At 38.5% G+C, this 132,451-nt stretch overlaps 3 protein-coding genes across 6 annotated transcripts; all 3 read left to right on the top strand.

Moving 5' to 3' along the window:
• The first annotated feature begins 11,144 nt into the window (after window positions 1-11,144).
• tmem131l (transmembrane 131 like) lies at window positions 11,145-73,637 on the top strand. Of its 3 annotated transcripts, XM_002933479.5 has the most exons (35): window positions 11,160-11,829; window positions 12,977-13,047; window positions 22,987-23,030; window positions 39,585-39,647; window positions 41,034-41,157; window positions 42,632-42,748; window positions 43,675-43,785; window positions 47,025-47,102; window positions 47,193-47,343; window positions 47,429-47,487; window positions 47,664-47,769; window positions 47,877-47,982; window positions 48,673-48,826; window positions 49,525-49,695; window positions 50,515-50,584; window positions 51,041-51,161; window positions 51,720-51,858; window positions 53,236-53,345; window positions 55,588-55,660; window positions 56,331-56,458; window positions 56,717-56,859; window positions 57,593-57,779; window positions 58,281-58,466; window positions 58,898-59,047; window positions 59,671-60,287; window positions 61,848-62,002; window positions 63,065-63,192; window positions 64,948-65,105; window positions 67,123-67,305; window positions 69,520-69,598; window positions 70,925-71,007; window positions 71,437-71,557; window positions 71,992-72,080; window positions 72,488-72,645; window positions 73,221-73,637. In XM_002933479.5, the coding sequence occupies exons 1-35, from the start codon at window positions 11,712-11,714 to the stop codon at window positions 73,500-73,502; spliced, it is 4,833 nt and encodes a 1,610-aa protein (XP_002933525.2). In that variant the 5' UTR covers window positions 11,160-11,711; the 3' UTR covers window positions 73,503-73,637. The 3 variants fall into 3 exon arrangements, 2 of the variants coding, with proteins under 2 accessions (XP_012811072.2, XP_002933525.2); XR_004220960.1 differs by lacking the exon at window positions 71,992-72,080 and having other exon boundaries at window positions 11,145-11,829; XM_012955618.3 differs by lacking the exon at window positions 49,525-49,695 and having other exon boundaries at window positions 11,156-11,829.
• Window positions 73,638-89,138: 15,501 nt separating this feature from the next.
• Window positions 89,139-92,649, top strand: LOC100485927 (toll-like receptor 2 type-2). Its single transcript, XM_018091005.2, has one exon. It carries the CDS (start codon window positions 89,159-89,161, stop codon window positions 91,505-91,507), a length of 2,349 nt encoding a protein of 782 aa, XP_017946494.1. The 5' UTR covers window positions 89,139-89,158; the 3' UTR covers window positions 91,508-92,649.
• Window positions 92,650-96,310: 3,661 nt separating this feature from the next.
• tlr2 (toll like receptor 2) lies at window positions 96,311-104,794 on the top strand. 2 transcript variants are annotated; one of them, XM_002933491.5, is made up of 3 exons: window positions 96,311-96,563; window positions 96,993-97,068; window positions 102,141-104,794. In XM_002933491.5, the coding sequence occupies exon 3, from the start codon at window positions 102,157-102,159 to the stop codon at window positions 104,497-104,499; it is 2,343 nt and encodes a 780-aa protein (XP_002933537.2). In that variant the 5' UTR covers window positions 96,311-96,563; window positions 96,993-97,068; window positions 102,141-102,156; the 3' UTR covers window positions 104,500-104,794. The 2 variants fall into 2 exon arrangements, with proteins under 2 accessions (XP_002933537.2, XP_004911207.2); XM_004911150.4 differs by having other exon boundaries at window positions 96,311-96,682.
• Window positions 104,795-132,451: the final 27,657 nt, after the last annotated feature.

The following is a 132,451-nucleotide window of genomic DNA, read 5'->3' as shown; positions in this document are numbered from 1 at the left end:
TTAAACTCCAGCCCTGAGAGATGTAGAACAAAAAGATAAATAATTGATAAACTACACATTGCAAATTATCTTAAAATACTTATATCTACACACTACTAAGGGTTGAGTTTTAGGCAGGCTATTAGGCTTGCAACGTTGCAGAGTGTCCTTGAAAGCTAAAGGTACACAATGAATAAACAGAAATTTCGGTGGAATAAAAACAACAACATTTATTGGCTCAAATTAACAGAACAAAAACTAACATATAAATCATACTATACCAAAATGGATAGGTGCATTCCAGTGCCTCATGATACCCACTCTCCTAAAAGGTACACAATGTAGTATTAATATTAGTGCTTTTCAGTTCTGTTGGGTTGATGTTATCATTGACACATGGGTGTAACCTGAATGATTTATTAACGGCAATGTAAATTGCAGACCCCATCTCAAAGTGATTAGGTATTTAATGAGTATCCAGCAGTATAAGCTGTAGTTTGTCACTTTCAGCTCAAAGCAATGGTACCATCTGGGCTTATACATCTGGTCCTTGTGTTTTAGTTAATTAAAATCTTGCAGCTCTCTAAAGCCGCCATGTGCAACATTTAAGCCCAGTGGATCATTTTGAAAGAACTCTGATCTACATATATGGTTTGATACTAATTATGAATAGATTGCTATTTTACTTGTATAGTACTAGTTGTAGGATGTCTTATTTATAGAGAATTTCAGTGGAAGAACCATGGGGCAGTATATCAAATTTTCTGAACTCTTCACCCATTTTGTACGTAATCATATGTATACCCCCAAGCCATAAATATAATGTTCTGCCTTCAGCTTCTTTTTCAACACAAAAAGAATTAAATCCAAGTGCAAAATTTCCTGTTTAATGGCCTTTTGAATAATAATCCATTTGTATTATTTCCCTCCCACCTGCTTTTTTAATCTATCCACTTCTGATGTGAAAGGTGCACACTAGCATTTATTTCTTCACTAAAACTAATTATAGCCCATTGCTTTAATGTGAAAAGGACTTCTTATCAGCCTCTATTATAGGTATAATTAACCAGTCCACCTGGGGAACACTCATTACAGTGCAAACCCACAATGTTACATGTTATTTTTACAAGCTGCTTCTACTTTACATAGAGTGATACACAGGGTTATTCAGTAATACCCTACCTGTACAGGCTAGAGAATCAGTCATTTATATGGCAGTTTTCATCTCTCTTGTTATTCTGTTATAGTGGTTGTGGTCCTATCAATAAAGGGATAAATTACACTGCTACAACTATTGTGTGTGTGTATGTATATACATATATATATATAGCGAACCCAGGGTGGCACTCTGCTTCAGCTCTTAGCTCGGGTGCAAGGTAAATGATTTAAATATCCAAAAAAGACCAGCAACACCGAGTTATATTCCAAAAACAGTTCATGCATTTTTAATACACAATTGATTGTTTTTGGAATATAACTCGGTGTTGCTGGTCTTTTTTGAATATATATATATATAGCAAGAACAAACGGAGCACACCCTATTGAAATTCAAATGCCCAGGGTGCTGGCTAAAAAATATAAAGCAAGAAAAAAGAGCTGCACTCACCAGGACTTGGCAAAAATATAGTAAGTTTATTTAAGCAAAGAGATCCAACGTTTCGAGCACTAACTGTGCTCTTCCTCAGGGAAAAAGAGGAAGAGCACAGTTAGTGCTCGAAACGTTGGATCTCCTGAGGAAGAGCACAGTTAGTGCTCGAAACGTTGGATCTCTTTGCTTAAATAAACTTACTATATTTTTGCCAAGTCCTGGTGAGTGCAGCTCTTTTTTCTTGCTATATATATATATATATATATATCCCTCACTTAATGTCCCTCAACTACCAGATATTTCAGTTTGTGAGCTCAGAAACATTGATGTGCTGATGTATATGTGTTTCCCATTGTGCATAAAAAGATGCAAAGGTCCAGCAAATATGAAGCATGCTATAACTATGCAGCTCACTTGGGCCCTTTCTTGCTATGGGCCTGCCTTTCTGCACTCCTGGAGGCAGATAATGGATAACAGAGAAGTGGCAGACACCCTTCTTCCCCACATAAGGCACACTTTTAGTTACCCTGCAGACTCCTTACATTACACATTTTCACTCTTTTATAGATTGCAGGTCTGTTTCTTCAGCTGGCTGGAGAGAAAAAGCAAGATTGCAATTAAACACTGTAAACAATGCTATGCTTGTAAATGTGTAAGGCATTCTTCTAAGCTCAGGTAACCACTTGAATAAATGAAATAATAAGATGCTTTATTCATACAATTACCTGTCAATTGTAGCTTGTGTAGGCTTTGCTCATAATAGACAAATGTGTCTGTTCTTTCCTCCTGTTTACATGAATCAGCTTGTTTGCCTGAGCATGTCTTCAAGCAGTGGCTTGATCACCTCCCATGAAAAGTGCTTGGAAAATAAATGAAGGCTTGAAAATTCCAGAGCACGGTGACTCTAAACCTGTCCTCAGGGCTACCTGGAGCAGGGTGTTATGGGATATCTGCGCAGTAACAAAGGTGGGTCTCCTACAATGACTCATCTTGTGGGAGCAACAACTAAAGGCAGCCATGAAGTATATTTATTTTAAAAGCAGATACATAATAAGAACTTGGCTATACAAAATAATTCAAAATAAATTATAACCAGGAAGCTTCTTCCTCTTTTTGTCTCTAGGCCTATATCAAAAGTGAGATCAGGACTCCACAGACCACAGCTATTGTCTGATGCGAGTATAGTGAATATACCATTATTGAAATATAAAGGGCTTGCTTGTGCATGAAAATGCTATGTAATGTTGTCTTTGACACACATTGCCAGCACTGCTAGATTTAAATAGCATTATAAAAATAATACAGATGAAATGTGTTTTCCCTAGAAAATCAGGTCCAGGGGATGTATCAGCATCTTTTTAAATTCTGATAAAAACTCCAAAGGTAAACATGTGAAACATAGAGCCAGACTGATCATCTTCCTCCTGATACTTAACACAGTAAGAGGGATATTATATATATCATGAATATAAACTGTAAGAGTAGGCAATATACTGTATTGTATGCTAGTTTTCATTAAAGGATTTCCACTGTAATATTTCACACATGGCATCACAGCCTAAAGTCAGCCTTGGAAAATTATTCCAAAAGATTCAAAGATGATATAGGTGGCTGAGGACTTATTTTGGGCAATTACTGCGTGATTCTAACAGAACAAAGAACACTTGTGGGGTAAGTTGTAAAATATTTGGCTAAATTCTGTCAAGCAAATGGAATACTGGTGCTTTATCATGCTAATGGAAAACCTTTATATTTGTAACTGCATATGCCGTACCTCTAATTTTATAATCGAAAACTAAGACACAGTTTTAATTTGTAACTGGACAGTACCCTATAGCAGCCAACCAGTAAGGAGCATTTTTACCAGTTTCAGATAAAAAAATTAAAGTAAATATCTGTTTGTCATGGGTTAGTACCCAGAACCAAATTGGCCAGATGGCAATGCAGTTGGTGCACTTTCATAGTAAGGGAATGGGATTGATGGTTAAGGGCTGAAGGGAAACTGCTGGCAAGTAACTGGGTCAGACAATTTATTGCATCCTCTCATCACCAGTAGAAAAATTAAAAACCCAAGGCTAGACTGGTTTGGAGTACCCCTGTCCTACTGGGTCCCAACCAAAGGTCTTTATTACATCTATTGCATTTAGTACAATCTACACCAAATTGTTTTTCACAGTGGGCCCTTGATAAGTTTTCTGGTGGACCCTAGAAGCCCCAGTCTGACTCTGAAAAAAACTGAATAAGCTTTGTAAATATATATTTTTCTAAATATATTTTTTCTGAATCATGTATTAGTTCCATCTTCTCCAGGTAATTTGGCCTACTCCTGGTTAGTTCAGCATCAAAGATGCCTTGGGGGTTTCCAATCCCAATTACCATTTATTTAAAGTCTCATTTACAAGCCTTGGATTGGTTACATTTTTGTTATGAGAGTAAAAGAGATAAGACCACTGGCTGAGGAAGAACTAAGTCCAGTGCATCAATACATAAAACTCTCTTTTGGATAAAGAGTAATGAGATTATAATAAAATAGCAGTTATGTGACGAGTATTTCTTGGAATAGATAGTACAAGATGTTATTAGATGACTCTCTGCACTATTATTTTTTTAGCTTATTGCTGCAGCCTGTTAGAGAGCCCTTAAAAATATCACACATGGGTTTGTGTGCATTGTACTAACATCTCCAAAGAAATGTTCACTTTAATATTAAGTAATGCTTGGAGCTATTCAGATGAACAATAAAGCTTATCTTCAATGTACACTCCTTTGACTACATTATATAACAGCCAGACTACCATGGCATCCCTAATGTGCTTTATGAAATAAATGTACTGTGTATGAGTGTATAGCATTATTCTAGGGACCCTTGTTCAAGGTTTTCTGGGTTTGAATAATATATCCCATCATAAAAGTGATAGATTTTAAAATGATATGCTTTTATATTCCCTGGACTTTGTCTCTGTAATAGTTCCCCTTCCCTTCATGGCAGCCATGGCAATTAGGGATGCTCTCTGACTGAGCTGAACAGAGGGTGTGTGTAAGGGGCCACATATGGTATGGCAGACAAACTATTGTTCTTATAGTTCTTGCAAAGAACATGAATGACTGGGACAGTAAGATGTGAAGAGCACGTCATGCACTGGCCAACATGGTACATTGGCGGCAGGTAGCATTTTCAAACCTGTCCAGTTCCTGAACCAAGCAATATCGGGCTGGGACTGGCAAACCACCATGCACGTAACAAATTACTGATACATGTATGCCCAGCTTTACACTGTAGAGAAAATTGCAAAGGGCTCATTTGGATGCACATTTGAGTGTGGATTCTTGCTATTTAATAAAGGTTCCTATATGCTCCATCCAACTTGCAGCTTTTTTTGGGGGAGTGCCAGTGATCCTGTCCAGCCTTCTTCAATAGCATATGCATAACTTAATGTTACTGGAATTACCTCTAACCTAAAGGTGGAGATAATTCTAGGATTCGCTACGCCTTCAAATTACTTGTGCCAAGTACTGTAAATAAGACACAAATACTGGGGATGTGCTGTGGGATAGTTCCACAGCACATCCCCAAGAGTAGACTCCCAGATGTGATGACTTTGGTATTAACCAGTTATTAGATAATTGCATTTCTGTTTGTACTTCCATTTGTCCAGCTTTTTACACATTATATGAACCATTCTCTAAGAGCTAAGCAAGTATTGGCTCACCATATTTACTCAACAGTAGATGTGTTCTAGGATACTGCTCAACCAAGAATAGGATTGGATATTATTGTCTTGAATAATTCCAATTTAATATCATACCTGTTGGCACGGGAGGATCCAGACGTGATGTGTTCACATGGTAACTGTAAATGATTGACTTTACTTATGCTTACACTTAGCAATATTTGAGTTACAGTGTTTGCTGATTCTGATTTATATTGCACACTCTGTTGACCTACAGAGACCTCTCTGACTGGAACAGCAGGCCAATAAAAAGAAATCTAAACAAAGATTTTATAACAACCAGTTCTGCATGCTATATATCATTGTAAATTGCCAGAATAATGCTTCCCAGCATTCAGATAGAGAATGTGACAACACTACGTCTGTGCTATAGCAAAAAAAAAAAGGGAAAGTTATGCTCACTACTAGGCGTTGGTGCAATAAGGCCGTGACCACAAAATTAATTCAAAGAAAACAGGTCCTCTGCACTCAACCATAGGAAATTAAGACATTCTGTGCATTTAGCCACCAATAAATGCCCTTCCCTTCAAACAAAACAGGGATTGTTAGTCCATATATTGCAATATATACAAACTGGCCAACTATGTCAAACTCATCCCCGGTCTGGCCAGTCCTACACTCACTTTCACCTGATTCATTAATAATACTACTACTTTATCAGGCCTGGACTGGCAATCAATGAATTCTGGCAAATGCCAGACGGATGGCGATAAGATGCCATAGACAGTCAGTGGTGGGCTGTTTGGCCCTCTGTGTACTTGGAATGCCAGGGCTATTTTGAATACTAGCCCAGACCTGTACTTCATTATACCCTATACCCATACCCTAAAACCTGTCCTGTGCATGTTAACAGTGCGCAATGTGCTCTTAAGATGACTCTACTTGTACATGTTGCAGCACAAACTGACATAATTTACTAAAAATTTACCCAAAACCACTCAGTGCACTTGCACGTTTTGAAGCTAGGGGCCAACACGTCATGCAAAATGTTTTCAGATAAATAGCATGCAGTTATCTGCAAGGTGACCCCCTACTCTCATTATTGCACTTGTTGGAAGCATACATTGCTAGTTCTGTTACTGACATTACCCCTTTCTCTTCTGCTCTTAATTTCTCCGTCAATCTTTCCACTTTCTTCTTCTTCCCTACCCATACCCCATGCTCTTCTGCCACCCCCTTCTTTTTTGCTCATCTTATCCCCCTTTCTCCCTTTATTTGTCTGAACTTGTCAGGGCTGGCTGTAAAACTGGGTATGAGAACAAATGAGGAAGTTGGTAATGGGAAGCAGACAGGGCAGACAAGATTAATATTGACTGGGAGGGATGCCCAGCGCAGAGACCTATCACCTATGGCTCAACAAGTACAGCAATGCCAGCATTTGGCAACTGCATTTATAAGTGGCAGGAGGGAGAAGGCATGTTGACATCCCCTTTTGCATGTCATTTAAACATGCAAGTTATGAAACAGCTCAAGAAGCAGGCTACAATAGGGCCTTGTCCTTACTGCCTGCCCTGGTCTGCATCCACTCTGGCACCATGTTGTGCAATTTGTGCCATATTTTTATGTGATGCAAGGTGCACAGGGCATCCATTGCTCTGTAGATGAACACTAAAGGGCACACTCATGCAACCTTTAGTGATCTTGCACTTTCTGCTTGTAGGAAAAGTAAATGACCTTTAGTGTTGTATGGGACAATGGGGTTACTTTCTGGCCTGTATTTTACTGGTCTGGCCAACGAAATGCTGCCTGATACCAATGTTGTTATAAGGGAAAAAAAGACAAAAAATATAGGAAGGCCAGTATTTGGGATATGGATGTCAGTTGTGTGGCGTAGGAAGGATTCTAGAAGTTGTTGTTATATCCTTATATATCTTAGTCTTTCAAATCAGATAGTTAGAAATAAAAAGATATATTTCACTATATACTTGAAACATTTATGTATCAGAACAGCATACATTTCACAGATATAAAGGTGTATGAACTTGTGTCTCAACCCTTTCTCCTTATAGATTGTAAGCTCTTTTGGGCAGGGCCCTCTTCACCCCTTGTATCGGTTATTGGTTGCTTTATATGTTACTCTGTATGTCCAATGTATGTAACCCACTTATTGTACAGCTCTGCGGAATATGTTGGCGCTTTATAAATAAATGTTAATGTAATGTAATGTAATGAACTCTTAGATAAAACTCTCTCTTTGTACAGATAAGTTACAAATTCCCACACAATTCATGGTTTTGGCCTCATGAATAAATAAATCAGTTCTATCTCCACTTTACTTATAAACAGTATAATAGATGAGTAAGGGAAGATTGCAAGAATGGATGTTATTCAATATAACAAGGTCCCACAGGGATCTTTATTAATTTGTAAGAAAAAAGAAATTGGGGTATGACAAGTCCATAGTAATTTTAATTATCATTAAATATATTAGGACATTTATTTAATTTCCCTGGAGTTATATCACGTTCTTGCACCCACACATAGCCATGTAACAGAAAGGAAACATGGAGAAAATAAACCTTAAAATTTTCAGAAGGATTATCATATTTAAGTACAGAAATTGTCATATTATAGTCCCAATGGAGGCTGTCCCCATGCGTTCCAAAAGTTTGTGCTGTAAAAAGCCCCAGACGAGTTTGCAAAGTAGGATTCTTGAGTGCCTTAAATTTTTTATTAAACAGATATTTCAATGGTTTACCATTAAGAAAAAAGCAAAGAGTAAAGAAAAGAGAAAAATAATATGGCAGTCATATTACATGTAGATTTCAATGCAGACTTTCAACTTACATACTTGTAGAAAGTTTTGGGTCTTATTGTGAAGTCGGCCAATGCTTGATTCGAATAGCTTCTTACTTTTCCACCCTGCGTTTCATTTAGGCTAAGGTGGGTGGAATGGAGGATTATCACTTCATCGCTATGGAGAGGTGGGTAGCTGTGAGAATATGGTTAATCAAAGTTTGGGTGGACTTATGGGTCTTTGGAATTGCTTTGCCTAAAAGAAAGGTACTTAGGTTAACTGGTACTGAAGTATGGAATGTCTTTCAGACAAAAATGTGAGACAGAGTACCAATTACTCAGCAGTATCTCTAGCAGACAGCAGAGTGGTTTGGAAATAGTCACATGACCAAATATCTAAAACATGGGACCATGTTGCCTAGTGTATTCAACATTTGAACTGGCTTATGATCAGTCAGTATTGAAATGGAAACACAAGGTGACAGTAAAGAGAATATTAGATGGGATGGCAAATGGATACCATTGAATTAATTAGTGTGTCTGAAAATTCTGCATTTTTATTGACTTGCTTAGAAAATGCTTTCACTTTTTATATACATTGCAACCAATTATTCATAGTCTGGCACATGTATTATAATCCCAAAATTAATGCTGATTTTTAGCAGTACCCGAGAACGTATAAGGGAGGTTCTTACAATGTTTATGTTTTCTCTAAAAAAAGAAGCTGCTTCTACTCCCTCCACAGACAAACTCATTTTAATACATGCCCATGTGGGAAGTCACATGGCAATAATGTTTCTTTCACACTGAACAGACAAAAGGGCTCCCACTAGATATAACACATTTTAAAGAATGTGTTTTGCAATGTCAATACCAATGCATTTACAACTTAAAGATTTTTAATGTGATATCTTCGTGAATGCTCTGCAACGGACAATTTATTTGGTTTTCTTGTGACCAGATATTTTTCATGTTTACAGAATAAAATATATTTTTATTGGCTATGTGTTCCACTGTGGCCCACATTACTATAGCTATCATCATGTACGTTGGAAGAGACTTGCAACAACTTGGTAATAAAATGGGAAGAGCTATTTTAAATAGAATTTAAAAGGTTTGGAAGTGTGTTGCAAGTAAAAAAGGTATTTTGTAATGCAAGCACAATAATGTAAAAGTGGCTACCGAGCATTAGTCATAATATATATAAGATACAATAACTGTAACCATAACATATTGTATCTTAGATAGCTGGATGCAGTAAACAGACATACTAATTCCCATCCAAGTATAAACATTGTTCCCCTGATCTTTTCTTCTGGGCCAATACAGAGGAGAAAAAGACTTTTGTTTGGATCTGTCTCTGCCTATTTGTGTTCATAAGTGAAAACAAGGGAGTGGCAGCTGGGAGTGTCACATTCTGAAAAAAAGAATTTGCTCTAGTTATGAGTCTGACATATAACATTATAACATAAGGACTCGACTGTCTCTGATTTACATCGTTTTAATGGAATGTGCATGTATAAAGACCAATTATAAAAAAGAGACTTTAACCTTAACAGGGACTATAACCCTTAGCTACCTAGCAGGAATTTACATCTAATATTTGAATGTTATAAACAGATCAAAGCAACATGATTACTGGTTGCATTAGGTTACTGTTACTACTTGCACCTGTGCTATTAAACAATGGCCTGAAGCAGGTCTCCTAGTAGAACAGGTCCAGTGACACCCATAGGATCTGCTAGTGATACAATTTGTTTGTACTCAGGCATCATCATCATTTATTTAGAATGCACTAGCAAGTTATGTAGTGCTTTACATTCAAGGGTTCTAAAAATAATTTAATAAACAAGGGTTACAGAGAAAATAATAAAATTAGAGGGCCCAGCTCACAATCATTGTATACAACATAGCCAAAGTGAGAAAACTATGGAATCCCTAGCTCTGAAGGAAGGCTGGGGATTTTGATAGGAAAAACTGTAATGAAGTTCAGGGATGTCCCAAGTGTAATTGTTGTTTAACTACAACATGCCACAACCCTGGAAAGCCTTGGACCAGAGGTCCACAAACTTTCTTACTTGTGAGCCACAGTCAAGTGTAAAAACACTTGGGAGAGCAACACAAACATCTTAAAAGTTCATGGAATTACCAAATAAGGGCTGTTATTGGCTATTTGGTAGCCTCTTTGCAGACTATAAGCCTACAGGAGGCTTTGTTTGGTAGCAAATCTTGTTTTTAGTCAACCAAAACTTGCCATCAAGTCAGGATTTCAAAAATAAGCAGCTTTAAGGGCGCAAGATCTAAGGCAGTGATCCCCAACCAATGGCTCGGGGGAAACATGTTGCTCGCCAACCCCTTGGATGTTGCTCTTAGTGCCCCCAAACCAGGTAGTTATTTTTGAATTCCTGACTTGGGGGCAAGTTTTGGTTGAATAAAAACAAGATTTACTACCAAATAAAGCCTCCTGTAAGCCGATAGTGTGCACCTCCATTAACCTTTATGACGCTTTTGTTGCTCTCCAAGGCTTTCTACATTTGCCTGTGGCTCACAAGCTGGTTGGGGACCCCTGATCTAAGGGTTGGTGAGCAACATATTGCTCCTGATCACACCTCAGACAATAGGTGGGATGCTGACAACTGCATTAGCAACAGTATCAAGGCTGCAGGTTAAAAATCTGTGTATGATAAAACAGATATGTTCTTCTATAGGCCCCAATTTACTGGTGAACTGGACAATGCCTTTTTGCCCTCCTATGCTAGCACACAGAGAGGCAACCATGAAATATAGAGAATTGTGGGGGTACTCTGTGGCACAGCGGCAGGACTACTAAAACAGACCCTGTGACAATGAGCACTGACTCAATAGCAGTTTTACTATAGGCTTAAAAATGTGTCACATTCTAGAGCAGAGGGGCCCTAGAATGCTTGGGCAAAGGGACCCTTCTCTAGTTGGGCCATTGGAGCCTCCGTAGCACAATGCACGCTGCAGCCACTTTGCACATAGGGCCAAGCTGAGTCAGGCCTTCTCTGTATGGCTGTGCCGTGTAACACCAAGTTCCCTGAGCTCAACGATTAATGTGGCGCTTCCATGACGATTTCTTCATGCTCGGTGAAAGCGCTAATGACCTGTAGCTAATTAGAACTAATGACACCCTGCTGTTGGGTGACGCCGTATAATGCGTTTCTACAATTCACATATCCTTCCATGCAAACGCCAGGCACCTTTGCTAAGTATAAGCTATACGAGCGCCACGTATGGCACTAATGGCGTACGTACATAGTTACAGTGTGGCTAAGGGTTCCTTGCACTAAGAGCCCCTGTCGTGTGCAGCTTTCGTGAGCTTCTAACCAGGCACCGCTGCGGCGCAGGTTCAAGTTCCTAGCTGCTGGAAGGCTGTTACTGACGCCCTTACCAACCTGAGCTTTTGCTTTCACAAATAACTTAGCGCCGCCCAGCGGCACAGCGACAGAACTGCGCATGCTCCGGCGGCGGCCTGAGTGCAAGGGGGGCGCTGTTACACTGACACACACACACTCACACACACACTCACATACACACTCACATACACACTCACAGAGAGAAGGCTACAGACCCACGTGTGACGGCGGGCCCGCCCGCACTGCTGCTGCTGACACCCGAGCGAGCACAGAGGCAGCAGCCCGAGCAAGAGGGGCAGCATGGCGGGGCTGCTCTACCCGCTCAGGGCCAGCGAGTGCTCTACCGCCACTACGGTCAACATCTTGCTTGGGGTCTTCCACGTCCTGTTGCCCTGCTTTCGGCAAGGAGGGGGACAAGGTGAGGAAACAAGGCGAGGGACCGAGGAGGAGGAGGAAGAAGAAGAAGCAGCAACAGCAGCAGCACACAATAGAGCTCTAGGATAGGTGCACGCCTCCCTGCTGTCTGATACAGGGAACCCTCATCCAGCGGTTCTCCAGCTGCTATTAGACTACTACTCCCAACATCACCAGCTACCGCCTTGGTATGCTGGGAGATGTAGTCCAGCAACAGCTGGACAGTCCTTGCCCAGTGAACCTTGGTCTAACCTTTGGTGGCCTGCTTCTGGAAGGGAGTTGCAGCTGGAAGAGAAGCAAACAAAGGCTGTTAATTGTATATGTATATCTGACACTTTGTCTGTTTTTGGTGAGGCCAAGTCGCCCCATTCCTTTATTACTGTCCTGCTGCATCTCATGTAGGCTGTGCTCCTGAAGCAGGGAAGCCTGTGAACATATGGGCCCTTGGATTCTGACAGCTCTTATCTGATTAGGGAGAGGTATCCTGTGCTAGGACTGGTGCTGCATGCCAGCAGGGCATGGGGTTCCACAATGCTTCCTGGCATCTGGCCTTTGGATATATTACATTGATAGGGATAGTGCCCTGTTAGGCTACAGCACCGGTCACTTACTGCTGACCACTGTTTCCTCTATGTTTTCTGAAATTGGGTGGCTGAAGATTTTAAAAGCCCAAGCATCATTGCATGGAGGGTTTTTATATCTAACATGAATGTTCCATTTGGCTTTTAAAGAGCAAGCCTTATTGTAGCAGTGTCCGACTGCTGTGAAAATCAGCTCCCAAAATCTTTAGCAACATTTTTCTTTTAGTGGATCTTAAAAGGTCTAGTTAAACATCTGTAGGAATGAAGGCTGCCTTAAAGGAACCATATACCAGTGGAGTTTAGGGTTGCTACCTGGCTGTATCAATGATCAATAAACTTAAGTGTTGTTTAATAGGGGATAAAGCTAAACAGATAGACAGCTTTAATGGTGGCCCAGCATCTGATCCTGGACTACAGCATGCTTATCTGGACTCTGAGTTGTACAACAACAGCTGCCATTCACTGTCAAGTTTTTGCACATAAAATTAGTCCTGTGGGTTTAGGCCCCTGCTGCTTTCTTCATGCCAGGCAATACAACTGAAATGCTTTCTTTTGTTTGTGAATCCCTAGTGATTGAACCAATCCCCAGCATGGTGGAGCTTTGGCAAGCTGAAGAGGCAGAGCTGATTCTTCACTCTCAGGTAAGAGTTAAGGTGATTGATCAGTAGCAGCGCTTGGTGTGGCTTTTGATCAATATCTTTTTGAATGAAAATGCTATCTGTAAATGTCCTTGGTGCTACTAAGTATATTATGCACCATAGTACTGTCAGGCTTCAGGCAGAGAGTATAGGTAGTTATAAAGTAATATTTGTTTTTTAGTGGCATTTTTTTAATTTCTTAATAATAATTGGCATAGCACAACCTGAAATGTTGCAATTAGTTGATGACAGTGTGTAATTCTGATATTAATTTATAGGTAGAATAGTAAGTAATATTTGCTTTGTGTGCTCGTGAACGTCAAGTGTGAGATATGTCTGTGTGACACAGGATGCTGTTACCTATAAACAAACTGGGCATCCTCTCTGCAAACAATAGGCACACTGGCATGTGCAGCACGGACGAGTGAGAGAAGGGACCGGTTTATTTAATGTCTGCAAGAAACATGAATAATTGGTTATATCAGCTGTAAGTGATGTAATAAAAAGTGGAAATTTGAATGGAGTTGGGCATTTCACTATTGTTTTTTCACTACTAGTGCACAGCTGCCCACTATTGTTGCAAAATGAGTGTGATTTGACAAGTAAGACCCACTTCATGTGAACTCACTGAGCCAGAACACATTCGCTATATATTTGGGCAACCTTTTGTGACAGATCTCCACACTTGTATCATAGAGCACCACATGCCCTAGGGAAGATAATTACATCATGAATTCCTTTTATACCTGGGGTGTCAGGCTTCTTGCTTTAGCTGTTGGGGAATTTAGGGAGTTGTAGTTCACAACAGCTTAAGGGCTGCAAGATTAATAGCCATGGTTTGTGTTCTTCTTTTATGTGCAACTGCATGCATGAGTTACACACTTCCTCTGATGTAACACATAAAGCACCATGTTGTCCAGAGCAGACAATGCAAGGAAAAGAACAAATGTACTGTGACAAGTGCACCAGACAGCCCTTCCCCCATATATTAGCACTGACTTTAGCATTGTGCCAGACTGCATGTGTGACAAACCGTGCTCCTGCCTATGCTCTGCACCTAGCAGCCAAGAAGGGAGGAGGGCCTCATGACAGCTGCCCAGCCCAGGCCGCCTGCAGCACCCACACGCTGCCAGATAAGATTATGTCAGGGTGGAGGGAGACCTGTTCCAGGCAGACACTATCACCATGACTTAAATGTTTATTAGGTTTTTTCATGATTTAAGTGACAGCAAAACATGACTTTACTGAATGAGAACCATTAACTCTATACCCCATTCCTTTAAACACAAGAGTGATTAAGTTTAATCTTTGCTGTCCAGTTGTGCTCTGTCATATTTCTTTGGGTGCCTTGTTTTGAGGTAAAGGTGCTCGCCCTTTTGGCCTGTTCCATACTCATCTTTTTTTTTAGAAGTGTTGTCAGGATTGGTTTCCTATGAATAGGGCCAGAGTGTGGAGCCTGTAATGCCTGCTACCACTTCTTGTTGTTCTGCAACTTTCAGTATTACCTGACAGCTTTCTAGAGGTCATTGTTTAACATCAGCTGTAGGTCTACAAGCTAGATATTCTTCCTGTTATGAGAAGCAAATCCATATCATATCCGTCGGTTACGAGTATATATACACATTCACATATACACTGTCTTCTTAGGGAAATGGCACATGGGGAGTTTTCTCACCCACAGGAAATCATGCTCATTGCAGGCGATAAAACACCCAAAAATCCTTAACAATTAAAGACGTGAAATTGTTGTCATCCACTTGGATCGCTTCATTTTGTGCTTTAACTAGCTTGCAACAGGCAACTTCAAACCATTTTCAAATTCAAAGTTATTTTCCAGGGGTGCAAGTTCCCAAGGGCAACAGAACACATCATTTGCCATTGCTCTTCACTGCTTTATGCTTTCACAGGCAAATATATAAATGTATTTTTAGTGCCCATGTAGGCATTCTCTTTCACTTGCCTCTTTGTATTTCGATTTTAGTATGAGCTTCCTCTTTCAATTTTTTAGTCTCCTGGCCAGGTGGTGACCCTGGTGACATATTACAGGGAAGCCACGCATCTGTAGCACCGAGTGAGAGCCTTTCTGTGCATGTGTAATGGTGATCACCTTTGTTTGATCAGATTGCCTGGGAGATGCCATTGTGTGCATGCTAGTACAGCGAGAAAGCTTCCCCCTCCCCCAGACAATTTTGTATAGTGAGAGAGCTGTCACACAAAGGGAGCAGCACGCTTACTCTTCCCTCGCTGCAAGAGGCCCCCAAATCCTTTATTTAGCTCTTTCACATTAATGTTTTGTTATTTTCACATAGAACTGTTACTAGATCTTGCATTTTATAGGATCATAAATTTATAAGGTTAACTATGTAGTATGTAATATATCTGCCCATGTTTTTTGAGCCAGTTTAACAGACACCTTTGTTACTAACATATTATTTCTCCATAATTGTACAAAGAACGACAATGCTCCAGCAATTTCAGTGTTATTTTGGCTTCTGCCTGCCACAACCACGTTTATTATCCAGCAATGTTGTTTAATAGTTACCTGTTACCAAAGATCTCCTGCCATGGACAGACATACCTGGGATTCGATTAAATATTACTCAGTAGCTAGTATGTATGTTGTATTTTTGCAAATGTCAAGTGCTTAGTTGAGAGCTTCCTGTAAATGAGCGTGCAGAAGTTGCACATGCCTGCTTTTGGTTTTTCTTCTCAGACACAGCAAGGGTTTCTCATCACAAGTTGGTGAGAACTGCACTATTTAGGCCAAGGCTGCTAAAAATAGACACTCTTATATGGTATATTCACTAGCTCTTTCTGTATGTAATTACATTTGTGTGTGTGTATGTAATATATATATATATATATATATATATATATATATATATATATATATATATATATATAAAATACACCATTGAAACCGGCACTCTCGTGTAAAATCAATTTATATGCCTGGGTGCAGTCCAAAAAAGGTATACGAATTCCTAAAAAAAGGTACCGCTCACTCAGGACTTAAGAATCCATTTGAGAAATTTTATTATAAAGGCACGACAACTATTAGTTAAGTCCTGAGTGAGCGGTACCTTTTTTTAGGAATATATATATATATATATATATATATATATATTGTTTCAAGAAATGGCAGCACTTACAAGACTGAAGAACAGGTGTGTGCCAGTTTGGCTACTAAGAATGTGAGATAAATGGTAATTGGTAGTTCATTTAGTGCAGGGGTCCCCAGCCTTGAGCCACATCAGATGGGGAGCAACACAAGCATCTAAAAAATTCTGGGGGTGCCAAATAAGAACTGTGATTGCCAATTTGGTAACACCTGTGCAAACTGGCAGCCTATGGGGGACTGATTGGCATTACACCTGGTCTTTATACAACCAAAACTTGCCTCCAAGCCACAAATTCAAAAAAAATAAGCACCTACTTTTCTACCTCCTTCTGCCGATTCAGCCCTGACGGCAGATTTTGGTCAGGCGCCTTCTATGGCGCCCGATCAAAATTTTCTAACCTGGCCGATCGGCGAGTCGTCCGATATCAGCAGCTTCCTGCGATATCGGTCGACTCGCCGACATGCCATACACGCACCGAATATCGTACGAAACGAGGTTTCGTACGATAGTATCGGTGCGTGTATGGCCAGCTTTAAATGATACCCTCAGTTGAAACACTCCCCTCTGCTCTGTTCCAATTTTTTTCTGGAAGCAACATCAGGACAAGATTGTTGCTCAGAAGCATGAGGATTTTGTGTAATCCACTGCACAAACCTAACCAAGAACAGTGCCAAACATCAGCTGGAAATGTATAAAGGTCACGGCCACTAAACGCTGGACAGTAATCTCTTTGTTTCATCTGCCAATTTGAGGGATGAGTTTAGAATTGACAGATTCCAGGAGTATACTATTTTTCTAAATGTTTAATGCCAACTGTCAAGTTAAGTGAAGCAGAGGAAATGGTCTGAGGGTGGCCTAGGGAGCATGGCTTTGGTGAAAGCGAACCTTACAGTTTCATACAGAATACGGTTTCCGAGATGGGGCTAAAAGTACCTGCTGTGCTACCTGTGGGATCATTTGGAACTTGGGCTTTGTGCAAGTTACCAAACATCAGTGCCCAACTTCAATAATGCTCTTAAAGGGTGGTATTCACCTTTTAAGTAAACTTTTAGTGTCATGTAGAGTAGGCTATTTAAGTAGTAGTGTTTCAAAGAAAACCATCTTCATATGAATTAGATTGGAAGGCAGGTGTCTAGACACTTTTGTCCATATAGTGTACTGTAGTAGAGTAAATAGTTGGTTGATGCAGTACATTTGTGTACACACATATTATGCTGATTTTGTTATGCTGAATTTTACCAAGACTGATATGGAAGCCTTTAAGAATGCTTTAGTCGGGCTGCCCTGTGTAGCCAATAGTACTTGCTTTACGCATTTAAAAACACTAAACATTTCTGCTTGTGATTGGACTCACATCTTGTTATGCAGAACAAGGTCACATGCCTTCTCTTCTTTTTTGGACACCTGGTAAGCCAGGCAAGTTAGAATTGCTGTACGTGTCATGATTGGCTCTGATCATGATTGGGTAAGTACCATCAGAATATTTGCAGATGAGCTTGCTAGCAAGAGCATGCCCTCCGATGTCAGGGTAAAAAGGTCTGTTAGTATCGGCAAGTGACAAGTGCTTGTCTTATGCATTGTCAAATCAGCCTGTCCTCACTTGCATCATGGGGGGCTTAGGTAATATATAACATACAACTCTTGTTTTTGGGTGCCTATGCAGCTAGAGCAATTAAACACCATTGCGAATGAGTCATGATGCCATAGTGCAACCTTTTCAGTTGCCCATGTGTATCCTTTCAGGTGATGATTTAATGGAATATCTTCAGCAATTGAGAGAAATTTTGAAACAGCATTGTATTAAATCATCATGCTTTTCTCATCATATTCCCACACTTTGATCATTATTTGTTGGAAGGCATAGGGAAGGGTATTTCTGTATTTACCAGTCAATTACGCTAAGTTTTCTGCTCCACTGAATGGGACTTCACCTAAGGTCCCTTGAATCATATAAAGAATCGTGGGAAGACTATTAACTACCAATAGCAAAAATTCCCCTTTTTTTGTCCAGTACTATCTTTCCAACCATCACACCTTCTAAAAATATGAAAAACCTAAAAGGTAGTGTTATGTTTTAATGTTTTTGTTGAAGGAAAAAAATAACAGGACAACTCACTTTTTTCTAAATATGTAATACTGATGTTGTAAAATTGTGTGTAAGCGATCCAGATCAATTCAAGACCAGTGTGAAGACTCCTTGCAAGAAGGTACAATGACCCTAGTATGCAGAGGTGCTGGCTTTACATTTATACAGCACTTAATATAGTCCCTGTCCCAGTGGAGCTTACAATCAAAGGTTCCACACAAGACACTCTTAAGATCAGTTTCAGTAGGGGAAAATTAACTTGCCTATATGTTTTAACTTCAGCCTAGAAAACAGTGTGTCATTTTCCACTGATCTATCTAAATACTGTATGTAGAACAAACTTTGCCAACTTTTTATAGTGGCATTTGCTTTGTTGGCTGCTGCAATGCATATGAATCAAGAAATGTCTTTTTTTCCCCCCCTCCACATATATTTGTGTGTATACATGTCGGTGACAGCTGCCATGTTACTTGCCAGTGCTGAGTATTGATAAAAAAAAGTATTCCTAGAGGATGGAAATATTTCTTTGACTACTGCTAGAGAATACAGTGGTGTCTTTCAAGCAAGAAAATGACTTGGATGCACTAACAAGCTATATCTGTATAGTGCCAGGGAACGGGTCCCTCTCTGCTCGTAATGGAGTCGCAGCACTAACATTACTTGGGTTGCATCCCTGCTTATGTTTTTGTGGAACTCCCAACTTTTGTGGTCTAGTGTAGTGCCACTGCCAAGCAAATTAAAATTGTGGTGTTAATAGCATGTTATCTTCCAGTCTTGACCTCATTTTATTTTAAGGCAGCAACATGTTGCATATATTTTACTCTGTGGAATGGCAAGTTTGTATGGCAAGTTTGTATGGCATGAATAAGTATTCAAAAGCAGCCCTGTAGGGGGTAAAAATGCACCATGAGCCTGCCCTAGCCTTGCCTAATGTAATGGGAAAACTTTTAGCAGCAGCTGGTATCACTGTGTACTTCCCCAAGTTCAGAACAGGGTTTATTTGCAGAAGTCCTGCCACTGCCTTTTAAAAGTTTCCTATTATGGTGGGCACTAGGCTGGGGCATCCCACCTAGCTGGATAACAAAAATGCCTGGCTAAATCATCCTGGGGGGAATGGTGGACTGGAACACCTGTAGCTTTAGTGCATTTAGTTCCTGGATAGCAGGCCACATCACCATCATTATGCATAATGGAAGTAGAGTAGCACACAGTGTTTATAGTATAGTGTTTATGTGTACATGCATTTATTTAACCCCTGTATTGATCAGACACTGCCGTGCAAGTTAATGTTTTTCGGTAAGGTTATGCCCCCCTTTAAAATATTGACTTGCACAGTGTTTTTGTTAAATGGATAAAATAACCCTCCAGTCTGTGTGTGAGTTTCTACTATTCATTAAATACTGTTTCATATATTGGCTACTTTCCCTTTACTTTCACTTGTGAGCGTGCAAGTGCTTATGTCTCACTCCTTGCTGTGTTAGGCGGCATTTAAGGCAACGTTTTATGAGAACCACATGAGGTGGATAACGTAGGTGTATTTCAGTTCATGCTTCACTCTCTCTATATCGTAGCATTTATAAAAGCAGCAGCAGCAGCAGTGGGAACAGCTTTCATGGAATTTTTGCAGGAATTTCCTGGAAACGAAGAAAACAGATGCGCATGTAACGCTTTGCAGGCTCTCATGTTATAAGAAAAACACTCTTTGACAGGCTCCCAGGTACCTAACATGCTGAAGAGACGAAGAAATCTAATTTTCTGTTCATGTCAGCAGAGCATGGGTTCAGAAAAAGTTGCACAAAGGATGCCACATTGTCTGGGAATACAGTACTGGCCTTACTACGATATTTATTGTCCAAGCTGTTAATAAAATTGTTTGTTGCATTGTGCTCTTTCTTTTTTACCAGGGGTTTTGTTTTACTGTAAATCCTTCTGTAATGCTCTATTTCTGTATAAATACGTCAAGTTGTGTATTTTGGTGTTGTGTTTAAAGGCATTGTGAAGACTTCTGAGCTCCATTCTGTTGATCCATAGATTTGATGTCTTATGTGTATGTTGGACATCATGCTTCATATACACAAACATTTTGGCACCACCAAAATTCTCTTGGTTTGACAGGCTGCCGTCAAAATGATGCAGCACAACTAGATAGTCATCAAATTGGGAGCGCAACGAAGCTCTCCAACAGCCACCCTGAGCTCATGAAGCCAAAGTATTGCCGGTAGTCCTGCTTCACAAGAGCCAGAAAGCCTGCAGTTTGACTTCCTAGTCAACTGACATACTGCTTTATTGATACACGGGGCTTTTGCTGACTAAGTTACTTTTATAAGTAATTTGTGAGAATCCCAGGAAAATGAGCAGCAATGCCATGCATCTTTAATCACATCAGAAGTTTAGTGATGCTTATGCAGTATTTCTCTGCTGAGGTTGTTTTCCTGAGCAGCAATACATGTTATTGACTTATGTCTTTTACTTGAGGTAATAAAAGCCATATGCCTTCCTATACACAAGAAGAATTTGTATTGCAGGCCCATTAAAGTGCACAGTACAGTAGTTTTGGAATACATTCTGTGTTCTCCTTATCTGTTCTTTTTACTGTTTGTTTACGTGTTTATTTTTCATTAGATATACTGTCAGAACCACTGAAACTTGATTTTAGGTTTAACAGTGTTCCTTTATTTCTGTGGATTAACCATTTCCCTAGTCATATTTTAATGAAAGAAAATAAATTAATGGCTGGGTTTTAGTGTTAACCTATGATACAATTGACTGTAAGTGGAGCCAACTTGGGATTTCACTGTTGTGCTTGTTATGGTTGGTTCCGTTATCCAATAGATATATAAGAAATGTACCTTTATATATGTCCATTTATATATTTAGGGAGGGTTAACTTCAATAAAGTGTTCATATCTTGCCTGAACACATGCTTTTCAGAAGCCACAGCTGAAGTGTGAGAAAGCATTTTTCGCTAAGAATTTTTCTCTTAAGGGGGCAGTTTAAAAGAGTTCTCAGAGTGTTAAAAAAAAGCCTCTTACAGATGTGGGAAATGTTTAAGACAGAACCAGAAGCTTAGTTGGCATGGCTTTGTTTGTTTGTTTTTTTTACATAGGGTTTAAAAAAAAAAAAAGGGGTAGTTCAATTGCAGATTAACTTTAAATATGTTATAGAATGAGCAATTCTTAGAAACGTTTCAGTTGGACTTCATGTTTTAAAGTATTTTAATTATTTGCCTTCTTTTTCCAACTCCAACTTTTAAATTGGGGTCACTGAGCCCAGAAGCCAAAAAAACTATTGCTCTGTGATGTTAAAATGTTATTGGTATATTCAAGTAATTTTTCTTTTTAGGCTTCTCCTGGTCATATTTCAGTGTCTCACTCATATCACTGCTTGGTTGCTAGGGTAATCTGGAACCTAGCAACAAAGTAGCTGCTAAAATGCCAAACTGAAGAGCTCCTAATCTAAAAGATGAATAATTTAAAAACCACACATAATAAAAATGAAGACCAATTGCAGATTATCTCAAAATCACTCCTCATACTAAAAGTTAATTTAAAGGTGAACAACGCCTTTAAATGCCATGAGTGGTCGGGAAGTGCTTATGGGTTCTTTGTATGTCAAAAAAGGAAATGTATGATTGCTAAGTTAGTCTATTTCTTTAAAAGGAATTCTCCACCCCCCACTGCAAAAGTGTGTAATATCTGCATTTTGCAGACTCATGGTATCGAGAAGCAGTTCTGGGTCTTGTCACCTGTAACTGCAGATAGAGACTGCAGTTCTACACTGCTCAAAGTCATTTGTTAGCAGCTGATTTATTACTATGGAAAGCAGCACTAATAGCTGATATTGGAAATTATTCATGTGGCTTTTTTTATATTAAACCCTGTTAGCCATAATACTTTTTTTGTAGTTGTGTACTAGTGCAATCTCTTAAAGGAACAGTTCATTGTAAAAATCTAACTGGCTAAAATGGATAGACTGAAAAATAAAAAATATTTCTAATACAGTTAGGCAAAAATTCAATCTATAAAGTCTGGAGTGGACAGATGTCTAATATAGTAGCCAGAACACTACTTAACTGTTCAGTTAGTTTGCTTTTGAATCTGACCTGCTTGTTCACAAACTAAGTTCTCTATAATGTTAGCTAGCCAGTGACTTTAGCGGGGGGGCACATGGGACGCGACTGTTCAGTTAGTTTTTGAGCATGCAGGTCAGATTCAAATGCAAACTAACTGAATAGTTATGTCCCATATGCCCCCCTTCAAGTCACTGATTAACTAACTGCTGACAGCTGAAAGAGCTGTAAAGGTAGAAGTAGTCTTCTGGCTATTATGTTAGACATCTGCTCACTCCAACCTTTATAGATTACATTTTTGCCTAACTATATTGAAAACATTTTTTATTTTGAGCAGTCTATCTTTTTTTACCCAGTTTCTTTTTAAAACTAAACTGTTCCTTTAAGGACATTGTATCATGTGTTTGCATGGCCTTCATGAATGCAACACTATTCTTTTTCACTGCTTATTCTTCTTAAAGCATTTAGAGTTAGCTATATTCATTCAGCTATACAAACTTTTGTTTGTATAAGTTTTATTGCTTATTTCCAGCCATGCTACAGCCTGGTTTCCATATGCAATAGTGTGAGTGTGCCTCTTGCCTTTCTTTTTTATGCTTACACAAGTCATTCGTGTTTATGTTTTTAGTATTCTATAGATAATATTCTTTTGCAATCTTTTTCAGACGGATTCTGATCAGAACCCTGGGGAGAATCCTGAAGAACAAAAGTAAGTATAGTGGACTCTTAGGGGTGATTTATCAATAGATTTTTTTTTTCCTTGATTTTTTTGGCGCTTAAAAAACTTGAATTAGAGTTATGTTGTGAAAACTTGAATGTCAATTATTAAGTGCAAAAAAAACAAAATCTCGAATGTAAAACATCGCCGTCTAAAAGCTTTTGAGTTTCTATAGAAGTCAATGGGAGTTGTCCTAGGCAAAGTCAAGCCATATGTTTGATTTGCGTTTGTTTTTTATCCGATGTTGTTTCGAGCTTGAAACTCGAATATTCAAGCATTCAAGTTTATTCGCAGGAGTATATCACTTTAATAATTCACAAATTCAAAAATTGACAAGCCCCTCATTATGATTCTTTTATGCCGAAAATGCTCATTTTTATAAAATGTTTATTGATAAGTAAAATCCTTCTTTATGTTGTTGTTCTGAAGTCTGCAAAGCCCATAAAGTTTACCATGTTTAAACTGCCAGGAACACCCTAGCCAGCTAGTAGTTTTTGTCTGGGGTAGAATGTTCTCCTCAAAATATTTCCTTAAATATATTTTTACTAAGGAAACTAAGACCTCACCAAATTATTAGGTAGGTGGTTCTATAAATTGTTACAATACTGCATAAAAATTCTTCTGCTGACAAAAGGTTATTTTTATAGGTAAAAATGTGGACAACTGCTTTTGTCTTTTCCGATATATGTGAGCCTCAATTCAGGGTCAACTTTGTACTGTGATTAGTAAAAATACTCACAGTAATTTGCTAGCAGCTTATTTATTATAGAAAGTAGCACTAATAGTTACTTTTCTGACTTTTTTTTTTATATTAAACCCTGTTAGCCCTAATACATATTTCCTTGTTGTGAAATTGTGCTGTCTCTTAAAGCAACAGTTCATTGTAGAAATGAAGATGGGTAAAATAGATAGACTGTAGTAATGAGCAAATCTGTCCTGTTTTGCTTTGCGGGAAAATTCGGAAAATGCTGCGAAATTAGCAAAATACGAAAAATGTTGCATGTCAAAAAAAATTGTTGCACACGTCAGGAAAATGTGCATAACATTTTTTTTTTGATGCACATCAAATTTTTTCGGGCGTTTCGTGAAAAAAATACACCAATGGCAGAATGCAGAAATTCACAGCGAATACATGCCTGGTTTGTAATTTCGCTTATCACTAATAAACTGCGCAAAATAAAAAATATTCTAGTATCGTTAAGTAAAAATGTATGTAAGCCTAAAGTGGACAGATGTCTAACACAATAGACAGAACACTACTTCCTGCTTTCAGCTCTCTATCCTGTTAGCTAGTCAGTGACTTTAGGGGTGCCACATGAGACACTCATTGGTTACAGACTGCTAACAGCAGTAAAGCAGGAAGTAGTGTTTTGGCAATTATGTTAGACATCTGCTCACTCCAGTCTTTATAGATTACATGTTTGCTTAACTATATTGAAAACATTTTGTATTTTGCACAGTCCTCTATTTTACCCAGTTTCATCTTTACACTAAACTGTTCCTTTAAGGAGACATTGTATCCTGTCTTTGCATGGCCTACATGAAAGGGATACTATTTTTTTTTTTATTCTTTTTGTACTGTGATTAGTAAAAATATTAACATTAAGGGCTAGGCTTTGTGCAGATTGATGTGGCACTTAATTAGAGCAGTATATCAGTCACAACCGTTAATAAAGAATGATGCAGGTCAGGATAATCATATGTCACTGCACAGGAATACAAGGTGTGCATTTCTTGATCAGCAACACCAGTAACATTTTTTCCAAATATAACCTAGTTGATCCATAGGAAGGTCAAAAACCAAAAAAGACTCCAATTGGACCAGTCCCTGGATCATCTTTGTATTAACATTTTATTTCCTGTATTTTTACACTTGATCAAAAGGCATCCAGACCTTTCTGAATCAACCATAGACTCCTGCTACACATGCATGCACAAAAACACAGAACAGGTATGGGACCTCTTATCCAGAAATACTCTGGTACTGGGGCTTTCTAGATTAGGGTTTTTTTTTGTAATGTGAGTTCTCCATACTACAAAAATCATTTAAACATTAATTAAATCCAATAGGATTATTTTGCTTCCAATAAGGATTCATTATATTTTAGTTGGGATCAAGCACAAGGTACTGTTTTATTACTACAGAGAAAAAGGTAATGATTTTTAAGAATTTTAATTCTTTGATTGAAATGGAGTCTTTAGGAGATGCCTATTCTGTCATTCAGAGCTTTCTGGATAACTGCTTCTGGATAACCAATCCTATCCTTGTATTATTAAATAAATATATTCTCCAATGTAAACAATCCTATGTTATGCAGCTTTACTTCATAATGGAAACTTTACATAATCTTTTAGCTTAGTCACTCTTAGGACTTTCTTTAGTTCATTTATACTTTTTTTTTTTTTTTTTTTTTTTGAGTGCAGGCGATCAGACTTGTTGAATCTTCTATTGAGAACTCATTTTATTTGTCTGTCTGTGTATACCTTCAAAGGGGTTTCTGAGTTCAGATAATATTTCTTTTTTTTCTTTTTCATGATATACCTAAATAGGTAAAATAAAATCATGCCTCACTACAACTGTTAGATTTGATACCCTTGGTATTGTTTCTTATCATGCACCTTCTGTTTCTGGCCCTAGTAGAAAGAAGTTAAGGCTGGAGAGTGGTCTGTTAATGAGCTAAACTCCCTCAGGACTTTAGTGGATGCTGCTCAAACCAAGTGTTTAAACAGTCATAATTTTGTATAGACCCTGTTTAAACAACTTCCCTTGAACTTTGTTTAGTCGGAAGCCTGCTGATTTTAGCTACTCACCCTGGCTACTGTAATGGAGATGCATGTTTGTATCATTGTTTTATTGTATATTTTTCCTTCACAATGTATTTTGGTTAATGTTTGCCACATATAAAACATATCCAGCAGGTTTAAACAGATTCCACATTTAGAGCAAGCTTGATTGCTCTGCCCTGCATTTGTCTGATAAAGAAAGTAATATCTGAGTGTCTTGGGGGTTATGTAAGAAGATGCTCTGCCTTCTTATATAATATATTGGATCATTTTGGCATAAGTCACAACAAAGAATTCTTAATTATTATTCTTGCCTTCAATATGACCTTGTTATAAAGGCACCTGCACATGTTTGCAACACTTGCTTGTGAATAAGACAAACTGTCAGTGAAATCCACACTTCTACCTTCTATACCATAGATCCCCAACCTTTTTTTATTTTATTTTTTTTTTTATTTATGAGCCACACTCAGATATAAAAATATCTTGGTAAGCGACACAAGCATGAAAAAAGTTTCTTAAAGGAATACTGTCATAGGAAAAAAATGTTTCTTTTTCAAAAAACAACAGTTAATAGAGCTTCTCCAGCAGAATCCTGCATTGAAATCCATTTTTTTAAAACACAAACAAATTTTATAATATTTAATTTTGAAATTTCACATGGGGCTAGCCATATTCTTCATTTCCTATGGTACCACAGCCATGTGACCTGTGCTCTGATAAACTTCAGTCACACTTCTGCTGAGCTGCAAGTTGGAGTGATATCACCCCCCCCCCAGTCCCCAATGGGAAGGGAGCATGATAGCAGCTCCCAGTAGATCTCATAATAGCACTCAATAGTAAGAAATCCAAGTCTTGCTTGGGACTCCTACAGTTACATGGGAGTAGGAGAAACAATAGGTTACCTGAAAGCAGTTCTAATGTGTAGTGCTGGCTCTTTATGAAAGTTCTCAATGCAATGATAGAGATAGCTGGCTACACACCAATATTACAATTTAAAAAATACATTAGTTGGATTAAGAATAAAATGTTAAATGGTAGAGTGAATTATCTGTAAACAGTGTAATTTAGAAATAAAATGTACACCATAACAGAACACGTTACAGAATCCCCTTAAGGATGCAAAATAAGGGCTGTGATTGGCTCTGCCTGGTTAAACTGTATCTCTGTGCTAACAAAACTTGCCTCCAAGCCAGAAATGTAAAAACGGCCACCTACTTTGAGGCCACTGGGAGCAACATCAAAGGGCAACATTTTGCTCATGAGCCACTGGTGGAGGATCACTATTTGATACTTTACATGCTCCTAGTTTTACTTTTAGGAAGAAAAATGTTACAGCGAAAATGTACACTTAGCAGTTTGAACGTTTGTCTCACATGATTAAAATATGTTTAGGTTTCTTTAATACTTGGCTGCCTTTCAGGCTGAGTGGGTGTATTCCTGAATCACTGGTAAAGTGCTGTGAGAACGCTACCTGCACTGAGTAGGAAGGGGATTACCAGTGTGTTTGTGTAGCTTTATTTATATAGCACTACTTGTATACTCTGCACTGTATAACTGTCTGTAAAAGTCCAGACGTGGGAATTGTGTGCCAATTTGTGTCAGGACAACAAGATAAACAGTATGGGAAACTGTTTGTGGTCCCCAACTCATAGTTTAAAAATCCCTTGATTAGAGAGTCATTGACCTAAGCTCCTTCTGGTGCAGTCATTCAAACCCTCATTTACCTTATTCCCTTAAGGAAATATCTCTGGCACTTCAGATAGTATTTATGCACTTTATTATTTATATTAACACAGCTGAATGAGCTTAAAATATTAGAAATAAAGAGTATAGACATTCAAAAAAGCAATTGTACATGCGCAGGCATAAAAATCTGACATAACTCTTTATTATATATGTGTGGTGTTGGTATGAATTTGGAAAGTGTTTTTGCCAAATCCATTCTATTTAACAAGTTACAAACCACTTATTCCTACTTCTCTAGATTCCTTTTGAAGGCAAACAAGCCTAATCTTGCACGCTACCTCCAGAAACAGTCATTGGCCCTGCGTGACTAGAACAATTTATGCCTTTTTGTTTATACTATGAGCTCTGAGAAAATGAATAAAAAAAGTAACTTCTCTGCAAAAATTGCTGTATTACTGGTTCTGCAATTGAGCATCAGTCTCGTTTCTGCTATCCTTTTATGTATTCCAAGCTCCATGGTTTTACCTAGTGTGGTGCAAACTGCGGCGGTTGTAGTGAGGGGAAACAAAATTTCAATCATTGCCACACTTTATTAGTGGGCATAAAACTGGGAGCAACATCAAAGAGGTTGGTTACAAGCCCTTGGTTGGGGATCACTGGTCTAAGGAGAACAAACTTGAGTATTGAAAATGTAGGTGATAAATTTGTTGTAACTGTCAGCAAATTGCATATGCTGATAGCAACAAGCATCCCATGACAAACTTCAGCTTGACTTTACTGGTTGGCTATTACTAGCTTAGCCCTATATTTATTGTGTAATAACATGGGCAAAGTTTGCTCCATTTCACTTACTTACTAATTGGAGGTATTTGCTATAAGTATACCTGCATTTAACAAATAAAAGCTGATATCTGATTTGTCAGCTTCAATGGTGCAGACTTTGCCTATATCATTTTATCCCTTTCTTCCTAGAGTTAAATGTTGAATATGTTATTTGTTCAGACACCCTGCCTATTTCATTATGATGTAAGACGTTGCTAACTAGAGCTTTATTTTATTGGGTGCCAGAACCCAAACCAGAACCCAAACTAGCAGTGATTTGTATAGAGGTGTGGATAGGGGGCACGTGAGGTCTATTGTTGACATGTAAGCTTCAAAGCAGCCACCTGTTGTCATCTAAAAATAAAGTTTTTTTTTCTTTCCACCCTCCACCCGACCTTAAATAGAACTGTGCTCCATCATACAACTTCAGACATTCTAGAATGAAAAAAAAAAAGCTAAAGTTTATTGACTGTGCTTCATCTAACTTGTTTTCTCTTTATCATGCTCTCTTTGTTATGAACTTAAAATAGAAACCACTAGAATTTTGGTGGACAGTAGACTGAGATTAGTAATAACTATGGTATAGACTAAAGTATGTAGGGGCAATAGTGAAAAGTGTAATGACCAGTGTCTGTGTCTAGAGGGTACGAGGGTATATATATTTTTTGGAAGCAGAAAAAGTTGCTGTTGTCTACTATACAATGATAGTAGAAACGAGACTGATGCTCAATTGCAGGACCAGTAATAACTGCATTTTTTTTTAACTATTGTTATTATTAACTCTTTATGACATTCCATTTGTCCAGCATTCTAGAGCTTTGTGATTTTTTTTTTCTGTTTGTCCTCAAGACAACTATAATACAGGGTCTAGTCAGATATAGCAGCCAATCAACAGGACACATTTACTGTTGACCTGTATAAAAGCAAGCAGCTGGTTGCTGTGGGTTAATGCACCTGCTCAAGCATGGTTTTTATTAATTATAGTGCATTTTGTCTTAAACTGGTCATATGTGTACTGGTTTTGTTATTAGATATAAGGTTTTGTATGATTTGTAGTCTGTGTCTCCAGGGAACATAAATCTTTGCACTATGGATGTTGGCCTTTTGGTAGAATAGACAGACTTGAAAGTTTTGGTAAAATCTTTTAATGCTTTATCAGTCTGATGATAATGATAGAAGGATAGGATGAAGTTCCCAACTGGAGTCTTTACATACATGGCCATCTGTTCTATACATTATTTGATTCATTTGTTGTAGTAAAATACAGGTATGGCATCCCTTATCCGGAAACCCATTATCCAGAAGGTTCCAAATTATGTAAAGGCCACCTCCCATAGACTCCATTGAAAGCCAATAATTCTAATTTTAACAAATGATTTCCCTTTTTTCTGTAATAATAAAACAGTACCTTGTACTTGATCCCAACTAAGATATAATTAATCCTTATTGGAGGCAAAACAATCCTATTGGGTTTATTCAATATTTAAATTATTTTTAATAGACTAAAGTTATGGAGATCCAAATTACGGAAAGATCCCTTATCTGGAAAACCCCAGGTCCCGAGCATTCTGGATACAAAGGTTCTATACCTATACCTGCCTTTAATTGTAAAATGAATTTTTTTGCTGAATAATTATTTATTCAGCAATACCAATAAACATCTATAGGAATGTAGAATTTATAGGGAGTTTTACACACTTACTTACTTACTGCATCCACATGTTCTTAGGCATACCTTATCTACTGCAGACTGCAGGTATTGGTGATATTAAAACAGATTAATGACCTGACTGATTCATAAATAGTATATGTAATGTGCAGATACTGGGTGCCAGTGTGCCAATTCTCTCATGAAAAGCTGGTATATTGACCTAAGTATGGGCTGAATCAGGTGAAGATCTGTTCCTTATCGTAACGTAGTCCAGCAAAGTTAATTTTGATACTGGTCTTTTCACTTTGCTCTATTCCCAATACACTTCTGTCAGAGGTGAAGCTTGTTTTCTTTAAAGGAATAATGTCATGGGAAAACATGTTTTTTCAAATCGCATAAGTTAATAGAGCTTCTCCAGCAGAATCCTGCATTGAGATCTATTCTTCAAAAATGCAAACAGACTTTTTTATATTTAATTTTGAAATTTCAGATGGGGCTAGCCATATTCTTTATTTCCCAGGGTGCCACATCCATGTGAACTGTGTTCTGATAAACTTACTTTACTGCTGTGCTGCAAGTTGGAGTGATATCACCCCCTTTCTCCCCCACCCCCAGCAGCCAATCAGCAGAACAATGGGAAGATAGCAGCTTCCCAGTAGGTATCAAAATAGCACTCAGTAGTGAGAAATCCAAGTCCAGCTTGGGACTCCAGTTACATGTGAGTAGGAGAAACAATAGGTTACCTATTGTTCTAATGTGTAGCGCTGGGTCCTTCTGAAAGTTCAGACTCAGGCACAATGCACTGAGATGGCTGCCTAAACACCAACTATATTTATAATTATATACTATAATTACAACTATAAAGAATACATTTATTGATTCACTAGTAATTTCAATGGTAGAGTGAATTATTTGCTATTTAAATAATTAAGTGTAATTTAGAAATAAAAAGTACCTACCTTCGTGTGGCGTGTCACTGACTAATTATATGTATGTGTGTATGAAATAACGTGCCGTGTCCTTCAGACCATTTTAATATTTGTTTTATCCAAGTGTGACAGAAATAGCCATAGCTCCTTCATCTAATCCCTTTCATTAAACTTTCCTTCCTTTTCATTTTGAGGGAAAACAAGGGCTCAGATAACTGATACTTCAGAATCACTCTCATTCCAAAACAAATGATGAGCATAGCACTCTGTTCTTTTGGCTTTCTTGTAATAATTCTGCAGTTTGTTTAAATAGCCTATTTTTGGTAGTAAGATTCGCTAATATTTTAAGAATCTTCAATGATAAATGTGCGGCCTTGGAACATTTCTATTTACTTTCCCATTTCACAAACATAACTGATTTTTTTTTTTTTTTTTTTTTTGATGTTTCTAAAGCTCTTTGGAACTTCAAATGTTTTCCTGAAAATATATACAGGATATGTTTTTATTGCCATACAGTCAAAGGTTAAAGTGAGAAGTCCATTGTAAGCAAAGTGGTATTATATTCCAGTGCGTTCAAATGGACTATATAGGAATGGGCAGTTACAGTGCCATACATTGGCCAACGGCTTTAAGCATTACGGTAGCTGTGATTAAGCCATTTTGTCTGTACTTAATGTTCTTTATTCCAAGATAAAGAAATAATTTTAATGTACATTACATTTTCAGCTACATGTCTAAAAGTTAATGTACTGAGTACTACAGTACTAATGAGTGTACTGTGTAGCTCATTCTGAGATATGCACCAATTCTAAAATTACTGTATATAAAACTATATTATATATATTTATTTTTATATATATATATATATATATATATATATATATATATATATATAATATAAAATATACGTATTGCTTCATCTACTTTTTTTTTTTATACACCTTTGGTGTTCCACCACGATAGGAATCATACAAGGCCAATGGCATTGCACTGCAGCTCCCCTGTAAGAAAGCCTGTATTCAAGTTCTAGGAACAGGTTGCTTTATAATCTGTTCTCACATCTGCTGCTTGGTTAAGAATGTTTGTCAAAGTGGTAATGTATTTTGGTACCTGTTTCTCATCGAAATGAGTTGTCTTGTTTTACAAGGTACAGGCACTGACACTTTAGGTGACATGTATGTGAAGTCAGTCGTGCACATAACGTAGGAGGATACAACAATCTAAATATATTTATTCTGTTACTTCAAATGAATAAACAGCACTCATGTGTAGAATTGTCACCTGGGCTGTAAAATTTAACCCAGTTTAAAAAAGAAAAAAAAGAAAAGTGGGTGCAAAGCTAGCCATTGGTGAGATCAGGGATCTCCACACCAAGGCTCTTTGTTGTTAAACTACATGCAACTGCTTTTGCTTTCACATACTATTTGTACTTCGGTGGGGGACGCAGGATGAGTCATGATGTCAAGAGATTATCCATTTGCTTTATGCATTACCATGACAATTCATTCCTACAAGGAGCACCAGCCTGGGAAATAAAATGTATTGATTTATTGCACTAAGGGGTTTGGAATATTATGGCACCACCCCCAGTGACATAGTGTTTACATGTCCTTTTAAGGAACAGTTAGTGTAAGAATAAAAGTAGGTGAATAGGCTGTGCAAAATGTGAAAAAAAATGTTTTCAATATAGTTAGCCAGAAATGTAATCTGTGAAGGCTGGAGTGAGCTGATGTCTATCATTATAGCCAGAACACAACATGAGTCGCTGACTAAGAGGTTAGAGAGCTACAAAGGAAGAAGTTGTGTTCTGACTATAATGATAGACATCAGCTCACTTCAACCTTTATAGATTACATTTTTGGCTAATTAACTATATTGAAAACATTTTTTTTTTTTTTTTTTTTGCAAAGCCTGTCAGCTTTATTTTTACATTGAACAGTTTCTTTCTTAAAGAACTTGTCTGTTAATCTTATATTGTCTTCTCCACCTCTATGCAACTAAGGTAGCAATCACTTCCCTTGCATTCCCCAGCCCTTGTGGACAAAGTTGACAATCCAGGATACGGTTCGGGATTTGGACAAGATTCGGCCTATTTCGGTAGGATTTGGCCAAATCCACGCTCCTGGCTGAACTGAATCCAAATCCTAAAAATCACATGACACTTTGTTACATAAACATGGAAATTGAATTCTTTTTCCCCTTTTTTAACCCATTTAACCCTTCCAACACCTAATTAATATATGCTAATTAGGATTCGGTTCAGTATTCACCCGAATACTGTACAAGGGATTCGGCCGAATACAAAAAAGTGGATTTGATGCTCCCCTAAAAATATCAGTTGCTTGATTGCTGTGATCGTGGATTCCAGTCCCCAATTAACTGCACTTAAAATAATATTTGCCTAAACAATAAATGTGTGTACCTTATATGCTCCCTATGTCTTAAACCAGGGATCCCCAACCTTTCTTACTCATGAGCCACAGTCAAATGTAAAAAGATTGGAGAGCAACACACACCTCATAACAGATTGGCGATTAGGTAGCCTCTATGCACACTATCAGCTTACAGGAGGCTTTATTTGGTAGTAAATCTTGTTTTTATTCAACCAAAACTTGCCCCCAAGCCAGGAATTCAAAAATAATTACCTTGTTTGGGGACACTGAGAGCAACATCCGAGCGGTTGGTGAGCAACATGTTGCTCACGAGCCACTGGGTTTTAACCTATGCTGGAAGGCTATTTCAGGTCTTTGAAGCTAAGAGGATGCCATAAACCTTGACATTAGCCATAGAAGATTAGGCCTCAAAGACCAGTTTAGAAATGTGTTACAGTTGGTGACAAGTGCAAATAAATATGCTGTAGTGGTAAGACTTCATTAGAACAATAAATAAAAGGATCCTGTTATTAAGCTCTCAGCCTCCCAGCTTCTGGGAAAAAGTATATTGCGCCTTCACAATAACAGCTTTTTTTGCAAAGCTTAATTAGTCTTCTGGCGAAATGACTGTACTCTTCCGGAATTCTTTTCCTAAGGGCAGCAAAGGCCCGGTGAGCTGATTTTATTCTTATAACATGGCCTTCAGATGCAGCAGTTTGTATCCTTTAATATAATACTTCATATATGTGTGGTTTCACTGGCAAGGAGAGTAATGTGTATATTGGTACTCCTAGCAATGATGTTTACAATAGGAAGCTAGTATTTAATACATCCCCTAATATAATAAATCTCTAATAAATAAGCTATATTGTTAGAAGCTGAATGTCTATAGTAACAGCATTAGGGGTTGCAGCAGCACTGGATGGCTGTGTTTACTCTACAGCAGTGCTGTCCAACTGGCGGCCCGCGGGCCGCATGCGGCCCTCGACCCCCCCTCTGTGTGGCCCCCCACCTGTCTGGCTGCTTTGATGGCTTACTTTTGTGTAAGCTTTAAATGGTATCAGTACTGAGATTAACTGGCCCCCTGCATGGTTCTCACCTCAGATTCAGGCTGTAATCCCCCTGTATTGTTTAAAAATGTAATCCCCAGTGTTGTTCACACCTTTTAATTTCTGCATTGTTCACCCCCTGCAGTGTTCACGGCTCAGGCTCAGGCTGTAATCACCCACATTGTTCACCTCTTCACACCTCAGACATTGTATGTACTGCCTGGCCTGTGCTGCCTGTGTATAGGCAGCATAGGGTAGGCAGAGTATGGCACATAGGCAGCATAGGACAGGGAGGGTATGGCACAAACAGGCAGGGCAGGCAGAGGATGGCACACACAGGCAGCATAGGACAGGCAGAGTGCTGCCTGTGTGTGCCATACTCTATGCTGCCTGAGGGAGGTGAACCTGGCAGGGGTTTGTTCTGGGAGTTTGTTAGCAGTTGGAAATAGCCATTAAATGGTCCCTAAGGTGTGTAATTATATGCTGGGGGTTGCTGTGCTATCCACAGGGGAGGAGGAGGCATATGGATTTAAGGGTGTGTCTTAAATATAACATAATATAATTCTTTAACATATGAATGATGGTTGATATCCCTGCAGCCACCATTGTGATAAAATGGGTGTGGTTTGAAGTGGGAGAGTGGCCAAAACTGGCTTCCATTAGCAGCCCTCCACCATGTATGCGAGAGAAATTCCGGCCCTCGGCACCGCAGAAGTTGGACAGCACTGCTCTACAGGGTTTAGGAGAATGTGTGTATATGTCTTGTCTTCTTTTGGCATAACTAGGCAGCTGAAATGTATTGTAACAGGCAGGCAAATGAGGACTGTGCAAATGTCATCCCCAGCCTGCAGATGGGCAGCCTTAGACAATCTGGAAACAGTAAGGCTGATACCATGTGACTTTGCAAGGAGAGATGGGAAAGAGGAAGTGAAGGCAATAAGGCAAGGAGAGAGCATGCACAGATCTGGCAGCAGGGAGAGAGAGACCCCCTGGGATGCATGGTTGGAAAAAGTGCAGGAAAGGCTGCACCAACTGCAGGTTCCCCTTATTGTGCCAGTAAGTGTCAGTCAGGGAAGGATTTTACTTTCCTTGCACCTTAGGACCATTAGGTTCCAGTTCCAATAGGCCCTCACTGTAGCTAGTGCAGATTTAGGGCCCAGTTAGGGATTTAGGGAATTGTTTTATAAGAACCAGAAGGTTCAGTAGTCGGGTCCCTTCTCTGATCAGAGTAGGTTAGAGCCCCAGGTTCCGGGGGCCCATTAGTCAGTCACCCCTGCTTAGTTAGTGGCCCAGTTTTACCCAAGAGGAGAACCAGGACTAAATACTGGACACTGTAATCCCTGGGGACACTGGATAGATTTCCATCACCGGATTATAAATCTAATGTACTGGATTTTATGGATGTCACACCTTGGATTACAGCAGGCCTGAACTCTCAGTTATATGTGGTGCACCACAGGGGTTAACAAATTGTATTACTGTATTGGTTTGTTCTTACTGATATTATTTGTACTTGTTCTCTTATGGTTTTCATTTACCTGTTCCAGTAAAATAGAGAGTGCTGCATTCACTCTCACCATAAATTCAGCAAGTGTGTCATTTCTACTTTGTACCAGGCTGTTAAAGGAACCCATACCTTGCCAGGCTACCCAGAAGGTAACATAATTTGGTACAGTATAAAAGAGTGCTAAAGGTCTAGCGCACTTATTGCTGAAGTCATTGTGTTCTGGAGGGGGCAGTCCTTTATTTGTGGATAAGTTGCCACTCACACTACCAATATCTAAAGATATTAACTAATGTACTGGCTAAAGGTTCCATCTGTGTCTCTTAAGCATGCATGGTGCATGTGACTGCATATTATTCTAAAAGCATAAGCACATGTTTGAGCCTTATATTGCTCATTTTACTGTAAGTGCTTCAACACAAGAATTCATAAGCGTCATATTTATTGACCTCCACCCAGTGTGAACTACAACTGCAAGAATTCTACAGCATCTGAAAATGGTTGTGCAATGCTGCCATTCTACTTCTGATATGAGTTTATAACCCCTGCCATCATGTATTAAACCTGGTGTACACAATACTGCTTGAAGACTGGAACAGAACCTCTACATAGATTAACCTGCACCCTCCTTAATATAACTTTATATTGTATCTAACCAGTATGAATGGTGATATCTAGCTTTGTGGGCATTCAGGTCAACACTGCGTACAGTACAGTATGCATGTGTAGCTTTATTAATGTTTGAAGGAACAAACTATTAAAAAACAAAACCAGTTAAATGTTGAGACACTGAAACTTTTGTGGTTTCTATCTTTTTGAAAAGTAAAAGAGCTGTAAAACTCTTCCAGACCACTACATTTACAATTCACGTTCACACACCACAGTGTACATGCAGAAGCCTTTCTCAGAGTGAAACCTATGAAACCACATTTGGTAAAGACAAATGCGGTACCACTGAAAGTAGCGCATCTCTGGAGTATGGGGCTGAGTGTAAAAGTAACTTTTTCCAAAGTTAAGAAATGGTATGCTGTCCTTATGAACCAGGTTTATTATAAAGGTCATTTTGTGCACAAAGTCAAATCTGCAAAGATCCATTCAAGCCAATGGCCAGTTAATTGTTTGAATATAAATCTTTCTATGAATCTACTTGGGTTGGTCTATCATTAATGACTCTGGGAACACAGCACAATGCTAGAATTTCATCTCTCAACAGATGAAAAATAACAAAAAACAAAAGACTTCTTGGATACGTCTTACAATTTGACAAGAAGAATCAAGTATTTTCTAATTGAGATGAATCTTCCCCTCAGAAGACAGCCATGTTCTAAGAAAAATTGCATATATATGAGAAGGCTTGAAAAGATATATAAGCACATAAAAATAATCATTTGTGTACTGGAATTCAAATAAAAAAATGATACAATAAAGGACAAATTAAAAATGTTGCTTAGAATGACATCTAAGATCCATATAAAGGATCTTTTAGTAATTGTGTTATGAATAAATTGTTATAAATTTAAACGTTAAATAAACCCAGTAGTATTGTTTTGCTACCATCATGGATTCATGCAGTTTAGTAAACATTGAGTACAAGCTGCTGTTTTATTATTAAAGAAAAAAAATAAAAATGAGAATTATTTGCTTATAATGGACTCTATGAATTTTGAACTTTCTGGTTAATCGGTTTCTGGATAAGGAATCCCATACCTGTGGTATTTAAAGGAAATGAAAGGCTGACCCATGCATCCAGACAATAGTTTAAATTTCCCAGTAAAACAGAAAATTAGGCAGATAATTGATACACCTACCCAAAAAGTAGACAACCACCAGTTGTGCATTAATATTAGTGTGATCATGGTACTGAAATGAAATTGTAGTATGAATTTCCCCTTTCAACGGAGTGATCCACCCAACCTTCTGTTCTATAACTGACAGGCTTAGATCGTACAGCTTCCTCTTCCTCTACAGACAGCGTGTATTTCGCTGCTTCATTTAGATTTGACCTTTCTGAGGCTTATGCTGCGTTCTAGGCTATATATTTTATTAACCCAAACCATTTTACAGAAGTAATATGGAAGGAGGGTAGTTTTGGTGGGGAGGAACTGATGCTTTTTGGCTGTATACTGCTTTAATTGTTCCTCTATTTAAGTGGTACTTGGAAGTAGGCCAGCTCATACTAAATAGTATAGTATAATGTACTAATTACTAGTGTCTGTCTATATCTTATCTTATGATTGGAAGTTAATAGTTGGGCCATTAAATAACTGCATGTGTGTAGAATGCAAATATCCTGATAACTTCCTGAAGTAGCAGAAGAATTTCTGAATGTATCTGCTTGCTGCTGGATATACATACATATGTGTGTACTTGTACATGGTATACATATGATGTAATGAAGATGCTAACTGTTAAATCATGGTTGGCCTGCTGGCTTAGTTGGCTAGCACTTCTTTGTAGCACTCGTGTCCTTTGTTCCATTACCAGGGCACTATATTCGAGAAGTTGAATTGTAAGCTCCACTGTGTCAGGGACTTCAGCCTGTAACACACAGGCTGCCAAAGCTTTACCAAAGTCTGATACAAACCAATACTTGTATTAAAGAAGAGCTCTAAGCTGTTTTTTTCATAGTAAAGGAAATGGATTTCTCAGCAACTTTTCATTTTATATTAAAGAATTATTAAGTGTTTTAAGTTGTAAATGTTACATAAAAAATAAATGTTTTTCTTCGAAATACAGGGCAGTTTTAAATAATTATTTATGAGCTTTGTGGGGTTTAAGGTTCCCATGTAATGCTATTAAAAAGGTAATAAATGATGTAATCAATAATTGAAGTAATCAAGTGATGGAAACCGGGAACAGATTGGCCTAAAGCATGCCATACATGTTCACATTTGGTTAGACAATTTGGCCAGGCATTTTTAGCCATATTGTCCAATAGTCAATATAGTCTTGTCATATATTTGCATTCCTGATGGTATTGGCTAAAGTGGAGTAGTATTTGGTCATCATTGGCATAACTACCAACCCCCCCCGCTCCCCCATTAATTTTACCTTCTGGAGGCCCAGCCTTTCTTTGTTTATTCATGTTTAGCCTATGGAATGACTAGTTGGATAACTTGTAGGTCGTCTGGTGTATAACCAACCTAGATACGAGAATAGAACAGGAGGGGAGAAAGAGTTATAAATACTCTTAAAATGCATGGAGAGCATAACTTAAATCTTTAGCTATAGAGCAAAAGTTGCCACCTGGCTGGTAGTTTACTATCCAAACCAGTGGAAGAAGAGACTGTCGACTAAGGAGAATCCTCACATCACCTAACCTAAAGAGATATATAAAAGAAACAAAAGGAGCACTTCCTACAAACAACTGCCCCAGGTGCTGGCCAAAAATGTATGTAAATGAGTGCCGCACACACAGGGACTTTGAAAAGAACAAAAAAATATTTATTAATCCAATGTTTCGAACACTAATTGTGTTCTTCTTCAGGGACAAACCAACGCATTTAGTGTTCGAAAGGTTGGCTTAATAAGGATTTTTTGTTCTTTTTTAAGTCCCTGTGTGTGCGGCACTATATATAAATGAAGAACAGAGTGCCGCACACACAGGGACTTAAAAAAGAACAAAAAAAATCTTTATTAATTAATAAAATTTTTTTGTGCAGAAAGCTTTATTTTGAATGAACTATCCCACTATGAAATGTGTGTATAATGTTGACCACTTTCTCTTTTTTTTTTTTTCTAATAGTTTTGCAAGGCCTAGTGGGAGGGCCTTACATCTGCAGCCTTCGGTTTTGGACTTTGGAACTCAGTAAGTATCAATGGTTATTAAATTATTTACCTTAGCATGGATAAATGAGGAACAAGCATTTTATTAAGCATACAAATGCTATTGCCAGTATGAAGACCCCTTGACTGTGTATCCTATAGATAGAGCTGTTCAACTGTCCATAAAGAGATAGGATCTACTATCTAGAAAGCTTGGGACCTTGGATTTTTTCCCATAAACAGTGTTGATCTGGCCTACCTACATGCCAGGATTTTTGAATTGTATGCCCATTTCCCAGTTCTATATGAAAACAGAGAAATGGAGGGAAGTGGGCCTGGGGAGGGAGGGAAATAAAGGCAGAGTGGGCCTGTGGTCAAAGGTTTTCCAGTGGGTTCCTGGCACCCCTGTCCAACACTCACCATAAAAGTTTTTATGGCAACTTTGAATAAGCTATATTAAAATCCATTCTAGTCTTGGAGAGCCACGAATGGCATGTTTTTCCTGTGTTAAGAAATTAGCCACCCATTAACATTATATAATGTTTAAATTCACACTAAATGCATGCCTGTTTTGGTGCTACTTGTTTTTTAAGTGCTATATAACCCTTTAAAATCTAGTGGCTGGATGCTTGCATAAAAGCAAAAGGAACATAGTCACTTGCAGCTACAAAAAAATGGCTATACGTGTTTAAATATTAATGTAAATATTTTTTACCCTAATCCAAATATTATTTGTCATACATGTATAAATTCTGGTATTCTGTAAATGTATGTAAATCCATTTTACTAAATATTGCAGCCCGTTGAATGTTCAGCTTTACTTTCTGTTGCTTCCTTTTAATAGCTGCCCACTATAGAGCCTACGTCATTGGCATACACTTGTCAGTAGTTCCAAAGCCATAGATTATATAGGTCTCGGTTTATCCCTTGCCATGTGCAAGCCACTGGCATTTGTCATGGCAAGATCAAAGAGAAGCCGATACAGAAACGGTTAAATCCTGCCACCTCCGTCCATGAAAAGAAAAGCTGCATTAGGGAGATAGATGTTTCTGTGTGCATGGGAATCCTTGGCTGCTTGTTATGGAGCCAATGTCCTGAGTCCAAAGTGCTTTTAACTCTGGCTTAGTGCCTTCAATAAATTGCTATGGAGTTAGCTGACCACTGTAAATTTGAAATGATTAGTCTGAAATTATAACAGTGGGTTACAAGTGAGAAGCATATACTCATGGAGCCACCAAGATACATTATTACATAGCCAGAATATACTGTATGGGTGTATCCTCATAAAGGAAGAACCTGAACACTTATGTGGGCTTGTAACATAGAGCTTGAAAACCTCTTTACAGGATCTACCCCCACCCCTTGCCATCTGTTCTGATTTTTTCATGAAAGATTGGTTCTTTTTAATTACATTTTTTTTCTGTTACAGGTCATTGGGGCTCCCCAAAGTCCAAACCTTCTGTGCTTTCAACCCTTGTAGGGATAGAGATGTTGAAGTGAATTCAGTGTTTACAAGTGGTAGACATTTCCACGTGTCTCCCATACAGAGCAGGGTGAGTGTTGATGTACTCTTGGAAACTATGTGCTGGTCCAGTGCCAGAATCTTTTGCTTTTCTTGGCACAATTGTCCTCTGTTGCAGCTGCCAACGAAGCCCCCTTTCTAGCATGCAGATGCATACTTCTATAAAGAAATGAATTTTATTTGCTTATGAAATGTGCAACCTAAGTAGGTCAGATGGCATAATAAATAGGCTGTGTTTATTTTTATCATTGCCTTTCAGCAGTGCTAACTACTACACTTCTTTTGGATGCTGATTATTTTTCACAAAAAACTGACTACAGAAACATTTAAAGGCCCGATTGTTAGAAAAGTTACTGTAGAAAAGTAAAACTCTCCATCTATTTAGCATTTCAACTGTTGTGTTATGTGCAGGCTCCCTTGGGGGAAGGGGGTTTCCAGCAATCCTGGCCAGTAAAGGAAGGTTACTTGTGTATTATGTTTAATACATGAGTATTATATGTAATAAACCATTTCAGGGTTTCGTGCTGTTTTTTGGGCACAGAAATCTTTTTAAAAGTGAAAGTAGTTTGAGTGTAACAATGTGGATAGCAAATCCAATATAAATTTAGTAATGGTATTGAAATAAGTTCTTGTTGCTGGGCAAGGAACATTCAGTATATTTATAAGTTCCCTTTGCATAGATAGGGAAATATCAGGGTGTTGCTTGTCGAGGTCACAGAACTTTACCTTGTGTGAGGTAACTATACCATTTCCTAGCACCTATAGCATTCTTGCCTACACCAACTTTAAGGTTCAGCAGAATTTCCTGTGCAACACATGTACATTGTCATTAGTGTAACCTAAATGTGTGTGTCTGTGTGTTTATAAATCTATATTAATGGGTCTGGCTGTGGGCTTTTGGTGGGGGAACAGGAGACATCTAAATAGGGTGGCCAAGGAGAGACAGAATCTTTGGGTTTGTGTCCCATATGATACAAAACTTAGTGGGGACGTTGTTTTAAATGAATGGAATCTGCTGCCTTTCATTGGCCAAGAGACAGATGCTGTCTGTGTGTAGAGATCGCTTTATAATCAGATTTCTTTATTGTCTGTTATGCCGTATGAGGTCAGTACACACACATTCCTTGGGCAGAACATTGGCTCACTTGTGTAGTAATGTGTAATTGATTGCAGATGTCGTTTGCAATCCTAAATATGATTATGCCTTTCTGTAGTTGCTACATTTCACTTAAAATAGGAGCATTAATGTGCAAGAATGGACCATGGAATTTAGGGATTTTGGCAAAGCAAGCTGAAAAGACACAGCAAGAATACGTGTATAGTAGCTTGGCATGCTGCTAAACAGAAGAAGTAAGGGAAAATGAAGTGTATTGGCTATGTGACATTAAACATGCATGTTTATAAAGCCCCATTGCTTACATTTGGGAACTGTTCCTAGAATGGCTGAGTTTCAGATGTGTAAGTCTGACATGAGTGATTCTCATTGTGATCCATTTGGTGTGCAGGTCATCCCAGCCCGGGGGAAGGCTTCCTTCACAGTTGTCTTCTTGCCAGATGAGGAGGGAAGTTTTGAAAGCTCCATATTTATAAATACTTCCTCACATGGGATTCTGTCCTACCAGGTAAGGAACCATAACACACAAATTCTTCTGTGTTACCAGCAATACAAAAACAAACTAAGGGCACTGTGATGTGATTGGGGATAGGTCAGTCAAGCCATGTAGTCAGAAGTCACCCCCAACTGAGCTAGTTGAAGGGGAAGCATTAAGTATATGTTGTTTTTTCAACTGGACAGCACGTCTGGGGAAGCATAGCTGCATCTCCATTCTACATTCACAGTCCAATTAACTTATTATCCTCAAAAAACACATTGTGAACTTTTACAGGTATGGGACCTCTTATCCAGAATGCTTGGGACTTGGGGTTTTCCAGATAAAAGGGGTCTTTCCTTAATTTAGATCACCTTGCCTTAAGTCTACAAAACAAATTATTTAAATACTAAATAAACCCAACATGAGTGTTTAGCCTCTAATAAGGATTAATTATATCTTAGTTAAGGTCAATTTTTTTTTTTTTTTTTTTTTAATTATTTCATTATAGTGGAGTCTATTGGTGATGGCCTTTCTGTAATTCAGTGCTTTATGGATAATGGGTTTCAGAATAATGGGTCCCATACCTGTACTATATAAGAATTAATAGAAATTACAATTCATAAGTGAGCGGCCAGTCTACTTGCAATCAAATACATATATCAGTACAATAAAACATACCATTTATATCAAAAATAAAAATTCTTTAAAAAAAACAAACAAAAAACAACACTTCCCCATATGTATATAAAAGCAAAAATCCAGAAGAAAGAATTTCTGGGTATATATACTTTAATGGTGAAATAAAATAACAGATGAATCCTGTATGTAAATTAGGTATATTTTTTCTTTTTAAAAACCTAGGTTATTACCAGAGACAGTGATTTACTGTGATAGGGAAAGTGTGCAACTATTCCTTGGTACATGACACTTTTATTGAGTACATGTTTTGTTTTTAGGTGTTTGGAGTGGGAATTCCTGCAGCTGGCTCTGATGATTACAAGAATGCACTTCAGAACACCAATGTAATATTTCCACATATTGCAAATATACATCTTTCACAATCACAGGTATGGGGACACTGGTAGCTTTGTACTACTTATACTGTTGGATTAAGTTCACATTTAAAGGAAGAAACTTATGTGATTTTTTTTTTGTGCTGGTAACTTGTCAGGGTTATGTCCTGTTGTGTATTTTACTAGCCATACTAAAGTAGTCTTGAAGCAGCAGGAAAGGAAAAATTAAAAAGGAAAAGTGTGATTTCTATGCAAGCATTTCTTTCTAATAAGAAACAGGAAATGCAGTCATTGTTTCCTGTATTATTTAAATTTTAGGTCATTGCTAAATACTCTTCCTCCTCCTAATTTAGCAATATATTTTTAATGAATAAGCTTCTTTCTGGGAAATTTATTTTAATTATAGTAGACTGCTCAAGAAGAAGATAATTATAGTAGACTGATACATTAAACTAGTTTTCCCCTATATGGATAATGAATTAGTGAAAAAAAATATATTTCATTCTTAAACCTGCAGCGTGTTGCTCGTGTATAGGTCCAAAATGATTGCCTCTGTTGCCTTCTGATCAGGGCTTGTTCCAATATTGGGGCAGATGGGCAATCACAGTTGCAAGTTCTAGCTGCCAAATCAAATAACTGGTCCAGTCCCCTCCTGGTGCCTCTGCTTTAAGACCCTTGTAAGGCATATGTATCATCATCTGTAGTCAGGGCCAGGCATGGTATTGAGAGTTACCTACCTCCCTTAGTAAAATTTAATGTTGCATTCATCACTGTATATACCTGGCAGTATTCTAGGTAAGCATGAAACCTTTTGCACAAATGACAAAGACATGTAAAAGCTACTGGTTTTCCAGAGGAATTGTTCCTTTACATGGGCTCTTGGAATCCAGAAGCACTATTCTTACTGCAAGAACTGCTGCTTAATTTAGTAGCAACACTCTGGACAATCTCTAGGATATTCACATAAACAGCTGTACTATGCTGGTTAAATTATATATATATATATATATATATATATATATATATATATATATATATATATATATATATTTTGATATGTCATCGCCCTCAAGTGATAGCCTCCATATACTGCAGTTTCTTATACAGTTCACCAAAGAAGGAAGGAAGAAGTGACCAAATAAAAATTAGATCAAAATATGGATACTTGTTACAGAACATGCAGTACCTCCAGAAAATGTGAATTCCAGCTTGGTCTGCTACCAGCACGAGATGATTCACTCTACATACTCCACATACTAATGTGGCTTTATGTGATGGAGAAGAGAAATCACTCTTTGGGTGACAAGCCATAGGCTCACAAGGGACAGACCTGGAGCCAAGTCCTTGTCTTTTCAATTTGATTTATTACAGAGAGCTTCTTGTCGAGATATTTGAGTAGCAGTCTGCCTCTGCTGCCCCTTGGCTGCCAAGGTCTTTTCATGTTTACAGGAGTGTCTGTTTTAGTTTGCCAATTAAAGGACAAGTAAGAACCCAGCCCATGCTCCTGATATTGTTTATACTATTGCACTGGGTTTCTTTACAATTAATTCTTCCAGCAATTATATTTAAGGGTAAAGAAAAAAAGAACTAAGAAAACACAGAAAGTTAGGGGTGACAATGGATAAGGCACCCCAGGGCTAACCTGTATATGCCTAATTTACCTTAGAAATTTGGCAGCCCCACCATGCTTGTGGTCTCGGTAAATTTTTGCAAATGTCTGAATATGTATGAATTGCATTACTTCTACCAGAATAGTACATGTACAGTACAATGAGCCATGCATGGAGCAATACTGCGCAGGTGCTGATCCACTAGAAGTGATGTTATATGCATGCACAGAGACCCATTTGTCCATTCTATTTAATAATGTTTGAATTATGGCTTATACAGAGAAGTGTTTTATGGTTGTCTGCAAGTGAAAGGTCTTGTTCAGAGACCCAAACAGTTTTGCTTTGCAACTGCACCTTTAATTCTGGTGCCATTTGCCTTTCTGCAATGGTTGCCAGGTCCCTGGGCATTAGTTGGTTGCTCTAACTGAGGGGGCTGTAGGCAGAAGCCTTGAGTAAAAAGCAAAGCTGGATTTTTTGAAGTGATGATTTGTCTTTTAATTAGCAAGCTTCTTTAATGGTGAGCACATATTTAATGGCTGCATTACTATTTACCTTGCCAATGAAAAATAATTAGCTAATGTAGCTTCTATTTTTTTTTTTTTTTTTTTAAATACATCCATATGAGAGTCTGGAGAGAGAAGCATTTCCATTCAGCTTGCTGTCACTCTTAGGACTGACTATGTTCTAAACGCCAATGTGCTCGTGCAGCCCTGTACAACAGGGAGTAGACAAATACAGATAAATGTGTTGATAAACTTCCATTTAAGGAGGGTTTCAGCAGAAAGTTTCAGCATCTCTATAGCAGTAATGACATTGATTGGTAATGAACTATTTAACATCCTTATAAATATCAAAAATCACAGAACTTACAAGGAGCAGATATTGTTATCTGTCTTATATTGTGAAAATGTATATTGTGAGTTGGTCCCTAAGCTCAGTAAGTGACAGCAGCACAGAGCATGTGCAGGGAATCAGCAGAAAAGAAGATGGGGAGCTACTGGGAAAATCTTCAGAGACACAGATCTTCATTGCTAAAGTGCCGTGATTGCCTTGGCTTGGTACAGAAGCCCAAAACATAATGTACAACATTTCTAGCCTATTTCTTTAGTTAGGCTTTAGTTCTCCTTGAAGGGAATAAAAAAAGAACTGCTTTCTTGAATTAGCCAGGCTATGCCTATTAACTAGAATGCGAAGAAATTTAAGGCAGTTCTTGGTGGCCTTATGTTATTTGATTCCAAAGTACTTTTCTCACAACCTTTTTAGCACTATGTATGTTGGTGTTGTCAAGTTATTAAGCTAAGCAGCAAACTGTGGCTTGTGTTTTAGCCAGTTAGTCTTTGGGTAGCCACAATTCTCAGTGTGTGTTTGGCGTTGGTATAATGTATCCTCTCTGTGCTGTTATGCATGTTACAACATGGCTCATAAACACATCATATCCTTAACCCACTGTTGTCAAACTTGCAGCCCTCCAGCAGTTTTCGGAACTAAAAACTCACCAACCCGAGTGTGATGGTAGCTGTAGTTGTAGTTTGGCTATTGTCGGAGGGCTGGGAGTTTGACATGCAAGCCCTAATGCCTTGTCAGTATACAAATACACTTAACTCATTTGTTTTAATGCATTGCATGTTCAGATTAGTGGTACTTATTATACCTTAATGAAACAAATGTATGTTCTGTATGCAGGCAGAAGCCATAAACTCCAGTGTGTGGCAGGTCCGCCTAAAATGCAGTGTTCCTTTCAAAAAGCACCAGCTAGGCAAGGTATGTTGTAATGTGCTGGGGAACCAGCCACCATCAGAACAGCCCAGCTGGGCACTGCAATCTAACCTATGCCTTCTCTACACCACACAGAACTGTTTGCCATCGGGACACTCGCTACTGCTGCAGATCTACTTTGCTGTCAGGCTGGATGGTGGCCAGCACGATTTAGAGACTCTCAGGAATTACGTGCTGGAGAATATTTTTATGATCTTTGTAACAAGTAATCACATTGGAAATATTGGTAAGGGTGATTTTTGCATCTGTAGCCATGTACATATCACATGAAAATTGCAAATAACTTATTTTTTTATTCCTTTATGTTGTAGATGATCCAATAATTGGTGTATATGTGTTAAATTCTGGCAATGGTCTTGTTCATATGCAGGTAATTACCCTGACTCTATTGCTGCAACAATTTGTGCCCCTTAAAGCTGCAGGTATTTTCAAGTCAACTGTGACTGAGGGATGATTTCTAAATACCTGCCAGTTTTATTACCACTTTTTATTATCTTTAATGTAACGATGGATACTGTTTTTTTTGGGTTTTTTCTTTTTTGCCAGGATGTTCATCATTTTCTGGGTGACATACTGATAGTCAATTTTGAGCCTGTGATGCTTCTGAGTGCTTCCATAAACTTCACAAGGGCTGCATCTATATCCTGCTCAGGTCAGTGGGCATATTGGTGTCATGCTTGATTTTCATTCTAATATGTGTTTTCCAGTCTATGTCATGGTAACTTTGTGAATTGTTTGTCATGGGTATTTTTATTGCAGCTGAGTCACGTGAGTCAGAGTATAATTTCTCAGAAGATGAAGAAATGAATGTTCCTGAAGCTGCTGCTGCCCCATATCCTTGCATTTCCCATAATGTGACAGAAGGGTATGATTCTTGCTTTTTCATTTATGTTCTATAAGTGTTTATTTGAGAGCAACTTGCCTCGTGCCTTTACTGTACTTCCTGGGTAACAATTGATATGATGGATGACACTGGTTACAATTACATAACAACAAATGACATTTCATGCACCCAAAAATTAACTTTGTAGAAATGTTTGTGACATGCAGTTACATAAATAATTTGGTCTCGGATGAGAGAATAGTTAGAAGAAATCAATGGAGCATGTAAATAGATATCGATATGAATATTGCATGGATTCAGTGTATTTCACACTGTATGTCCTTCTTCTGAAGTAGACCTCAAATGGCTTTCTATCCACTATTATGTATTTTTTCCTATTTTTTCCCCTGGTTTCTATTTAAATGTAGCTGTTGAAATGTACTTGTGTTCATGATTTGGGGGTGCAAACTCCTTTAAATTCTGCTTTGTTATTAAACTAGATCAGGTTGCCAAGTATTACCCAAGATAATCTAGTACGTGTGTTATTGTCACCAAACCCTGTTTTTCTGAAGACTTCAGAACACCTTTATTACATAAGAAACATGGCGCACTCTAGAAAATAATATTAACGGGAATTTAATAGGAATTGGCAATAGTTCTTGCCAATGATATTCTAAAACAGGTGTGGGATGTCACATAAATATCGATGTTAATATAAATTTTTCTCCATAGGTATCTTGGATTGGATCTGTCAAACATATCATTTTTTATGCAACCGCTTCAGGAACCTGCTGGTTTATGGTCAATATGGCTTGAAAATAACCTCAGCTTTCATATATCTCTGTCAGAAGTTTCAGTGGCACAGGGAAAAGAGGGCTTATTAAAGGTATGTTTACACAGCTTCATAACCCCTGATAAATATGTATTTGGTATGCCTTGCCTTTATTAGAGTATTTTGTTAACTATGTGCTGTTCTTTGATGGAGAGCAGTGACAATCAAAACACCCTTGTTTGCCTGTCAATGCTGTTAAAAAAAAAGTAAAAAAAAAATGCTACATTATAGTGTCGTGTTAACTTCATCAAAAGTCATGACAGATGACGGTGCCCAAAAAGGCTTTGTTGTGCCATGGTATAATTTTTTCCTTATTAAAAGGTGATATTTAAATGCCAGAAGAATAATTGCAAAACACTAGAGTCCTCTATTAAACCTCTAAAAAGTATAGTCTCATTGGTGTATAGTTATTTTTTACAGCAAAATTGGGAAGCACATTATGTTTTTTTTTTCACAACTACTACCATCAACCCCCACCACCCCCAGCTCATCAAATCCTGAAACATATCAAATACTGCTCTCCAGTGGCCAAACTGTTTTATACACCACTTTTAATCCTGCAATTCTTTGACACCTAAATTGTCTTGTGGACTTCATTGGGTTGTAAATTAGAATTTAGAATTAACAAAGCATCTTTAAGAATAATCCAGTTTAGTTGTTTGTAATGGATTATTTCTACGAACATGATGCTAGTTTAATTTTTTGCTCAAGGCTTGTAAAATAATATTTTGCTTTTTGTTCTATTTTTATAGATCCTTAACTTTACCAGACTGTTGGCATTGCCTTCTGGTTGCTGGACGGTGTTTACATTTAAGATTCATGCCAAAGATACCCCATTGAACTACCTAACATACATTCTGATTGGCACCTCTTTGGGTGTCACGTTTAAGATTCCTGTGCACATTCAGTCTGCATTTTCTAAGGTACCATTTGACATACAGGGGCCTAGTTTGAATTAATTATGCGTTTAGCATTAACACTTCATCCAATATGAACATAATACTAGAGAGCTCTTGTATGTATATATAGGTTTATGTATATTATTTTGTAGAAAGGTAAGCATTTATAATGGTAGGCAAGCAGAGAACAACAAGGGAACTAAACATGCTGAAATCAAGACTTTGCCTTTATTTTATTCCTCACAACAAAACATGGTCATTGTGCTTTTTCTTCACAAGGCAAAACAAAATATAACATTACAATTTCAAGTGAGAGAGAATGTTGTCTTTCTTAAGACACTGAAACAAGGTTAACACCCTGTTACTCACATAGATCAACTTCTCTAATTTCTCTTTCTCTGTCAGGCATGGCACACAGCCAGATTCCAAGTCGTCTTCACCAGCAAGCGCAACTTTCCCTCAAGCACAACTTTTCTCCAGGCATATTCTTCTCTTCTTCATGCAGATAGACAAGAGAGTCTCACACTTTTCATACAGGCAGAAGCAGCCACCTGTGTAGCACTCACACACCAGAAAGCCCTATATTTCTGTTCACTTACTGGCCAAACAGACAGGGTAACCAAACACACTGTCACGTATATATTAAACATGAAACCTTTAGTCCATGTTGAATATTGTAGAATCATTTGTCAGTAGGGAAGGTAAAATTCCTGACATCAGTCTCCTTAAGAGATTTTCCTTTATTAAAGTTTTTTTTTTTTTTATATAAATTTATGGGGATCACTGTAATTTCTTGTTTAACATAAATTATGTGCTGAAGTTTTTCTTTTTTTTAAATTTCAGCTGGGAAACATGCAGGAAAAGATTCACGTACAATGTGGAGAACATCCACTTATCAGAATCCTAGATGCTGGTAAACACTTGTGTTACTCTTTAATCACAGAGTAATGTTATAATAACATATTCAGCCAATCTCACTCTGTAGTTCATTAATGACAGCATTTTCACATAGTTAAGAAAGTGCTAACCAGTGAAGTTATGGGGATCTTTCTCCAGCATAGCAGCTATTCCTTCAGTCTAGCACAATGGTGAATACAATGAGCACAAATGTATCCTATATGTTTTGATGTTCAGTTATTAATTTCTTCCTTTCCCTTTATAGTTTGTAATATGAACTTTGTGCTGATTAACAATTCTCTTTCAATTTACTCTAATTCCTACCCATATAGGCACCAGCTTTTTTACATCATCTTATTATAGCTTATTTTCTTTCCTAGCTAATTTCCCTTTAATCATATATTAAAATTACCTAATTAGAATTTATTTTTCAAGGTTCTGGTGAGCACTAAAGGAAATATGTTTTTCTTAGGAGGAGCTCTTCGGTGGCAGCAGAGCCTTTCCCTTAGTATGTCTGCATGGGGTATAGATTATGAGCTGGGGACAGAACTTTATGAGAAATATCAGAAGATGCTCAGTGGAGAAAATGTTGGGTAAATATGTTTGCTTCCATTGATGTAAAAAAGGCTCAGAGTTTAAGCGAAGTTCCGAGAAGGGAACAGCAGCAGATGTTGGACACTATGACATAAGTTGTATAACTTTAAACAAGCAAGCTGGGAATAAAAACCAGAATCAATGGCTTCCGGAATTATAATGCCATTATTATTATTATTCTTTACTAAATACAAATATACCATGCAGCTCTTTATAGAGATTGCATAGGGTAAAATAGGGCCTGGAAATATAGAATCTGTGGCACTTGTAATACTTCTGTGTCTGAAACATAGATTCTGCAATCTATATCAATTTAGAGATTAATCATTCACAAAGGGAAAATGTAAGCTTTATTGAGACAGGGACCTAAAAGAGGCGGTAACCCATACACATGCTGTATATGATGACTTTAGAACCCAAATATGTTTTCTGTTAAAACATAGTGTAAAGTGTATAAGTTTTAAGTGTCCCTGTAAATAAGAATTATAATTAAGAATTAGCAATTTATTGCATTTTGTTTCTTGGTACTCATTCAGTTGTATTCTCCTGATTTTCAGAAAGGAATACTTGGAGGGCTCTGGCTCTGCACAGCAGAAGAGCAATGGAAAGAAGCACTCTGTGTCCTTTCTCCCACAGTTAATTACTAAGCCTGGTGCTGTGGTTAACTTCACTGCAACTGCACTAAGTAACAACTCTGTAAGCATACTTCTGTTTGCTAAGTTGCCTTACATTACTGTGACTATAAACAATATACTCTATCCCCTGTAAAAGCGCAAATATACCTGATTGCCTTCTTGTTTTATCGTCATTAAACAAGTGGTGCCTTCTATCCCTTGAACATTTCTTTTAACTGATTACTGCACCTGAATTAGGGATCTACCCACACGGATCCCTAATTGCAAACTAATTCTCAGTTTAATGTTACTCCATCTACAAAAAGTTATAAACTTTTATGAATGTTAAATTTCTGCAGTGGGAATATATGTGCCTTTAAATCTATTTAAACACAACAAAGCACAATCTATACAACTAAGTCAAATGCTAGCTATTTGCTATTACCTATTGTCTGTGCTACAGAAAATAACCCAATTGAAACCCCTACCAATGGAATGTCAACTGTTTTCAATTGTAAATCTATATTAGTGCATTATCCTTATTCCTGTACCAGTGTACCAATCTCTGGCATCACAACCACTGGAATCTCTGAATTATGTATCAGAATTGCCATTTTTTGACATTTCACATTTTTAAATGTTTTTCTAATCTTCCATGCAATTTTACTCCACATCACAGAGTCAAAAAGCACTGTTGATTTAAAAAGGATTTTAATACATTTACTGCAGTCCCATTTAGTTTAGTCCTATCTTATTTGTAGTATGAATGCACTTTATCCTTTCTGCCTTCTGTGATACCCATAAAGGGAATGGCAATATAGCACTGTTTACATCTTGAATAATTTTAAAGTGATCTTTTTCTTTCCATACTTGTTGTATAAAAGTTAAAGTGGGCACACGCGGCAGCATTGACTTCTTGGAAGGCAACATTTTTATTCATTTAGGAGGGGTGGCCAGAATGCCCTTCTTGCCTGCTATGGCAAACTGTTTGAAAGTGCTCCTTGCCATGTTTCTAAGATACAGTTGCTTCACTAGCATTTGAATTTGGAGAATTTTCCTCTACATGTTGGGACTACAAAAAAATCACGGCCACCTGAGCACCTGCACTTACTACACATTTGCTATAAACAGAGTGTTCAGTGCTCAGTGTAGCTTTAGATAATACATGTTATTGTCTGCCAAAAGCCATACCAGACAACCCACAGGTATTTTAAAATATAAATAAATTATTTCTGCCAATGATGCTGAACTTACAAATGCTCTTATAGCATTGTCATTTATTGCTAGTCTTTATAGGTCATTTAAACCTGTTAGACCTCTAAAAGTTTCAAGATAGATCATGTTTGTCATAGACTAGATAGATATTTGTAACTATTACAAAATCCTATTGAATAAGGATACAGTATTGTTTACATAATGTTATACTTAAATTTCTTTTTACTTATGTTTTTCCCTTCAGGTTATGCATGTTACTCTAAAGAATCCATCTCCCTTCCCAGTGACAGTCCAACTTCTACCTCTCTCACATTATCCTAATCCACAAGCTGCTCTGAGCATGCTCAGCAAATGGTATGGCTTTTCAGTGATACTAATTGCTACATTTATCAGACATAGGAGTGTATTGAAGGCCTGTGACAAATGGACAGTGCTACTGTTTATTTTTATGTAAAAACTAAACTACGTTAAGTACGTAGGTGTGTGTGTGTAGTACAGGAAGAAGAATATATACTACAGTAATGTGACCCCCTCTAGTCTTAATGTTTATGAAGTAGATAGTTAATAGGAAGATAAATTAAAAAACAAAAAATCCATAAAAAATTGAGGACCATCAGCTTCACCAAGATTCCAAGTGAAGTATGACCTGTGACACAAGTGAAAATTACCCCTGTTTATCTACCACTGCTTTCCAAACCACGATAAGGAACTAATGCTTAAATCATCATGTGTGAATAAAAACTTTGCCCCCCCAAGTATGAGTACAAGAATTAATTACAAATTGCAGCTGGTCCAACCTTGTGTATACTAAAAAAACAATACATTTAGTACACATACAGTGGTGTGAAAAACTATTTGCCCCCTTCCTGATTTCTTATTCTTTTGCATGTTTGCCACACTTAAATGTTTCTGCTCATCAAAAACTGTTAACTATTAGTCAAAGATAACATAATTGAACACAAAATGCAGTTTTTAAATGAAGGTTTACGTTATTAAAGGAGAAAAAAAACCTCCAAATCTACATGGCCCTGTGTGAAAAAGTGATTGCCCCCCTTGTTAAAAAATAACTTAACTGTGGTTTATCACACCTGAGTTCAATTTCTGTAGTCACCCCCAGGCCTGATTACTGCCACACCTGTTTCAATCAAGAAATCACTTAAATAGGAGCTACCTGACACAGAGAAGTAGACCAAAAGCACCTCAAAAGCTAGACATCATGCCAAGATCCAAAGAAATTCAGGAACAACTGAGAACAAAAGTAATTGAGATCTATCAGTCTGGTAAAGGTTATAAAGCCATTTCTAAAGCTTTGGGACTCCAGCGAACCACAGTGAGAGCCATTATCCACAAATGGCAAAAACATGGAACAGTGGTGAACCTTCCCAGGAGTGGCCGGCCGACCAAAATTACCCCAAGAGCGCAGAGACAACTCATCCGAGAGGCCACAAAAGACCCCAGGACAACATCTAAAGAACTGCAGGCCTCACTTGCCTCAATTAAGGTCAGTGTTCACGACTCCACCATAAGAAAGAGACTGGGCAAAAACGGCCTGCATGGCAGATTTCCAAGGCGCAAACCACTTTTAAGCAAAAAGAACATTATGGCTCGTCTCAATTTTGCTAAAAAACATCTCAATGATTGCCAAGACTTTTGGGAAAATACCTTGTGGACCGACGAGACAAAAGTTGAACTTTTTGGAAGGTGCGTGTCCCGTTACATCTGGCGTAAAAGTAACACAGCATTTCAGAAAAAGAACATCATACCAACAGTAAAATATGGTGGTGGTAGTGTGATGGTCTGGGGTTGTTTTGCTGCTTCAGGACCTGGAAGGCTTGCTGTGATAGATGGAACCATGAATTCTACTGTCTACCAAAAAATCCTGAAGGAGAATGTCCGGCCATCTGTTCGTCAACTCAAGCTGAAGCGATCTTGGGTGCTGCAGCAGGACAATGACCCAAAACACACCAGCAAATCCACCTCTGAATGGCTGAAGAAAAACAAAATGAAGACTTTGGAGTGGCCTAGTCAAAGTCCTGACCTGAATCCTATTGAGATGTTGTGGCATGACCTTAAAAAGGCGGTTCATGCTAGAAAACCCTCAAATAAAGCTGAATTACAACAATTCTGCAAAGATGAGTGGGCCAAAATTCCTCCAGAGCGCTGTAAAAGACTGGTTGCAAGTTATCGCAAACGCTTGATTGCAGTTATTGCTGCTAAGGGTGGCCCAACCAGTTATTAGGTTCAGGGGGCATGTAGGTTTGGATTTTTTTTCTCCCTAAATAATAAAAACCTTCATTTAAAAACTGCATTTTGTGTTTACTTTGACTAATAGTTAAATGTGTTTGATTATCAGAAACATTTTGTGTGACAAACATGCAAAAGAATAAGAAATCAGGAAGGGGGCAAATAGTTTTTCACACCACTGTAGATTAATTGTGTAGAATAATTGTAGTCACTGTTGTACTGGTATTGTCATCTATTTCTCCCTGCATGCTGTAATATACTATTTATTCATCTTTATTCATTTTTGCTTTTGTTTTATTAAATGAGCACTCATTTGAATTGTCTGTTACTAAATATTTGCTTTGGATCTTAGGTACGGTGTAAATGAGCAGGCTTTTGATGTCACAACTGCTGAATTTAGGCTTCAGAAAGAATGCAGCAATATGGTATGTTCTTGTTAAATTCCACTAGGTCAAGGGCTGTTGTTGGTTGATGAATCCATTATATAAATAAACTGGGAAAGGCCTGCATCGTTAAATCAATTTGAGATGCTGATTAATATGCTAGTCTTTGAAAACTGCCTTTTTCGCTTATCTGTTGTGAAACTTTAATGTTTCTTTAGTGTTTGTTTCTTTTTACATTTTTGGATATGTACAGGTTTAAGTAATTTTCTTTTCCAGCTCAGGACTACACACTTCTAATGACACCACCTAGTTTTTAATTTATACAAACAGATACTATGCTAGTTAGTCTGTATGTGACAAAAACATGATTTCCTGTAGGTGTTAGCCATGTTTTTACTAACTGGACAAGACTCCCTATTAGAAATTGGTCTGTGAATAATTGGTTCTTTGTATGTGACCTTAAAGAAAACCTTTTTTTCTGTCTTTAAAACGCCCTTTTCCCTCAATTGAGTTACATGTAAATTCTATACCACAAGCAGCTTAACTTCAGGTCTGTCAACTACTTTCTTGTCTAGTGTGATGCTGTGCCGTCTTTTCTTCAGTAGCTGTTCAGAAGTTGTGCAGCTTGTGATACAGAATTTATATGTTACTGGCAAAGTATTTGCATAATTCTGGAATTACTGGAGTATGTAACTATGTATGTACCTTACAGCACGAAGAGCCTCATGAATGCACTACCGAAGTACTAGAGTTACAGCTGCTACCTTGGGAGAGTCAGCAGATTGGTGTAATATTTACCCCACTTGATTACAGAAAAGTTACCTCTCTGATACTGATCAGGTAAGTCAATCCTTTCTGATGCATGCTGAATGAGAAACTTTGGCAGTGGCTTTTTGTTTTCCAGTTACAACACGCAGTTATAATTTAAGGGCAACCAAACAAAAGAAATATTCGTTAGTTTGCTTATACTATTGCACTAAAAACTTGGGGTGTTTGACACATAAACCTTTAGCAGGCTACTTGATGTCTTCTTTCATACATTGCACCTACGCTCAGAGACATTGCAGGCATAATAATATTGTTTGCCTTATATTCCAGGAATAATCTGACCATTTTAGACATGATCACAGTGGAAGGTGTTGGAGCACGTGAGATGTTACGCATGGGAGGAAGACTGCCTGGGATAGGGGGATCCCTCAGGTTTAAAGTACCAGAGTCAACACTGATGGACTGCAGACAACGTGAGTTGCACCGTTTTTTGTATAACTGCCAGTATAAGGGCAGGGAATGCCTACCTTTACCCATGTTTTTTTTCCTTTTAAAGGAGAAGAAAAGGCTAAATCACTGGTGTGGTACCAAATGTTAGGCACCCCGAGTGATTGTTATCACTTACCTGAAACCCCCGGCCAGTGCTCCTGTTAGGAGAAAACTGCACTGGCCTGGGGTAAATGCAGTCAGGTGATCCTCTTCCCTTCTCTTTTCTCAGCGATCACAGGGCCTGCACATGCACAGTCAAGTGAAAAAGCCAGCTTTTTTGTTAAAAATGAGCTTTTCACTCTACTGTGCATGCACAAAGACCAAAGTAAGATGAAGAACGCTCACTCGCCTGCACCCTGGTTTCAGGTAAGTGATTACAATCACTGGGGGTGCCTAACATTTTGGCACCCCCCCAGTGATTGTAATGTTCCTTCTCCTTTAAAAGGCTATAATATTAATAGGATTTTAAGGTCTTTTGTGGCTTTAAATGGGCCATTTAGTATATGTAATTATTTTATGGCAGCTTAATGCTTCCCTTGTGTAGCAGCCCTATAAAAAATATTCCCCTGAGTGTAACTTCCTTGCTGTGTGGTCCATCTGTTTACCTGTACCAGGAAGAGAAATGTCTCCAGTACACTTACTGATCTTTAATGTTTTGCATGTATTTGATTTCAGATCATTAAAATTGACTTTTTTCCCATCTTATGTATTTTGTAGAGCTAAAGGAAAGCAAGCAGATCTTATCAATCACAAAGGTTTTCAAAGTTGAGAACATTGGTTCCCTGCCCATAACTATACAGTCTATGAAAATTAATGGTTACAGCTGCCAAGGCTTTGGTTTTGAAGTGCTGGACTGCCATGCTTTTTCTCTCAACCAAAATTCATCTAGAGAAATCAGTATTGTGTAAGGGTTTTTTTCAATTATTTTTGCCCAGTTTGTATAGCTAGGTCATTAACCTGGATATTGCCAAAGTTAAATAATACTGTAGAAGAGTAAAAAACTGTTTCCCTGTTACAAGCCACATGTTTAATATTTCGGCACTTTTTTTCTCCCTTGATGCATGGAGAGTTAAAACTGAACCAGTAAGAAATGGTGGGAATACAGACTGGCCAGAAGCTAGGAAGTGTCCTGTTTGACTGCCTTACTAATGTTGATGCCTAAAACAAGTCTATATTTTCCATCCTCATAGTATAGTTGCAGTGCCATTAGTAGATGAGAATTCTGCAGTTAGCATAGAAACGTAATTGCATGTGTGAGAATTTTTCAGAAATCATTAACAGCATGCCTTAGCAAATATTTAATGCCACACTATAATTCAGCTTCCTAACATATGTTCAGCCAGTGTCTTGAGAATACTTGCATAATATTTTAAGTTTGAATCCAGTTTCTTCTTTTGATGGATAGGTTCATTCCAGATTTCACATCTTCGTGGGTCATTCGTGAGTTGACTCTTGTGAGTGCTTCCAATCTAGAGTTTCGTTTTACACTTAACGTGACTCTGCCTCACCATTTGCTCCCACTGTGTGCAGACGGTGTTCCAGGCCCAAGCTGGGAGAATTCTTTCTGGAAGGTTACTGTGATGTGTGTCAGGTAGGCACCATAACATTTGGGAATAATGTTAGGGAATATTGTTTGTTTTATGCTGAAAAGTTGCTGCATACTGCAACTCACACAGTTGCAGAGTTAACCACACATGGCTAATAATAGCTGCCATTTTGTCATCTCCAAACAAAATAAGCATCTTGTAGGCCAAACAGATGGCCTGGCCAATATGTGATTGGTATTAGTCAGATAAATATTGTTGAATAGTCTCCTTTATCTGCCTACAAATATAAAGCTTTTCTTTTTAAAGTTTGGTCACTACCCCACTACACTTAGGGCTTGATTTTTCCTAAACTTGTCTTTTTAATAATTTGTGTCTTTTTATGCAGATTGTGTATTTAGTGTTCTCACCTAAAATATCATAATTGTCTTCTAATATGTGCATGCATAAAGTGAATACTTTTCTCTCTGATTTCCAGTTTCTCTCTGCTTGCCGTCATTTTAATAGCCACTCAACATGCACATTGTATTCTAATTGACTTTTTAAAGTCACGACATAGAAACTGTTCAATTTCTGCATCTCACCAAATCTCCAGTCAGGTGGACACCATCACTTCAGAGTCATTCAGGTAATTATTCAAGTTATTTGTTTTCAGTGAATGTGCCGGTAAATGGGCAGATTAGTGAGAGTATGTAAAATACATTGGTAAAAAGTATATGTAGTGCAAAGTTCCTTCTGCTTGTGACACCACATATGTTCTTTACTCCTGTGTATCCATGTTGTAGACTATCTGTGTATGCTAACTTATCACTAGGACTAAACTACCCTAGTAACCAGGCAGCAGTTGGGAAGTCAGAATGCAGGATTAACAGAAGAGAACCCAAAACCAAAGATTAGGAGTAACAGTAAAGTTAAACCCTTGCAGTCTTGTGGGTTTTTGCTTTTGTCTGCCATTGTGACATTTTAGAGATCATACAAAATAAATAGCAAGGATCAGTTGCTTATAATAGGTTTAATCTTTAACATACTACATAGGCATACGCAGTCCCTGTTTACCTCTCCCATTTATAATCCTGTACTTAGTGCTAGCAGAAATTGACACCCCTCTCGTAAAGTTTTATATCACCTTTTAAACGAAAAATTGTACTTTCAGTTAGTGCTGCTGATTTTATGGAGTATTTGCTATCACTGTAATTTATCTTGTATCTTGCATTTTCTTTTTACATCATCCTAATGTTGATCATTATTCAGGGGAAGTTGCAAGAATTACACAGATTCCTTTAGCTCCCCTGATAAAGGAAAAGGAAGAGGGTGTCTGACTGTCACAGCACCCCAGAACAGAAGCCAGAATGCATCCAAGAGGGGTCCTGCAACGTACAGCCACTCTCAGAAGAAGCACAAGTGCTCGGTGTACTACAGTGTAAAGCAAAAATCCTCAAGCAGCACAGCAAGCAGTGTTGCCACATTGTGTGATGCAAGTGAACAGCAAACCTCAGATATGCCCTCTGCTAACCCAAAGGACTCTGATTGTAATGAGATCCTGAACCTTAATTCTACAGAATCCAGAGATACGGATAATGAAAGGCACTTATCCAGCCCAGACAGCAATCTGGGCAAAGAGGAACCTGCAAAGCAAGATCCTCACCTCCAACAAAGGACTGCTAATGAAAGCCCTTTGAAGGAAAAGCCTGTTCTGTGTATGTTTCCTGTGGAAACAAATTTGAAAACATCAGAGAGTCTATCTGAGCCCAAACTGCAGCCGGACTTCTGTGATCTTCCTGTGCCTAGTAAAATGTCTGTAAGTCACCTGTCAAAGAATCTGTCAAATCCACAGATGGAATCTCAGACTGTTTCTAAGAAGAATGAGGGTAAATTATTTATACATCCTTGTGCCATCATGTTTCTCAGTGTTATCCTTGTAGTGTCAGCATGTGAGTGTTTTAAATGGTTTAGTTTCTTGTCCTTGATGTACTTCGATTAAACTAAATTTAAGCAATCTTGTCAGGGACTGGTACTGGTACAGTATTTTACAGTGACCTCACATCTGTCCCCCATGGCATACATTAAAAGGAACGAACTCCTAAAAATGCTAAATTTAATATACTGTACTTACTGCATCAGCCTAAAGAAATGATCCAGTACTTCAACCTGTCAGAGGAGCTCCCCATCTTGGGAAGTGTCTGCAAACACTCATGTGCTCAGTGTGTTCTGAGCAGCTGTTGGGAAGCTAAACTTAGGGGTTGTCACAAATTATCAAGCAAAAATGAGGTTGAGCTGTCGTGTAAGCTGATGCTACAGGGCTGATCGTTAAACTCTGATGCTAATTGCACTGGTTTCTGAGCTGCCATGTAGTACGTATCTGTATTAATTACTATTCACATTTATATTTTATATGTTGTTTGTTTGTCCCTAAGCTCAGGTAACTGACAGCAGCAGCAAAAATAGGGAATTACTGGGGGCATCTTTTGGAGGCACAGATCTTCCCTGATAAAGGGTTGTGGTTGCCTTGGGCTGGTACAGAAGCCCAGAACCTAATGTACAACATTTCTTCTTTAGTTAGGCTTTAGCTCTCATTTCTTAGTTCTCATTCTTGAATGTGTCAGTTAACACTGCAAAGCACTTATAAAAACACGCCTTTACTCTTTTGGACCCTGTAGCTGTTTTTACATTTAAAATATGTGATGTATGTGTACCTGCCTTGCATGTGAAGGAGGTAATTTCTTTCTTTCTTAGAGCTGCTTTCATTTTATTACCATCTTTTTTTTTAACCTGTAAGAAAAGTAGGACAGATATGGTAAGCACTGGGTTTTTCATTTGTTTTCTTTACCATCAGAATAGTATTGTGAGGGTTTGGTCAGTGTTGCTGCACACATAACATCATTTAAAAAAAAAGAAATATAGTGGTTCAGATCTGTGGATAAAGGGGAACTAAGTAATCTTTATCAAAACTAGGTCTATGTGAATGCAGCCATAACTCTTACAGAACTGCTGTTCTGAGTCCTCAGTGAAAATAAACTCTGCATTTCTTTCCTTTTATTCTGTATACTTGTCAGACTTTATGCTCTCAGAAAATCCTTCAGGGCAGGGCACGAGTCTGCTCAGTTTACTCCTCTCTCCCCCTCCCCTCTTTGGTGTGTAATCTGAGCTTAGAGCTGTTCCAGGAGCAGTGTGAAGGCAGGTGAAGTCAGACCATGCTAAAATGGTGGCTGCTATCTTAAACAGGGGGAGCTTCTATGGCTTTTTACATGGGTATGGTAAAGCATTTAGCCGAATAAATATGACGTTCTAGCTTGCACTATTGTGATTAATCAATTTCCAATAAAATGCTAAAATGCTTTTCCTTTAAGTCCTGCTTCTAATTTTTAATTGTAGATGATTTTAGTTATATTTCAAGACTGAGAGCCTAAATTCCCTTTTTGTGACTTCAGGGAACAGGCAGCAGACACCCCCTACTTTACACAGAGAGGTCTTGGAATCTACAAGAAAACAAGCAGCAAAAGATGCTTCTAATGAGAAGATTTCCCGTAGCACTTCCAGGGAGGAGAAACTTTGTGGGCGAAATGATGCACTTGCAGCAATTAAGGTACCATTATGTGAAGATAAGGCCCTCTACTTTGTCATTTATCTGTCCTCTATATCAAGGTTCCTGCTAGTCCTATTATATTTGATTGCAAATGTCATTATAGGTTAGTTTGCAAATGTCATTATAGGTTACTTTAGTCAATTATGCTAAGTCTTTCTTTGAAGTAATAGACTGAAATATCTAGTTGCAATTTCACTTTGGCTTGTCATTTTTTGCCTCTTGACACTGCTATTGACTATTGCCATTACTTAAGGGTAAGGGCACACTAAGGTGAGGGTTTGCTTCTCTCTAGCTGTGTTTTGTAGGCAGGTAGATGAGAGCAGATCCACTTCTCTTCACCTGCCTACAAAACCTAGATGGCTTTCTCTTAGTGCATCAGACAATGCACAATTTGACAGACAATGCATTTAAATTGACTTCTTGCTACATAGTACTCCAATTTTTTACATTTAAACAGTTCCTGTGTGAGTCCTGTAGAATCTCAAGTCATCTACTCGCAACTTACACCAGCTGTCCTCTAGAGGGCTCTGTGGGGTTATACATACTGTATGTTTACTTTGATTCTGTGAATAATACTAAACTAAAAGCCCCGTTGACAAGTATTAGTTTTGTACTCAGCTCTTACAGTAAAGCCAGAATGTAGTATCCAGTAATCAAGTGAATCAGTCCTATTCTTTAGCAATAACTTGCAGCTGGCGCTTGATGCTTTACAGTTAGCTTTCAAATTTATGCATTATCATTTTTGTAGCTTTTTATTTCTGGTATATGCAAAAAAGCCATAAGCTCCTGACAACTTTTCATATTGTGATTTAGCCTGTTGTGCACACACACTTGCCATGGTAGATTTGGTGATTAGGCCATTTGCATTGTCGTAAATCTAATTTTGGTGTTTACAGTTCACTGTATAGCACTTTTGTGTATTTTTTGGCATTCGGCCTTAGTTATGCTGACTGAGATAAATTGTTAGTGAAACTGAAAACAAATCTTCATAGACTGAGACAAACCAGGTAAGCACAGTTGCTCTGCTTTCTTTTAAAGTGATGTCATGTTTGTATTTTCCAGCACGAAGAGCCACTTAGGAAAAAAAGCCCCATCGACAAGAGGGATGGGATTTTCCAAAATGTAAATTGGAATAAAAACAGATCTTCTGCCAGAAAAAATAAAAAGAAAAACACCGTCTTTCCTGCAAGGTGCCTCCTTCACCCACTCCTTTCAACTCCTTTTTATTGCATGACAACTTGACCTCACTCGTCTTGTGACTTTTTACATTTAGTCATGGCCTTGCTTGAATATAATCTATTGCTTGTTTTGTCACCCTCCCATCCTACGTTTTTCAGATGATAAAAGTCCTGTTTATTGTGGGAAATGATCTAATAACTGAATCCGAATATAAAATATTGTGTAATTAAAGCAAATGTTTTTTTAATAACCTTTTTAATATGTTTTCCTCAAGCCAAGACTCCATTTGCCACAGTGTCATGCATGTTCTGCGAGTTTCTTCTTTTACATTCTGTATGCTGTAGTTTCACACATTTTGCACTGTTTCTAGTTCCTTTTGATTTGGTAAAGGTAATGTTTCTGATGCCTGCCCATACACATACAGACAATGTATGATGCATTGTCTGTTAGTAAGTGAGAGAAGTAGGATGCTGTCCTGATTTGTTTAGGCTTTTATCCTGAATGAATGCAGCAACAGAAAGATGGCTATCCACTCGGCAGGGTTGCACCATGTATAGCATATAACATAGGTTAAGCGTCAGCACCAGAACAGACTGTTTGGGCTGGTGCCCACACAATATAGTCTTTCTGCTTGTGCTGTCTGCATTTTTCTGCTTACTTTTTTTCTGCTTATTTTCTCACTCTTGCTTGTGGCAATTATTACAAGTTGGCTGAATAGTAGTCAAAATGATTTGATCACAAAAAGCATAAGGCGAAGTGCATGGGTAGAAAGGAAGCACCAATGACAGAATGATATACGATTGGTGCCACTAAGTTGTCTGATGTAGCCATTATGAATGGCTTGCAGTAGTGCAGCCCAGTTGGGGTTAAGTGTACAACTGTGCCAGTCTGAGAACAGGGAGCTTTCCAAGCTTTCCGAGCAGCATTTAGAGGAACTGAAGATGATGTTTGTTTTATATATTGGAATAGAATCTTGTAAAATATTCTGCACAGTTGTGTGGTTGCTTTGTTCAAGTGATGTTGTTGTTGTTTAAAGGAACAGTAACACCAAAAAATGAAAGTGTATAAAAGTAACTAAAATATAATGTGTTGCTGCCCTGCACTGGTAAAAGTTGTGTGTTTACTTCATAAAGTCTTCTATAATTTATATAAATAAGCTGCATTGTAGCCATGGAGGCAGCCATTCAAAGGAGAAAAGGCACAGGCACATAGCAGATAACAGATAAAACACTATTGTATTCTACAGAACTTATCTGTTATCTGCTATGTAACCTGTGCCTTTTCTCCTTTTTTCCAGCTTGAATGGCTGCCCCCGTGGCTACACAGCAGCTTATTATATAAACTATAGTAGTGTTACTGTAGCAAACACACCAGTTTTACCAGGGCAGGGCAACAGTGCATTATATTTTTATTACTTTAAAGCTCTTTAATTTTTTGGTGTTACTGTTCCTTTAACTGTTAAAAGGGCAATATGTAACATGAGTCTAAAAATAGGACTTGCGTTGGAGATTCATTTTATTGTTTTAGTGAAAATCTCTTTTTTGAATGAGCTGTACCAAACAGAAAAGTGAAATAGATTCTTCATTTACACTTGATCTACTTCTTCAGTGCAGTTGTGAGAGAAAAGAGATTTAATCAGATCTCATTCACAGTCATTCCTCACTTGAGGCACTCTTCTGTTGCAGTGTATTATCTATGGTCTTCTGTGTTTTTACATTGTATGTGTGATTTATTTCTTAATCTTAATCTTTGTGCTTTCCATATAGGGGTGCTGAACAGAATGACGTGAAACATAAGTGGCAAGAGGTAGAAAGATCAGATTTAAGAGGGCCTAACAGGATAAAACATTGGAATTCATTACCAAATGGGGACCTGTTTAAAGGGGAACCAAAAAATGGAAGATTCCCACTCCGTGGAGATGCAGGTACTTTACTTAGATGATGGCTGCTTGTCGGTTATCACTTCATAAAGGATACTGTGTCACACTGTTAATAACAGTTCTGCTTCCTTGCTTGCTTCAATTATTTTTCTTGTACAAACAGTAATAATAGTTATGTGGCAGGTCAACAGCATGTATATTTCGACAATTAGAAAAAATAGGAGAAGGGTGAGACAAAAATGTAATAAGGTGATCAGAAATGAAGAAGCTTTCACTGTCACAAAGCAAGAAAGGAATCCAGGTTTCTAAATCTGAAAGAGAGGTAGCTGAGGGAGGACTGTAATAACTTAGAGGGGGTGAATAATTTTAAGTGCATGCACCTCAAGAGAGTTGGATAAGAAAACTATTCTGGCCAAGTTGGTCTGAGAAAGTGAATCCCCTATGAGGCAGTCTACCAGCTTAAGGTTTCTCTGACCCTGCACAGAACTCGGAGCATGGCAATCATGCTGATGTTTTGCTTGAACTGCTAATCTGCTTACATCATAATGTTTAGTTCTACCTTTATGTACCACAGAATGGTAAATATCAGAAATTCCAGCAACATTAGGGAGGTCAGCTAGGGCACTTTCTATAACTGTATTGCACATCTTGCCTGCCATTGTTTTTATGGCACACCTTGCTGATTTTCTGGGAATACTATTTATAGTAGTGCTTTATTGACCTCACCAAACAACAAGGTAGGAAGCAGCTGTTACCTATCTTAGGTGGCCATTTGATTTCTTTTTTGTTTCATATTGTTCTGTTGGCCTTGTAATGTTTGGTTTTATGAACACACACCCATATATTTACTGTAAAATTTGCTACATGGTGGCTTTATTTTAGGGAAGCTACCACCACTTCTCCTTATATGCAGTGACTCGTGCTTTATTTTCAGAATTAAAAAAAAAAAAATATATTTGCATCATAATGTTGTACAGACAGAAACACATTGTTACTTAGAGCATGATCCTCTGTGCTTTAACGTAAATTTTTTATTCAGTGCACTGGTTACAGCATAATATTTAGCAACGTAAGTTGTAGTTTATGGATAAATATTCTAAATTCATTTGTCCAAGGAACTGGCAAAATACAAATCAGTCTAAAAGTTAGCAGTATAGTTGCATAGTGATCAGTAAAATGCCACTTAAAATCATAAAGAAGTAAGAAGTCACTTAAAGTCAATAAATTCATAAAGCAAAAAATTACGATGGTGTGATCAACCAGGGCCAGCATGTAATTGCACATTTTGTGGTGGAAACAAGCAATTGGCAACAAATTCAATACAATTTGTTAAATCAAAATTAAATAGCGGATCAGATATTTCAACAGCTGGTAGGTCACTCTTTGGTCACTTTGTGATGATGGTTTTACAGGCAAAAAAAAATAAAATGTATAACTTAATGGAGAAGGAAAGGCAAAGTCACTTGGGGGTGCCAAATTGTTAGGCACCCCCAAGTGACTTAAATCGCCTACCTTGTACCCCAGCCCGGTGCCCCTGTTTGGAGAGAACAGCACCAGCCCGGGGTAGCTGCAGCGCATCTTGCATCGCTCGCACGCGCATGCGCAGGAGAGTGAGTAGCCGAACTTTAACAAAAAAGTTGGCTTTCCTTCTACTGCGCATGCGCCGGCCAGTGGAATTTGCCGGCAAACGAAGTAGGAAGGAGGAAGCACTCGCTACAGGTACCCTGGTGCTGTTTTCTCCTTACAGGGGCACCAGCCCGGGGTACAAGGTAGGCGATTAAAGTCACTTGGGGGTGCCTAACATTTTGGCACCCCCAAGTGACTTTGCCTTTCCTTCTCCTTTAACAAGGCAGTTGCATGCATTTTTATAGCAGTCAAAGCATGTCTAACTGGAATATCTCACCAAAGGCCTCATCTTATGTATCAGAAACAATAATCGCGCTTTTATTCTACCATCGTGCTGAAAATTCCAACATTTCATTCCCACTGGAACCCACTTGAATATTCAAGCAACGCCTTTTCTCTTGTAGTCCTTCAAGAACTTTTTGTTTTCTTTTTCTAGAATGCTATCAGATCCTCAAAAAGAAACCAGCAGACAAGTTTTCGTCGGACTCCAGTTCTGACTGTAGCAGCTCCCGTGGTAGCGTGAGAGCCAGCCGTGGTAGCTGGGGAAGCTGGAGCAGTGCTAGCAGTTCTGAGGGTGATAAGAAAAATGGCCTCCCTACAAGGCACTTTCTTCCTTCACGTATGTAGCAATGATCCTTTGAATCATGTTTTAAGTGTAGCATGCTGCGTTTTTACACTTTTGCCATGCATACTAAGTATATTAAAATAGAGAAATACAAATACTCGAGTTAAATTGAGGCATATGAACATAACTGTTGCATTGTAATATGTTCAGTGTGCATTTTAGTAGACACGCATTCAAATCCCCTTAAAAATAATTGTGCACTTAAAAATTAAGCAATCATTATATTATAAACTGCTGTGACCCAAAAGCCACTACTTTCTTGTCATAGATTTAAATAGCAGTTAATACACAGGAAAAGGTTTTCCAAGCTTATATCCTAACAGTTAACAGCCATTTCATTGCCACTATTACAACATTTTATTCTGTTTAAATATTAACTCCATTGTTTTGCCGTGCTAACCTTGAAAATCAAACCTTTCCTTGTGACAAAAGATTCATTGGATGAATATTGCCTTGATGTCAGATAAAATGTATGTGGGGGTTCTTTGCTTTTTGATTTATGGATCTCTAATTAACATCAAAGGAAGATTCGGTGCGGTGTATACAGTCAGGTCCAAGATATTATTGGCAGTCAGTAAATTTTGTGTGTGTGGGTTTTTTGTATGTAATTGTTTAACTTTTGTTCTTTACCTCATCGGTTCAGAATTTGATCTCTTATATTTGTGTGAATGGCTTGAAGAATAATAAAGAGATGGCTTGACAAATTAATAAATAATGACCATAACCAGGGTTTGTCTATTAATCTCCTTTCAGGCTTATTGACCCCAGCAAAAATATTGCAGTTTTAATTTCTGTAAGGCAGATTAGAAATATAACGATTGTTAGTAATTCACTAGAAATAACCATCATGAGTTATCTCAGATAATTAATCTCAGTCTAACTTTAATGTCTTTAAAGTAGATCTGTTTTTCTCATTATTTTGATACATATGAACCCTACTAGATGTAATGCAAAACCATTTCTATAGCATTTCTGCTACAGAATTGCAAAGTAGCTGAATGTTTTATTCCAGTTTAGCTGCATAATTTGAAGCACAGCCTTTTCTTATGTCACGTGTCTGATCTCGTGTTACACATGCTTTTTATCCATCTGCATTAATGACTTGGATTCCTTCTTTATCAAAGAACAGTTGAATTTTATTTCATTGCACTCCAGTCCATGAATCTAGAATAAAATGCAATCAGGGATCTACAAGTTCCAAATAGTATAGAGAAAGCTTTTGTTTCGGGGACTCAAGATTCAGCCAAGGCCTGGGTGGAGGAGCATTGCTGTGCCATAAAGCGATACAGAAATGGCAGACTTCTGTTATTTGCTTAAAGGGGAACAGCAATCAAAATGATAAAAAAATTTTTGTAACATAATTTTTATTTTTTCAGAAGGAAAGTACATATACAGATTATACAGGCATTCTTATAAAAATCAACAGAGTAAAAAGGAGTGGCAGTGTGGTTCGACTTATATAGTTACCTATCATTAATCTCACTCAAAAATAATTTTGCGCAATGAAAGGAAATGTAATATGTAGTTTAAACATTTGCAATGGTTTTAGTGATTTATGTAAACGTGATTGCTGCTGAAGGCAGTATCTTGTTGCTCTGTTTACATTCTTCGGATCTCTATACATGTGACAGAGGCTATGCATTTTTAAAAAAGGTATATATGGCCTGCAGATACTGTTCAGGTGTGTTCCTTTCATTCCATGTTCTACTTTTTAAAGATTTTGTTTCTCTGACAAGTAAACCCTCACAGTTTATATTATGTCTCTGTGTTCCAGTGATTGTAAATAGGCAACAAACCTATAGGTTCTGCATTAGTCATTCATAGTAAATAAATTCCCTACCTGTAAATAAATACACTACCTGCTTGAAGAACAGGACACGGTTGATATTATAAAGAGGGCGTAAGCTCTTGTGAGCAGGGCCCTCTGGAGCTATTTTTTATTCTGTAACCCTTGTTTGTTAAATTATGATACCTGTTCGTTATACATTAAAGTGCTGTGTAACTTGATTATGAGGGTGTCCTGTTTAATTACATGATAGATATAAATGAATTGAACTTTTTAAGTTAAATGTGTCTGGCAGTAAGCAAGCCTGGGATGCTTTTCATATTTGCCTTATTTTTCCCTCCCCCCCTCCCCCTTGTTTATGTAGCTTACCTTATTTTAGATGTAGTGTTTGTGTAGCTAACAATTCCTTGTGTTTACTTTAGGAGAAAGCATGCCTCAGAGTGGTTTCCCTGCAGAAGCACCCATTGCCCTAAACCTCTCTCACAGTATCTGCAATACAAGGTAAGAAGATATTTCACTGGAAATCTTCATATTTTCATATTTCAAGCAGTTCTTCCTTTTGGCTGATTCCCATCTATGAGGTATGTGGGGAAAAAAACTACCTTTGCCAGGATGCCAGGGGAACAGTTGAGAACAAAGAAACCAATGTGTTCTGCTCTTACTGCATGCATGGTATTTAGCCACCGTTGTGCCTCAGCAACTATTCCTTACACAACCAGCATGTTTACAACTGGGCTTACTTATAGAAGCATTACAGTTTTAATATTAATAAAGACATGCACAAATTGTCCCATATCATAAACACTTTTTGTTGTATTTAAAATGCTACACTAAGTTCAGGTGTGCCTGTTGCTGCCCCTGTGTGTAGAGTCACTGGCAGGAATATCCGCCTGTACTGCACATGTCCCACCATGTCCTTGCTCATTTGCATTGGCATGAATGGTAATGCCCGCCAATAGGAATTGTGCCATGCAAATGATTGAAGGAAAAGATGGAGCTCACACTGCTCATCTTCTTTTTGGCTGTATCAGAGGAGGAAAGGGCTCAACCCAATTAGGTATTGGCATATTGGAAAAGTTACCCTACCCACAAGTACCCTAGTGCCTTCTTACTTGACAATAGAGAGACCTAAGAAAGATCTTAAAGGAACACCAAAGTTGTTTTAATAGGCCGTTCCTCCCACAAAGCTGTAATGATAGGAAAGAATTACTACCCTTGAATTGTTTTTCAATTCTTCAGCTTGAATTTGACTGTCAAAGTTCCCCATAGGAGAAAGTTGAGAAGGGGGACAGCTTGAATTCCTCTGTTATCTGAACCAGAAATTAGCTAAAGCACCTAAGCTTTCATCATCACCCCCAAAAGCTGTCCGAAGCAAAAGAAACATAATTTAAATTGCAGACACTGCAGGGTCACCCTCTGAAGCTGACTTCCAGTTTAGATCACAGAGGAATTCGGGGGGGATAAGGCTTGCCTATCATTATAGCTGTGTTAAAAAAAAAACTTGGTCTTACTGTTCCTCTGAACAACCCCTTTATGGGATTTTTATTGTCTTGTAGAAAGAATTATTTGCCTGTGTCCCTGTGCACATTGAGGATGAAGGAACCTATATATTTACCTATTACAGCTACGTCATGCATAGTGCTTCTCTGCTGGTGCAGAAATGTCACTGCTGCTATGTCCCTGCTCAGCACTGACTGGCGTCCTGCAGACTTCAGTTGGTGGTAGTGGTGGTTCTCCTCCAGGAGAGAAATGCCCTGTGTGCCATAGCACTTATTTTGCTCATGCTGTTACTTATCTATTAACACCTCCCCATATTTTTGATTCCAGCACAGATATAAATGCCATGCCTCGTTACCCAGAGATCTTATCTCCTTCTTACACCAGTGTTACAGATACAGAGAAAAGCAAAGGTACTATTTTCCTCGTTTACTAAAGGTTATAGAACTGTGTTCCTTATCTTGCTAAATGTAGCTGCACTTATTTGTGAATTCCCTCCTCCATGTTAAATATTTGCAGCATCACAGGTTTTGTAATGGGGAAACTATGCATCTCTATGAATCTATGATATATAATGCTAAAGTGTAGGAAGGCATTTATAAGTAATAGTAATATCAAAGTGACCCTGACACCTGAAATATGCCTGCGCCATAACCTATTTGTCTGTCATATTAACTGGTAACTGCAATCCCAAGAGCAGCTATCAGGAAAATGCAAAATGAACCATCACAGCACAATGGAGGGGGGTCCTGATACAGGTTTACACCTGCAGCTATCCCTTGGGAAATGTAATACTGTTTTTAGCTGGTGTTATTAATCCAGTGTCCTTTTGTACTTTGTAGGTCGATATTCCCATGAAGACATTTGGAGCACCCAACCTGTTTGTTTACCAAATGATGTCAATTATAATGTGGAGGGCACAGTGTCATGTGTTATGCGTGATCCTGCTCCTGCGCAAAATAGGTATGTGATGCAGCTAGACCGTAACCCACTATTAGATTTAAAAGAAAAAAAAAAACATAAGAGGAGTTTTGATCAGCACATGTAAGATTAGAACTCACCACAGAAAAATTCACCCACTTTCTATTCATTCCTATGTAATTTTTAGAAGTGTGTTTATCAAATAGTTACTCTAACTTTCACCAATGATTCGCTTCTAAAAATCTTATGGGAATTATAAAAAAAAATACGGGTGAATTTTTTTTTTTATCTCACATTTTAATACATTTCACAAAAAATTCATATTTTGATAAATCTGCCCCTAGGAGTCCCACTAACTCTTGCAAAGCCCCTAATGTAAATCCCTGTATTTCTGCTACCCAGTTCAGATGTAAAAACATTATTGCCATATCAATAAGTCGAGATTAAGAGTTGCATGAGCATGTTTTTCCTTTCAGTTTTATTAATTGGAATTCCACATGTGACGGGCAGTTTTCTGGCATCTACGGACCATTGGAGTTAAATGACTTGGCCCCATATAATGAAGGTAAACCAGTCAAATTAACGACACATAAGTACGGTCACTCTGGTGTGCAGAATTTTCATTTTAAGGCAGTTATGATGCACTTCTTTAAAAAGCTATTAATATTATAAGCAAATTTTTCTATACAGTGCGTACAGAATTATTTAGATCTTTAGCAAATTCTCCCGTTTTTGTTAAGGAACAAATCCTACCCTGAGTTTTTATTTTGAAGTACTGAAATGAAAATTAGTTTTGTAATGTGATATTGACTGTAGTGTACCAGTTAGATGATATAAACAAAAGAAATTGTATTATCAGTTGAGAGACACACAGTAAAACACACGTATGGTATTAACAAGTATGTACTATACATGCACACTAATACATGTCTGCTATGGTCACTTAAAGGTTTTTTTTTATCTATTTTACAGAAAATATGAATTATCACAGTGGTTTTTCATGTCCTGAAGTTCAGAACCCAGCTTTTATTGAGCACCAGTGCCAGCCTACATGGAATATGAGTGCCCCTGTGCCACCAGCTCCTCCACAGGACCCCCCCATGCCCAGCACCTGGGAGCCAGCAAGCTATGTGAGTCATTCTGTAGCAAATAAGATTGTTAGTTGCACACTTGCAAGGCATGCATAGAGCATAATTTGTAAGCTTTCTCATGGATGGATGATACATTTAAGGTAGGAACAAACAGCAGTGTCAGTGTGTTCTGCCTGGTGTAAGTGAAAGTAATATTGTTTGCACATATTGGGTGCATAAATCCGGTGCTGCTCCAGGAGTTTTGAGCTGGAGAAAACCTGTGTGTTGTAGGTCAGGCCTGTGCAACAGGATGCTCAAGGGCTCCAGATGTGGCCTCCACGGGATTTTTTTGTCCCCAGTCTGCTGAAGAGCCCTATCATTATATAATTTAATATAATCTTTAATATATGTATTATTACAAATAACCAAGCTAATAACATGAAAAGTTGAAGCTCAGTAGGCTGGAGATCCATGATATACAGAATAACAACAGATGCTTCTGAGCATTAGTGCAGACTCAGCCCCATAAAGTCACCTTATATAGTAAGACAGAACTTCAGTCTGTTATTCTGTTCCTCCCATGTAACTGAATCAGCTGTCTTTTACTATGTACTAATTCTGCCCTTGCTTTATAGCCTTACCTCTCCAGCACCAGAAGTTTGTCCCCCATGTCAGGACTTTTTGGCTCTATTTGGGCCCCTCAGAATGATGGCTTTGATGGCTGCTGCCCGGTCAATGGCTCTCCTCCCCATTCTGAGCACGTTGGGAATCACTCAGTTATGTGCAAGCAGGAGTACTCGCCTAGATTTAACCCCTTCCATGCCTACATGAACCTGGACATTTGGACAGCAACCGCTAACAGAAATGCAGCTTTCCCAATTTCGAGAGACTCTGGAAGTTACTGTGGAAACTTGTGAACTGAATTTGATCCAAGAAAATGTGAATATTAATGCTTGCAGTTTTGATCACTAGAGTGAGCAAGTTATTGTAATAGAATACAATATTGGTGAATATTCTGGCACTTTTTATATCAATAAATTTTTTTTACTGAACTTTTCTAACTTTTTTTATTTGGCACTGGATTACTTAAAATCGACATCAGGAATGTAAAGGAAAAATAGCAGTTTTTACACTCCTAATGAGTTTGGAACAGCGCCACGTGTTCATTCTTGCTTACTGGGCACAATTCAGAGAAAATGAATATAGTACAAAAAAGGAAGTTGTGGTGTTGCTTTGCTGAGGGAATTTAGTGAACAAGAAAAATATCTTGATAAAATGTACATTCTGCAATTGTACATTCATTTTTTTAGGTTTCAGATTTCCTTTAATGTAATTCTCTACAGTTTTTTTATGGCTTATATACTTCCAATTGTGACTAAAATTTCATTTCATGGGATGCTCACATGTAAACACCTCATATGGAGAACTGCAGGACTGCAAATACTCCGTACAATAGGTTTTTACAATATCAGATCGCAAAGCTTGACCACTTGCAAGTTTTTCATAAAAAGCTGGCCATTTTCCAACCATACTGTATGAACATCGCTCTGTGTACAACCCATTAACAAACTATTTGGCCAATATATTTTTGGTACAATTGGGGTAACAGACCAGCTGACCCAAGAAGTCCATTTTTCAAGTTTATGAGGAAAATGTCTGTCCAGGAATAACATCACTCCCTACTCCCAATTATAAATATCAACATTCATGAGCAAATCTCTCTGACCCATGAGACTGTGGGCAGTCTCTAGCCATACAATGCATATTGGTTGAAAAGTACAGATGGGAGGATATCTGGTCTACTGCTAATTGTCATGTGCTACATGATACTAATATATCTCGTAATAAAAATAGGAGGCAGTTGTGCTATGCCACAGTTACATGAGAAAATACTATACATATACCTGTACATATGTAAAGTGACAGTGTTATTGAAACAAGATATTATTGACAATATTCATTGTCAGATGGAAAGATATACACAAGTGTTTTTCCAGGTTTGGTATGACCTCACACTGGAAAGTGTGCTAGATATGGCTATTTTGCAGTTTATGTTTAAGGGGTTGTTCACCTTCAGGTTAACTCTTAGTATGTTACAGAATGACTTGTTCTTACTGACCTACTGCAGCTTGCATAGCTTATACAATGCAAGCTGCAGTAGATCAGTAAAACTTAACAACACTGTGCACACAGCCATATGACAATGACAATGAAAAATAGCAGTTGGTCACTCTACCCAGAGTTGCTTCAGTGAATGGTAGCGTTTCTAAAGCGTCTCCCAGTAAGAAGCGATTTTTTACATTTTAATAGTTTTCAGGATTAATACACTTGCTATGGATAGATCCCCCAAACCTTCAACATCCTGTGGGCTCACGCGGAAGAGGAACATCAAGAAGGAGACAGAGGGGGCAGCTAAAAAGATCAAGTGCATGGGAACCAACATGGAGGAGAAAAGCCAAGAAAGGCAAAAAGCGCAAGAGAGGAAGAAGAGGAAGAAGAAGGAGAAGAGGGAGAAGAGGGAGAGAGAAACATCAGAAGGTAAGAAGGACCAGATTAAACATCAATTTAATGTTAAAATGTATTCTTTCATCCTCATCTCTAAACTCATCCTACCTAGAGAGTTTTCCTGGCCCCTGCTAGTTTGTCAGTTGTGTAGAGCCTAAAGACTATTTACTTTTCTAATTGCAGAAGAAATGCCAATCAAGAGGCAAATTTGGATGTAATTTGAAGAATATTTTCTATTATACTATTTTTTAACTTAATGTTGAAAGATCTGACACTCCTGTCTATCATGATATATCCATGACATGACTTAATACTTTCTCACTGATCCAATCTGCCTATAGCAGATATAGCTATAAATACTTATACAAACATCTAATTGGTTGTTGTGGCTTACTGGTTGCTAGACTTGGGCAAATGTTTGCACTTTGTATTATTATGTTACTGACAAAAAGATGCACTTAGGTGTCCCACCCAACACTGTCACCACCAACTGACCTGCTATAACATGTAATTTTAGCACCTTAATCAATCTAAATCATTTTGCAATTTAAATTTAATGGTAAGCAGTTTAAATTTTTGACATTCAGCTTTAAAATTTTATATTGAGCTTTTAATTACCAAAATCAATGAGCAACCTGTAGACCTATGACTGCTGGTTATTTTATATATAAAATGTGCAAATATACACATACACCTGTATAAATGCAGGGAACTATTTACACCCACAATTCCTGTTATATTTAAACAACTGCATTTCTACAGGGACATCGGCCTCCTGGCGGAAATTGCCCATTGCTCCATCACACCCCATCAAGCCTTGTTATGGGCCAACCTTCCCTTAAACTCCTACACCTGAGCACAGTATATTAGTATGGGATTGCAAGCTCTTTTGGGCAGGGCTCTCTTCACCTCTTGTATCAGTTATTGATTGATTTATATGTTACTCTGTATGTCCAATGTATGTAACCCACTTATTGTACAGCTCTGCGGGATATGTTGGCGCTTTATAAATAAATGTTAATAATAATGGGACCTATTACCCAGAATGCTCACGACCTGGGGTTTTCCACAATTAGGGGTCTTTCCATAAACTGGGTCGCCATACTTAAAGTCTACTAATAAAAAGAATTGAAATTAAATAAACCTAATAAGATTGTTTTGTCTCCAATAAGGATTAATTATATCTTCATTAGGATCAGGTACAAGATACTGATTTATTATTACAGAGAAAAAGCTAATCATTTTTAAAAATCTAATTTATTGTATTAAAATGGAGTCTATGTCAGATTGCCTTCCTGTAATTCTGAGCTTTCTGGATAATGGGTTTCCAGATAACAGATCCACTACCTGTATAAATTAGGCAGACTAGGAAATATTGGCAAATTGACAAAACAAAGAGACACCTTTTATTAATCTATGATCTATACCTTAAGCTTGTTACCCCTTACTCATGGGTCCTAATGCTAACTTGGATTTCACTGGACTGATCTACCTCATGCTGTAGAGCACCTACCCTCACTCTCCTCCTTTCAGGAAGTGGATTAACGAGAAAGAACTAAATCAGAAGGATGTCTTGCAGTATATGTTAGCAATATGAATTATTAATATTCTTTCCTCTCTTCCAGAAGAAGGAAGTGTAGTGAAGAGGCCTTGTATTCCAGCACAAAGGCCATATCCCAAAAACATCAAGAACTACGAGTTCCATGTAAAGCTGGGGAATGGAAACTTTGGCAAGGTAAGTGATTGGCTTTAATAATTTCAATTAGATGAACTCCCTGTATACAATAGTGTTAGCTTGTATTTAGCCAGGTCCAGGGGTGGGACACCAGTATTTATGGCTCCAAGACAGCCGAAAAGCTTATAAGCTTCTTACGATTACATCTGTTGAAGGTGAGGCAGTGTTGTTGATGGCACGCAATGCTGCTTGAGGGAAGATGATGATAGGACCGATATGATAAAAGCGACCGTTTTAGAGCCAGCAGCAGGGAGCTTCTGTGTGTTAAAGTAAATGATTTTCATTTATACTGTTGGCACCTTTTTTTTTTACATCCAGGCAGCATTTGGTATGATGAGACCCTAACAGACTCAAGGTCCACGCTCCCAATCAATATGCTGGGATGCATATACTCTCTGGCAAATATGTGCTGGCACCCACAGTTTAAACACTTTATTCTTTTGGTCCTCACTCAACTCATATTGTTCTATGTGGGACTCAAATAAATCAGAAATCATTAAGACATTTAATTTTAAGTTAAACTGGAATATTTTCCACAATCCTGAACTTTTTAATTGCAATTTTGCCCTGTCATAATCTAATGCTGGATCATCAAGATTTGGAACAAACCTGGATCTCTGTTCCTTTGTGATCACAGAAACCTGATTATGTTGCAAAATTGATTCCATTTCTGACAGTCTAACTTCATGCTTAACAATCTCTTTAGCCAGACAGTCAGCACTAACCCTGTCACGTTCTACTCTTTCCTCATCCAGAGTAGTAATCTGTCCTGCATCACTTTCCTTTCTATTTGAGCATATTAACGTATTAAATGTTTTTATCATTAACATAACATTGTTAATCCTATGCTTCATCTTGGAAAATGATATTCCTTCCTCTAACTTTAAATTTGCTTTCACACATTGACCATACAGATCTGACCAAATCTCTGCCTCAGACATAATTCTGTGAGGGATTTTAAACTCAAATTTGCTCTTCCTAGCCAAATCATCAAGAAAATCCATACTCACCGGAAAGCAGAATGTTTCTCACTGCGCCCGCAATTATGTCAAAGCCTATAATACTTACACAAGCGACTTCTAGGTTCTTTTACTCATATAGACATCTGGAAGCTTCAGTTAAACTACACCCTCCTGTCCCCCTTTGAAGCTGAGAGTGTGTGTATATGTGTAGTGCGCAGGTCTATAAATCTGGGTGGATCGCCAACTGTAATAACTGCTGTATATTTTATCAAATTTGTGTAAGTTCTATGGTCAACAGATACCACTCACCAGGGTGATATTTTAAGTATATTTACTGTGTGGAAATAATGTTACAGAAAAATACATACAAATTATAACAATTAAGCCAGTCAGATATATCATCGACAGCCTACCAAAACCATAAAACATAATATATGAATGTATTAATCTGATGTCTAAAAAGTGTATTATGTGGATGAATGTGTGTGTCTTAGCTGTGTATGTGAGAGTGTCTGTGTGTTTCTGTGTCTGTGTGTTTCTGTGTCTGTGTGCTTGTGTTCTCGTGTGTCTGTGTTCTTGTGTCCCAGGCTCTCCTTTGTTCCAAAATATATACCCCCTCAATGGGATACACTTCCCCCACCCTTATGCATAGGGCATTCCATAGGTTGCTTAGGGACATTGCTGATGTAAGGAACAAAGGACTATATAAATTTATGTGTCAGTCAATATATGTATGGCTAAGACAGGAGTGCATGAATGTCACAGCTATTAAGTCCTTCAAACCCACTGTATCACCAATTTTCCAGCCTTAATATTTTACAGGCCCGATAACCAGTCGGTAGTTGCGTAAGTGTAGGGGCCTAATGATGTTGGTGTGTGGCCCAATAAGTCATTCCCACTGCTGGAAAGTTGATATAGTAAAATAGATTCCAATATAAACAGTTGATGTTACTTTATAACAGGGGTCGAGAACCTTTTTGGCGAGAGAGCCATAAACACCACATATTTTAAAATGTAATTCCGTGAGAGCCATACAATATGTTTAAAACTAAATACAAGTAAATGTGTGCAGTTTATGTAAGACCAACGCTCGATTTGCGGCTGCCTGTGGAGGACGATGCTGCTGGGCAAGGTAGGGTGGGTCCCAAGGATGCGGATGCTGATGCGATGCAGAGGAGGGCGTGGCCTGCGCTCGGTGGATAGAAGACGTGTACTAAGGCTTAGAACCTTAAGTTTCTTAATTCATCAATGGTCGTTGGAGTTTGCCCCTTGCCTGCCCCTGTTAAGCTTCTCTGCATTGTTTTTTGTTTGATACGCAACTTACCTCAGAGACCTCAGATCCACTGTTTCTGCTGTAAACTGAACTATTTTGGGGTTTTTTTCACTTAAAGGGTCTGAAATCTTTATTATTTGGTTCTCTGCTGCCTGAAATAACCAATGGCCAGTCCTGCGGCTTTTCTCTTATTGCTGTGTGTAGACAGGTACACAGAGACACACGGAGCAATTGGTCGCCTTCTAAAAACCTCAGTTGCTGCAACGAATCACAGCAATTTAGCTTACTATATGAGTCGCCGCGACCAATGACGCTCCGTTCCTAATAATCACCCTATTTGTCCTTGCCCTAAAAGTTCCCAAATACCTGATATAGGTATTGAACCTGGGGACTGGGGCTTTATTTTTCCTAAATAATATCACCTTATTGTGTTACTTATAGTGCAACACGTTTTTAGAATTTATACTCTCCTATTAAACAGTCCCACTAGTTACACAATTATGGAAGCTGCAAGTGACTTTCTGGGCTCTGCCCACTAATTTCCCACAAAACTGCCATGACTGTAACTCCTGCATGCAGGTCTAGTTTAAAAAGACAGTTTGCTTTGGTTCGCGATTTTTCCCCTCCTGGAAAATGTTCTGTAGACACCCATGTGTGATACCATAGAGCACCCTGCCCAACGGCCTTGCAAGTCACCTTCCATCCTATCTCCAGTCTTCATATTATTTTTCTGCTTTCTTCTTTTAACCCTTTCCTCTTCAGTCTTTTGATTCTTCACCCCTTTTCTCAATGCTATTGAGATTCCTCTTATCTTAAGGAACTCTTTCACTATTGGTCTCCAACTCTGTTTTAATCATCACACCATTTTTCTTTCATTTATCCTTATCTTCTAGTTACTCTTTTATTTCCCCTCCTTCCCACATTCCCTTTTGGTATTAACATGGCCAACATAACATGACTGGTTGGCCAGGCAAAGAATTTACAGTGGTTCATATTATCAACACTATCTAACTTTACACAACGAAGGGTATTCCCAAAGCAAAGTAATCCTATCATTATCTCGTATTATTATTATTATTATTATAATTATATCTCTCAGTATTATGGTTGTGGAGTATCAGTGCAGTATGAAGGGAATTGCCAAAGCAAATGAACCCTACTTATAAGTAGTTAGAAAATGTTCTCTACATCTATGAGGAAGTGATATTCTGCAGATCTATATTTAGACTTGCTGCGCACCCAAGGGAGTAACTGGTATCACACCCAAACCTTAACAGCACAACACATAAACAAGTACATTATCACAATTCTACAGTTGTTAGAGAGCAGTAATGTGTACAGAAGCAATATTCTTGATCATATGCAGGCAACCAGAAACTGAAACCGTTAAGGGTTAGGGTTAACTCAAACCATAGTATGGTGATATCTCCCAGAATCCCACTGTCAGCTGAATATATTTATACATACAGACAGAGGGTGGCACACTGCTACAATATGTGTCTCAATTCATGGCAAATAATTTAAATATTGCAAAAAAGACCAGCAACACTAGGATTTCTTGTGAAGAATCAAAACATGTATTTAAAACAGCATGAACAGACAATGTAACATTTCAGTCTCCATTGGGGCTTTTCTCAAGGCAACCATGCCTTCAACTCAATCACATGTATATACCCAATATAGGCATATTAATAGGAAGTGACATCAAAGTAAATTGACAAAAAGTGACTACTGCCGTAAAGCAAGTAAAAGTAGTTAAAATGTGGTGCTGAAAAAGAACACAATGAAGAGTTCAGAGACAGGGGGCTATCCATGCCCTTAGGAACCGCATAGTTTCATTTGTATGTCCAAAATGCTTCCCTTTGAAGCAAAATATGATCAACATCACCACCTCTTGGTAAATCTGAAACACAAAAAATGGGCATAATCTTAAAGGAAGAGGCTGTATATTTGACTTAAAGGCCATGCTGTGCCACTGGGTGTTTAGAGATATCCTGGTTGCCATCTTTTTTTTTTTTTACTATTTTTGGTTTAGGATCAAGGGCCGCTCTGATGGTACAATCAACTGAGAGCAAGGGCTTCAAAACAGAACTCGGTTCAATTGCACCATGACTCCAACAGTCAATTGGTTTAAGATAAACCTATTGGAGCAAAAAAGGTGGTACATACAGAGACTTCTACAGGAGTTTGGGTTGCCAACTCACCCCTTTAATACCGAACACATATTGAATCCACATCCTGCATGGCTAGTTAGCAAATAAATGAGATGCATGCTGAAGACTGAACTGATTTATGTGCAGCCATGCAGCATGCATCGAAATTAATAGCAAATTAGCCATGCAGGATGTGTATTCAATATGTGGTCAGTATTAAAGTGGGTGAGGAGACAACCCTAACGGTAGTTTATATCTCCTTTATTTGCTTTTCAGTCTTCAGTTCGCACACAGTATCTGAAAGCACAACAAATGCACAGAAAAGAGGAATGAGCGAGTTAGAAGAGAGGAATGAGAGAGAGATAGAAGAGAGGAATGAGAGAGAGATAGAAGAGAGGAATGAGAGAGTTAGAAGAGAGAAATGAGAGAGATAGAAGAGAGGAATGAGAGAGAGATAGAAGAGAGGAATGAGAGGGTTAGAAGAGAGAGATGAGAGAGTTAGAAGAGAGGAATGAGAGTTAGAAGAAAGAAATCAGAGTTAGAAGAGAGAAATGAGAGAGAGATAGAAGAGAGGAATGAGAGGGTTAGAAGAGAGAAATGAGAGCAATATATCTGTGATTGGAGGAAAGAAATAGCATACCTGGAAAGGCTACAGAAGCCCAAAGACAGACAGATCCTGAGCCAGTACAGACAGCCTGGAGTGCCCACAGCCTGGAGATTGAACTGGGTCGGCACCGACAGACCTACAGGCCCAGGGAGAGCCAGCGATGTGACCAGGGGGCAGTAGAGGATGAGACCCACTTCCTGCTACACTGCCCCAAATACTCAGCACTGAGAGACACCCACTGCCAGAGACTCTCCCATCACATCCCAGACTTCCCATCTATAGAAGAAAAGAGAAAACTCCGCATCCTACTGGGAGAAGAGGCACCAACAGCAACAATGGCAGCACAATACATAACTGACTGTCATAGACTGAGAGAGACAGGACTTTCCCCTGTCCCCATATACTGACCCCATATCCCCACCCCTTAAACCCCCCCCCCATTCCCATATACTGACCCCCTAACCCAACCCATTACACCCTATACCTGCTTTGGCAATGCTAAATGTATTTGGTCCTGCCAATAAAGCTTATTTGATTTGATTTGATTTGGTAGAAGAGAGGAATGAGAGAGTTAGAAGAGAGGAAAGAGGGTTAGAAGAGAGGAACGAGAGAGTTACAAGAGAGGATTGAGAGAGTTAGAATAGAGGAATGAGAGGGTTAGAAGAGAGAAACGAGAGGGTTAGAAGAGATGAACGAGAGAGTTACAAGAGAGGAACGAGAGAGTTACAAGAGAGGAACGAGAGAGTTACAAGAGAGGAACGAGAGAGTTACAAGAGAGGAACGAGAGAGTTACAAGAGAGGAACGAGAGAGTTACAAGAGAGGAACGGGTGCTGGAGAAGTACAGTACAACCTGGGCACTGCCCATCAACCCTAACAAAACAAAAATGGTTTTCCAGAAGAAGAACAGTAAACAAAGCCAAACACCCTCTTTCCTACTGAACAACCGCGCACTAAGTCACACTGACAGGTATACATACCTTGGCCTAGAAATCAGCCAATCAGGAAGCTTTAAACCAGCAGTAGCTGCTCTAAAAGACAAGGTGTGCAGAACCTTCTATGCCATCAGGAGGCACCTGTACCACCTTAAACCCCCAGTAAGAGTCTGGCTTAAAATCTTCAACAGTGTCATTGCCCCAATCCTTCTTTACTAGGGAAAGCCTTGTGCCCTGAAACAACTCATCAGCACCCTGCCCACCCAAGCCTCCCACCCGCTGACTAAAGGCCAAGTAAACCAAACAACAAACAATATATCTGTGATTGGAGGAAAGAAATAGCAAACTCCCAGAAGCTTAAGATCTACCAATCACTAGGGAGGGAATACAAACTGGCCCCATACCTGGAAAAGCTAAATAACCTCAAAGACAGACAGATCCTGAGCCAGTACAGACTGAGTGCCCACAGCCTGGAGATTGAATTGGGTCGGCACCTACAGACCTACAGCCCCAGGGAGAGCCGGCTGTGCCAGCGCTGTGACCAGGGGGCAGTAGAGGATGAGACCCACTTCCTGCTACACTGCCCCAAATACTCAGCAATTAGAGACACCCACTGCCAGAGACTCTCCCATCACATCCCAGACTTCCCATCTATAGAAGAAGAGAGAAAACTCTGCATCCTACTGGGAGAAGAGGCACCGACAGCAACAATGGCAGCACAATACGTAACTGACTGTCATAGACTGAGAGAGACAGGACTTTCCCCTGTCCCCATATACTGACCCAATATCCCCACCCCTTAAACCCCCCCCATTCCCATATAATGACCCCCTCACCCCACCCATTACACCCTCTACCTGCTTTGGCAATGCTAAATGTATTTGGTCCTGCCAATAAAGCAAGAGAGGAGTGAGAGAGATAGAAGAGAGGAATGAGAGGGTTAGAAGAGAGGAAAGAGAGAGTTACAAGAGAGGAGTGAGAAAAATAGAAGAGAGGAATGAGAGGGTTAGAAAAGAGAAACGAGAGAGTTAGAAAAGAGAAACGAGAGAGTTAGAAGAGAGGAATGAGTGATTTAGAAGAGAGGAATGAGAGGATTAGAAGACAGGAATGAGTGATTTAGAAGAGAGTAATGAGGAAGTTAGAAGAGAGGAAACAAAGTTAAGAGGGTGATGAGTTAGAGAGGAATGAGAGAGAGAGAAGAGAGGAATGAGAGTTAGAAGAAAGGAATGAGAGAGAGAGAGAAGAGAGGAATGAGAGAGTTACAAGAGAGGAATGAGAGAGATAGAAGAGAGGAATGAGAGAGATAGAAGGGAGGAACGAGAGAGATAGAGATAGAAGAAAGGAATGAGAGAGATAGAAGAGAGGAATGAGAGAGATAGAAGAGAGGAATGTAACCTACATAGTTGGAAAAAAACCCAAAAGCTTAACTGCAGAATCATTAGTGAGGATTCAGATGTGTTGCTTTCTATACCAGCTTGTAAATAAAGAACAAACAGGTTAAATGAATGTGCCCACTATTCAGAACTGACTAGAGACTAATATAGTTCCCAATAACAGCACATTTTATATAGGTAGGATTTTAAAGCAAAGGACTGAATTATTGCAGTTACCTACTGATTTCATTGGCAATTGCATGGACCTGAAGGTGCTCCTGTAAGTCAAGACATTATCACTCAGAATTAGTTTTTCTTGGATCCAGTCACTAACAAAGCCAAATGTAACATAAAAGCTACCAGGTGCATGGCAGGCTAGGATGTACACGAACAAAGCCAAGTATAACATTCTAGCTATGAGGTTCATAATTGAAATGTAATCACTGTTAGCTCCCCTTACCATCCCTTTTTCTGTCTATTGTCCCCAACACCACTTTTCCTATTCTCTTATGTTTTTATTCTTCCTGTTTCTCTTATACTGTTATATGAAAGTTCTGCTTACCCATTTTCACCTTTCCTCAGTATCAGCCTTTGCCTTTTTTAACTTTAATTGTTATTGATTTTGTCATTTTATTTATTACAAAACAACAATTGTATGAAGTATATTTTAGCACTTGGTATACAAAAGGAAGGGGATGGTATATAGTTAACATATAACATAAGTGGTGACAAAAGGTTTTTCTGGGGACATGATTGAAAGGAAACATTGGCCATTAGGACCATAAAGTAATTCTTCTGTTTAAGAAGAAACAGATAAAATAGGTATACTTAGCACTCTCCCTATTTATTGAGTCTTTTTTGGAAAAGGGTGGATACTACCCCTCTAGGGCACTGCGCAAGCTTGAATTAGTTTACCTATTTAAATGTCCTATTTTTCCCCAATTGAATTTTTCCTACATGTATGAAAACTTTTCACAACTCTTCCCTCATTTATTAAAGCTGCTCCATTTTGAACAGGTCAAAAACCAATTTATTCTGTGTTTTGCACATCTCTTTAGAAAATGCTAAGAACCGAAATAGACAGCTCAAATCAAGTATTTCCCTAATTGTTTTTAAAATCCGTAACTGCTCGTGATAATGTCTCTTTAAGGGTTAAGTCGTTTGATAAAAGTTTCATTTTTAATTGTTTACATGTTTCTGCGCTAGAAGTATTCCTTGCATATCGTGTCTTTAATGAGAATAACCAGTTCTACTTGTTTATGTGATTACATAGTAACTAATTGAGGCCATCCATGCGTTTAATAGTGGATGAAAACCTTTATTCCCTTCTGCATTCACCTGGGTTTACAGCAAAGACAATAACCGAGTCTGTATAAATCTGTATTGCCCACAGTTCCAGAGAATAAATTCCTTGCCCAACATACGTGATTACATTCTAAATTCAGACTGGAACAAGGGCAGGAGACCTTTAACCTGTGAATTCAGCACTCAAGGACAACTGAAATACTGTTTCTATGAATCAAAGACCTGATCAAATAGTTTCCATCTTACCTGCCAAACTATGAGGTATTTATGAACTATTATTTGTAATGTTTTTATATTCATTATTCTGTTTTTGCTTTCTCTTCACCTTATTTACTCTATTGCTTATCTATATATTCTACTAGATCAGCTTTTAAGTATGGGGATTGACAGATGTGCTCCTGCTTTTCCCCATAGTTGAGTATGAAAGATTGAGCATTGCCTCTAGTTAAATACCTTTTTAGCATTGAGCATTGCCTCTAGTGAAATACATTTTTAGCATTGAGCATTGCCTCTAGTTAAATACCTTTTTAGCATTGAGCATTGCCTCTAGTTAAATACATTTTTAGCATTGAGCATTGCCTCTAGTTAAAATTAACTTACTACAAAATTGTTTAAAGGAAATGTAAACCCTGAACACACTTTGAGTGCTCTTCTAATGACATTTGCAATTAAACTTATTATTTTTTGCTAGTTTTCAAAATATTAGCAGTTTATAAACTGTTAATATAACATTTGGACATTGCTACCTGCTGTTTATGTTGGCTGACTGGCTACAGCAGGGATCCCCAACCTTGTGAGCAGAGAAGAGTTATCTGACATTTGCCAGTTCTAAGCAAAAAACATCACAAAACAATACTTTTGCTTGGTATCAAATTTATTATAATGACAGCTTAAAACCAGATAGTGCTCTGAGCAATTTCTTACTTTTTTTATTTGTTTGTAAGTTAATTTACATTTGTATGCTATTGGCTAGAAGGTAAGGGGACCACTTCCTGCCTCACATTGATATATGAATTCTGTCCTCGGGGGAGTGTCAGTCTGTATCACACTCTGCATGTTATGTTGCCTCTACCAATTGCCTCAGAGAAGCTGTATTGTGAGTAAACCCGTGGATGTTCAATAAACACTTGTTATTTTTTTGGTTGTAAGAACCTCTGGCGCCCTCTGTTTTTATTTTTCTGCATAGCAGCAAGAGAATGGTAGTTGAACAACACCCTCACCTTCCTCTTCCACTTAGCGAAGGCCCATTCTGGGTTAAAGAGTACAGTGTAACCCATGTTCTACTGGTACTAGTCCGGGAAGGCAGCTATTGAGCTGAAATAGAGGTTACAAAGACTTATATTGTATTGTGTTACAAGAAGCCAGACTAATGTGTGATCTAACAGTCTGGAGGCCTGAAAGCAAGGTAACAGCTTTGCCACTTTCCTCTTTTTCTCCTTGCCAGTCACATGTTAACTGATCTTGACGTGTACGGCCAGAGGACAAGAAGGCAGCATAGGTTTGTGTCTAGCATACTGGTGCCTTAGGTACGCGCCTCTGCTGGCAACCTCTTGTTCTGGTCCTGACCTCAACACATTTTCTTTTTATTGAGAAAAACACTGGTATCTGTATGTTTAAGGGGGTGATTTTTGTTAAAGATTATTGCTAAATGTAGTCAAGTAAGCATTGTTTTTAACACATATTTGTCCACAAGAGGGTGCCATTTCAGTCAAGTCTATGAGAGATATTTTATATATATATATATATATATATATATATATATATATATATATATATAGAGCTTTATCAGCTGAAACATTAATTAGCAGACTCAGACGAGGGGGACCTGGAGCCTACCGAAGAACCTCACTCCAAGGGCCAATTCTACACACAAGTGCTCCTGCTGCTGTGACCGCCACCACCACCCATCAGAGATTTTGTCCCTCCACACTACTATGTACACAGATGTGCAGGGCTGTCTTGAAAAAAATATGGATGCTAAGGGGAAATTTAAACTTGGAGTCACAAAAATGCACTTAGCTTAGCTAGGCGCCAACATCTTTAGGTCCTTTGACATATCTTTTAGCCATAGACATGCCAGCTCACTGCAGAAGAAGAATTATGAAGACATTAACCCCAGAAATACAAGTAAGATCAAGGCAGAAAATTAATTCTAAGCACATTAAAACTAGACATGACAGTAGGAGCATTGCAGAAAATGGATGCAATGAAAGTATTAATTCACCCACACATGACAAGTAGAAAGCCACAAATGTAGTATTCCTGCCCAGCTTGCCTCCTGCATGCCTGAAATGCCTTTATACCTTTATTTTTATATTACACTATATACATTGCAAATGTATTCTTAAACCTATAATATTGGTGTGTAGGCACCATCTTAGTGCATTGTGCCTGATACTGAGCTTCCAGAAGGAACCAGCACTGTACAAAGGAACTTCTTTCAGATAATCTATTGTTTCTCCTACTCAGTGTTAGTGGGGGGGGGAATCATGACTTGGCTGAGCCAGAATTGGATTTTTACTATTGAGTGATATTCCCATATCTACCACTAGATGGGACGTGAAGCATTTTAACAATACATGTGTTAAGTATCTGCTATCTTGTTACCTTCCCATTGTCCTGCCGATGGGCTGCTGGGGGGAAAAGGGAGGGGGGTGACCACTCCAACTTATGGGGCATTAGTAAGAGAGTAAGAGAGGCAAAAATAACATGCTAGAATGCTAGTAATGCACTAAAAAGTTATGTGCTTGGGTATTCTTAAGTGATAAGGATTTGAGGATTTTTATGGATGACATACTGCAGATGCCAACCCAAATCTAAATCTTGGTGGATAATGACCATGCCTGCCCCTCCCCTTCCCCAGTCCCTTCTTCCAGGTATGAACCCTATCCTCCCCATATATTTGAAAAGGATGAAGTTGATATTTTCAACCCAAATTAACTATGCAACTATAATGCAACAACCTATGTGGCGTCACTGACACAAATAACAAAATATACTATATATTTTTCCTACAGATATAGGCTATGACAATATTTTTACTTACTTCATAACTGTAATGTTACATGTAGAGATGTTTTCTTGGGTATTCTGTTTTCTAGTATGAGTTATGACCACATGCAGTGGACAGAACACACAGGCAGACAATGTGAATGTAGGCTTGGGGGGAAGTGGTTAATATCTGAAATCCTTTGAGTTGATGGTAACTAGTACACATGCTTTCTCCAAAACAATGTATAAATAGTAAACATTTAAAGGGAAAATAATGTTTTATATTATTTTTGCTTGCTAACTATAATGCACTGAATATATAGATACGTTTTACAACAAAAAAGGACTAAACAGGGCAAACCTCCCTCCAAACCTCCAAACCCAGACCAGGGCCCCAGTGAGGTTTTACCTGGCATCCCTGGAGACCAGTCAAAAACCCTTTTTGGCCACTTAGGACCAAGTGGCTCAATGCTGTTAGACAGTATCCATCAATTTAGCCCTTGGGTCTTCTTAAATTCTGTTATCTAAGAGTAAAATTAAAAATGAAGGGTTCTGTGATGCATCTTCCAATGCAGTCTGCTGAAAATAAACAACCCAGTGTGTTTCAGCTGTTAAATTGCCCAATATTAATTTGGGATGTATAACTCTCTATGTAACACCGTGTGATTTAACATTAAAATCTGAAAGAGCACCTAAACTTCTTTTGATTTTTTTCAGGTGTTTTTCAACCAGTGTGATGTATATCTACAGTATTTGTATAATCTACTTACTGGCAATTGCAGAACTTTCCAAAGGGAATACAGACTGCCCCTGTGACGCAGCACATTTCTGCCATTGTTCCTCCATGCACTGGGAGGCTATTCCATCTGGATTGCCAAGAGATGTCAGGGGATTAAACCTGTCCAGCAATGCCATACAGATTGTCACTGAGACTGACCTAAAGCCCTATGACCAACTGCAGACACTCCTGCTGCAGTATAATGCAATACACACTATAAATGACGGCTCATTCCAACCACTTGGAAACCTTGAAGAATTAGATTTATCATACAACAATTTAGTCCTTTTGTCTTCAGTTTGGTTTCGAAATCTGAACAAGTTAAAGCATTTAAATCTCCTAGGTAACCAATACATAACACTTGGGAATGATTCACTATTTGCCAGTCTTTCCTCTTTAAGTTCATTACAATTTGGAAATCAGAACTTTGACGCTATACAGAAGCAAAGCTTTGAGGGATTAGAGAGACTTAATACACTTGAAATAAACGCTGCACAGTTAACACTGTATGAAGAGGGAAGTCTTGGAAGGATGAAGCAAATTTACCATACTATTTTGAGAGTAAATCTTACTTTACTACCTGCACTGCTCAAAGACTTGGTGCATTCCGTGACCCTGCTAGAAATTACCGACACAGAATTTAGCACTCCTGCTGACATGCAAGCCTTTGAAGTTCTTGCTTACACCAGTGTGAAGCAATTCATTTTCAGGAACTGCACAATTGTTGACGTGAGTGGATACAGATTTGTTGAAATTATTCAGACTTATAGAAATATAACAGATGTTGTCATGAAAAACTGCAGACTTTTAGGAAGAGGATTAGATTGTCCAAATCTGAAAAGAACAACCTCTTCTGTTACTACAATTATTATAAATAACATTGAAGTATCATTGTATTATATCTTTTCTGACCTTAGTTCATTGCATCAAATTATACCACAGTTTACTTATGTAACTGTAACGGACTCCCCAGTTTATTTAATTCCATGTCAGTTTTCACAGTCATTCACTTCTCTTCAATACCTGGATGTTAGTGGAGGTAAACTGGATAATACTTATTTAGGAAGCTCAGTGTGTTACCATGAAGGCGGGGGTGCATGTCCCAAGTTGCAGACTTTAAATGTCAGTAGAAATCTTCTGACCTCTGTGCCAAAAGTTGCGCAATTCCTGTCTGGGCTGAATTACCTCACTAACCTGGACATCAGCCAGAATAAATTCAGTGAATTATCAACTTCTAAGTGCCAATGGCCTAAAAACCTAAAATACTTGAACATCTCAAACAATCAGATTAATATTATAACTACTTGCATTCCACCAACTTTACAGATCTTGGATGTGAGTTCAAATTATCTCACAGTTTTTGCAATTGAAATGCCAAATTTGACAGAACTTTACATATCAAACAACAGACTGAGTAAGTTACCAGAAGGCATGTATTTTACAAGTTTAGTATTATTAAGTATAAGCAGAAATGATCTAAATGGTTTTGGCCAGTCAGATTTAGAGTTGTTTTCCAACCGTACCATACTGGATGCAAGAGCCAACAATTATAAATGTTCGTGTCAATTTCTAGATTTTATTCGCTCAAATACAGCTGTATTGGTAGGTTGGCCAGATAACTACAAATGTGCTTCTCCTGCTTCAGTAAAAGATGTACAAATACAAGATGCAAACCTGCCTCCCCTGGTGTGCCATAAAACACTAATTGTAACACTGTCCTGTATTCTCTTGATAGCACTTGTAGCAGCTATTGTGGCTCTTTGCCACTTCCTTCATGTTGTATGGTATGCAAAGATGACCTGGGCCTGGCTAAAAGCCAAAAGAAAGCCCCTGAAAAACTGTGACAGAGAGATTTGTTTTGATGGGTTTGTTTCTTACAGTGAAAGAGACTCTGAATGGGTTGAGAATATGATGGTGCCAAAGCTGGAAAATGCCACCCTGGCAATGAAACTGTGCTTACATAAGCGCGACTTTGTACCCGGCAAGTGGATTATTGATAACATTATAGATGCAATGGAGAAGAGCTATAAAACTGTGTTTGTGCTCTCCGAGCACTTTGTCAGAAGTGAATGGTGTAAGTACGAGCTGGAATTCTCTCACTTCCGTCTCTTTGATGAAAATAACGACTCAGCCATTTTGATTCTTTTGGATCCCATTGAGAAAGAAACTGTCCCAAAACGATTCTGCAAGCTGAGGAAGCTCATGAACACTAAAACATACTTGGAGTGGCCTACGGACGAGGAGCAGCAAGAAGTATTCTGGGATAATTTGAAAACAGCGTTGCAACCAGCAGATTATATAAATTAATAAATAACCTCACAAAATAAAGTAAAGATTGAACCTTCATTGGCTAACCAAGAAGATAATGACAAGCAACACAGTTCCTGTTTTAAAGCATTCCAGTAATGCACACCGCCCATTCCCCTCTTTGCTTTCATTTCCCTGACTGTATCAGCCCATTAAATACTAATTGCTTGCTGAGGGTTATGGACTTACAACAATATATCATTGGTATTGTTTTTGTCTTGATAATGTTAAATATAATGACAATGATGTTTTCAAGTAACATATTTAATTTCAGAATTACAAACCAAAATATTGCTGGGAAAATAAAAACACTTGATATTTGGATTAAATATATATTTAATATATTTGGACAGTGAAGCCCGCAGAAGACTATATATAACTTCAACAGTCCTGTCTTAGCGAGTCACACTCTATTGTTATATGATTAATGCCAATTATTTAAATAATATATCATAATAATATATTATTATATTATATACAATATAAACAATACTTTGGTCCCCCCAATAATGCAAACTTTACTTTCCTTTTCATTTATCAATGTGTTTAGCTGTATGTCAGTCCCAGCAAAGTTCCAATAGCAATGCATTCAGGGTCTCAAGAGCTGCCCATGTGCTGTTTTGGTGGGTCATATTTGGGCAGGGGTTCCACAGTGAAGTTGAAGCTCAGTGCCCTTTTATTGGAGAGCTGTTGCTCTGGGTTGCAGGGGTCTTCATCCAGTGGACCCAGATCACATGTGGGCTAATGCATGGATCCCCTATATATAGACACGTTTACCAATATTGGATTCATTGCATGTGTGCTTTCCTAAAATCTATGTCTTTTGGGAGTAAACTTATTTGTGGCTTCATCCCACATACAATGTTGCAATATGTTGATTTTGTAATGACAGAAATGATAGATAATATGGGGTGCCTCTATCTTGGGGTTCCTACATGCCAAATACTTAGGAATTCATATTTGGGGTGTTTTATCCAGGTATCTAATGATATATGGGAGATGAGATGCTGAAAACTGGAAGGAATTTTCAGGTATTTCATCAAAACGGCAAATTTTGGGAAAGCTTTGTGGTTTAGTAGACATGTGTACCTATTTCAGATTTGGAGGTATGTGTCATTTCCAAAAATATATGGCCTTTTTAAGGTGTGTGTACTTTTTGGAGCTTCACCCCATATAAAATGCTGTAAAAGTTTCAATTTTGCAGTAGCTGAAATGATAAAAATGATAGTGCTTTTGGGGTATCTTGCTTGGGCCCCTTCATGCCAAATTCGCAGGTAAACCATACACAATGGGTATCAAACAGTTCAGTGGAGCCTTAGCATTCACATTTAGGGTATCTAATGATATGTTGGAGATAAGATGCTGCAAATTGGAAGGTTTGAGGTGATTTTTGGAACTTAAAATTGCCAACTTTAGGCAAGCTTTGTGTCTTGGTACTTTGCAGTATAAAGACTCATTTTAGATTCAGGTGCATGTGTACTTTACAAAAATACATGGCTTTTTGGGGTGAACTTAATTTTTTGTGGCTTTACCCCACATACAATACTGCAAATGTGTTGATTTTGCCTTAGCTGAGACACCCTAAATATAAATGCTAGTACAATATGTATAGTGAAATGTACTCTGATCGTTCTGTGCCACACCCCTCACACCCCAAAAAAAAGAAAAATGCCACAATTCAATTGTCTTCTACTAACAAAACCTTGACATAAAAAATAAAAAAAAATACACAAAAGTATATTGTACCTTATAATATAAGAAACGCAGTGCATTTAACAGTGCATATTACATACAGTGCCATCTTATTATTATTATTTTTAACAGCAAACAAAACAAAGTATAGCTGCTAACTATAGTAGGCAACCAAAAAGTACACTAATATAAGCATTGTGCATATAGCATTGTGCTTATAATATGGAACATGTAGATAAACCTATGCATTGTTCCAGTTTCAATATCATTCATGTGACATACATGGCAATGACTAATATGTTCCTTAGGAACTGCACTAAAACTGTTTTAGCATTTGGACACTATCTACAAATTATATTTCTGACTGTATTCAGCTGTTTGTAAGGGACACTGGAAAGCTCTTTGAGAATGAAAACCTCTAGTTCTTTGAGGAGTTGTCTGTATGCCACAGCAATGCCAGCTTTTAAAACCACAGCATTCCGTTTTGTTAAGAACGGGTAGAAAAAGTATTTACACTTCTGTGCTGATTTCTCAATATTTGTTTTTTTTCTGTGAATTTTCAACAACCATGTGGTTGGGAGTTGGCCTCTTCCCCTCTGTGAGCTTTGCCTTGTGACCAGTGTTCCTCTTTCCTAATAGAATTATTTTTTACCATTATTCCTCATGCGATAATTCTGCAGATGTTATTACAAGTCAATCACTGGGATGTAGACCTTTTGTGGTCACACTTTCAGTCCAATGAAGGTTTAAGATTCTTAGATCTAGCAAAATGGGACCAAGTGAAATGTTTTTAACATTATTTTGGAACTAAACTAAATATCCAACTTAATTTCATGTTTTCAGTGTGCTACTGTATGCAGAATGGTTTTACAGAGGCACATACATTTTGCCCTAAGTATCATTTACAACAGGTTATGGACATACCTGCAATGTGGACACCAGCTAACTGACCTCTTTAAACATCAGTTTGATCTGTATTTTTTTATAGAGTGGATTCTGGTAAAGTAGCATTATAAAATTACCACTGCAATGTATATGAATATGAAGGACATGCAGCAAGGGCAGACATACAGGTAAGACCACACCAATGCATTAACACCAGCCATGGCAGAAAGTCTACTTTAGCAAAGTATTTACTACAGATATGCCAGTTAGACCACCGTGGATTAAGACCAGACACCTCAATAAGTGAAAGACATTAATCCCCAAACTGGCAGAGCCTGAATTAAAGCTAGGCAGGATAGGTACATTCTTAGGGTGCAGTTGCAGGGGGGCACAGTTAATGACTGATGGACCTCCCAGCAGGGAGGCATGAAGTAAGTTAGTAACTTGGGTGCAGGGAATGACTATGCAGCAAGTGAGTAACAGTCTGGGGTAGAGCCACCGACTGATGATCTATGGCCCTGTTAGGGAAGGAGGGAGGTGCTTGCATGGTGTAAAGTCTTGGGTGTTAATTCTACCTGGCTTCAAAAATGATGCTTCTTGAGACTCAATAAGCACTTGCACCCTTGCTGCACTTGAACCTGTGCAACTTGCAGAGGACACAGAGTAGCCATATCTGTATCCCCTGGTATATGGCATCTGAAATATACACATATATATAAGTTATTCTTCCATTTGTGGTTTTGTTATTGTTTCTGAGAAGGATGCATATATTTTCTGGTCATGTAACTATCTCCCTCAACCATACTCAGATAATATGCATCAGCCAACTGTCATTTTGGTTCTGACCAGTTTGCCACCTGAGGCAGAACTGGATAGGTAGATTTATTTGAATATACAGACACAGGTGCATTATAAATCGGATAGTTTATTGAAAAAAAAAACCCCCCAAAAAAACAATACTGTATATAAAAGTCCTCCAATGCCAGAACCAGCAACAACAATACTTTTACACTATAGCAAGGGCAGACACGAGGAGTAACAAAAGGGTCAGAGCATACATTTTTTAGCTGTATCTATGGGCCAGGCACCTGATTGAATCCCTTCATCTGGTTATGTTCCAGCTCAGTACTGCCAGCTTTGCCTTCCCTCTCCTAAGCACACTGTATGTAGGCTTGCCTTCTACATATGTCAAGGGAGCTCTTGCTCTGATGGGCAAGCCCACTTAATTTTCAACACCTGGAATCACTGAAATATCATGTGTCCCATTAAAAATGTTTGTAAAAGTGGTCATACATATACATATATTGATGATTTTATGGTTTCTTTTACCACAATCTGTATGTGTATGATGGGCGCGTGATCTGGACAGACATTATTGTGCCATGGATATTTGTCATTTCTGGGATCAGGGATCAGATAGGTTTGAGATTTTTGGTTTGTATCCCTTTATTAGAGTGACATTATCACTCTAATGATGCCTTCTGTATACATTTCACCATGTACATGTATTAAATCCACAATGTTGCACATCCATTGTGCTGTCAATATACTGTACCAATTCATTTTAAAGGAACAGGAACACCAAAAAAATGAAAGTGTTTTAAAGTAATTACAATACATTGTACTGTTGCCCTACACTGGTAAAACTGTTGTATTTGCTTCAGTAACACTACTATAGTTTATATAAATAAGCTGCTCTGTAACCATGGCGGCAGCCATTCAAGCTGGAAAAAGTAAAAAAAGCCACAGGTTATGTAGTGAGATAAATGGTAAGCTCTGTTAAATACAATGGTGTTTTACAGAACTTATGCACTATGTAACCTGTGCCATTTAGCCCTATTTTAATTTAAATAGATACCCCCATGGCTACACAGCCACTTTGTTTATATAAACTATAGTAGTGGTTCTGAAGCAAACACACAACTTTTACCAGAGCAAGACAACAGTAAATTATATTTTAATTACCTTTACAATTTAATTTTTTGGTGTTACTGTTCCTTAAAAAAAACCAGGAACCAGAAATGCGACTTGTTGCACTGATTGTAAATTGATTGCTGCTGCACTGATTACAGTAATGCAACTGTCAGTGGGAAGTCACAAGCAACAACATCTGGGGGCTGCAGGTGGGACGACCCAAACAAGATCCCTTGTGTTACATTCAGACCTGCCTGACTGACTGGGCAAGTGTCTGCTTCCTGCCCTCAACCATCTGTTGTTGCACACACTCAGGCTGAAGCTGGAGAATCAGTCAGGGATTTCCCCTGCTCCATAGCTATACAGAATAGAAAAGTATCTCCTCCCACAGAGGATTGCGTGAGCTGCTCAGCCCTGTCACTTGATCTCTTAGTGTTCGACAAAACTTAGCAGGAGTGGGCCAGACTCACAGAACCGAGCTAGGGGAGTCACGCTCTGCTTAGAAATCACCTTCCGGAATCCAGCACCCAGCAAGGATCTCGGCCCCCTCACAAGCTGAATGCAGGTTTGTATGAACCGAGGAAAAACATTCCGTCTCTCCATAGAGCTATGGGCTGCAGAATTCACTCTGAAACTGCCAGAAACTGCTCCATTGCTCACAGAAAAAGGCTGCCATAGCAGCAGGTAAATAGTACAGTCTCTGATAATCATCTCCATCTCTTTCTCTTTTTGCTCCTCTCTCTTTATCTAAAGCTATCATCTATCATCTATCTATCTATCGTCTGTCTACCATCTATCATATCTATCTATCTATCATATCTACCATATCTATCTATCTATCTATCTATCTATCTATCTATCTATCTATCATCTATCTATCTATCTATCTAGCTATCTATTGTCAATCTATTATCTATCTATTTATCATATGTGTATCTTTCTATCAATCTAACTAAATAAATAAATATTGATCACTGTTTTCTCTTAACAATAGAACAGTTGGCTTGTAGTGCTAATCCCTGGAACTTTTGTGAAAGTGCACATACTCGCCTGCAATTCCAGTTATACAGGTAGGCTTATAATACATGTATTGTGCATAAATCTTTAAAGTAGGAAGTAGAATATTCAATACAATCTCAGAATTTCAATCCTTTCTGCATTTTGTGGTACTAAGAGTAGAATGTAAGATACAGTGAGCATCAGACCCATCAGAAAGCACCAAAAGGGGGTTATACCTTATAACTGAGGCTCCCAGGACTGTATTTCTCATCTCCAGGACTTTATCTGCAGTTCATTCCGTACTGAAGGGCAGATTTATAGAGGTGCATAGCATTTATAGCCGAGGCAGATCTTATTTGGGTATGCCAAGATTTCACACACATTACACAATGTAGAGGCTTTATACACTTACCTATTAAATGGAGAGTAAGGGAGATTATTGGTGAGATTTAATTTCAGAAGAATGTAATTACTTCAATCAACAACCTTTTGTTTTCATTGTAGTAATAGTTAACCAGCTGAGGTACCCGGTGTTGCCTGAGAAATAGGATGTTACTCATCTTTAAATGCTCCTTTTATCCCTAATCTATATGGTTCTTTTGCTTTGTTGCTTTCCAAGTCTCACCCCCTCAACAGCCTTCTCCGAATATTTTGCACTGAAGGAGATGTTGTCTGCAAGTTTGGATATATAGCTCTCAGTTATAAGGCTGCGATTTGGGGATAAATATAAGGCAGACTGAAGCTTAGCCCCCCCCATCTACATGTTTTGTGCTTTGCCAGAATGCGCTGAGTAGTATATCTCATTGGTCAGATGGGCTGGCCTATTACTTTGGGCTAAACAGATGTCAAACGTTGGAAACAGCTAGCTATGTTTAGTAGCATTTGGCTTAATGTATGGAATACCAAAATTTGATTGGCCAGACAGATTGACAGAGAGGGAACCAAAATGTAGCTGGAGAGGAAGGTTCGAAAAAAGATTTATTTAATTTTTATTTATATTTTGCCAATATTAATGATTTATGTTACCATTAAATAAATGCAGACAGGTTCCGGAGATATGCAGGGCCATTGCTTGTGAGGCCCAATTTGTTTTGCACATAAAGTAGTTGTCCAGGTGGATGAGAGGATGGTCCTTGAAACATTAGGTGATACTATACCCAAATGCATGTTTAATCCTCTGCGTGGAGCAGAGTGCAGCTTTCCCAAGGATCCTAGGGAACAATAACTTGCCCTTTATGTGTTTGGTTCATAATAAGATAACAAATGCTGTATATAGAACACAACTGTACCAGTCACCCTTATAGTTCTAGGGTGTATCCACGGCAGTAAATCAGCACACAACAACAACAACAAGATTTCATTTTTAAGCCTCAAACAAATTCTAGCTCCACAGTCTGAGAATCTCTGTAGAATTGTCTTAAATGCAGCACAGAAACAGGAAGGGGCATCATCCAGTTTAGAACACAATTAAGTGAAAAGGGAAATGGTGCATAAAGCAGACTTAAGTGGTAGGAATTATTGTGGAAATGCAAACTCTGTGGGTCTAATGTTAAAGCCACAACATAGTCATCTTTGCAGAATATAAAAAGGAAAATAGAATAACCAAATGGCAAGCCAGTAAGACAAATGTAGGCAACTGTTTAATGCTTACATTATTCTGCTATAGCACATACAGTATGGTAGAGAGGAACCATCTGACATTCTCTTTCTCTATATACTCTATATGTATTTACATTATATATGTATACTGTATATATGTATGATCATTTATACAGCCTTCCTTGTCTACAAAGTGCAGCAATGTACAATTTTACAGTATATACTAGTACAGACAAGGAAACAAACATTACAATATATAAAAATATATGGCATTTCAATAGGAAAAGGGATGTCCCTGCCCCATAGAGGTTACAGTCTAAGTAAGTGGGTAACTTAGGCACAAACTGAAATGTTTTTGCTTCTATCCACAATTGTTAAGGGACTAATGCCCTTAAATGCCTTGTTGTTTAAACCATTGGCTAATTGGCCTATTGCTGACTCTATGCTCTTACACAAGCTGCCCTAGCTGGACTATGTCCCCCTTTTATATTTGAATTTATAGTAAGATTTATAAATGACACCTGGTTGTGACTGTACAGTCTGAATTCTGACATGGTATACTTTATTATGTGATATTGCATAATTGCAGTGTTAAATGTATAAAGATGTGTGCTCAACGGCTAATGTTTTTGTGGCTCACACCAGACAAACTTGTTCTCAGGAAGCAGTAATAACACTTTATTGTTGAGTAGTTTACAGTTATTACTCTAAATATTCCTTATTTCAAGAGATTGTGGGAGGGCTCAAAACTTAAGCTGCAAGGATGAGCTACTGTCATTTTTTGGACACGAGCAGCCTCACAAACGCTTGATATAGGGATATTTAGAGAAATAACAGTACATTACTAGAGTTTGCCTTACACAAACATGTCTGCAGAACAAGCAATAGTTTTATTGGCACTCAAAGGGGACCTGTCACCCTAAGAAATAATTCCAAATCTTTTTCTATCGCAAAATAAACTTTACTTATACTATATAAAGAATTTAAATGTTGCTTGCTTCAGCCTTGCAATGGGGGACCTAGTGCCCATGCAAAGTGTATTATAGATGGTGGGGAGAGAGGAGGAACATTAGGAATACAGTGATATTTAGAAAGTGCAGAATGGAAAGTGAAAGTACTTTTTTATTTTTTGGTGTTACTGTTCCTTTAAGCATAGAGTCCCCTGCATTGTTAGTCCCTAGTACACGAACACTGAGTGCTTTCATGATCGCTGTAGTTCTGCGCACACACATCTGAAGCTTGGGTGCCATCAGCCAGGAATAAAATATTTTTATATTAAACTTAAGTGATGCACATGCAGATACTCATATATAATAAGAACATGAGAAAAAACAGTTTGCAACTTTAGTTTCCTTTTACAGCTATATAGGAACATATTTACATAGGGTTGAAAAAAGAGTCCATCAAGTCCAACCTTTCCAAGTAAACCCAGCACCCACAAACCTATACTGACCTATCTATTCACTCACATACATAAACCTATACTGACCTATCTATCCACTCACATACAGACCCATACTGACCTATCTATCCACTCACATACAGACCCATACTGACCTATCTATCCACTCACATACAGACCCATACTGACCTATCTATACACTCACATACAGACCCACACTGACCTATCTATCCACTCACATACAGACCCATACTGACCTATCCATACACTCACATACAGACCCATACTGACCTATCCATACACTCACATACAGACCCATACTGACCTATCCATACACTCACATACAGACCCATACTGACCTATCCATACACTCACATACAGACCCATACTGACCTATCTATACACTCACATACAGACCCATACTGACCTATCCATACACTCACATACAGACCCATACTGACCTATCTATCCACTCACATACAGACCCATACTGACCTATCTATCCACTCACATACAGACACATACTGACCTATCTATCCACTCACATACAGACCCATACTGACCTATCTATCCACTCACATACAGACCCATACTGACGTATCTACACACTCACATACAGACCCACACTGACCTATCTATACACTCACATACAGACCGACACTGACCTATCTATACACTCACATACAGACCCATACTGACCTATCTATCCACTCACATACAGACCCATACTGACCTATCTATCCACTCACATACAGACCCATACTGACCTATCTATACACTCACATACAGACCCATACTGACCTATCTATCTACTCACATACAGACCCATACTGACCTATCTATCCACTCACATACAAACCTATACTGACCTATCTATCCACTCACATACAGACCCATACTGACCTATCTATCCACTCACATACAGACCCATACTGACCTATCTATCCACTCACATACAGACCCATACTGACCTATCTATCCACTCACATACAGACCCATACTGACCTATCTATCCACTCACATACAGACCCATACTGACCTATCTATACACTCACATACAGACCCATACTGACCTATCTATCCACTCACATACAAACCTATACTGACCTATCTATCCACTCACATACAGACCCATACTGACCTATCTATCCACTCACATATAGACCCATACTGACCTATCTATCCACTCACATACAGACCCATACTGACCTATCTATCCACTCACATACAGACCCATACCGACCTATCTATACACTCACATACAGACCCATACTGACCTATCTATCCACTCACATACAGACCCACACTGACATATCTATACACTCACATACAGACCCATACTGACCTATCTATCCACTCACATACAGACCCATACTGACCTATCTATCCACTCACATACATAAACCATATATACCGACATCTGTAGATTTTAGTATCACCATAGCCTTGGATACTATGCCTGTTCAAGAACTATTACCTATTATTAGGGAAACTCAAAGCCACTGAGTGGTGCTAAATCACTTACTTTCAGGGTCGGAGCCCCAGCGGCCCAGACCCGACCCCTACCTGCGCTCCCCCGGCGCGTTAAATTTACGCGCTCGGGGAAGGACACCGGCTGGGGGGGCCCTGCCAGGGGGGTAAGGGGGGGGCGGTGCAGAGTTGTCCAACCAGCGTGGATTGGCTGAATTGTCAGAAAGGAGGGGCTTCCGGGTAGTGAGGAGTCGCTGAGGAAACGGGGCAGCTGCGCATGCGCGCCCAGTTCATTGCTGCATTAAACGCTAACTTTGTTGTGTGCAAGGGTCTGTCATGCAGTTTTATGTGGAATTATTTGAATAATATCTTATTTTTTTCTCACCAGCGGGGGGGTAAGGGAGGCTCAGCGGGGGGGGGGGGGGGGGGTAAGGGGGAGGCTCAGCAGGGGCCCCTGTGTGGGGTTAAGGGTGCGGTGGACATGGCCGGCTGGGGGCACCTGCAGGGCCCCTGGGGTGGTAGCCCCGGTGGGCCCTGCACCCCCCAGTCTGACCCTGCTTACTTTCTACCCTGGGTTTGAGCTTTTCTTCTTCAAAAAATGCATTTCATTCTCCTTTAAGCCATGTTATTTGTTTAAAGAAATCAGAAATCTATTATTTTTTTATTTTTTAGGGGTCCTGTGTGCAAAATGATGCAATCTATATCCCTGAGCTGCCTTATCCTCTCCCTGGTTGTTACAGTACTTTCCAAAGGGAATACAGACTGCCCCTGTGACGCAGCAAATTTCTGCCATTGTTCCTCCATGCACTGGGAGGCTATTCCATCTGGATTGCCAAGAGATGTCAGGGGATTAAACCTGTCCAGCAATGCCATACAGATTGTCACTGAGACTGACCTGCAACCCTATGACCAACTGCAGACACTCCTGCTGCAGTATAATGCAATACACACTATAAATGACGGCTCATTCCAACCACTTGGAAACCTTGAAGAATTAGATTTATCATACAACAATTTAAGTCACTTATCATCCGCTTGGTTTAGAAATTTGTACAACTTAAAGCACTTAAATCTCCTAGGTAACCAATACTTAACACTTGGAAATAATTCACTATTTGCCAGTCTTTCCTCCTTAAGATCATTACAGTTCGGAAATCAGGATTTTTCTGCTATTCAGAAGCTTCATTTTGAGAGTTTAGAGAGACTTAATATACTTGAAATAAAGGCGGCACAACTTGGACTGTATGAAGAGGGGAGCCTTGCAGCAATAAAGCAAATAAACCATGCTGTTTTGACAGTGAATATTCAGAACCTACGTGCGCTGCTAAATGACTTTATACATTCTGTGACCCTGCTAGAAATGAAAGACATGCAGTTTGGCGATGCTGCTGATGTGAAAGCTATGGTGATACTCAATGATACCAGTATTAAGTACTTGGTCTTCAGGAACTGTATTATAACAGACCAAAGTGCATCAAGATTACTTGAAATTTTTCAGACTTACAGAAACATAACAGATTTTATATTGGATGATAGCACACTTTATGGAACAGGGACAGCATCCCCAGTAATTGGAGATGACCCCTTTTCTGTTACTACAGCCATTATAAATAAATTGCACATACCCAAGTTTTTCTTGTTTTCTGACCTGCAAGGAATATATAAACTTGCTTCTAATTTTAAAAATATTGCTTGTATAGACAGCAAAGTTTTCTTAATGCCATGTGCTTTTTCACGGTCTTTTTCTTCTCTTCAGTACCTGGACCTCAGTGGAAATCTCCTTTCGGATAACCTGTTGGCAAGCTCGGCATGTGCCTTTGAAGGCGGGGGTGCATGGCCCATATTGCAGACTTTAAATGTCAGTAGAAATCTTCTGACCTCTTTGCGGAGACTTGCACAAATAACGTCTGGCCTGAAATACCTCACTAACCTGGATGTCAGTCAAAATAATTTTGGTGAATTATCAACTTCTACTTGCCAATGGCCTAAAAGCCTTAAATACCTGAACATCTCAAGCAGTCAGATGAGTAATATAACTTGCATTCCTCCAACTTTACAGATCTTGGATGTGAGTTCAAATTATCTCACAGTATTTACAATTAAAATGCCAAATTTGACAGAACTTTACATATCCAACAACAGACTGAGTAAGTTACCAGAAGGCATGTATTTTCCAAGGTTATTTATGTTAAGTATAGATAGAAACAAACTAAATGACTTCTACCAGTCAGATTTGGATCTGTTTCCCCAACTCACTACACTGGATGGAAGAGACAACAATTATTTATGTTCTTGCCAATTTTTAAGCTTTATGCATTCCCATACAATTGCTTTGGTAGGTTGGCCCGATGACTACATATGTGATTCTCCTTCTTCAGTAAGAGGCAAACGGATACAAGATGCAAACCTGCCTCCCCTGGTGTGCCATAAAACACTAATTGTAACACTGTCCTGTATTCTCTTGATAGCACTTGTAGCAGCTATTGCAGCTCTTTGCCACTTCCTTCATGTTGTATGGTATGCAAAGATGACCTGGGCCTGGCTAAAAGCCAAAAGAAAGCCCCTGAAAAACTGTGACAGAGAGATTTGTTATAATGGGTTTGTTTCTTACAGTGAAAGAGACTCTGAATGGGTTGAGAATATGATGGTGCCAAAGCTGGAAAATGCTGTCCCGCCAATGAAACTGTGCTTGCATAAGCGCGACTTTGTACCCGGCAAGTGGATTATTGATAACATTATAGATGCAATGGAGAAGAGCTATAAAACCGTGTTTGTGCTCTCCGAGCACTTTGTCAGAAGTGAATGGTGCAAGTACGAGCTGGAATTCTCTCACTTCCGTCTCTTTGATGAAAATAACGACACCGCCATTTTGATTCTTTTGGAGCCCATTGAGAACGAAACTGTCCCAAAACGATTCTGCAAGCTGAGGAAGCTCATGAACACTAAAACATACTTGGAGTGGCCTACGGACGAGGAGCAGCAAGAAGTATTCTGGGATAATTTGAAAACAGCGTTGCAGTCAGAATACTAAACTCATTTTTGGGTCAAATATAAACATTTCTGTTACTACATGGTAAAGTTCTCCATTAAAAAAAATATAATTCTCAGCAATTTTCCAATCCAATCAATTTTAGAGCTGTTTGCAAATGTGAGGAGTTGCGGACCTAGACATGATCAGCCTTTGATCTGGAACCTTATGAGTCTGGGGTTCCATTCCCTGTGAAAACTGCTTGTGGCCCTGGACATGTCACTAAGGGGGCCATTTACTAATGCTCAGATTTTGTTTCCCTGATTCGGATTTTTTAGCACTAAAAGTTGCAGAAAAATGGTTGCAAATTTTTCAACATTTACTGTGTGACAAAATGGCTAAAAATCTGAATCCAACAATTCGCCAGCTAAAACCTGCCAAGATCACGTAGAAGTCAATGGCAGATGTCCCTTCCCTGGAGGATCCTCCTATGGAACTTTAGAGGTTTCATTTTTTTGTGCGACAGTCCGAAAAAGTAGAGGTTTCAGGTCAACTTTTTTGTGACTTTTTCAGTTCAGATTTTTTAGTAAATGTTAGATATTCGTGGAAATGACTTTATTCTAAATTTTAAAAATAAAAGAATGAGAAATGTTTTTTAGTAAATCTGCCCCTAAGTCTCCTGGAGTCCCAACATACTTAGTGCACCTATGGCTGTCTCGCTTGCTATAAATCTGCTTTGAGTCCAATGGGAGAAGAGCACTACAGTATATAAATTGTTCCTTTTCCCCCTTATTTGTATTTGCTATTAAAAGTAGTATTTGTTGGCCTGCTTTTAGTCTCTGCACTGCTGGTTTTGGCTCAAAACTGCAACAATGTAGCAGAAGCCAGCTGGGGAGAAGGCTTGTCTTGGCTGGAGAAGAACTGGTTTCTGCTATGTTTGGTCAGCAGCGCAGAAAGATTTAACTAATGTTTTGTAATATACATTGGACAATTGCTTAGAATTACATTTAGGGGGGTGTTTCCCTTTAAAATGAAAGTATTCTCAAACTTTCTTGCAGTGTCTTAGTCATTTTTTACATAAATATTTTATTGTAAATTAATTTTTTATGTTTTGTACAATGAAATACTGATTTTTTTTTAAAAGAAACACAAATTTGCCTTTGAGATGATTATATTTGCAAACCTTTTGTAAACAGCAGCACTTTTATTTCATTTAGTAGATTAGATTGTTGTATCAAAGTAAATAAATGTTATCTTTTTAGAAAATTGGAGGTACTGTTGGATGCTTGTTTCAGTGCAAACCAAAAGCATAGAATTAGGTAAGGTGTCCCAAATCCTTGGGTCTGTACACAAAAAAGTGGCTCCATGCTGTTTATGATGGCTCTTTATATTGTTGGGGTTTGAGTCTCTTTAGGAGTCCAACATTTGACACTTAAACAAATGCATAACAAATCCAAGACTCTGAATATGTATTCACTCTCAAATATATCCCTAAAGGGCGCCTTTCAATGCCAATAGTTTAAAAAACCATTGGTTTATATGAATGTTTTATGTGAAAGGTTATCAATTTGTGATACAATCCCTACTCTAGGGTTTCCTGATGCAGGGGGCAGTGAGACCAAGCTAGAGATGCACAAGACTGGAACATGGGATACATATTCGCTGTTATTTTGACATTATTGGAAATGTAGCTATATTACCTAGTGATTTACCAAATCCATCATTTTCTACACAAATTTTGTATCCAAATACTGAGTAGTCTAAGTTGCACATATATATTTATGCCCCATTAACAGTAGATCATCATTATCTGGCAAAAAATGTGCCACCTACAGTTGCGTAGGGTTTTAAAAATATTGGGATTCGGGCAAATTTTGATGTTCGTTTTACTTTATTTTCATTTCCATTATAGTTTTCATTTTTTCAATTTAACATTTTAAATCTGTGTTCATGTTTAAATAAAAGAAAATTGAGGAAGAAGAACAAGGAAATAGAGAAAAAAGGAAAGAAGAAAGTAAGGCAGCTACATACTGTATGAAACTTGCTTAGTTTGGTCCTGTGTTAGTGTGTATATATATATATATATATATACAGGACCATATGACTATTTATTTACTAATCCAATTCTATAGATGGGCAGGTATTGTTGTTTTTATAGGGTAGATTTGTTTGAATTTCATCCAACATAATTTTAGAAGTTAAAGTCCATGTTTTTTCCAAGCCACTATTATGCAATAGTCCATGTCACAGCAGAAAAAAAATGTGTCTGCAATGAGAAAATCTGTGTTTGTTTACTTTTACTTAGTTGGGTCCCAGTAGGAATTTTACTGTGATTAAATTATTTTTCTTGCTGTGGAGAAAAAAAATCTGTGTCCATTCCTGGAAAATGTAATTCACTGAAATGGAATACATCTATAAGCTTATTTTCATTAGGGGGGAAGGACCAAATCTAGGGCTTGAAACCCAAGAGGTCATAAAATCTATGCAATTTACTGTGTCACAAGAAAAAATATATATTTATTCAATTTGTAGACAACAGTTTCTAATGGGGGGTAATTAGCTGTGGCATTGAAACTGTGTATGTGCATGAAAAAAGGATGAACAAATACCGATTTTAGGGAGACTCTGGGCATAGTAATGAAGGATTGAGAAAAGCTAAAATATTTATGGGTTCATGGGAAGTAGAATTAGAGCCCAGTCCATCCTGGCCCTGAATGTAATACAGTGTTGTTCTATGGCTAAGCAACAAACCTAAGTGCAAAGGACTGGGTCCATTTGACTCTCCGCAAGAGGATTCCAGCAATAATCACTAATCAGCAACATTCGCACAATATAAATTGCCAGGGCACACTGGTAGGATTGCCACCTGGCTGGTATTTTACCAGCCTGCCCAGTAAAAATGTTGCTTGATGTTATTAATAGGGAAAAAGCAAAAATACTATAAGGCTGGTATTTTTTGAGAAAAGGTGGCAATCCTACACATTAGGGACCTGGGAACTAGGAAAATACAGATTTTGTTTAATGGTGTGACATGAAAACGGAAACGCTGGATGAAACTCCGTATGAGACATATTAGGCTATTGATGAGATTTTTTGTTTTCCCTGTCACACCTCTATGCTGAGATGTCAGGACATGTTGGTTCTTTGTGAGCTAATAATAAACAAGCTGGCTAGGGGCAGGTTTCTGGAGCTGTGAAAGATTGATGAGCCTTAGGGCTGCCCCCCCAAAGAAATCGTACTCAATGTACTCAAATGTACTCCGGTGGCACTTACAGGTGGCTGCATGTCTTCCTACTCTTTTACTCTGCTTGAGTGCGCTCTTCTGCACTCTTTGCTTCCCAGGCATCCCCAGCAGCACAGCTTACTCACATAGTTTCTATTACTCTCATAGAAATTACTGAAACCGCACAACCCTCTAATTACAGGTGAGACCAAATCAGCCCAAACACCTGAAAAGCACTCAGACTTCTGCTCTGACTCATAGAGCATTCTGGGAAAGGTGCACCTTCCCTCTATGGTTCTTATGGTTACTGTGAAACTGCTGCTGTCTATCCCCCTGCTTTGTACCTCAATGAATGTACAGGGATCTATTATGCAGAATGCTTGTTTTGCAGATTAGGAATCTTTCTGTAATTTGGATCACCATACTTTAATAAACCCAACAGAATTGATTCATGCAGCTTAACTTGAATTAACTACAAGGTATTGTTTATTATTACAGAGAAAAAGGAGTTTAAAAGATTAGAATTATTTGCTCAAAACAGATTCTATGGGAAATGGGCTTTACTGTAATTTGGAGCTTTCTGAATAATGTATTTCTGGATTATCCTTGCAAAGGGGAAGAAGCACTCCAGTGTGTCGGCAATGCCTTTAAATCATTTATTTGCAGAAATGAACAGACAGCACAAGCTTTCAGGGGTGACCCCTTCTTCAGGTACAATACACACAAGTGAACAATTTACTCACTAAATACCTTAACAGACCATGTGACACTACCATGTGACCCATTAACCCCATCTCAGCTGCAATGCTGTCAGTCCCAAGCAGCCATTCAATTATGTGAATCATCAATCCCCTTCATAGGAGTCCTTTACACTTCATAATCTGTAAAACATATAACCATAAATACAAAGTATCACATTTAAAAACCAATTATATAAAGTATCCTACAATAAACAGTTACAAAGTCTATAAAAATCATTTCAAGTTGAAGCTTTCGTTTAAACCTTGAGGGGAAAGAGAATCCAGTTTTTTAATCCACACTGCCTCTCTTTTTAATAATTGTTTAGTAAAATTTCCACCTCTAAGTAAATGGACTTGTTCTAATACTGCCCATCTGACTTGTGCCACTGAATGCTTAGCTGCATAAAAATGTTTGGCCACAGATAATTCAGATACATATTTCTTTCTACTTTCTTGTTCAGATTTTTCTTTTTCTCTCTCTGGTGTATAGTTCCTTATATTGCTTTTATGTTCATTTAAACGGGTTCTTATTGTTCTAGCTGTCTGCCCCACATAAGGGACTTCACATGGGCATTTTATCATATAAATTACCTCAGAACTGTTACACGTAAAATGTCCTTGAATAGGAATTGGTGTGCCTTTAGTGGGATGAGCGATCGTATCCCCTCTAATAATACCTGTACTATGTACATGTATGTAAGTGGTGTGCTGAAGATTTTTGTTTATGTATTTCCGGATTAGGCATCCCATACCTGTACCATGTTCATCTCAGATTCATAACAGATGTAAAAACACAGCGCTTATTTTGGGAAGAGCCCAGCACTGTAAATGACTGTGTTGAGAGAGAAGACTTCTCTTAATGGCAGCTAAAAAAAAAAGACATTTTAAGCTTCTATTATAATGGCTAATTTTGAACATCAAGATAATTTGATAAAATGCAAAGGAAACCAGTTTCAGAATATTTACTTTTTATTTTTCTCCCCTTGTTATATCAGAAGGTCAGTATGATGGAAGACAAACAGTGTGAATGGCTGTCTACTCAAAACATTTAATGGACTTGAAATGCCCAGTGTCGCTGGCAGAATGGGCAGTCTGGACATATCTCATGTAATTGTCTTGGCCGCAGTGGTCATATAACTTTACCTCAGGGCTTCTCATGGCTGTTGTGTCTGTGCCCCACGATATTTTACTTTAGTGACCTTTCTGAGGAAATGTCTCAGCATCAAATGCTTAGAAATCTAATGAAAAGCGTCCATTACAGGTAACAAGTTCATTTCTAAAGAAAAGCACCCATGTATTATTTGTGGGCTCAGAGGGGGCCAGAGGTGCTAGCCAGGGTACTTTTCTTAAAAAAAAACCCCCAAAAAACTGTTGCTCTGATAGCCAACACCAGTGATCCCCAACCAGTGGTTCATGAGCAACATGTTGCTCCCCAACCCCTTGGATGTTGCTCCCAGTGACCTCAAAGTAGGTGCTTATTTTTGAATTTCTTGTTTGGAGGCAGGTTTTGATTGCTTAAAACCCAGTGTAAAGCCAAACAGCTCCTTCTATAGGCTACCAGTCCACATAGGGCCTACCAAATAGCCAATTATAGTGCTTGTGTTGCTCCCCAACACTTTTTCCATTTGAATGTGGCTCACGGGTATAAAAGGTTGGGGATCCCTGGCCAACACCATACGTGGGGGAAACTTTTATGTGATATTTGCCCTTTATGGGACTTTTAAAGGGTGCCTCTTAGCACTTCAGCATTTGTGCAATACACATACTGAAAAAGAACACACGCACAAAATATCCTGGAGATAAAAGCAAAACCGAAGGTTTCAGCTTCTTCCAACCCACGCCTTTGGTGTCTCCAAGCTAACTCATTAATTAAAGGAACACAATAAATACATCTGATTTTAAAGACAAATTTAGTTTATCGTTATTAATACTGACAAGGCTACAGCCAGAAAATCTGGCATACCTAAATAAAATGGATCCCAAAAGGTAGATTGTAAATTACTAGTAGATCTTGAGCAGCTGAAACATAGATACCAGTTTACAGCCCTTTTAATTTAACACTTCTTATTGTAATGCCGTGTAATAACATTTTATAGCAATTTAGCATTTGATGGTAGATAACAGTAGACTTCACTAAAGTCAGGAGAACACGTGATCTAGAGCACGTGTCAAACACAAGGCCCGGTGGCTGAATACAGCATTTCTGGCTGTTCTATGTGGCCCCTGGTGACTGTGCCTGACCGTACAGTATATTAATAAAATATTTGGCTGGCGACTTAGCCTGTTTAAGATTTTGGCTCCCTTATAACTGAGTTTGACACCCCTGATCTAGAGGCTAAATGGGGCGCCCTGTAAGAGGGTGTATTATTATTTAAGTGTCTATAGCAACAGTCGGACTGGGGTTTCTGGGGACCCCCTTCTCAGTCAGCCCCCCCACCACATACCGCACATTCTCCTTGTGGCTGTGATGCTGGGAGATAGGGTGAAGAGAGCAGACTGTCTATAGCTAATGGTAATTTATAATTTAGGACAGTAGGTGGCGGCAACCCATAATTCTGACCTGTGGTTATACCTTTCCCCTCCCATAAAATGTCTAGGGGAAAGACCAAAGCCACATCAACTTTTCAGTAGTAGGAATCCACTAGGTATGAATGGACCCATTACAAGTGTGCAGCTTGGATTTCAAACTAAAAGCATACACTTTAATTAATGTGGCTAAGCCTAGGAAGTATATGGAAAATAACTGGCCCAAGCATTATAGTTATGTTATGTACAAATGGCCCACTTCTCAGCTTAATAAACATGCTGGTTTTACACAGTGATATCCTTCCCACTCTTCTCCTAGACTTCCCAAAACAACTGAAATCTATTATGCTGCTGGCATTTTCACCATCTCTAACACGTCATAATGACACCGCTAGCCCTAGAAGAGTCTGAAGGGGGTAGGTGTTTGCTGCCCCACTACATATTTGTGTGTGACAAAAATAAGGATATTAAAAGCCAACAATCAGTTCTGCTGTTATGTAAAATAGTAGGGTGCTGACTGAGGGCTTTGACACAATTCAGTGAACAATGCGGTGAAGTCAGTTTCGATAATAAGAGGAAGGAGTGGTATAAACTAACAGTATATCAGTCAACAATCAGTATATGGACATGTTTGAGTTATATATGAAGCAGAATTGTGCAAGACGTGCATAAGCCCCAGGAGCCCTTCTAAGATGCACTGCTGTATGAAACCAGTTTCACTCTCAGTTCCTAATAAACCAGCCCTTGGTCTTAAAAAAATAACAAATGGGACCTATTGCACACCCTATGCTATGAATTTTGAAAGAATGCTAGTTTTGTATGGTGTTAAGTGCAGAGAAAACAGAGAAAAGTATTTGCTCTTCTACCTACTGTCTCATTCAAAGGGAAATTCTGACTATTTTCTTTGTTTATGTTACACCCCAGGCTGCCAGACTTGCTATGTGGGTGCTTACGAGAAAATCCCCGGATACAGGGCCCACAACTCTCCTCCCCCATACATAAACATCTACTATCACTTTTCTACCTATCTTATAATTGTGTGCTACCTTGTCTGCTACAGTATTCTGTCAGTCTGTCTTCAGTAGGACTGCCATGTTTTTATGAAAATAAATACTGGCTTTATTTTTGCTTTCTTCCCTTTCAGTGGCATTCAGTAGCTTATATTTTAACTTTCTCCCCTTTCAGTGGCATTCAGTAGCTTATATTTTAGCTTTCTTCCCTTTCAGTGGCATTCAGTAGCTTATATTTTAGCTTTCTCCCCTTTCAGTGGCATTCAGTAGCTTATATTTTAGCTTTCTTCCCTTTCAGTGGCATTCAGTAGCTTATATTTTAGCTTTCTTCCCTTTCAGTGGCATTCAGTAGCTTATATTTTAGCTTTCTTCCATTTCAGTGTCATTCAGTAGCTTATATTTTAGCTTTCTTCCCTTTCAGTGGCATTCAGTAGCTTATATTTTAGCTTTCTTCCATTTCAGTGTCATTCAGTAGCTTATATTTTAGCTTTCTTCCCTTTCAGTGGCATTCAGTAGCTTATATTTTTGCTTTCTTCCCTTTCAGTGGCATTCAGTAGCTTATATTTTAGCTTTCTTCCCTTTCAGTGGCATTCAGTAGCTTATATTTTAGCTTTCTTCCATTTCAGTGTCATTCAGTAGCTTATATTTTAGCTTTCTTCCCTTTCAGTGGCATTCAGTAGCTTATATTTTTGCTTTCTTCCCTTTCAGTGGCATTCAGTAGCTTATATTTTAGCTTTCTTCCCTTTCAGTGTCATTCAGTAGCTTATATTTTAGCTTTCTTCCCTTTCAGTGGCATTCAGTAGCTTATATTTTTGCTTTCTTCCCTTTCAGTGGCATTCAGTAGCTTATATTTTTGCTTTCTTCCCTTTCAGTGTCATTCAGTGTCATATATTTTTGCTTTCTTCCCTTTCAGTGGCATTGGCCTCAAGCATGACTTTTAGGCCAGAAAGGTAAAATACCAGCCAGATCTTTCCCTATTTTAGACCCCTGTTGGTATTGCTTCCTACTCCCCCTTTTCTGTTTCCCCAACTATTTAGTTTTATGTTCCCTATCTCTCTGGCTTTGCACATTTCAGTAAACTTCTACTGATTATTAAAATACAGAAATGAAAACTGGAAGAGGAAATGTCACAATACAGTATTCAGCAATAGTGAAAAAATGGCTGTTCAGTTATTTAAATGCAGTGTTTCATATGTGAAAACATTTATGGAAGACAGAGCAGTCATGTTAGAGGACTCCATATATATTGGCCTGTTTATCCAGTATGCCACATGTTCACTTACTAGATTATTTTAAAAGTAAACTACCAACTTTTTTTTGTATGGCCTTTCATTATCCAATTTTATATTATTGCATTTTTATTATTTGAGCTGATTTAAGTGTAATTGCACATGGGGTGCTTTATCACCCACAGGAAATCTCCTATCCCAAGGGTGAAACCACACATCAATTGCATTATCTTGCAAGGTTGCCTTGCATGTTTTACCCATGTTGATTTACACAGATGCCCGTACAAAGCAAGATCAGCAAGCACAGCACAGTGCCCCATAACACTGACATTTCACTCCTCCATAGACACTCAGTGCTTTGGGCTGCTGAAACCAGCTGAGCTTAGGGACTGACTAACAATATACTGAGCATAACGTAAGATACTGGGGGTAATTCACAAAAATGGCTTTTGTCAAGTTTAAATTCTGTATCTGGACTTGTGTTGTTTGTTAAAAAATTGTCTAACAACAAGTTCCTGTACATTTTTTTTACCAGTTCCAGATTCCAGGTATGGGATTTCTTATCTGGACACCAGCAGCTCTGAATTACTGGAAGGCCATCTCCATTTTAAGCAAATAATTCAAATTTTTTAAAATGACTTCCTTTTTCTCTGTAATAAAACAGTAGCTTGTTCTTGGTGATAACTAAGCTGCACAAACCCATGTTGGTGGCAACACAATTCTATTGGGTTTATTTAATGTTGAAATGGTTTTTAGCAGACCTGCAGTATGGTGATCCAAATGATCCCTTTTCCTGGAAAACCCCAGGTCCCAAGCATTCTGGATTATAGATCCTATACCTGTTTTGTCCAAATGTTTCCTTTTAACACCAAAAAAGACGGAGTAGAGTCAAATTAAAGTGAGGAAGATTTATGGCCTAAAATTGTAATTTTTAGTGAATGCCATAAGCATTTTTTGAATGTAGTATTCTTTCCCACCTTGGGGTTTATTTGTCTTCATGCAAATCTTTTATAAACTTGCAAATCCCAACAATTTATAAAAATCTCAAACTGATGTAAGTTTTTTGGGGTTAACAAATCCCTTAAAAATATCATGGACACTTATAATAAATAGACATCGCACTGAACTACACTGATTGCACCTTGCCATTCCTCCCTTCTTTCAAAACCTCAGTGGACCTGGTGCTTTATTGCAGACTCAGCTCAGTACAATTAGCCAAAGGGTCCAGTGCTGTAAGGGTGCCAATCCAACAGAAGTGATTTAATAGCCAATGAGCAGTCAGAGCTGCCACAGACAAGGCAAGGTCACACTATTACTACCAAGATCAGTGCAGTTTTTAATGATGAGAGGAATCATGCAGCATTTATAGGAAAGAGACTGGTGTGCCTGGAGGGGGGTGGGGATATTACAGATTGGCACCCACCTTTCTGCATTTCTCTTGCCCTTTAAATTTGTACAGACATATCAGAAACAAATTTAGGTTCTGTTAGGTTCTGGCAGAAAGACATCTGAAAATTTGTCATTAAAAGATTTTCACCAATTTAATTGCAATTTCGGGCTAACCCAACCTGTATAAATCCCCCCAGCTAAAATGTATTTAAAACTACACATAATCTTGTATGTGATGATATACTCAGACCATTACCACCATCTTATTGCTTTTCAGTGTTTTATGGTTCCATTTTCATAGGGGGCAGGGCATCAGAAAATGATTTAATAATTATTTGAGACACTATATTTTGGTAATTAAACTCATTACGGTTTACCAGTACCAGTTTTAGACTTTCCTGTCACTGTCACTTGCTGCGGGGAATTGTTCTCAGTCAGTCAGCACTTCGGCCTATAGAGACAAAAGGGAGAAGTTACAGCAACATGTTTATTGTTGAATTTCCTATTGCACAATGATCAGTGAAATATGCCCTTGTTTTTTATGGTTATACAATAACCAGAAAAGTCTTCAGACCAGCCTCTCATATTCTCACATAAAATGATTGTTCCTCTTCACCAAAAATCATTAACACAACTTTTCTCTGTTACTAAATCCATTGCCACTCCCTATGTTTAGTTGTGACTTGACTCATCTCCAGTTACCTAATATACTTGTACAACATATTAACTGGCTCACTAACTTACACGCTGCCTTTCTGGTGCGGCCTGATGGTTGCCTAAGCAACCAGTCTCTCTAAGCCATGTACCTGGCGAACTGGTTGCTTCTCTCGAAGCCCATTGTCATGACAACATAATTCTATATTCCATCTTCCTTCATTGTCCCGAACCTTCTATAGCAGTATTATAATATTGAATACGTAACACATAAATACAAGTATAGAGATTAATACTCTTGAAATTTCAAGGAAACATTATACCTCATATATATGTTAAAGAGGAAGATATCTTAAATGAAGGGAATACATTAAACCAGACTTTAACATATTATATAAATCAGTTACATATAGAAAGAGAAAAAAAAACATTTTACAAGAATATTCCTGTTTAACCCCTTTGGAATAAAACTTTGTAACCTGCTTTCATGTTGTAATGTGGATTTTGCTATATATCCTCCCCTCCTTTTCCAAACTTTTTCCATACCCCAATATTTCAACCCTCTTGGGTCTCCAAACCTTTTCATATATTACCAATATGTTCTTTATTCCTATCCCTCAATCGTCCATTGGTCTTGCCTACATATTGTTTAATAGTGTATTGTGTTTGGGTTAGGTTGGAGGAGAAGATTTTCTTTTTAACCCCAAATTGACATGCCATTTAGAGATAGCAAAAATGATTGCATCCGTTTTGTCACAACATATACCCCATTAACAGGCAAGATTAGAATATTCCAAACAAGCACTGAGTTTTAAAAGGTGATAATATTCTAGGCCCAATTATTCCTGATGAACCCAAAATAATAGGGCCAAACAATCAATTTAAAATGGTGGGTATATGGTCTGTTGGACAAGCCAATGCAGTCCCTAATACCATGGGAAAATCAAACCTGCCAATCAAGATCTGCCCAATGTTAGAGCACATAAGCTGCTGAATCCGTCTGTAGGCCCCAACTGGCAGCTGAAATCTGACCATGTGTGGCCTCCTTAATTTACAAAAAATTGACTTATTTGCTTATTTATAAATGTGCAGAAACCCATGGCAACCAAACAAATTTTTGCTTCATTGTTTTTTCTGCAGATGCCTAAAATGAATGTATCCCTGCCCAGTGATTGTATATGCCCTGACTACCCACAGTTCTTTGTAATATATTTTTGGAAGGGCACAGAGAGGGGTGGTTGCTACTGCTGCCCATCCTCCCGAACAAAATTAGCCAGCTGGAGCTCCAATGGATGACTGCGATCAGGGTCATACACCTCTCCAACCGCTCCTCCTCTGCCGTGCCACTCTGCCAATCCCTGCACTGGCTTCCCCTACCATCCAGGATAAAATTCAAACTCCTGACTCTGACATTCAAAGCAGTTCATAACTCTGCCCCACCCTACATCTCTGAACTCATCTCTAGATACCAACCGACCGCTTGTTATGCTCCTCTACTGACCTGCTCCTCAACTCCTCTCTCATTCCCTCCTCACATGCTCGCATTCAAGACTTTGCAAGGGCTGCCCCCCTTCTCTGGAATTCGCTCCCACAAACTATCAGACTTTCTCCCAATCTCTCTGCCTTCAAGAGATCTCTAAAAACACATTTATTTAGAGAAGCTTACCCTAATCTACAGTAGTTTAGCAATACCCTGTGCCACACCTCTCACAACTCTGGTCATGCCCATTCCCACACCTTGTGTCTCAACCCTTTCTCCTTGTAGATTGTAAGCTCTTTTGGCCAGGGCCCTCTTCACCTCTTGTATCGGTTATTGATTGCTTTATATGTTACTCTGTATGTCCAATGTATGAAACCCACTTATTGTACAGCGCTGCGGAATATGTTGGCGCTTTATAAATAAATGTTAATAATAATAATAATCCTCCAGCCCATTTTCTGCCCCCAGCGTTAACAAGGGCTTCACTGACTTGTTTGTGTGACACTATCCTTCTAGTCTCACTAGAAATACATATGCATAACTGGCCCAAAAACTGGGTACAGACGTTAATGTTCCTTGACTTTGTTATTATACTGGAATCATTTATTTAATATCATATACACTGCTATACAAACAGTGGCCATCAGGTGGCAGAAGTGTGTAAGGGATCCTTAGAAAAATATACAAACTGTTTAAAAGGTACAAAACATATGCATAACATTGTATCCAAACTTCCATCATCTGGTACACCGGTTATGTCCAACCAGCAGTCCTGTAGAACTGGAACTAAAACTCCCTGCTCACCCTTGGGTCGTTTGAAGTTTCTGGGAGAAGTAGGTAATAATATAATAGTAGCTGTGCTAGAATAAGGACAGGTCTGTGGCAATCTGTTTCACTTCAAGCTATTTGCTGCTGAACGATGCACATTTGTCACACAGAAGCCCGGTGTGCGCGCAATGTAAATAGCAGTGGCAATGTAAAGGAAAAGTTCCATAGATGTTTGACTAACAATTGTACTGAAAGTGAAACAGGCAAAAGAAAGGAATTTTTAATGTTAAGCCCAAAGACACTGGGGTATTAAGTTTGCAGCTGCCAAAAATCAGTGGCTGGAAAACAGAGAGGAACAAAATGCCCCTTCAAATTTGTCACCACTCCTAATACTACTTGGAAGCTCTAATGAGCAGGGCCCTCTTTGTTTTTGGTATCAGTTAGTGTTTGTATGTAATATGGAACTTTTATCTACCATGTAAACACCCATCGGTGGGGGTGCATGCTGTGTGTACTGGGTGCTGGGCTGAGGGGACCAGCATGCACACTAACCCCCCTGCCAACCACTGGTAGGAGAGAGGCTGGGAAGGGGGGATTTCAATACAACTGTAAAGGCTCAGACTGCACGGTTCAGGCCCCGCTGTCCCCTGGGTATCCCCTGTGACTGCAGGGTCTGTTTTCTCTATAGTTACACCAATGACAGCCTTCTATTGTACAGAGCTGCAGAATATGTTAGCACCATATAAATACTGAATACAAAAAGTGCCCTATTGGACACACATGGAACAGTTACACATGGAGCTCTAAAGTGGCTAAAGTAAAAATTTTGGCGCTGATGTTCACCTGTCACTGCTTTGTTCAAGTTTTAAGTTTTATTGTCATATACAAATAACAATGAAGCATCATTACCGTAATGAAATTTTTTGACCCGTGTTCCTCCCAACTTTACATAGACAAAAAAATATTAAATATAATAAGTGTGCAATAAAGGTACAAGTATTTCCAATAAAAAAATGCAATGACATATTTGAAATTGTGCAGTGAGGATTTAAAGTGGCTTTGCTTAAAGTGACATTGTGAAAAGTCCAGTAGTTATGAGGAGTGTGTGTTGGTTTGTGCAGAATGTCAGCAGGTCAGAAGCCTGATGGCTTGTGGGTAGAAACTGTCTCTATCTGCTGGTGCGGGACTGGATGCTCCTGTATCGCCTGCCTGATGGTAGGAGCGTGAAAAGACTATGGCTGGGGTCAGAGAGGATCCGCTGCATCTTCTGTACAGGTCCTGCATGGCCGGCAGGTCAGTTCTGGTGATGCGCTGAATGTGTGTTACATGGATTGCATTACAGGATACTGAAACCTACCGACATTTTATTCCCTAGTTCACCAAGAAAGATAAAATGCTTTTGTCTGTCAGCTGCATTGAGGTTACATGACAAACCAAAACTAGGATCGGCAAAGTAACCAAAAAAAGGAATATATATTAGTCAAATAATTATATACTTAATCTAAAAGACACTGAGAAATGCGTAAAAAGTACAGTACAGAGAAGTGTAATTTCCTGCTAAATTGTGCATATTACACAGAAATAGCTATGCTGCCATCATCTCCTGCTGGGAAGGCTATGATAAAGCGTAGGGGGCTTTTTAGGATAGCACAATATACTGTATATAAGAGATGTGGATGACTGTAGAATAACATGATTTATGTATATTTCCAATTCTGTACACTGCACATGATGATAAAAGGTGCAAAGTAATTCCCAAAACTTGTCTGAATTCTTTATATGGAATAATTACCAAATATCTTTTACACTAGTCTGCCATCTAATGGACAATACTTGTATAGCATGGAATAAAACAAAAGTTGCAAAATGCGAGGGGTAATGTAGTATTAAAAAGGGTGTGTAATAAGTACAAAAAAAGGCCACAACACACTTTTTTTCACTTTGTCTTCCTTGTGAAAGAATTGCAGTTAGGCCTCTGTTCTCCACTTCGGAGTGGAGAGACCTGCTTCTACCCCCATTTATATGATGCTGCCTGCATTTGGCAGAACTGTATTCATGAGAGGCAGGCTAGCCCTCCCCCTGTCCCTCTACCTGTCCCATAACTTGCACTTCTTTCAGGGAGCATTAGAGGACAAGGGCTGCAATAGGATACCCGTCCTTAGCATCTGTGCTCTAGTTACACATTAGCAGGGTAAAAACTCCTAATATTATGCAAAAGTGCTCAGAAGAAGAATTTTACATTAAGTTGGATGAGGAGATTTACTGTATGTCACCTTTAATATTTATCAGTGCTCTTCAGTACTGTGATTATTATGTCCCCCATACATATTTATGTGTGCCATGATTATACCCAAACGAGCTTACAATCTACATCTATTTGGCCTATTGTGGCTCATTTTCACCTCTGGGCAAACTCAGAATATATGTTCATAGCCTGGCCCCCTGACTTACTGTCAGAGTAGCACATAGGCAGAGAACTCATTGCCTGTCAGAAGGGCTCCCAGTGTGCGGGAGATTAGTGCAAGGCAGCAGAAAGGGCAAGTATAACTCTGATATATTAGAAGGCAGGGGGAGAGAGAAATGAAGGGGGCACAGTGGAAGCTGAAAGGGAGAGAAAATTATGACACAGACTTGGTTGTACTCCCTTGGAGGGATACGTGAGATATGGGCACAATCTGCTTCCAGGAATTCCACTAGGGGTCTGGGGTCACTGATGGCCTGATCTGTGTTATGGTAGCACTCAGGGTTCCATTAATATTTCTTTTTTGTACAGTGCCCTGGGCAATACATTATTCTGCTTTAAGCACAACTGTTAATATGATTTGTAGTGTGCACATGATGCAACGGTCTTAGTGCTTCTCTGAAATGTCCTTTCATGCTCGGTCTAAGGGATTGCAACTTGGGGCCCTGCAGCTGGTTTTAAGTCACAGCCCCCACCAAGCCCCCTTAATCCAGCTAGCAAATTTTTTTGCTTATTGCTGTCTTTTCCAGGAAATTCATAGGATCATTGGACCTGATCGCTTTGGGTGAAAATAAAACAACTAATAGCAGCACTTATGGCAGCGACCTTGCATGTCTTGCATAGTATTTTTAGATATGGCTTACACCAGTATTTACTGCATGCAGTAGGATAGGCAAATATATTCAGCAAAATGTTTTTTTCTTTTTTCTGTTATTGCAACAAATCACTTTTATTTTACTGCAAAGTTTCCATTGTTTCACCTAGCACATTTTCTAAACAGCTAACTTGCTATGCACATTACTCACCAGTGTAGGACTGGGGTAACTGGGGTCCACTGAGACTGCCACCTGAGGGTCCCTACCCCAGTTGGCAGGTGCAACACTTGATATCAACCCCTACCCCCCCACTTCCTCCTTGCACCCGTGATGGGAGGGGGAGCACCAACGCCCGCAGTTACCAGCACACGGGTAAGGGGGTTTAAAGACAGGCATGGGTTGGTGGGGGCTATGGGGCCCGCTGAGTTTTTTCCTGGTGCCCCTCTGGCCCAGTCCAACCCTGTCATTCACCATTTTTTTTTGTCTCTTGCCTGGAAACTGGGCCTATTTTTGACACTATGTTACTGTATGTGCATTTATTTGTAACACCCTGATGAAGGCTCTTATATGGAGTGGAAACATTGATTTCTTTCATTGATGCATTAACAAAATCAAACACTCTTTGGATTGGCTATACACACTGTTACAGCAGAATGAGACAGTGCACATGGGGTCTCTTGGAACAATTATTATATAATTAGATTAATAGTGCTTATTTATGTCTGCAGACTCCTGCAATGAGTTGAGCGTAAATGACTTTCATTAAAGGTATTTGTAACAAAATGCACACTTCACACTTCTGTATAGTAGCACTCAGCGCTGCTCAGTCCTTCCTACCTTCTGTTCTAATTCAGACGCTGCTGAGTATATTAATGCATGGAGATAGCTCTAGGGTTGCCTTGGCACCCTGTGCCTTTAGGTGCAACACACTTCCAACTAAAGAATCGGGTGCAGATGTCACTTGCACATCATGAACACTGTAAATAACGCCAGATGGACTGATTTGAGACTAAATACACATGAAGTTGTATTTATTTTGCTGAATCACCTGCATGTAGTGAATGCAGTTTAATTGCGTCAGGCATTCGACCGCAATAAGGCTTGCACTATGCAAGCCTAAAACATTACATTGTGGGAGAAAACATAGTGATTGCATTAGAAATGGCACTGCTCACTCCATTTGCAGACCTAAATGAGGCCTAATGTTTCTTTAATCATCTTAGATCTCTTTAATCAGATGCTAGGTTATAATCAATTAGCAGAAACTTATATGTGTTATATGTGGTTATAGTTTGAATGTGTTCCTCATCATTTTGTAACTACCTGCCTACAAATGCCATCATGCCCAAACAACCATGACGATGCAGTCACTATTCCACCACTGGAGAACTGCAGAGCATGAGATTAGATATTCAGCATGATATAATGCATCACTATCTTGCTTCTATCTGGATTTAGGATTTTACAACACTTTTGTCAATTTTTGCATTTAAAACAATAGTAAAAGTTAAAACCTAATGCCCCATAAACACAAAAACATTTTTCTAATCTAATCAAATTGGCCAACTGTACAAATTAGACTGATGTTGCTCTCCCAATGTCTATTTGTTACTCCAGTTGTATTTATTGACCATAACGCAAGTAAAGAGTTAGAAAATGTTAATAAGAAAATCAAACATTTGTAATTCTTTTTAAACAAAGTGATCAGTTATGTTGCTAGGATAGCAGTCATCTGAATTGTTCTCATTTCTTGGCTATATGACCTGTGGTCTATGGCATGCTGAGCTGCACTGTCCTGCCTTTGTTCTGGTTTTAGAGGTGGAGTGAGCTCAATAGGCAGTAAATAGTTTTCCCAAGTGAACCAAACTGCTCTGGTGGTTTCGCTGCAACTCACAGCAGTTCTACAATGGAGGGATGTGCGGATGCAAAATGATTTGACAGAACATAAGCAGAGAACAGAAACAGCTGCCAGCCAAGAGTAACAACCCAGGAGCTGATCCAGCAGAGATACCGTGTGATGTATAAAACTTATCCTCAATGTATCAAATCAGCAAAACAACAATAAAATAAGGTTAAAAGGATTTGGAATAAAGACAATGTATTTTGCATTAAATGTGTCCTTGTCAGTGGAGCAGATTTATCAAAGTGTAAAATTAGAGCGCATCAGAAAAATTCACCCACTTTCTAGTCATTCTTATGGAATTTTTAATAGTGGTTGAAAGTTAAAGTTCACCAATTGATATGTTTCTAAAAAACCCATAGGAAAGAATTTTACCATAGTAAGCTCTAATTTTACACTTTGGTAAACCTGCCCCTAAGCGTGATGCTGCCTTGGTTGTGTGAAGTAGCATTTTAACGTAGGTCATTAGCTATGGTGATGCCTAAGGAAGACTACCACTGGGAGAAAGAAAGATAAGGAAAATAAGGAGAGTGTAAAGCCCACGAGGCATCCGTCTAGGAGGTCTTCTCTCAATGACAATTCTTAGACCATTCCAACTCGGCACAAATAGATGAAACTGTGGGGGGTCATGGGTTTATCACCTTTTACTTTGTTTGCTTTCTTTGTCTCCCTCTAAATGTGAAGTGCTGGCGAGAGAATATGAGAACATTCACCACTTTATTGTTGTAACTTGTCAAAGAAAATAAAATAAAATAAGCAAATAAAAAAACAAATAAAAAACCCCACACTAGAAAATATTTGTAGAGTGTTTTTGTAGGTTTTCTCTACAGAAACTTGTCCACAGCCAACCACAAACCTGCTGCTGCTGCTGAAACCATTTCTAATGTTCTTATCTGGGCAGCTGTCTTTGGATTTGCCACTTGAGACTTTTCTCCTTCAGATCCCAACATACATTTTTAGCAATCACAACAATCACTTAATATGGTTCTGTGCCATAAATATGACCTTTTCTATATAGAGTACAAGTATGGGAACTGGTATCCAGAATGCTCGGGACCTGGGGTTTTCCGGATAAGGGATCTTCCCGTAATTTGGATCTCCATACCTTAAAAATAGGATTGTTCTGCCTCCAATAAGGATTAATTATATCTCAGTTGGGATCATGTACTAGGTAATGTTTTATTATTACAGAGAAAAAGAAAATCATTTTTAAAAATTAGACTTATTTGCTTATAATTGAGTCTATGGGAGATGGTTTTTCCGTATTTCGGAACTTTCTGGATTGTGGGTTTCTGGATAACAGATCCTATACCTGTATTATAACCATGCAGTTTTACTGCGCTATTAGAACTTGCTTGAGTGCATATGAATTCTTGGTGTGGCTCTGTGTCTTGGATACATCATGCCCCACGCATTTATGTCAGTATGACCTACGTATCTAACCAACTACTGAAATATCACCCTATGAAAATGATGTGAGTTATGTTCCCTCTATTGCATTTTCATGCCAACTCTACTTATGATCTGACACTGAGTGAATTCAATATTCTGAAACAGTACAGTGTGATTCGATGTGTGAAAATAAAAAATCTGAGCATCCAAGAATTTTTAAATGAAGGGAAAGAATTCAGTTCATGTCAGACTTGGGGGGGTTGTTGTGTGATAGATCTGAAAGCTGATCGGTTTTGTTGGGTGTGATGACAGAACTTTGGGAGTAAATTTGGGACAAGTCAGCCAAAAAGAAGAATGTGCTGATGGTTCAGCCAGTGTTTTCACTTCTGATTGTCAAGCTTTTTCATGATAGAGGACTTTAAAGCTCTGCTGAGCCATGCTTTGTTCTTTTCCATGCCCCTGGAAGGCTTAAAACAATTGCAGAAGATTCATTATTAACAGAGTTCTTCAAGTTGGCTAGTCTAATGGGAAAAGTCAGGTTATCACTAACATATTAACAATGTGAGATATTGTTTCTTGGAACAGTCCAAGAATGTGGCATGGCCTAGCATTATAAATGTTTAGAACATGGACAATATAACAATGGTGAATCATGGGTACAGTGTTGCTCAGCAGATCTGAGATTACTATGGAGCCACAGATCTCACATGAATAAAATGAATATAATGCCACATTAAACGGTTCTTGTTTAGCACCTGAATAGAAATGTGATTGATAATCAAAGCAGCTACCAGGACAGGTTTGCAAAGAAGACTTTAGTGGAAGCTTCCGATTTCTTTATTATAAAATGGAAACTAGATGGCAGAATTCAGAACAGTGTTTTGTTCATGGTTTAATTTATACAGTAGCAGTATATATGCAATATATAATCTATAAGAGCTTTAAATATGCACTCAGACATCATAACAGTGTCACCCTCTGATGTCATAAAGCATAAAAATATTCCACTGCTGACATGGCCTCTCTCCAAATGGATAGTTCTGAAGCATGTCCCTGACAAGCACATTCTCCTCATACAGTTCATTTGTTCATAGGCAGTCCTCCTACTTCCATACGTCATAGTACTTCTCACTAGTAGCTTTGGCCAAAGAACTCATTATAACCTTATATTTCTCAGTTATTCCTTATATCACTCAAGGGCAGTGGTTCTCAACCTTCCTAGCGCAGCGACCCTTTAATACAGTTCCTCATGTTGTGGTGACCCCTAACCATAAAATTATTCCTAAAGCTGGCCATACACGCACTGATAATATCGTCCGAAACCTTGTTTCGTACGATATTCGGTGCGTGTATGGCAAGTTAGAAAATTTTGATCGGGCGCCATAGAAGGCACCTGACCAAAATCTGTCTTCAGGGCTGAATCGGTAGAAGGAGGTAGAAATCCTATTGTTTCTACCTCCTTATCTGCCGTTTCAGTCCTGAACGGTTAGTGCCGATGGTCGCACGAAAGATCTACAATCCCATGTGTGTGGCCACCTTAAGATCATTGGAAATATGTGTTTTCCGATGGTCTTAGGTGACCCCTGTGAAAGGGTTGTTCAACCCCCAAAGTGGTCCAGACCCACAGGTTGAGAACTGCTCAAGGGGCTGTCATAGGCTGACAAATATAAGGATGCATTTACTGGAGTCTCCTTCCAAGATTTATTATTATTATTTGTAGAGTGTGACAAGAAAAATAACATTTCAAGCAACAAACGACCTGTCATTCAATTGTCTCTAGATAAAAGGCCCACCTGCAGCCTAGTGTGATTACAAAATGTATCTATAATGTTTAATATCTTTATAAATTTTACTTAACTGCTACACAGTGTAATGCGCTTAAAAACAAAACCAGAGTGAAGATTTGGGCAGAGTAGGAGAAACAACTCAAATAGCAAATTGTCAATATTGCCATAAGAATTTTCAAGTTATTGTCTAAAATTACAATCCGACAAGTGGATAAAACATGGAGATCTGCCATGCTAAATTGTCAACTCAGCCTTGTAAGTGATTCCTGAAGCGGATGAGAGCAATTCTGGTAAGGCTCAGAGCTGGATGGTAACATGTCATGAGCAGCAGCGAGACTATTACAGACAGTAGCTGCATTCCATTATACTCTGGAAAAAATGAATGTAACGTGTGAGATCTGGGTTAGACTGTCACTGGTGGCTTGGGCAGGCTGAGAAGTGGCTATGGAAAATGCAAGGTTTTTATAAGTGGAATTCAACAATGTGTAAAAAAAAAGAAACCTCCAGCAACTCAGAGCAAACAGAGTAAGGGTATATTCATGTAAAGTGGAATTCAACATTTACATTATAACTTATGTGACATTCTAAGGCAGTTTTCAGTTGGTTTTCATGATTTGTTATTTCTGGTTCTTGCTTAGCAGTTCTCCAGTTTGGAACTTCACTTCAAATCAGGGTCCTGTTTCCACTAGCAACCAGTCAGTGGTGTGAATGAGAGACTGGAAGATGAATAGGAGAGAGTCTGTATAGAAAGGTAAGTAATAAAAAGTAACAATAAAATTGTAACCTTCAGAACAATAGTTTTTTGCTTGCTGGGGTAAGTGACCCACATTTAAAATCTGTAAAAGGCAGAAGCAGAAGAATTCAGAAACTGTAAAAAATAAAAACCAGCATTTTACATTCATGTATAACAAACAGGGATCTTACAATAATTTATCAAGCAAAGGTTACAGCCATCTGAAAAGCTGAGGAATAAATAACTCAGTAGGGCTAAAAACACTGGGCAAATTGCAAACTTTGGAGGCCAATCACCATTTTTTTACAGTACAGGTATAGGATCCATTATCCAGAATGCTCGGGACCAAGGGTATTCCGGATAAGGGGTCTTTCCATAATTTGGATCTCCATACCTTAAGTCTACTAAAAAATTAATAAAACATTAATTAAACCCAATAGGATTGTTTTGCATCCAATAAGAATTATTTATATCTTTGTTGGGATCAATTACAAGGTACTGTTACTACAGAGAAAAAGGAAATCAGTTTTAAAATTCTGAATTATTTTATTAAAATGGAGTCTATGGGAGACAGGTTTTCCATAATTCGGAGCTTTCTGGATAACAGGTTTCCGGATAAAGGATCCCATACCTGTATAGAGAAGAGGTTTCCTCAAAAGAACTCAAGGACTCCCATATATATTTGAGTTGATGTCTTTCTAGGTGCTGGGAATGAGCATTTAATGTTATTTCATTTTTAGGTTGAGCAAATATTTCCCCTGGTTCCCTTAGTCAGTAGCAACATACAGAAACTCACAGCAAGCAGTTATTGGCGTTACAATAGGATGGCACAGAATCCTGAATATGGATAATGATTTGGACTGCATCCTGAGTGCCTATCCAAATCAAATTTGATCCTTCATTCTGATCTTATTTATTGGCCAGACAGGCTAACAATAGGTTGCTAGTTTTACTTTGGTTAGTTCTCTGCCGGCTGCCAAGCAACTCATTGTTTAACAGGATGAACTTGGTGCTGTTCCAGACCTTTCTATGTAACCTTTTTGCAGCAGTGAGTGATACAGCACCTTGCGAGATTACATGCAAACCCCACAGAGGAAAGGAAAATCCAAAACATATAATCTACAGTTCATTTAAATACTTGCCAGTTATTGTAATAATTTCTACAATGTACAACAGCAGGTTACAGGAGGTCTATTGTGAATGGATTTTTAACTACATCTATATTACCTGAAAATTCTAATTTACCATCTATGTGTTGCCTCTAGGATGCCTCTGATGCTCTGAGTCTTATTGGCACTTGCAGGGTTAAGTCAACCAATCTACCGAAGGCAAACAGGACAGACCTGCCTCATATATCATGCCTAGCTTTGGAATGGCTAAAGGGATACTATCATGATTTTTATGGGGTACTTTTTATTTCTAAATTGCACTGTTTACATAGCAAATAATTCACTCTACCATTTAAACTTTTATTCTTGAACCAACAAATGTATTTTTTAGCTGTAATATTGGTGTATAGGCGCCATCTCAGTGTATTGTGCCTGAGTCTGAGCTTTCAGAAGGAGCCAGCACTACACATTAGAACTGCTTTCAGGTAACCTATTGTTTCTCCTACTCATATGTAACTGAAGGAGTCCCAAGCCGGACTTGGATTTCTCACTACTGAGTGCTATTCTGATATCTGATATCTACCCTATTGTACTACCTTCCCAATGTTCTGCTGATCGGCTGCTGGCCGGAGGTGATATCATCCAACATTACAGCTAAGCAGTAAAGTGTGACTGACAGAGCACAGGTTGCATGGGTGTGGAAAAACGGATTTAAAAAAAACATGTTTTCCCATGACAGTATTCCTTTAAGGAGTTATATATTAATGTATTCTTCTGTACAGCGCTGCGTACATAAGTAGCGCTTTATAAATAAAGATATACATACATACATACATAGGGCTTAATCAATATTCTTTCATTTTTATTATTATTACTACCTGTGGAGTAAGCCAATATCTATGATGAAATATTTGCCATGGAGGCATCCATGAGTTTAATGATTAAAACTGAAAGTAAACTGAGCATGTATTTCAATTAGATATAACTACAGATGTAGCAAAAATATATACATACAATAAAAACATCACAGATATTCTCTTTACATTTCTTTAGTTGAGTGCAGCCCAGTGCCCCCAGTAGGTCCCTGCTGTACTTGTGGTGTGAGACGATATATTCAGCATTCTGGTTGGGTAACTGTACTTTATCATCTTTATCCAGGTCTTGGCTCTTGTTTCTGCCTTTTCCTGTTTGCTTTTTGTCCTTAGTATTTGTCTTGTCTTGTCCTTTTTTCATTCATTTATCTGAATTCCTGACTTGTGACCCCTGACCTGGTTTGTGACTTTGCTGCCTTTTGCCTGTTCTAACCCCTGGCCTATGACTCCCTTCTAAAAAAATATTGTCTCATGCTTCCTGGCCCTTCTTTTGTGCAGGTTTTATACCCCTTAGCAGTAATCATTCAGTACCTGTGCTCCTTCCTTTCAGCTCTGCTTCAGTCACACACTGCAATTTTCTGTATCTTCTGTTTCTGCTCCACTCCAGCCTCACACAGTTTCCTTTTGCCTCAATGCTTTGCCTGCTCTTATAAGCATTCTCTGAATCTTGTGGCTGCCAGGTCCGGACTTAAATCAGACCCTGACATTTCAAGTACTCAGTGGCCCAAACAGCCCCACACAGGCCCAATAGTGAGTATTTATTGCATCTTACAGCAGCCCCTCTGGCATTTGGCAGAATCTACAGATTGCCAGTCCAGGCCTGCTGACTGTGATACCAGAGGGTTCCCAAAGAGGGTTTGACAAGGTTAGCACCAGGCCAGATGCCCTGAGTACCAGCTGGGAAGCCACACCTTGCAACCACTGAACTAGTGCAGTAATAGTAATGACTATGGATAAGGTACATCTGTAGTTTAGCTTTAGTTCATGAACCATGGTACTCAAAAGGGGAAGACAAACTGGGCTACTAGCAGCAACTACTTTTTCAAGGCTACTAAACTCCAGAAAATCCCCTGCCATAGACAATACTCAGAATTGCCTCTGCTAAAACACACATAGAGGCAGATATCAATAAATGATCAGCATTGTCTTTTTTAGTAGCCATGACAAGTAGCTGCTAGTAGCTCCGTCTGTCTTCACCCAAATAGTTGTTTTTATAATAGTGATACATCCAGACAATGATGCCTTTTAAGAAAGCTACACTAACTTAGGGTTGCATGTCTAGAAACAAATGTATCACTTACATGGCTGTTCTTGCATGATTAAAGCATGGGTATATCTGAGAGGAGTTATATTCAGACATTATTGCTTAATAAAGGTATTAAATTAAATGCTATTATTTTCAAGATAACTGCATCAATCCTTTCCAGATTTACAAATTCCACTTGTATATAAATTGAAATAAAGTGAATGTAATGCCCATTTATAAATATGGTAGAGTCGAAGACAATTCCTTTTAAAGGAGGTAGTTCACCCTTAAATTAACTGTCTGTATGATGTAGACAGTGATTTTCTGACACAAATACCATTTTATATAAAGTTCTTTTGGTGCAACAGGGCTTTATTTCTTGTGTACTCTTTTAATTAAAAAACAAGTATTTGAAAGGTGAAATACCCTTTCCAAACCAATATTTCTCATTTATCTTGTTTATATTTCTGGGGGAAACGCATCCTACATATAAAATAAGCTGTTAAATAAAAATCTAGTATTTTATTACAAATATCTCTGCATCGTGTGTGGCTCGTTCTTCCTGCATGGGTAAAGTAGAACCACTTTGACACACCAATACTTCTCATAAAACAGCTGTTAGGTTTGCACTGAAATGTGTCAAAAAATAAGGTCTCATCCAAGTACAGCCACCGGACTCAGGGCGTTGCTGGTTTCCTACAGTTATATAGCCCTGTTGGTAACTTCATGAACGTTTTATTATTAGCCAAAGCTGAATAAGTGAGATTTGGGAAGTAAAGAACCAAAGCTGGCCATGCACATAAAGAGCTGGTTGTTAATAAGTGTATCTTGGCCCAATCTGGCTACCCAAGTGGTGGTAAAAATAAAGCCAATCTTAAAAAGTTGCCCATGTGTCAATGATTTTATCACTTTCGGGACAATACAGAGTCATGGTATACAGTTGGTTTGTTTGTGATTGCTGCAGACAGCACTTGTATGCTGCGAGTCTCATTCTCTTGTCTAACATCCCAACACTGGGATCAGTCAATGATTTAGAATGCTCAACTGCCAAACAACAAAGCAACATAATGATATGTTAGGAAGATTAAATACACTAATAAACAAATTATATTTAAAAAAAAAAAAAAAATCATGAGCAGGTGGTAAGCACAGAGTTCTATAACACCTTCTGTGCCTCGCATTCCTGGCTTGTATATCAATAACGCACAAGCTAGGGGTGTTTCAGTACTGCCAAGCACAGGTTTCATTGGATACCAACAGAGGCACATCTCTTCATTCTGGGACATTTTGAAAAGCATGGGGCTTTACATCTTTCACTTTGGTTTGTAAATATACACCTATACCAGGCAGGGCAGCCAGTAGCTTGTTAGATGTTGCTGACATATAAATATCGACTTATTTACGGTAGTAGGCTGGGCAAGTGGAGGTGTTGGGAGTTGTAGAGCAACAAAATCTGAAGGGTTGCCAGGTGACACCCTCTCTTTCTTTCTAAGTAGCACACCTGCAGTGTGTCCTAGCCTCAAACATATGCCTCTTACCTCTTTTTCATACACCATGTTGCTGCTCTACGTATACATAATGAATAAAATATAGTGCTGCTAACTTAACACATTCACATTCTTTTCCAGGCAAATCCCTGTAATGCCATATCTATTGATCCTATGGGACATGTAACAGGTTGCCGATTCAGTTAGTCAGACTTCCCAGAATGAAAGGCCAGTGTAACCGGCCTGGGTCAGCACTTTGTGCAGCTGGGAGTGACTCACTGTTCAGAGCTTACCAGACAGAACTCTGAGGGGCAGGGAAGGGCCCGGTGCGGAATTTGGAGACCATTAGCAATACACACTTCTCATACATGGACTGAACTCTAGATTGTAAGTTATTTGAAGCAGTACCATGGCCTATTTGTGTTAATTGCTCTCATTTATTCAGCGTCTGCTGTGAGCACAACACCATCCCCTAACTGAAAAAATAATTTATCACTTTATTGGACACAATTTGTACATTACCAAATAAAAATGGTGTGAAGATGGAGAGAGGGCAAAACACACTTCCTGCCATTGCACACATTCTAACTGCTTCCTGCAAATGATTATCTCTACATGCCCAGTAACTATGTAAATACAATACTGGAATGATCTGTATCTTTTAACTGCAACTGACAGCACAATTCCATCTATCACTGCCACTGGATATCTGCCCTTACATCTTTCTGTAACCTCCAGCTATGTTTCTCTGTGCGCCCTTTATCTTTTTCTTCCTATCTATTTCAATCAATCTCTTTACAAATATACACTAGTCAGATGTTTTGGTGACAATGGAGACAACTGTTGCTTTAGCTAAGCCTTAGTTCCTCTCCCCCAGTGTGTTCTTGGGTGGAAGAGTTGAGTTGGCTGACAAGGAAATGTCCCAGTTATAATGGGGATGTGTATATTTTGCATTTGTAACTCAGTGTTAATCTTTTATTATCAAACTCTATTTTCCCCTTTTCAGATATGAAGATGCAGTGAAGGCAGTGGCACATGGGGCGATTAGTCGTCCACCATAGATCTGCGGATGGAAAGGCATTTCGGAAAGGTTAGTTGCCTGCAATAGCAGAGATCTATTGTGTGTGACTGAACCGTTCTTTGGGACATCAGCCTTAGACTGCAAACTTCTGCTTCATTCTGCAGCCCTGGTATAATTCGATCAATGTATTATTAATGATTATATAGTATAACCCTTTTGTACAGTTTGCTTAATTTGCAGGAGCTGTATAAATAACTAATGATGATCATCCTCAAAAAGGATATTAATGAGCTGGAGAGAGTGCAGAGACGTTCAACTAAACTGGTAAAGGGGATGGAAAATTTAAACTATGAGGTTAGACTGTCACAGTTTGGGGTTGTTTTCTCTGAAAA

Source organism: Xenopus tropicalis, chromosome 1 (genome assembly GCF_000004195.4).
Source record: "Xenopus tropicalis strain Nigerian chromosome 1, UCB_Xtro_10.0, whole genome shotgun sequence".
Taxonomy (NCBI): Eukaryota; Metazoa; Chordata; class Amphibia; order Anura; family Pipidae; genus Xenopus; species Xenopus tropicalis.
The sequence above is the reverse complement of the archived record's forward strand: the minus strand, read 5'-3'. Positions and strand labels throughout refer to the sequence as shown.

What these genes read in the sequence shown, in the direction of transcription:
- LOC100485927 (XM_018091005.2), top strand. Translation starts at nt 89,159, where the DNA reads ATGTATATCTACAGTATTTGTATAATCTACTTACTGGCAATTGCAGAA.
- tlr2 (XM_002933491.5), top strand. Translation starts at nt 102,157, where the DNA reads ATGATGCAATCTATATCCCTGAGCTGCCTTATCCTCTCCCTGGTTGTT.
- tmem131l (XM_002933479.5), top strand. Translation starts at nt 11,712, where the DNA reads ATGGCGGGGCTGCTCTACCCGCTCAGGGCCAGCGAGTGCTCTACCGCC. An exon ending in TACATCTTTCACAATCACAG is followed by an intron (nt 43,786 to 47,024) that starts GTATGGGGACAC and finishes TTCTGTATGCAG; the next exon opens with GCAGAAGCCATAAACTCCAG. An exon ending in CCTGGGAGCCAGCAAGCTAT is followed by an intron (nt 72,646 to 73,220) that starts GTGAGTCATTCT and finishes CTTGCTTTATAG; the next exon opens with CCTTACCTCTCCAGCACCAG.